Source organism: Mesoplodon densirostris, chromosome 13 (assembly GCF_025265405.1).
Source record: "Mesoplodon densirostris isolate mMesDen1 chromosome 13, mMesDen1 primary haplotype, whole genome shotgun sequence".
NCBI lineage: Eukaryota > Metazoa > Chordata > Mammalia > Artiodactyla > Ziphiidae > Mesoplodon > Mesoplodon densirostris.
The window spans coordinates 4,854,251-4,998,429 of record NC_082673.1 but is presented as its reverse complement, the minus strand read 5'-3'; the positions used below and the strand labels follow the sequence as shown (position 1 = coordinate 4,998,429).

Here is a 144,179-nt window from a genome sequence, read left to right as displayed (position 1 = left end):
TGGATAAACAACAAGGTCCTACTGTAGAGCACAGGGAACTATAATCAATATCCTGTGATAAACCATAGTGGAAAAGAATATGAAAAAGAATACACACATTCTGAATCACTTTGCTGTCCAGCAGAAACTAACACAACATTGTAAATCAACTATACTTAAATAAAAATTTTTAAGAATATTTTTAAATTTTAAAATGAGACAGAAATTTAATTCTGTTATTCACACTGAAATCTTCATTGCACTGCTGGAAGAAGTATCTATTGGGGCGTCACCTTCCCAGAGGGCGATTTACTTAATACCAAAGTATTTAAAATATGCTTATCCTTTGATGAAGCCACCAAAGAATAAGTGTATCTAGTCATTGATCTAAGGCATTAAGGCTGAGTTGAAAGATGTGTCTACAGCAGTGGTTCTCATCTGGGGGTGGTCTTGCCCCACAGGGGATATTTGACAATGTCTAGGGACACGTCTGTCACAACTGAAGGGGAGGGCCTGGTACAGGCACCTAGTGGGCAGAGGCCAGGATACCGCTAAACATCCTACAATGCGTAGGAAAGACTCATGTGTCCCCAAATGTCAACTGTGCTGAGACTGAGAAATCCCGGTCTAGAAGCATGTACCTCATGGTACTGTTTGTAAGAGTGAAGCGGGGAAAACACCTTAAGTGTTTAAAAACAGAGAACTAGTTAAATAAATCATGAATGACCCATCCATACAGTACAGTCATTAAAAGGAATGTTGCAGAAGCATATTTATTGTGCAAAATATTCTGTGGATAAAGCTTACCAAACTGTATATACAGTATAAGCTCACACTTTAAAGGGATATGTATGTATCTGAAAGTGTAAACAGGTGGTCCATCTCTGAATGTGGGATTCTGTATTTTATTCTTCTTTTGTGCTTACTGTTAATTTTTAATTTTTCTCCAATGAATATCTCACATCTAATGTTAGAATATTACACTTTTAATTGAAATCTGGGGACTACCGCAGCTGATAACTTTCAAGAGGAAAATATGACAAAATGTTTGAAACGAAATCTTATAAACTTCAAAATAGTGAGCTTTTCGTTGCATTTGTCTAATATCTCAACCAGCTGTTTCCTTAGTACCTAGTCACATCAATCACTTTTCCCATAAATGCTGGGCCATATCTTGCCTTTTACTATGCTGAAGTTCTTTTTCTATAATCAAGGAAACCTAAGAATAGATGTACCAGATTTGTTATTGAAAAAAACCCACAAATGTACTCCTCAAGCACTCCACCATTGAATTTCTGGCTGTCTTTTGAGCACTGGTAAAACTTGAATGCTACTCAAGTAAGCTTTCTCTGAAGATTCGTACTCGGTATTAATGCAACGGTGGTTGATCACCGCCCAGGGAGCTTGGGCAACTGCATTTTTTGTCTGTTTGTGGCTGGTAGCCACGCCAACACGTGAAAGCCCTAAGTTTTGAAGTCTCATTTAGGTTGCAACTAGTAAAACAAGAATGCTGGTTTTCGGACTTTCTGCTGCAAATTCTACTAATAAAGTATTTACAGCCAATGCATGACATTTTAAAATAACTGAACTGGAAAATATCCGAATTCTGACATTTAAGTTATTTGTTAAATGGAAGCAAAATCTAGTAGATATTCTTTGTGAGCCGAAGAAAGCCAGGTATTAGCGGTGCCTGATTATCACCAAATAAGTAAGCCAATGGTATTATTTGATATACGTTTTAAGTATAATTCCCCTCCAAGGAACAGAAGTGAAAGGCTCAAGAAAGGCCCCTAATTGGAGGGGTCAGATCTGTGGGGCTGACCAAATAACTCTTCCGCCCTCAGGTTCACCTGTAAGACAACACGACGTTATTTACTCTTGCTTCTACCCGTATCAAAACCCAACTCACCTATTTCGTCCTACGTAACCACTCCGTCATCTTTAAGAATATGTGTCCTCCTCATCTCTCCTGGCCACCCAGGTCAGCTGCCCGCTCTCGGGCTGTCCACTGTACTTTGTCCTAGTATTAGGGAGTATTAGGGAGGTCCTCAAGGGTCTCATCCAACATCACTTTATCCGGAGATAACACGCTTTCGAATTAGGTGGAGAGCCGGGGTCTCCAGGCGGGGCCTGGGTTGCACGACAAACACGGGGTAGTCGCGGCAGCCCGGCGTGCTCGCCCTCGCGTCCTGGGAAGGGAAAGAACCACGCTCAGGTGCTTTTCAGAAACAGACGGCACATGCTTCTGCCGGTCTGGGGAGCCAGAAGATGAAATACCGCGAAGGAATGTTCCAGGCCATGAAAAATAACGGCTAATTTAAAGAGTAAAAATGGACCCAGGTTATCAGTCATTTCCCCTATAATATCCACCTGAGTTAACTCAGAAGAGTTACCCGTTTGTTTAGAGCACGAGTGATTCGGTTTGTACGGGAAGAAGCTTTGCAGGGTAGAGGCCACAAGCACAGGAGTTGTTTTGACTCCGCAGAGGCCGGCGGCCTGCGCACCAGGACGGAGGAGTTTGTGGAGTTTTAGGCCAGGCCGCAATCTCCCCATCATCCCCGCCAGGTGCCCTGAGGACCGCGGCGGCGCCGCACCCGACGGCGCTCTGACTCCGCCGAGCCGACAGGGGGCGCGCGCGGCCGCATCTGGCCGCCCCTCTGCTCGCGCCGCCGCCTTAGAGCCCGCCAGGCGATTCCTCTTCCGGGGCAGCGTGGAGGGGCGCCCGGGACCCGGATGCAGACGTGAGCGCGGCTATATAAGGGCCCGGCAGGCCGCACACGTTCCTCTTGGAGGAAGACGCGGTAGCAGCTGCAGCGGATTTTCGGGTATCCCGCCCCCGCTCCTGACTCACCGCTGTTCGCTCTCGCGGAGGAACAAGTCGGTCAGGAGGCCGCACCGCAGCCATGGTGAGTCTGGGGCGTCCCGGTCGGGTCTCGGGGGGGGTGGGCGCGGGGGGTGCCCGGCTGGTGGGAGGAGACGGGACTCGTTTATCCGGGGAAGGGGGCTGGTGAGCGCGCTCGTCCCCGGAAGGTGATAGGCTGCCTCTGAGGTGCTTTTTCTCACCTGTGGGACAACAGGCTTTTAAGGACACCGGAAAGACTCCCGTGGAGCCCGAGGTGGCGATCCACCGGATTAGGATCACTCTCACCAGCCGCAACGTGAAGTCGCTGGAGAAGGGTCAGTGCGGTGGCTCCGGGGCGGGGGCGGGGGCGGGGGCGGGGGGAGGGACGGACTCGGGTGGGAGCAGCGGCGAGCTGGGCTTGTGAGGCTCGCGGCGGTGAGGCGCGTCGCCCGAGGAGGCCGAGCAAGGACGGCCCTTCGGCGTGGACCGCGCCCTCCCCCCGCCGTTGGCGATGAGGAGATGCTTACTGGGTTGAGTTGCGGTGATAGTCGCGTACGCTATTCTGAGCCGGCGGCCTTGCGGGCCGCTGAGGCCGCCCCTGTCGTGAGCGAGGGCCCAGACGCCTTTCCCCGCTTGCAGTGTGTGCCGACCTGATAAGAGGCGCGAAGGAGAAGAATCTCAAGGTGAAGGGGCCGGTGCGGATGCCCACCAAGGTGAGAGCTTTGGCGCTCCGGGGCGCGGGGGGCCGCCGGGCGGCTTCGGGCCGAGCGCGCAGCCCTGCTGTTGGGAGCGCCCCGCCGGGAGGTTGCGGAGCGCGGCGCCCCCGCAGCCTGGGTGCCTGGTGTCCTCTGTGTTCCGCTGCAGACCCTGAGAATAACGACGAGGAAAACCCCCTGCGGGGAAGGTTCCAAGACTTGGGACCGTTTCCAGATGAGGATCCACAAGCGCCTCATTGACCTGCACAGCCCTTCCGAGATCGTCAAGCAGATCACTTCCATCAGCATTGAGCCCGGGGTCGAGGTGGAAGTCACCATTGCAGACGCTTGAGCCAGCGGCTCTAATAAATTGATGATACTCGGCCGTTAGGCTTCGTGGGCTCTCATTCCTGACCCTGACGGGCCTTAGGGCGGGACTCGTGCTCCGGAATGCATTCCACCTTGGAAGCAGGGTGACTAGAAGTAGGTGGGTAGCCTGGGTTCTGCTCTTCCTCAGTGCGTCTTGCAGGGCCCCCTGAGTCCGTTTGCACGTGACGTTGTTTGAGCGCTGAACCGCATTAGCCGCAGAACGTGTGAGACCTTGCGTTGGTGGTGAGTACGCACAGCTCTGGCCACCTGCGGGAGCCCTTCCCAGGAACACGTGTCCGCGTTCTACTCTGGAAGACCCGACTTGATAGATGCGGGGTCCTGTCAAAAGTTTCGGGGGCGATTCTCGCGTGTACAGCCGTGGTCAAGAGCCAGACGCACTAGAGGGCAAGTAGCGCGGGGAAGGTAACACCTTGGGTTTCCAGCCCCGGCTCTGCCGGGTGGTCATGGCTCCTTTTAAACTGGGCAAATTTCGAAATGTTTTTGAAACTGTGTTAATAAATTTTATAGACGCCGGTGCCTTGATATTTTAGATTAGAAGAGAAACGATCCCAGTGCTTAGATGAACGTTAAGTTACACCTGTAGACGAGTTTTACATAAACTCCTTGGAATTACCTTTCACTGAATGTACGTAGGTCGTTCAGTAGGAGGCTACATTAACGTGTAGTTTGCACATAGATATGAGCGTCATAAATGTACATCAGCCTTCGGTCCGAAAAGCACGTCGCAGAGGTCACGTTCCGTTTATTCAGGCCCCCGTTGGCCCAGTAGTGGATGACACTGCTTAACTGCTGGGCTCTGCTTATGCGTTACATCTCGAATACTCCCACTGTAGACGTAGGAACTGGTTTTGAGGTTAAACTTGCCCGGTGTCCTAGGCTTAATAGTGTAGCTGAGATTTCAGTGGGCCCATGGGTTGAGAATCCATCTTGATGTCCCATTAAAAGTATTAAATTTTTGCTATTCGTTTATAATCGGATGGATGTGCTAAATACTTGTTTTTCTGTTAGAGAAAATTTCAAGAAGTATCTCTGACAAGTATATAAGCATTTTACAAATGATAAAATTCTCCTCAGAAAATGTCCTCCCGTTTGCTACTCTTACTAGAATCACAGTAATGAGATTCCCGCCTTTCCTCTGGGCTGGGGCCTAGTCCACTTCGGACTGCCTTGTCCACTGGCTTCAGTTACCACCTGTGCAGTGTTAAGATTTCTGTATACATCCGGCTGTGTGCCAGGCACCAGCGCCTTAGCGTCCACAGACCCTCCTGTTGTGTGTTTTCTCTCCCAGTGCCTGGCCACCACGTGCCACACAGCCGGTCAGACATGGCACTTCTCATCCCTTAACCCTCCCCCACTGTTCTTTCCAACATCCAGGTTCTTTTGATTCTAATTTTTTCTCTTAGCAGGTCTCCACAAAACATGGGATTTTGAAAAGATTTCAGTGGTGCAGAACCTGGAAAGAACTATGCTAAGGTTAACCATTTGTAACAGCAGTAGGCCAGATCATCAACTTTTATTAAACTAATTAGCTTGGGGATACAGGAAGAAATGAAGGTTTCATTGTAACTGTTCTATAGACATTGGGCTGTAAAGACTTGAGTAAGAGTTAGACAGGAGGAGTCTGGTTTGGTTCCTGAGGCCAGCAGCGATCCGTTCTCCTTTCCTAGAGAAGCTGGTGTTCTCAGTTTAACTCTAGAAGTTGGGAAGAAAATAATCACCCTGGCAGTGAAACTACTAACTTGTCCTCTAGCCCAGTTTTCAGGATTCTTTGCACTAGAAGGGGAAAGAGCTGTTGTGGTAGCGGTTAAGATCATTTTAAAATTCAAGTACCTGGTAATGTGTGGTCCCCAGATGGAAATTCCAACAAGCTTGTTTCAGTACTCTTAAGTGTATTGCAACTCAGAAGTCTTTGGAATATGTGATCAATATCCTGAGAACTGGTTGTAAAAAGATCTCAGTTCTGTGAAAACTAAGCGGCTAAAAAGAGTAGGTTATTGTGCAAAATACGCAGTCATAAGTCAGAAGGTATTGAAAGAATAGCCTGAAGGCTTTCATACAGTTTTGAAGTTTAGCCGATGGCATGCCAAAGTGACTGGTGCTTCGCAAATTGTAATTTATCGCACTCAAATAGTTGGAGTTGTATTTAAGCTGTAAGCAATACTTAGGGCCTGTAATACAGCTAAAATACAGCACTTAAGATTTGAGGAACTGCTATTATCTTCAATCTCTTAAACACTCAAAATGCCTGCTTGGAAATAAAACCCCTACAGGGCCTTCAAGTGTTACTAGTAACAAACCAAAGTAAAGGTAGTTGACATAGTGGTGATGATGCCAGCAATGCTGCGTCGCAGGCCAGCTTGTATGGGTTAGGGAGGGAGAAGGTTGAACATGGGAGGCCTCTGCATCCTTACCTCATTCTCATTCCCTTTAGGGTCACAGTGCTTCTCTTCTAGACTCGGTGGCTACACGTAACGCAGCAGGAACATAAGGCTGTGCGTTGCTAGATGAGATTTTTCCACCTGACATCCCTGAGTATGTGTGTGCAGGAGCTGGGATGTCAGGTGCATGGGCAGGAGTGTAGAATTCGTGGCCGTGCTGTCAAATCTGTTCCAAACCTAATTGCCTGGATATGTGGGCTCGATAAGATACCTCTCGGAGCCTCAGTTCTCATGTGCAAAATGAAGGTACTCTATCTATCTCAAGGGCGTGTTGAGTGTTCCTTTGTCTCTGGGAGACATTTTCCAACAAAACCAAGACTGGTTTGCTAAGTGCATAGATTTCTCCCACGGGGACCTTGATTCCCACAGGCTATGTGGTACACTGCTGACCAGTGGTATTGGTCAGATTACTTACAAGGGCATTTTGAGAAGTGTACTTGAATCCCCAGGGGCCTGGCCTTTCTAAGTGCATCCTTCACCAAAAAAGGGACGAAGCTGGTCTAACTCTCCCGGAGAACCTGGCAGAGCCAAAATGTCAACCTTTTCAAAGTAAGGAGCTAAGTCAGTTCTTAACTTCCTACATTCTCTGAACAGTAGATTTCACTTCCTTAGCAAATTAAACTTGCAGAATGAAAGAACTTGATCCTTCTGTGCAGTCTGTCCTATAAAGTGCTTTTCTTTTTATAGAACCCAGCCCAAAAGGTATTGTTAATATTCAGAACTTTTCATATGAATGTAGTGTATGTGATTTTTATCTATCTCCTCTTAGCTCTATAAAGTCTATATCTCCTTTTTAAAAATACAAATGAGACAATACTAAATATTCTGTAAATTATTTTTGTCTATGTGTCTGGGAGATGTTTCTATATCTGCACATACCTCATTTCTTTCAGTGAGTACTGCATTGTAAGAGTGCACCTTTATTTAACTGGACTCTACTTGATGGACTTAATAGACACTTCCTGCTTTTTTGCTATTAAAAGCACTTCAGTAAATATGCTTTTAATATTTCTTTGTTCACTTGTACAACTGTATAAGATACGTTCCTGGAAGTTGAATTTCTGAATTTTGGTTGAATTGTAGATATTTATATGTAGTGGCTGATATAGAAGAATTAGAAAGTCATGTATTAAAGAACATTTACTGTGGGTGTGTATATGAATGTTTTTCTAGGCTAGATAAAAGATGCTATCAAATGGATGCCCTCAAATGACTGTCCATTTATATTCCTACCAGTAGTGGAAATGCAATAATGTCCATCTGCTGGACAAAAATCTCATTATTTTAGCTGTGCCCTCCACTTGTTTATTTTCTCTTTCTGAGGCTCCTGTTGATTGGATAACCTTCTGGAGGTCCTGTGTGTCGCTTTCTTTCATATGCTCTTTTAGTCTTTTATTATGTGGGATATTTCTTGGACTTTCTCATCTAGCACTTTCACTGATTTTTTTCATGTCAATTTTTTTTTAAATTCCCTATTGAGAATTTCAAGCGTATGCAGAAGTAGAGTGAATGGTATAATGAACCCACTCAGCTTTAAGAATTGTCAACTGATGCCAGACTTATTTCATGTATAACTCCATCCTCTCCCCCAGTCAACCCTCAAATTATTTTGAACTTAATCCCAGACATATTTTTGATGCACATTTACTTTTCAGTGTATTCACTTCAAAAACATAAGGACTCTTTTTTTTTTTTTTTTTTTTAACGGTTCAGTGATGTTGAGTATATTCACATTGCTGTGCAAAAGCTCTCCAGAACTTTTCCATCTTGCAAAACTGGAATTTTATACCCATTAAAGAACTCCCCATTTTCCCCTCCCCCAGCCCTGGCAGCCACCATTCTAATTTTTGTGTTTCCTACTTTAGATACTTCATGTAAGTGGAATCCTGCATAATGTGCTTTAGGTTCATTCCTGTGCTGTGAGATTTTTTTCTTTTTTAAGGCTAGTAATACCATTGCGTGTGTGTGTATATATATACATATATATATATATACATACATATATATATACACACACACACACCACATTTCTTTATCCATTTATCCCTCGATGGACATTTGGCTTGCTTCCACCTCTTGACTTGTGAATAATGCTGCAGTGAACACAGTAGTACTAATACCTCTTCAAGATCCTTTCAGGTCTTTTGGATATATACCCAGGAGTGGGATTGCTGGATCATAGGGTATAACTGTATTTTTTAATTTTTTTTAATGTTCTCCTTAGTGGCTGTACCATTTTACATTCCCACGAAGGGTTCCAGTATCTCCACATCGTCCTCAACACTTATTTTCTGGTTTTTTGATAGTAACCACCCTAATGGGTGTGAGGTGAGAGCACATTATGTTTTTTTTGTTTAACCTTTTAAACATGGCAGAGTATTCAATATTGAAATACAAAGAAGCTGGTTTTTAATTGCATTTCCAGTTTATACACCAAGTATTCTATCTTGAAGCCTACCAAATTTTTCCTACCAAAAGTTTTTTCTTTTGCTATAGATTTCTAATTTCATTCCACTGCAGTAATTTTGTGTCCATTTCTTTCCTCAGATTTAGAAATGTTTTGGCCATTATTTCTTCAGGTAGGCTCTCTGCCCCTTTCTCTCTTCTCCTGGAACTCCTGTAATTATTGCACTGATCTGCTTGATGGTGTTCAAGTCCCCAGGCTCTCTTCACTTTTTCATTCTTTATTCTGTTTGCTCCTCTGACTCAGTAATTTCAACTCAGTAATTTCAAATGGCCTGTCTCCAGGTTTGCTGATTCTTCTGCTTAATCAAGCAGTCAAGACTGCCCCTAAATACCTCTATTGAAATGGTCAGTTCAGTTTGTGTATTCTTCAGCTCCAGAATTTCTGTTTGGTTCATTTTATGGTTTCTCTCCCTTTGTTATTTCTCACTTTGTTCATGCATCATCGTTTTCCTGATTTTCTTTAGTTGTCTATCTGTGCTCTCTTTTAGCTCATCGACCACCTTTTATTATTTTGAATTATTTGGTAATTCATAGATCTCTCCTCTAGGGTTGGCTTCTGGAGATTCATTCTGATCAGTTGGTTGGGCTGTGTTTCCCTTTTCTTTGTATGCCATGTGATCTTTTATTGGGAATTGGGCATTTGAAAAAACAGCCACCTCTCCCAGTCTCTGGACTGGCCTTGTATGGGGGAAGTCATCTCAGCTAGAGATTTGGGGGACCTCTCAAGCCTTCTCTGGGGATGCATCTTCTCTGGGCTTGTGTGTATGATTTCCTAGTTAGACTTGCCACTGTTTTCTTCTCAGGAGCCTGCAATCTCTTACTCCCTCTGGTGTCTGTCTGTGGCACTGCATTCCCCAGAACATGACTTTGTTCTCAAGGGCCCCCCCAACCTGGCATCCAAAATCTACTTCCTTTCCATCAGCGCCCTGAGTCAGAGAGACAGAACCTAGTCCCTTAGGCAGCCCCTCAAAAAGCCAAAACTTTGGACTCACGTGTCGCTCTTTTCTTTCCCTCCCAGGAGAGAAGCTGGGAGTTTTCCTCTGGTCTTCTCTCGTCACCGGGGCAGTGGGGGGGACTAGGTAGGGCAGGCACCGTGCGAGGAACGTCCTTCCGTCCTGTGTGGCTCTGCTCGGCTTTGTGCTCACCTGGTGCTGCGGCCGCTTACCTGGTCCCTGGAGTTCTCACAGGGACGCTGGGGTCTGTGTACCCCTGCTAGGTTGGCGTCTCTGCGTGGGAATGAGGGTCTGGGGCTTCCTGTTCCTCTGTCTCGCTGACGTCACTCTAAGGACTCTTGCTGAAATATAATCAAATATCATTGTTACCGCTAAAAATAGCAGGAATCTCATAATATCCTTAAATATCCAGTAGTAGTCAAATTTCCTTGAGTATTTTTATTGTGTGTTTATTTGAATAGGGATCTAACTAGTTGATGTGTTTCTCAAATTTCTTTCAATCTAGTGGTTCCCCTTGCATCTAAGAAATCATTTAAATACACACAGGCCTCACTTTGCGTGGGACCAGAGAAAACAAACACGCAAGCTGAAAACATGGAAAATGGTTCTAATAATCCATAGGAAAAAATTATGATGGTTCTGTGCCTATAAAATTTTACAAAATATTAAGTCTTTTGCTTTCAGTTATAACCGTAAAGGGAAATGTAAAATAGTAGAACTGATATTTAATATACTGTCATCTAAAACATTAGTAATACTGAGAAAGTATTCTATGTCTTTGTTAAAAAAAAAAAAAAAAAAAGCAAAAAACAAAACCCCAAACTTAATCAATAGTAGTTTGAACAGTGCTTGCCTTCTCATCACATAACTTACAAGCCTGTTTTTCTATGCCTTGGTGAGTTGTCATACTTCTAACTTTGGTCATGAAATATTTCTAGAGTCTTTTTAATGTGTAGCTTTTTCACGGTACCCCTCCTCTGGGACATCATCGTGCTTCTCCTCACAGCAGCTTTCCTCGTTCATCTCGGTCTGTCTTCACTAAGTCCCTTTGGCTGCATCTCTGAGCCTCCCAGTGTTGCACTGACAGCACGCCCGTGGTCCACTGTTTGTTCCATGACCCCGTTTACGTTGGATTCAGACTTCACTTCCGTCATTCTCACACTCTGTTTCTTTTCTGTGCTTTTGTCTTTGTTGGCCAATTGCCTGTTGTAGCTCTCTCCATTCTTGTAAAGTGTCACGTGGGTTAATTGCTGGGAGACACGGCGGCAACACAACTACATGCTTTGCTGTCTTTGCTGCCTCTGTGAAGATCGAATAACATGCATGGTGACCCATCACTAGACTTTGAAAGAAATGACATGGCTACGTGCGTGTGAATTGTGGACTGAAGAGCTAGCCGCCGAGTTTATCCTGTGTGCAGTCATTCACAAATGACACACTGTGGTGGCCGTTACAGGCACTGTGTTGGTGGGGGCTGCTGGTGTCTCTCGGCTGTGATAACCGGAGCTCGCGCTCACCAGAACCGTGCAAAGCGAAGACAGCCTGCACTTGTCTTAGAATCATCTCTTATTTCTTGGGGGCAGTTGTCTGTTTACTTTGGCTTTTCCTTTTGAAACTATGGGGATCTTTGTTTTCTTTTATTCATAATTAAGAATTATTAAGCTTTTCTTTCTGGTACTGCTGGATTTTCCCTCTTATGTAGATGGACCTGGTTCTCTGATACGCCTTTCTTCACCATTAGAAGGATTTCCATGGAATGGAATTCCCAGTAGGGTCCACCTATAGGGAGTTAACTGCTATACTGGTGACCCTCACAACAGACACCCCTTAAGTGAAGAGCAACAGTTGGTCACACTTGATACTTTACCTCTTCCCAGCCCTCATTCGACTTACAGATTCTTCCTCATCCAGGACACGCCTCGTTAGCAGGAGAGGTGGAGTAGCGTGGTGTGCGGTAGAGGCTCCTAAGCCAGGCTGGCTGTCCCCAAAGGTTGACTCTGCTCTTCTCTAGCTGAGGCTGTGAGTTACTTGTACTTTTCTATCTTATCTTTTCTCATCAATAAACAGTAGTAGAAAATGCCTCGTGGAATTGTTTGAAAATGACACGCGTTAATAATATTTTTAATGTACGTAGGACAGTGGTTGACACAGTAAGAGCTGTTAAAAGTGTTTGAAAATGAATAGCTTTGAATTTCAAGAAATGAAATGGATCTGAAAATATGGCCCGTTTAATTCCTTGTCTCCACATCTGGAACAGTTCCCTGAATACAAGGAGGTTTAAGAAAAATTTTTTTTCCTGATTAGAAATCAACTACGTTCAGTGGTGACTGCTTCTGCAGTTAAGTAGACGGTTAATAAAAAGTAAATGTATAAGTTTGAAGGACTAATTGTGTCCCTGACAGGCCACACAGGCATCATAGTAGCAATTGAAATGAATTTATCATACAGCCAGCAAAGAGGGAAGAGACACAGCAAAGGCAACTCAGTGACACAACTCAGTGATTCCAAACATCTGTTTGCTTCTATTTTTGGTAATCATTGCATTCTCACAGTACTTCAGTCAAAGCTGGAGGAAAGCAAGAACACTACCTATTTAAAGCCCAACAAAAAGACCATAATAAAATATCAGCAAAAGTTCTAACAAAGCTGTATTAAACAAAAAAAGAACTATGGACATTGTTGTCCTGTAAGCGCTTGTCAGGTGTTTTTAATCATATGTTCACTTATGATTGTGTGTATTGTACATCAAGTCTCAACTGTCTTCATTTCTAAAAGCATCAATACTGAGCAGGAATCTTCTTCAAGGACACCCATAAAACTTTGCCTTAAAGAAAATGAGGGAAAACCCAGGAGAGCAAGAAGTAAATTGTCTTTTAAAACAGGAAGAAGAAATAAACCAGTTACACTAAAAATAGGAAGCCTCACTGATCCCAATTCGGTCAGTTGCCAGAAAATGATGTTGACACATGCATGATCCTTAAAGATGCTTTTTGTTTTTCCTTTGAAACAATCTCAAACTTGCATAAAAGCTGCAAGAACAGTACAAAGAACATTTCGTCAGCATTTGGGTGACAGTTATCAACATGACATCATCATCCAAATACTTCGGTGTGTATTTCCCCCACACACAACTGTAATACAGCCACCAAAATTAGGCGCTTGCCTTGATTTTATCCTCATGTCTCATTCAGGTTGTGCCAGTTGTCCTAATTTTGCTCTTTAGAGCACAGTATCCAGACCAGAATCAGGCATCACTGAGTTAAAGGCCTCTTTAGTATCATTTAGCCCAGACGTGTTTCTCAGTCTCCCTTTGACCTTCATGACCTTGGCACTTGTGCAGGCTACAGGCGTTGTAGTTTGGATGCCTTCCTTACCCTGCTCAGGGTGCAGCACCACTCAGGACTAGTTCCTGCATGTCTGGCCCCCTCCTGCACTGAGACCTTCCCACTTGCCCGCCCGCGCGACACGCTGCAGCAGGCCACTGCCCTCCCGCTCCCTGGGTGGAGGGTCACGCCATGGCTGAGTTGCTCAGGGAGAGAGGGATAAAGGGGAAAGAAGAGAAGGAAGAGCCTTAAATAGTCTAGAGAAATTGGATTTGTCTAAACGTGAATTGTAGCAGACAAAACTTCGAACCCAACTGAAGTCATTCCAAGCAGAATCACAAATTTTAAATACCTTTCCGTTTATGTCATGAATCTCAGGAATATTTTAAAGGGTTAAAAAGTGGTCATATTCGACTATGATTATTCACTCAGTCTTAAACATTTTGTGTGTACCCCAAAGTGATATTCAATCTCTTTTGCCCAAACTGAAAAATGAAATGGGTAAATTATTGTATAAAACATTTGAAGTAGTTATAGGTTATGAAATTCGGGTTTATATTCTGTAGTGATGTATTCAGGGTTCTCCAGAGAAATAGAACCAATTATATATATATATAATGAAATTTATTGAAATATATTAAATTTATTGAAATGTATGAAATGGATGATAAATTGTCTCGTGTGATTATGGAGGCTGCCATGTCCCAAGGTGTGCAGGGTGAGTCAGGGAGCACGAGACCCGGGGGGGCTGATGGTGTAGCTCCAGTCAGAGCCCAAAGGTCTGAGAACCAGGGGAAGCAGTGGTAAAGTTTTAGTCTGAAGACCAACAGGCTGGAGACCCAGGAAGAACCAATGTTTCTGTTAACGTCTGAAGGCAGGAAAAGTCCATGTCACAGCTCAAAGGCGGTCAGGCAGGCTAAGAGTCCTGCTCCCAGGAGGGTCAGACTTTGTGTTCTACGCAGGCCTTCAACTGCCTGGATGAAGCCCACTCACATTAGGGAGTGCAGTCTGCTTTACTGTACAAATTTAACTATTAATCTCACCCAAAAACAACTTCACAGAAACCCCCAGAATGTTTCGCCGAGCACCTCATGGCCTAGTCAAGTTGACATAAAATTACCGTCACAGATGGCAGACTGCGTGTTCCCACGGGGAGTCCTGCTGTGGTCCCTGTAACTACTAGCCCATGCCACCGTCACTTCTTTGTTGTTTCTTACACCTGTAACATAAAGTTTAGCATCTTAACTGTATGGTTCAGGGTGTTAAATATATTCACATTGCAATGAGGCAGATCTCCAGAACTTCTTCATCTCGCAAAACTGAAACGCGATACCCATTAAACAACAGCTTCCTTTCCCCACCCCTCCCTCAATCCCGAGGCCACCACTCTGTTTCTCAGGGTCTGTTAGTTGCCTCACATAAGGGAAATCAAACAGTATTTGTCCTTTTGTGACTGGATTATTTCACTTAACACCCTCCAGTTTCATCCATGTAGCATGTGACAGGATTTTCTTCCTATTTAAGGTTGAATAATATTCCATTGTACCTATACCACATCTTTCTTTATCTGTTCATCGATTAATGAGCATTTAGGTTGTGTCCACCTCTTAGCTCTTGTGAATATGCTGCTATGAACATGGGTGTGCAAATATCTCCAAGACCCGACTTTCAATTCTTTGGGATAAATATTCAGAGTTATTGCAGTGGCCTCCTTGCTGCTCTGTCTACCTGCTTTCACTCTCGTCCCCACCCCCGGGTTCATTGTTTTTTCCATGAGTGTTAAAATTATTTTTTAAATATTCAAAACAGATCATGTCATTTTTCTGTTTCAACTTCTCTAATAGAGACTTCCAGTTTCTGCTTGGGAGGTACAGAACTAGAAAGAGAGTCACTCCCACCCTTAAAGCAATAAGAAAAGCTAAACAAACCTCAAGTTCATGACTTTTCTCAAATTCATCAGGGAGCTGAAGTCTTAAGGCAACCAACTAACCAAATCTGAGGAGAGACGGGTGTCTTCTGGCAGAAACAAGATGCAAGCACATGCTTACCTGGGGCAGATACAGCTGCCACGAAGAATCACACATTTTTCATCTTTTATAATTTCTTATTTATTTATTAATTTGACTGCGCCGGGTCTTAGTTGCAGCACACAGGATCTTCGTTGCAGCATGTGGGATCATTTTGTTGTGGCATGCGGACTTCTTAGTTGCGGCATGCATGCGGCATCTAGTTCCCCGACCAGAGATCGAACCCAGGACCCCTGCAGTGGGAGCATGGAGTCTTACCCACTGGACCACCAGGGAAGTCCCCTTCCATCCTTTATAATTTCTATGTTTCAGAAATACCTCAATTAGAGAATGTTGCATTCAGAAAAATAATTTTACAGATAAAGTTTAATCCTTTAATTTCCAGAGCTTTTCTTTTATTCATTCTTGGTGGAATCTCCTAAAATGTGCTATACTTTCCCCTGCTTTATTAAATAGAATATATCAATTATTTAGGCTTTATAGGCTAGAGGACCACTCTGTACCTCAGGTGCTAGAAGACCATCTGTCTTCAAGGGCCATTGTACCACGAGGGGCTCTTGAATTCACTTAAAGAGATGCTGCTGTAGCTGTTCTCTTCTTTCAGGAAAGCTCCTCAAGGCTGTCTTTCCAGTGGCACAATGCCTACTGGAAAAGCTACTCTTTGGAAAGAATAAGGCCAAAGTTTAATTACCCTAGCTTTCAGATGGAAGGTACCAGTAGGCTGAGTAGGAATGGACTGGAACCCATCTAGGTCTCTGGTCGGTCTTGTACCCATATGATTGTATCACCTGCCCTTCCAAGGCTTTGAGAGCATATATGAGGTGCTACGCACCCACTAAACTCTGCCCATCTAGGTCTGGTTATAAGGCTTTCCTGGAATTCTGCATGATATTGTACCATGAGCTCTTATTTGACAGAGAGCTCTTTGCTTAGGAGCTTTGGATCTCTAGACATCTGTGGATGGACTCCAGTGAGTTCACTTTGAAATTATAGACAGAATTTTGCATGTGCTTATGCCTGACCTTTCTGGAAAGAAGATCCAACAGTTTCACCAGATTCTCAGAAGGAATGAGATGGGCTGAGATGTTACCCCTCTTATTCCTAAGAAAAAGAAGTGATGAAGTGAGGTAATTAGTCTTCTGGACAGGCTCAGTCTGAGATGAGCATCTGATATAAACAAACCGATAGAATCAATTGCCAGGGTTACCTCTATAGAATGAGCCCCTGAGGCACCCAAGTATGTACATCACACTCAAGTTACAGTGCTCTCTACACCAGGTCCTGCAACTTGCTCTCCTTCACTTATATATCATAGATATCATTTCATTTTTGCTAATAGAACTATTGTAATATTTTAAAAATCACATAAGATTCCATTGTATGGCTATACCACAATTTATTTATCTGGCACCCCACGGATAGATATTTAGATTTTTTATTCTAGTTATTTTGGGTCATAAACAATGCTGCCCTGCATATCTTTGTACATATAATTTTGCACAACATATAGCTGTGCCTTTTTGCTCATTCCCTTCCAGTGCAGGATATTATGATTATCTTTTTTTTTAAATAAATTTATTTATTTTTTGCTGAGTTGGGTCTTTGTTGCTGTGCGCGGGCTTCTCATTGCGGTGGCTTCTCTTGTTGCAGAGCATGGGCTCTAGGCACGCAGGCTTCAGTAACTGTGGCTCGTGGGCTCTAGAGAACAGTCTCAGTAGTTGTGGCGCACGGGCTTAGTTGCTCCGCAGCATGTGGGATCCTACCGGACCAGGAGCTGAACCCGTGTTCCCTGCATTGGCAGGCGGATTCTTAACCGCTGCACCACCAGGAAAGCCCTTATGATTATCTTTTGAACATTTTCCTGAATGATAGGTGAAGGCTGTGTCTTTTACTTTTGCTATTTATTTATTCTCTTAAAGATTTGCATATATTTATGGATTATCTGTACTTGTTTCTCCATGAAATGTATGTTAACATTTGCCGCAATAAATGCAGTCTCTCTATAGTGCTAAGTGTTATAAGTGCAAAGCCCAGAGTGTGAGGGGAATGGCCCCCATTCACCAATGGATGTGTGCTTCGATCCTGCTCTAGAACAAATTATCCATGTCTCTGCTTTCTCTTTTCAATTATTTTTTGCAGGATCTGTTAAGGACAGCTGGAAATCTGATAGAAAAGTTAACTGCCAAAAGAGTAACAATGCACTGATGCACTAAGTAAAGATTTATTAATATCCAAAGTGATATTACAGGATATAATAGGAACGGAGCAGATTAGGAGGTAAACAATTCCATAACATGACCCCAACTGGAGCTGAGTATGAACCTGCTTAAGGAAATGCTCATAGCAATCGTCATATTACTGGTTTTTTAAAGGTAAGGAATGCCTTGTTGTAACCATAGATCTCATTAGTATCTATAGAAAAATAATTTTATGTCCTATAATGAAAACTTATAAAACTTCAAAAGGGTTGTGATTTTTAAATGCAAACTTTGAAGTTTTATTCCTTGAGTAATCTCCCTGCAGGTTTTTGGAAGTTGGTCTGTTTCTTTTAATACATACTTGATTCTTTAAGAGTATATTAAGAATTTGGCTCCACATGAGGAAGAGGGCTGAGCTCTGTGCTGAAGGCAGTGCTTGGTAAATCATATGCTTTTCTGTAAATTTCAATGTGGCTCTGATAAAATCATGGTTTCAATTCAGTAAGTATTTGTTTTATTATCTGCACGGCTCAAAGCTAGATGTTTCACCTAATTCAGCTTTTAGAGTTTGCCAAGAGCCTGTTAGCATGTGAAATAAACGTCAGAATAAATTAGGTTGTAGATCGGGGCAGCAGGTAGGGGGAGTAGGGGAAGTGCCAAGGAGGAGGAGGAGAATAGGTGAAGGAGTGTTCCAGACAGAAGGACCAGCTCCCAGCTGAGAAAGAGCATGGCGTGGTGAAGGGACTGAGAGAAGTTAGGTGTGGATGAAATATCTAGTCTGGGGTTCATGTGAGGAGAGAGAGAAGGCTGGCGAGGTAAGAAAAGTCACGTCGTGCAGGGGCTTTACTCTGTGCTAAGGGATGTAGACTTTATTTTCCAGCAAAGGGTAGAACGTTGGAGGGTTTGGCCAGAGGCGTAAGGTGATGAAATACACTGTTAAGAATGAGAGGGAGAGAGAAGCCTGAAGGCTGGCAGACGTGTCCAGCCAAGGCATGAATGCAGCTTGAACCAAAATGAGGGACTGGGACTGGAGAAAGTGCCAGTACTATGAGAATTTTCAGAAGGAAGACTCTACTGTAGTTGTGAATAGGTTGACTAGGAGGAAGGGTAAATCAAGAGGGAGGCTGGATCTGACGTGCTGAAGTGGCCATGCGACATCCATGTGCAGATACTTGGTAGATAGCTGGGATCTAAAGATTAGGAGAGGGAGCTGAGACGGAGAGGCAGCCGTGGGAACTTCAGCACGAAGACGGTAGTTGCAACTATAGAGATAGGTGAGATGGCCCAGGGAGCACGAGTCAGGTGAGACAAGATGGGCTGGAGGGAGCCCTGGAGAAGACAAATCCTGAGAGGCGGGTGAGCAAAGAAAACAGCCCCCTGACTCTTACGCCCCGAGGCTCTGCCCCCCACTTCTCCCCAAACACTGGTCCTAACCACCTCCCTACCGATCACTCACAGATATACAGACACACACACTCTCCTCTCGGGAAGCAAGGTCTCGACCAGGATTCAGAGAAGGCAGCCCTTCCAGTAGTTTATTTTCATCAACTATTAAGATACGCTTGGAGGGGGGAAAGAGACGCCGCAGATTGCATCCGAGGCCAAGGAGCCAGTGCCAGACAAAAACAAGTTTTAAATACAGCTCAGAATCTGTTCATCTGCCCAGCCTACACGAACGCCGGATTGTCGTGAAAGAGGTTGCTGTAACAGACAACAGAAAAGTCCCTGTGAGTCTGAGAACAAGGGGGAGCCTTGGTCCCTAAGCCAGGTAACAATTAGGAGTGAGGGGTGTATCCCTCGAGGACAAGCCGCCTTGGTGGCGGGCGGGTCCTGCCCGTGCGGGCGCCTCTGAGTGGCAGCAGCGTTGGCGGCCCCGCGGTGACACTCAGCACCTAGGGCAGGTTCGGCAGCATCTGCTTAGTCACGTGCCACATGAAGGAAGAATTTGGAAGAACTGCAGGTTGTAAAACAGTTGGAGAGCAGGGTGAGAAAAGTATTCCTTTGTTATTGTTACTTTCATCCTATTTTTTTTCCTGGGCTGGTATATTCTAGGGTGCTACGGATTACAAGAACTTCAGACCCCAACTTTAAAACATCTTCACCCTCCATCCCTTCTACTGCCTTCTCTGTATCACTCCTGAAGCCTTCTTCAGCTCTCAGCTGGACTATTGCAGTAGCATCCCAACTGGTTTGATTGCCTCCAGCCCCTCCTACTTCTAATCCATCCAACACATCTTCATCAGATTGCCTTCCTGATGAATCACTGGGATCAAATCAAGTACAAACCACTCACCCTCTCCCTGATAATCTGGTTCCGGCCCTCCTCTCCAGCCATCAGCTCTGGTCAAGTGACCTCCTTCCCTGTTCCTGTATCCTATACTTACTTCTCTCTTTCCCCTCTGAGTCTGTTATGACCCTATCACTCCTCCGAGGTTTGTCTCAAAGAACACCTCCATGGAGCCCTCCCTGATTGCGCAACATCGCCCTGTTCTCACCCACCTCTGAATCCCCATAGCACTGCTTGCACCTTGCCCCTCCAGCCACAAGCACTTAGGAAGCATTTTTTCTGTGCCAGGCAAGGATGCACAGACATGCCGTTGAGGAGCTTGTGTCTGGAAGGGAGAGAGACACTTGGACAGGTGAATTGTATGACAACCTGATAACTGATGCGTCAGAACTGAAACGCTCTCTCACTGAACCCCTTATAGCACTCTTGGGTAAATGGCAAATGCAGTCTGGTCCTGAGTTAACTTGGGTATCTCCCACACCTCCTACCGCCAGTGGACTGCAGCTGATTGTGCTTTCTCCGGGCATGTGTTTTACTCCATCTGATCCATGGCAGCAATTCACGCAGTGCCTGGCATACAGACATTTTTTTCATTCAAATGAGTTCCAGTTGGAATAGAAGGGACAGGAAGTCCTGTTCATCTCCAGTGCACATCCCGCTAGCATCCCCAGTGGCCTAGGAGACCCAGGTTCACCTCGTTCTCCAAGCAGTAGAAACGGTAGAGCTTGGCCATTGATAGGGGTACTGGATACCCTCAACCACAGCTACATCCCTGTCTGGATGTGAAAAGCTTCCCTCACAATATCAGACTCTATACTAGAAACAATCTTCCCCAAGCCCCAATGCCTTCAAGGCCTTCGAAATAGGAACAAGATGCAAAAAATAAAACACAGGAAACAAGGAACAAAACTAGATAATCACATCAGAGACAGGACATAAAATATTTAAATTCCACAGTATTGGCATGAAGTAAAATCAGAGAATAAAAATAAAAACAAAGCAGTCAAACGCAGGGGAGCAAAGAATAGAATTGTGGCTATTTGTGGATGTGGGGAGTGGGAAATGGAAGTTGCTAGTGAGACGTATAAAATGTCAGTTATGCAAGATGAATGCATTCTAGAGATCAACATTATGCCGATAGATAATAATACTGCATCAGACACTTTAAAATCAGTTACAAGGGTAGATCTTATACAGTCTTTTTACTATAATTAATATTACCAAGTGATAGACTTGAAATCTATAGACTTGATATAGACTATAGATAGACTTGAAATCTGAAGTGATACCAAGAAATCCACAAATGAAATGGAAGATGTCCAAAAAAGGAAGATTCTGGTCATTACATTCCAGACAGCATGAAAGAAAGCCAGAGTCTGTGATGAGAGTCTCACAGCAGTGGGCACGTCGTGACTACATATATGCAAACATGCACACAAAGTGGAGCTGAAAAGTGCACAGGACTTCGTATCAGGAGATGTGGGTTCCAGTTCTGTTCTTCCTTCTTGTTTGTCCTTGAGCAAGTGATTTGACCTCTCTGGGACTTAGATGCCTGGTATATAAAGCTTGAGACTAAGTGAGATCTCAGCTTTGAATTCTAGAATTCTATGATTATATTAAAGAGAAATAGCTTTTTCTTAATCCTAAATGGATGTGATGCTAACTTCCTCCCATGACTATACAGCACCATTAGTAGGAATGGTATTATACTCCATAATTATAAGAGGACTCTCTATTGTTTTAATTCTGACTAAAGATCTGAGAATACTGGCATTGACAACCTTGGAGAAGTGCCAGGATTTTTATTTGAGAGTGGCTACAGTAAAGAATCTAGTAACACTCAATAAAACAAGTTTTTTTTGTTAGAAAGCAGCTCTAGTAAATAACAGATGCTAACTTATTTTTCATCTTTAAATAAATGTACACAGTACTTAAAATCCAAGGAGATGCACAAATTTTCCCCATGTAATTAATGAAACCGCTCCCTTTTACTCTCAAAAATGTCCTAGTTTGGATGCTAAATTATAAGGTCATCCTACTGTTAGGAGATTCCTTTCTGCTTTGCTTAATTCCAAATCCACTTCAAAGATATTCTTCATCTGGTTCTCAAATGTTTCTTCAGATGGGCCTTATGAAAATCAATTGCAACCAGAAGAGTAGATTTTCCTCTTTCTCTCTTTTTAATTTCCTAGCTGCGGCATCATTTAAGAGCTGTGTTTGCCAAGGTGATCCAAGGTTTCTGCTCTGACAGGTAAAGAGTTCAGAAGTCGTTATTCCCTCCTATGACAAGAAAAAGCTGGACAAATGGCAAATCGAAGAATTTCCTTGTACCCATCTGAGAAATGCAGCCACAGGGCAAACTGTCCGCCCCAAATCTGGAGAGTTGGTCACAACCAGAAAGATCCTTGGAGCAGAAGCTACGGGATGCCAAGCTGGCGGGAATATTTAAACCAGCCCTCAGGACCCTCTCTGCCCTCTCTCCCCACCCTGCTTCCTGGAGAACGTCCCTTCCATTCTCCAGAAGGTTCCAGAACTCACAGCACAATATATCTTTATGTATTTTCATTAATCCCAGGGACTCAGGATTGGCATGAAACTTATTAGAGCGAATTTAAAGCATTGCACAATTTGAGTGCAACTTTGAAGGATTCCTGAGGGATTTTTTTTTTTTTACTTGAAAATTTAATAAAATAACCCCTTGGTCATGAATCTTTCCTGGGGAAGTTGATGGGAATTGTGTTCACACCTGTGGTGACGTGTACTCCAGACTCGATTCAATTATAAATCTCTGTGACCTCAACTCACCTACAGATGGCACTGAAAGGCATGAAAATGGTTCAGATCTACTCTAATTACAGTGATGTATACAATTCTGCAAAATCAATGAACAATTCCTGAAGTTGCCATACGGCAAAATGACGAGGAGTTGCATGAAAACCGCAATCCTACTTCATTCAATCAACAGGGAAGTGTTTTTATTGTCTCTAATTTTCATTTATTTTAAAATCAACTTATAATCATTGTGAATGGACGTTTCTCAGAGAAAATTCAACTAAACTCACCATCCCTTTTGCTGTTGGGAGTTGCAGGGAGGAATGTATCTATTGAAACCTCACTCTCTCAGGAGAACACAGAGGGATGCATTCTGTCTTCCTAACCGAAGACCCACTATCCTGCGAGAGAACATCTTAGCGCAGCGAAAGGCTGTTCCTTCCCAGCACCACGAAGACCCCAGCCTGCTCCTGTTCAAGCCCTGGACAGGGTCATTCTGTGTCTGTTTTTGCTGGAGGTGATCTTGGAGGCAGCCCCTCCTCCTGGTGCTTTGTCCCGGGAAAAGCCGCCTCTCCTCAGCCTGTCTGGGGCCTGTTTCCCACCCTCTCAAAGTCCTGAGACTCTCATGCTAGGAGACCCTTAAATCTGTGAAAAGCAACACAGTGCAGAGCATTCACGGTACAGACCCTGAAAGGAATGCATGGATTCCCAGCTTTTATTAGACAGGTAACAGCAGCTCCGGTGCTGTCTTTGTAACGTCCTAGAATTGGAGGAGAAAACAGCAAAATCTTCAGAATCATAAAACCTGTGTTGCCGTAAAATAAACGTCTGTCCATCTTTGATCGTCGTAAGACCCAGGCTCTATTCTTCCTCTAGGACCTGGGTGTCAAAGGTGTTTTCCTTCATGTAACAGGGGCCGGTCTTGTCTCCCGGCTGACCTTGGCCCGCTTCAGCCATGGACCCAATGTGATGGTTGTTCTGATCCGTTCCTGTCGTGAAAGGAAAACGTGTCCGAAGGACTTCAAATAACTGCCCAGAGCGTGTTGGCAGGAGGAAGCACCCAGCCCCTTGGGCCAGAACTTCTGGGGCCCTCTGACCACCACCCTGTCCCGGCTCACCTGTTGGTCCTGGGTCTCCTCTTTAGCCAAATCCCTGCTGTTTGTTTAGAGCCCGGCGGGCAGGTACCCAGCCCAGGCCAGAGCAGCTGTGGGTCAGGTCTCTGACTCTGTTCCTAACTCCTGGTTTCTGCTCCAGACTCATCCCTGGGTGAGGCAGCTTTGCGTTCTGTTCGTTTCTCTCGCCAGGAAAAGCATTAAGCTTTTGCCTTCTGGACCAGGGGGAGACCGCCTCTGTTTCATCTCCTGAGTGTCACCTGCTTAGATGCAGCCCAGAGAACCTGGCGTGGGCTCAGGGCATGGGGAGGCTCCGGCTGGGCCTTTGCAACCGGATCCCAGGTTAGGGCCCCGCACAGGAGCCACGGTGCCCGGCGGGGCACACACGCTTCCCGGGAAGAGGGGGGCAGTTCCCAGCAATCACAGGGCTGACTAAGCTTCAGGGTTTTGCCCAAATCCTTGTGCTGTGCTGTATTACCATGCAGGCTGAAATCTCTCTTCAGGAGAAAATAACCCATGCCCCTCTGCTCTGTGTTTTGCATTTCACTGTTGGGTTTTGTTTGTTTGGTAGCTGGTTAGTTATAATATTCCCAGGGGAAAAGACATCAGCTATTACGATAGGGTAAATTGCCAGCTGTCACATCACACCTCAGGTACCATCATTTAAGTTGGACAGTCAGTGGCTTGGTGTCAGGGAAATGATTAAGCCCCAAAGCTAAGGGAAATTTCTGTGTGAATAAACAAACGAAAAAAGCTAGAATAAATTATAACCTGGATAAATTGCTAACAGGGCCTTTAAGTTCTCTCTTAACTAAATCTTAGTGAAATCTGAAAAACAAAAGCAAAAACTAATCTTAACTGGAAGATGACTTCTTTTTTATTTTTTAAATTGAAGTACAGCTGATTTACAATGTTCCAAGGTGTACAACAAAGTGATTCAGTTATATATACATATTCTTTCTCAGATTCTTTTCCATTATGGAAGATGACTTCTTAATCCAAGGACATACCTCTTAATCTAAGGTATGACAGACAGAAATAATCACTTCAGGGGCCTATCTTAACATGCCTTTGTGGTCAGAAGAGGGCAAAGAGTGTCAATCAAATTAATAAGTGAAGTGGAGTTTTTTCCATCTATTCTATATGCGAAGTACATAGGAAATTAGGGTGGGGAATACATTTTTGTCATTTATATTCTAGGCAAACTGCTACTTTGGTTATTTGCAGTTGAAAGGTTCCAGTTATTTCAGCTGTGTTTGCTATGACACATTTTGAAAAAACATTCAGGTTTAAAACCAATATATGTTAATTAACATTTGAGGTTGTTCCCTTGAGATGTTTTAGACCATAATTGACCCCATTTTTCCTCTTTTACTATTTATTCTTAATAAAGGTATAACTTTATGAATAACAATTTGATATTAATATAAACATGGACTTATTAAACAAGGAAACTTTATGTAAGTGTTGGGTTCAATAACACAATATTAATATATAGCTTTATGGTTTTTAGAGCTGACACTTGGAATTGAGAGCTGCTATCTTATAAAGCTTAAGTTATTTTGTAACTTTTAAAATCAGCTATATTATTACACTTTTTCATCAGTTTGTATTTCTGATATGATCTCTTTCATGCACATTATTAGTGGACTGAAGTTTTGAAAGTCAGGCCTTTATCTTATAAACAGAAAGATTCTAGGCTGAGGCTATAAATGAAACCAAGTTATTGCAGTTTGATTACTCAAGTCATTTGGTATTAAAAGGACTTCTGGGAGGGATGGGGGAAATGTGCTTCCATTTCATTTTTCTTTTCAGTTTTGAACTCGGATTTAAGGTAACGTACAGCCGACGAAAGAGAAGTAACCAGAACCACCACTGGTTCATTTACGTGACAGAACACTAGGTGGCGCTGTCTTCCGCAGGAATTGGCTAGAATTGACCAAGCGTCTCTTTAAACCCATTTGTCAGGGATATGTATGTTATTTTGTGTTTTCCAGAAGTCAGATAAAAATACTCCCTTCACTTTCTGTTCTTAATGAAGTGTTAACTTTATAAATAAGCACCTACACTCGTAACAAACTGGACTTCTTGAATAACGCAACTCTGAGTAAATGACAGGTTGGTGACTATGGCTTCCGGGTACCAAGACTCAAGAAACTTGTTTACCTTTCAGCTGTTGTTGCTAATAAACTTTAGAACAGTTTTAGATTTACAGAAACATGTCAAAGCTAGTACACCTTGCATCCAGTTCCTCAGTATTAACATCTGGTAACACTTGTCACAGCCGATGAACTGATGTTGATGACTTATTATTAACTAAAGTCCAGATTTTATCCCAATTTCCTCAGTTTTTACCTAATATCCTTTTTCTGTACCAAGATCCCATGCAGGTGACCGCAGTACACGTGGCCGTCCTGTCTCCTCTAGTTCCTCTTGATGACCTTGACGGTTCTGAGGCTACTGGTTGAGAACAGTGTAAGATGCCCCTCAGTTTGCATGTGTCTGATGCTTTTCTGGTGATCGAGCCGGGTTATGGATTTGGTGGAGGAAGACCACAGAGGTGCCGGGCTGTTTCATCACCTGGTGTCATGCAGTTGATATAACCAATCACTGTGCATGTTGACCTTGGTCACCCGGCTGAAGGGGTGCTTGTCGGGTTTCCCCACCATCAAGGTACTTTTTCCCTCCCTTTCTATACTTTTTCCTTGGAAGCAAGTCACTTTGCACAGGGAGCACTTAAGGAGGGGATGTGATGCTTCACCTCTTTGAAGGCAAAGTACCTACATTAATTGTCTGGAAATCTTCTGCATGGGAAAAATGTCTCTTCTCCTCCATTTATTTACAGAATTATTTATTGATACCAGTGTAGACTCGTGACTATTTATTTTACCCTCTGGTTTATAACCCAGTACTACTTTATTTATTTTGTTCCTCAAATTGTTCCAGCTTTGGCCCTTGGGAGATCTTTCAGTTGGCTTCTGTGTCCCTTTGACATACCCCCATCAGTGTGGTTTTTTTCTTTTAAGCAACTTTTAAACTTTTAAATAGATTCTGTTCAGTCTACAAATAGGATTTAGCTCCATTATTCCGTGAGCATGTTTCTTTTCCATTATTGGAGTAATATGTTAATAATGAAAATTGAAAGGTACATGAAAGTAGAAAGGAAAAAGCCCAATTCAATCTTTGTTATTCATGTGTTCCCTTAAAGTGTTTCTTTTCTTTTCTCATTTTTATTATTTTGCAGACTTTTTGACATTCCCTCAAAAAATGGCTCTATTCATTCTTTGTAAATAATTTCGTATTCTGATTATTTCTATTTAACAATACATCATGGATATTTTTCTATTTTATTACGTACATATCACTTAAAAAGTCCTCCATCGTTTGATTAACCTTGCCTTTAGACTTGAATTGGCTACTAAGTATCTTTAGTGCATAATTCTGGATGCAGAGCAGGCCTTTAACACATAGGGACTGAATAAGTTATCTACTGAAATTATCTGTTTCAATATTTTGTAATTATATATAACGATGAAATGAGTACACTTGAGCCTATAAGGTCTTTAAGCACTTTTACATTATTCACATATTTAAGAATTCTAGAAGCTGAGCTAGGTCCGATAAGAACAGCCATATTTTTGAAGCCCTTGATTCATAATTAGATTTTACAAAACTGGGCAAATTGAATGACGCTAACCCAGGGAAAGAAAGGGGAAGATATTGTCCAGACTATGCAAATAAGGCAGGGGTCATTGGTTGAGAAGCTAAACAAAATGAGCCGATTATTAAGAAATAAAGCTTTTCGTAGAAATGACATCTGATTCAGAGCCTGGGTGTCACCCTTCTCAGCATGAATTCTCACTGCTTTACTGAGAAATTATGCAACCGACTTAATTCAACTTAATTCAAGAAAGGACGGGAGGAGGGGACTCCACATCCTGAGCGGTACTAGTCGCCTAAACCTCTCAGGAGCCCTCATAAGTGGGCAGAACAGTGAGAATTCATATTTTCCCCTAAGATCTCTGGTTAATTACACTACTGTGCTATCCCAAATGTTCATTGAAAAGTTAACACAGGTACCTGAAAACACCAAAGCTAGACTCCTGCATTTGAAAGGAGGTTGTACATTAAAAGAATGAAAAGAAATTTCTTTCTGTCGCTTTTTGTTTTAAAATGATTTTTCTCTCAAAGGAGAGCATCTAGCCGTTGTTCTGCATTACACGGTGTAATAAACACGGGAGTTTCGTTGTGGGGATTCACATTCAGATGTTAAGCCTCATGCACATTGTCGATGCTGGTTTGGGGCCGTGTGTCTGGCGGGGAATCCTCACCCCTGAGTCTCCTGTGAGGAGCCTGTGGGGTTTTCTCTTCTTCCTGCTTCAGTTTTGTCCTCCTGGAGAGGGGACCCTATTTTCTCATCCACAGCTCGTCCCAGAAATTTGTATATGTGTGAATTCACTCCTCAGAGGGCTTCTGTGGCACACTATTGACTAACAAGGACAAAAATATTTATCCTGATTTGACTCTTTTTTTTAAATATAAATTTATTTATTTATTTTTGGCTGCATTGGGTCTTCATTGCTGCGCGCGGGCTTTCTCTAGTTGTGGCGAGCGGGGGCTACTCTTCGTTGCAGTGCGCGGGCTTCTCATTGCCGTGGCTTCTCTTGCTGCGGAGCACGGGCTCTAGATGCACGGGCTTCGGTAGTTGTGGCACGTGGGCTCAGTAGTTGTGGCGCACGGGCTTAGTTGCTCCGCAGCATAGGGGATCTTCCCGGACCAGGGCTCGAACCCGAGTCCCCTGCATTGGCAGGGGGATTCTTCACCACTGCGCCACCAGGGAAGTCCCCGATTTGATTCTTTGGAGTTGAGTTTCCTTCTGACTTTTAGGTTTTTCACACTCTCTTTTTCTTTATTTCCTACTACAGGCCCGAGCAGCCCTTTGGAGTGTGGCTGGGACATTTTCAAAGCTGTTGACAGATGGGGAACTGCTCTTCAGAGAGGTAAGTGACAACGTAAATGACTGCGGGGTGGGGGGATGTTCTGGCGAGCGGGGCGGGGGGATGTTCTGGCGAGCGGGGTGGGGGGATGTTCTGGCGAGCGGGGTGGGGGGATGTTCTGGCGAGCGGGGCGGGGGGATGTTCTGGCGAGCGGAGTGGGGGGATGTTCTGGCGAGCGGGGCGGGGGGATGTTCTGGTGAGCGGGGCGGGGGGATGTTCTGGCGAGCGGGGCGGGGGGATGTTCTGGCGAGCGGGGCGGGGGGATGTTCTGGTCCGGGTATCCTCAAAATGAAGTACATTCCAATGAGTCCAGCACCCAGCATGGTGCCGGCACAGGGCAGGTAATCGATAACTAGCCGTTGATTGAATACATGACTGAATAGCTGGTATTTTGTTGGTATACGTTTCCCATAGTGGAGATTAATTCACCCTATTTCCCACCCACACGTTCTGGCTTCCTTAGGAAAAGGAACTCGTTTTAAGTGATGACATCAACAACAAAATCCTACAGTTTCCGAGGACTGTGGCAGAAAATAATAGGAAAGTGTTGTCTCCCCAAATAGCTATGCTTCGGAAAAAAAAAAACCAGCTTGGCATACTTACATGTCCCTTGGAGTAAAGGTGCAGTGACAGATGACGGTTTCCCACAATAACTATACCTGTGTGTGTGCGTGTGCACATGACTGTGGACAGAAACCCACGTGCCCCTTGCGTTTTCTCATCACGAGAAGCAAAGATGCCCCGAGGTTATCATCTTGGCTGCAGGGCCCACTCTGTCCAGTTTCCTCCTCCCTCTGGGGCTGTTGGGCCCTGGGTGGGCTCAACGGGCACTCCCTCACCTGGGCCGTTCCTCTCCTGCCCTCTCCTGCCCTCTCCTGTCCTCTCCTGCCCTCTCCTGTCGTCTCCTGCCCTCTCCTGTCCTCTCCTGCCCTCTCCTACCCTCTCCTGCCAAGCCCCACACCCTGCATCTTGGTAAACTTGGCCTCACAGCGTGGTCTGTCTGTGCAGTGATTCTGGTGACAGCCTTTCCCGCTGACCCCAGCACACAGTCCACTGGGGACCGGGATGCGCTCGCCTCCGTAGCCCCGTGCTCACGGCAGGGTAGGACTGGGGAGAGCCAAAGCTCTGAGAGGTTTGGGCGTCCTGGGTTAGGTTGGATGGGCGGTGCCAGCCGCCAGGCCAGGCTGTGCGGGGTCCTCGGCCCCTTGGCAGCTGCAGGAAGGCCCCGCGTGGTGAGCCAGCTTTGACGTGTCCCAGGGAAGCCTGGGTTCATAACCTGCCCCCGCACTGGGTGCAGCTGGGTGTCATCTGTTCACCTTTCTACCTCATGGTCTCTATTTCCCAAGACAGAGTGTTATGGGTGATTTGTGTCCCCCGAAATTTCATATGGTGAAGTCCTAACCCGCAGTAACTCAGAGTGTGTTTGGGGATGGGGTCTTTACAGAGGTAACGAAGTTAAAATGAGTCTGTGAGGGTGGGTCCTCATCTGATGTGACTGCTGTCCTTATAAGGAGAGGTGATTAGGACACAGATGTGCACGGAGGGAAGCCGAAGTGAGGACACAGGGAGAGGGCGGCCGTCTGCCAGCCCAGGAGAAAGGCCTCAGGAGGGGCCCACCCTGCCGACACCTTGATCTTGGACTCCCAGCCTCCAGAACTCTGAGAAGTGAATGACTGTTGTTTAAGCTGCCCGTGTGGGGTGCTTGTTACAGCAGCCCTGGCAAACTAACCACTGGCTTTGATAGAGGTCCCAGAAGATTCTGGGCCGGGGCAGGAGCATCTCCAGAGATGACCAGGGCACAGCTTCCGGTGTCAGCAGGTGACCAGGGCAGGCAGCCCTGGGCAATGCTGTCTCCTCCCAGGGCACCAGGAGGACCTTCTGAGGCCACAAGGGAAGCTCTGTGCAGCCTCTCCTTGGCTTGCAGACGCCGTGTTCCCAGGTGTCTTCACACGGCCCACCTCTGCGTGTGCTGTTTCCTCCCACGATGGTCTGGTATTAGGGGCCTACCCGGGACACCATCTAAGCTTAACTGATTACATCTGTAATGACCCTGTTTCCAGACAAGGTCCCATTCTGAGGTCCTGGAGGTTGCGACTTCAACATACCATTCTGGGGTGACACAAGTCAACCCATAACTGTTGCCAACCCCCAAATCTAATTCCCTAGTTTGGTTTCTCAGTGTTATAATTTGAATATTTAAATCAATATCACAGATGGGGGAGGTTGCTAAAAATTAGAAAAAACCCACCCAATCTAGAGAAACCCGATCTCTGGGTGCTGGGCGAGGGTCAGGGGGGTGGTCTGTGTCCACAGTGTCCCCCAGAGCAGCCCTGGGGAGTCTGGGAGCTTAGCCTTTCTCCGCTTTCCTGCTGTAACAGCCTCCTCGTGGGCCTTCCTGTCCACCCATCCCTCACACTGCTGGCTGACTGGACTTTATCACGTCTCTATTTCACGAACACATTGACTTAATTGTGTGCCTGACTCATCATGAGATGTTACTGCATTCATTCCTTGTAGCAACCACATGAAGTGAGTTCTAATCTTACACCTATTTGGGAGCTGAGCTCTGTGAGCAGAGCTGGGCCAGGAGGCAGGCGGTGTGGCCCCGCCGTCCACAGGCATCAGCCACAGGCATCAGCTCTGAGCTGGGCCCCGCCCCCGCCCCCAGGCTCTCAAATGCATAGAGCTGCCAGCATGGCTTACCTGGGCCTCCACCTTCTCTCCTCCTGGGGCCTCATCCCCGTTGACTGCGCCCACCCCCCACCCCCACTGCAGAGCGAAGGTGGCCCAGGACCAGGCATATCAGCTGCCGTTCCCGGGCCCCTTCCCACCTCCAGCCCAGAACCAGAAACTCAGCGGGGGATGAGGAGGCAGGGATTTGTGATAAGGAGGTGATTCTGAGACACTCTCAAGTTCGAGAATCGCGCCCAAGCTCCACGCGTCTGGGGGGCTCTGTCCTTGAAGCCCCCCGACGTCCCTGCCCGCCCCCCCCTCGCTGCAGCCTTTCTCTGGAACTCCCTGCGGCCTCTCCTTCCGCTGCCGGCGCTCGGTCCCTCTTCAGAGCCAATCCTGAAGGTCACTTCTGTGGGAGGCCGTCTTGCTTTCCCTCCGTGCCTGCTCTTGTAACCAGCCCCGCGGTCTCTCCTTCCACTGCCGGCGCTCGGTCCCTCTTCAGAGCCAGTCCTGAAGGTCACTTCTGTGGGAGGCCGTCTTGCTTTCCCTCCGTGCCTGCTCTTGTAACCAGCCCCGCGGTCTCTCCTTCCGCTGCCGGCGCTCGGTCCCTCTTCAGAGCCAGTCCTGAAGGTCACTTCTGTGGGAGGCCGTCTTGCTTTCCCTCCGAGCCTGCTCTTGTAACCAGCCCTGCGGTCTCTCCTCAGAATGATCTTCTGCACCTTCTGTACCTGAGTGTTTCCTTATAATAGTTTTCTTGCACTTGCACGGTCATCACTGTACTTGGCTCCTTAAAGCCGGCCATCTGAGACTGTTCAGGACTGTGTTCAACAAAGCACTGGATTGAATGACTGCTATTAACCCATGGAAAACCTTCTTTAGAGCTAAGTACATGGACAGAAAAGAGATCAGGAGTGATGATCGGCTTTGGGAAAAAAGTGTCTTACAAAGAAGGATTCAAAAGATAATCCTTTAACAGGGCAGTTGTTTTAAAGTGATTTATCTCTCCCATCAAAACATCTGGGCTCTGGCTCCCCCCGACAGTCTGAAGGCTTCCGTGTCTGATGTGTTCCCAGTTCTGTCACATGTACCCGCCTGCCCACATCAGAGAGACTCTCTCAGGGCACTTAGATTTGGGAGTCTGCCGTCTAGTGCTCAGAGTTGGATGGAACGCTCCCGCATGGTCTGACTTTCGTGAAAGAGCATCTCTTTTTGTTCGTGGTCCTTTGCCAGCTACTTCACTCTTTATTTCAGCAGCCACAGCTCACTGGCAGCTCTGTGGGCAACTAAACCCACGAGACGCCTCTCCTCACTTGAACTGCGAAGTCTCAGACCTCCCTGACGCGCATCTCATCAGAGAGTATGTTAATGACTATGTTGTTTCAAACAGATGCATAAATACTTTGCATCCTGGAACATGGCTGCATCGGATGAGTTTTGAGGAACCACAACCCCCACGTCGTCTATTTGAACTGGACTCACCACTGACACTGAAAGGTCTTGCCTGCACTTCAAGCCCTCTGGCCCGTCCCCTTCACCACAAAAGCCCAAAACACTCCAAACCAAGTTTTTAAAGAACTCATTTGGTGGTAAAACCTGATCCAGAGCTATTTATAGGCTATATTCGTCCCACTTCCTATGAATTCAGGCATTTTTTCCTGCAGAAATGTTTTATTTGATTAATGGTTTCTTCTCTAGTGTTCACTGAAGGTTTGCCACCAAATATTCAGGATATTCATTGTATTAACCTTTTAAATAAAAACAAAAACAAAAAACAAACCTTAAATCAAAAACACATCTGACCCTGAGGGTAGCAGATGAGGGCTTAAGGACTTGTCTGAGCCCCAGCATAAGTGTAATTTAAAAAAATTCAGATTGTTTTCTTGCTGTGTGGCACAGTATTGACTTTTGGTGCTGTAAATAAAGCCACCTTTGGTTCTAGAAGTTCTGTATTAACATTGCACATTGGCCAATCCAGATTATATCTGACAAATCTCTCCAACGGCCTAGAGATGGAGGCCACCAAGACTGCCCCCATCATTTCCAGATTTAAGGGAAATATTCACTATCACTCGGTGACCATCTTGGGAGCCTTGGGACATTTTTGGCACTTGCTCCTACTCAAAGTATTTAGAGTCTTAAGAACACAGGAAATTAAATTGGAAGGCTTTCCTCCTACACATTTATCATATTAGAACTTTCTGGGATAAAATTTTATCAGTTTAATACAGTTCATGATATGAAATGGAGCACAAATGTTATCAAAGCATTTTATTCAAAAGCGTAGTCTCTGTAAGTTGTCTTTAAAAAGTGTGAATGGTGAGTTAAATTATTGCATGACTTTTCTCCCCATATTAAAATCTTTAGAAGAAATTTCCTCTCACATCTGTGTGGACTCCAGTGGGGCATTTTTAAAGTAATTCCTTTGCCCACTTAGAATATCCAACTGAGTCAGGAATATTCCACTGTAAAGGTATTTCACTTGTATTATTTTGCAAGAAAACATGAAGAGAAGCCAATCTATTCCTTTTGTGGCCCTGAATGCCTCTGATTTCTCAGCCGTGCAATAGTGATAGTACCATCCAGAACTTCAGGAGTGACTGTGTGAGTTCAAGGTAATTTTTTAAAGTGCCAAAGCACAGAAGAGAACAAGGAGAGAATGGTGGGTGTATGGGTATCTTTGTGTATTTATAGTCATCATTCCCATCAGGAAGAATGGCAAGGTGTCCTCAGTTCATCAGGTAGTCAAAACGTAGAGATAGAGAACTGAAGTCTCATTCAACCAGCAGAAGTAGAAATGAAGATACAGAGAGGAAAGGTCGGTGGTGTGAGCTCATCTCAGAGATGCTCTGGGCAGAGAACACCAGACGCTTGGGTGTGGAACGTGGCAGTTAAAATCATAAGTGTGGGGGGCCGAGCAATTGTTTTAATTCAGTGAAGCTTGTGAGATGCTGGTGTTTTGCTACTGAGTACCTTTCAGCAGCTACTGCCCAGGATGTAGTTTTTTTGAGCAAAGGGAAAGCCTTCACCACAGGCAAAATGAGAAATGAGCTTATACTTAGGTTTCAGTGCCCTTGATCTATCCCACTGTGTAAGCAAGTAAATATGGCCCCTCCTTTAATTGACCCCCTTCTACACTCTTGGGACAGGAGTCAAGGCATCTGTGGTGTATGTATCGTGTCCCCTAAACGAAGGCCTGGACATGCTTCCCCAGTGGGATTCTGACAGCACCTCGGGAGGCCTTCTTGGAGGGGCTACAGAAGTACCAAGTGTCCCCTCCTCCTCGGGACACGTGTCAGGCCTACGAGCTTTACTTTAGGTTCTGTGAGCTTCCTGTACCTAAAGAAGGAAAAAGGCACATTTCCTCCTCCTTCTTCCTCCTTTTTGACTACATCCTCCTCAGGGAAACTGAACTATCTGGGGAAAGAGACGGTCTTTTTTCGGGCAGATCACTTCGCAATATGGGTCAAAGCTGGGGGGCGGCTCTCAAGCCTGGGCATGCATTATACTCACCTTAAATTCACTGGGAAGCTTTTCAAGTACACTGACACATCCCCTCCCCGCTCCCCCAGAGCAGAACAACAGAGTCAGTGACTAGGGGTTGGGGGGAGGATTCCGTTTTTCAAGTTCTCAGTGACCTGGGACGTGAAGATGTAAGCCAGCCTGCACGCCTCTGCACACCGAGATTAAACAAACACCTACCCAGCCCCTGATTCTGCCTGCCAGGAACCCTAACGGTGCATGCTGTCCACTGAGCACCCTGTGTATGGGCACAGGCTGAGAGTAAGCCAGGAGGCCCGAGGTGACGGAGGAGATGCTGGAAGCAAAGGAGCACAGACTTGACCGAGGGGGACAGTGGAAAGTAAAATGGCCAAAGGAAGCAGAATTGAGAGGAGAAAAACACGAAGATGAATTTAGTAATTTCTTAGAGACTTCTTTTTGCTTTAGGGATTCCTTACACTTTCTCTCCACGTTGGGTCACGTGTGTGATTCTGAAATAAAGCGTGAAGAGGTGGGCGTTTGTAGAAGATGCACCGTGGCGAATCAGGTGACCAGCTGTGCAGGCATTAGATGATAATAGTTCACCTTTGTGAAGATGGCTCTTGTGAATTGAGAATTGTAGACTGTTTTAGAAAGGACCATTAAAAAGATATAAATATCACACGGGAAAAGAAGTTAAAATTTAGGGAAAGCAAAATATTCCATCCCTTTCCCCAGGCACCCAACATCTAGGCAACACAAACAAAGTGAAATTGTAATGGTGCTTGCTAAGCCTGTTTGAAAACAAATCCTGTTGGGCCCCCATAAAGGGATAATCAGGTGTCCAGCCCAGCAACTCCTCCGTTCTCCAATCTGAAAACACTCAAAGGATGGAGGTGGAACTTGTACCCAATTTTGTAAAGGATGTTGTATCTACTGGAATCACCTCTCATCCCACCCCACCAACTGGTACTCATTTCTATATTGCTGACAGTAGGAAATGTTAAACACCAGTGAAAAGCTTCACGTTCCTGGGCCAGGTGTAGTAAAACAAAATCAAAAATGGAAATATTAGGTATATACACAACAGCATAAGTGAAATGTGATGCGATATAGCATTGTCCATTCAAAGCTTACAGTAGAAAAATTTAATAAACAAAACCTCTTGTCTCTCTTGCTCCAGTGGCTCAGTTGAGCCTCCTGACTCATTTATTTTCCATCACATCTTCATATAAATAGTCTCACACAGACCTTACACAATTTAGAAAAGATTGCTGAATCACAAAAATAGCTCCCAAATATGGCATTGTTACTTTCTAGAGTATGACTAAAATGAATACTTGATCATTAAAACAATATTCAAAATCATTTGAAGCAATAAAGAAAATTCTGATGTTTTGTAAGGCCCTAGAAGTTTCTGCAGAGATCAGAATCTTATTGTTCTTCCAAACTACATTGTCCAAAAAAGTCTGGATACAGGAAATTGTGGATTTGAAAAGCTGAACCGTTAAAAAGTATTCCTTCTTATGGCAGAGCAGTTTCTAAAGCTCCTTTCCAGGGTGGTCGGGGCAAACCCCGGCTGCTGGGGTGGGGTGGGGGGTCCATGTCGCTTAACATGGCTGCCCTGTCTGCTTGCAGGTGACACTTTCAAGGAAAGAGGCCCCCCCTTTTCCCAGCTGGGGTTCTAAACGGTCTCCACTAAAGGAAACATTGAACAGTCTCAGATTGCAGGGGGTGGGAGATCACTGAAATCTGGGAACGACACTGAAGCTTCTGACTTCACCTGCAAAATCTAACAGGTTGGATTAGTAAATTTTTTTTTAAACAAAGAAGCTAAAGCATAGAGAAAATACAAAGAAGCATCACGAAAGGCATATGGTTATTTTACTTTTATAAATGAGTTTAGCTGTGCCTCTGTCTGGGATTTACTGAAATGGCCTCTGAACCTCTGAGTCACACATCCCGTTGTAAACACGAGGCCGATATGGGTGCACTTTTGGTGGGACAGGTGTTGTCTTCTCAGAAGCCCATGTCCAGATGTTGGTCTAGCGAGGCCGGACTGCCCACGGGGAGCAGGCCAGGCCACGCACTGGTAGGCAGTGGCCCCTGAGAGCAGAATCCTTTCCCATGGGGGGTGTTCTTCCTGAGTGTTAGCCTCGTGTGTGGGAAGCAGGGGTGGCCGGTGACCCCAGCCCAGGAAATAACTAGTGAGCAGGGATTGTTATGTTTTCCTTTTAGGAAGGCGGCCGTCCCGTGAGTGGCCTGAGTCCCCTGCGCCCTAGGGCTGCTGCTGGTACTGGCCCTCCGTGGCCGTGTAGAAGTCGTCCAGGACGCTCTGCAGGTAGTCGAACGTGGGCCTCTCCTCGGCCTTTTCTTTCCAGCACATTTTCATGATGTCGTAGAGCTCGTCCGGGCAGTTCTCCATGCGGGGCATCCTGTAGCCCTGCGACAGGGCGGTCATCACGTCGGCGTTAGTTCTCCCTGAGGCCGAGAAACCACAGGTACCATTTAGAAGCCTGACCCAGGCTCACGCACTGCAGTGGTACCCACCTCCTGCATCTGTGGTTGAAGCAAAGCTTCGGAGGCTGCCATGGGCCGAACTGTGTTCCCACCATGCCCTCCCCTGCAAACTCGTATGTTGCACTCCTAGCCCCCAGGACCTCAGAATGTGACTGCATTTAGAGATGAGGCCTTTAAAGGGGTGACCAAGTCAAAATGAACCCTTTAGGGTGGTCCCTAACTGCCTCTGACTGGTGTCCTTATAAGAAGAGGAGATTAGGAAAGGCCAAGGGAGACACATGGAGAAGACAGCCGTCTCGAGCCAAGGACAAGCCTCGAGAGAAAGCAAGCCTGCTGACACCTTGATCTTGGACTTACGGCCTCCAGAACCAGGAGAAAATAAATTTCTGTTGTTTGAGCCACTCAGTTTGTGGTATTTTGTGCTGGCAGCTCTGAAAACTGGTACAGAGGCTAAGGAAGTTTCTGTAAGCGATGAAATAAATGTTAGTACAAAGGAGATCAAGGCAGCATTCAGTTGCCAAAGCGAAAACAGGCAAACGTGGTAAATGGAAGACAAAGTGAGTTCTAATGACAAAAGGACACTGGACTTGACAGACCTTGTGAATGAACAGCCCAATCCTAACACTTAATCTCACTTTCTTTTGTAGTATTTTTTTTCCAGCTTCTACCTGTAAAACCAAAAAAATCATTTTCCCGTACAGTATCTCATACCAATACTTTTTCAAAATTAGCTTTTCATCGTAAGTCTACTTAAAGAAGTCAGGATCCTTAAGTCAGCCGGACCAGTTGTTTAATTCCCGCTCCTCAGATGGTCCCGGCCTTCAGTACAGGAAGATGCAGGGTCCGCCAGGCTGCGGGAAGGAGCACATCTCAACAGCCGGCGAGGGAAGCGGGCTGCCCACTATTCCTATGGGGCTCTGCAAGAGAGCTGACCACGGAGGATGGCTTTGACTATGGTCACATGTCTCAGGGCAGTTCAGATGCTGAACTGTCCATCTTTGATACTGAGAATAGCTTTAAGGAAAAAAAGGTCATTTTAATAACATTTTCCTCCAGTGCTAAAATGGGATATCGAAACACGCTCATCTAGCACTTTTAGCAGGACTTATCCACATCTGGGTGTTCTGCCTATTTTGTGGCTACCTTATTCTGTAGGGACATGGGCTCCTCTAGTGAGGAGATGTACCTCATGTGGAATATTTTCATGCGTAGAACACATATAATATCTGGCACACGGGGAACTCCATTCACCCCAACCATTTCCTTTCCATAGTTATCTCCTTTCCATAGCCATAGATTTTACCACTAGTGGTCACTGGAAAGATCCTAAAAGATAACTAGACAGTTTAGGGGAAACATCTTTGACTTGATTGGAAACAGAACCTTCTTTTGAATTTATTCTCAAATCCGTGTTTTTCAAATTGTGGGTCACCACCCATTTGGGATCAATAAATTGATTTTGGGGGAGCTACCACTATTTTAAAATATAAATTACCAATATAACAGAGTAAAATAGAAAAGATCAGAGTGCGCTGTACATGGCAAAAGTCAGTGTGGTTTTGTGAAACTTTTGTTTTACATATGGAGCGGGTTTCTGTCTATTTCTTACTGTGGGTCATAATCAGTGACCTCTGAGCTCCTGTGCCCTTAACTAACCTTTCTTCTTCTAAGGACACAGTGACTGAAGGGCCCTGCCTGGATTTAAACCCTGAAAAAAGACACGATTATTTCTGTCTTGGAAGAGCCCTTGTTTTTGAAATGGAAAGACCCAAGCCAACCTTATAACTGTTAAGATCTCTTGAAAGTTGTTTACATGGTGAATTAATTTTGCTCAAGTCTACTTCTGAAACATCATCTTCGTATATTTGTGTAACGGGAATGTTCTAACTGGAACACTTCATTTGCTTCTCATTGCTTGAAGCCAAGGGGCTGATTTGCATCACTTTCTTTAATTGGGGTTCTGGTCTCCATAAATTATGTGGCTTCAACATTGCTCTGGCTTCTGTAACTAGCCAAGCTCACTTGGATAAATTTCTGAAGAAATATCCGTGTTTACTTCTACATGGGCGTTGGGGAAAGTTCTGGGGTCCTGGCAGGAGGATTAATATCCAGGATAAAGGAAACAGCAGCTGGACCTGCAAGGCTGGGTAGGAACACCTCTTTCACCTCCTTCCTGGAGAAGCCCCAGTTGCATAAAAGGTCAGAACGTGCCCCCAGAAGATAAATAAACCTTTCTAGGGCCCACGCTGCTGCACTGCAGATTTTCTTCTTCCTTGTTCTTATATGTTCTCCTAACCCCAAAGAACTCTCTCAATGATACAGACAAAGGCCAGGCACGCCCCAGCCTGCCTGGGGAATCTGACTTGATAAGAGGAATAAAAAGAAGGAAATCTGAAGTCTTTCTTTTTATGTACAAGTAAATCTACCAACAAAATACGGCTATCAACGGACAAGTCTGATGGAAGAAAGAAAGAGAGGAGAGAGACCTTGACCGAACCCTAAGATCAAACCCGGTGCTGGTCTGTTACTAGGTTGAAGAGAGCAAACACCCATTGGCTGGTAATCTTTACAGGCAAGCAACTTCATAGTCCACCCTCCCTCCTTTCGACAAGCGTGTAGTGAGTACTTCCTACGGGTCATGAGCTGGCACTAAGCTCTGAGAGGTACAAAGATGACTAAGACCGAGTCCTGTGCTCAAATGGCACACAGCCCAGTGGGGAAGCCAGCTCAGGAGACAGAGCCGGGGGTTGGGCAGGAGGTGATATCTGGAGTCGGTAGGAATTGGCAGAGACTAAAAGTTGGTGAAGGAGCAAGGGAGGGAGAAGGACGCAGTACAGCAGAGATGAGAAGAGGGACGGGGGTTAGCGACAGGAGACAGAAGCCCAGGCGCTCCAGGAGCCAGGACAATCTGTAACGGCAGAGCGAGCCTGTATGTGCAAGCAAAGGAAGTACAGCCAGTCCGGGACCACAGTCTCCTGCCCAGTGGGACGTCCAAAAGGGCAAATTATTTTTTTCTGAGCACTGCTTGTGATGGAGCATTTGCAGCAGGATGAGTTTCCTGATTCTGGTTCACATATAGCTTAAGGTGCTAGATATATCTATCTGGCAAGAAGCAGCCAGAAAAGACACGATGCTTCCGAAAGCTTCGCCTTTTTCAAACCTCCTTTCTCTTTATAAGAGCGAAGCAAAACAAACCCCCAACCACAAAGGTCCCCTCTAGTTTCTTTACAAAATTCCTATACAAATATGACGACCGTTTTGCTTTTAAGACAGTGAAGGATCTTTTTGCCCCACCTCCCTTTTTCCCTTTAATTCATCCCCAAACAAAAAGAGAATAAGGAAGAGAAGAACGCATCTCTGATGTAATCAGGAGACACCTGTCAGCCGGAGGCAGAAGTGGTCTGAGCCCAGAGGAGGAACGTGACCCAAGCGCCCGCCAGAGAGGAGTCAGCAGTGGATGTCTGGTCACCACGTCTTGGGACGGGGCACTCCCGGGCTGCGGTCAGTGCTGCAGGCGGGACTGGACCTCGAACCCGCCTGGCAGGTGCCCAGGTCAACGCTGGAGGAAGGGAAGGAGAGAAGATCCAGGCCCAGTGGACGGGGTGCAGGGGGCACGGAGGACTGGAAGCAAGGAGACTGAGGCGCACCTGGCCTGGGCCACAGCCTGGCTGCACCTGAGGACGCCAAGCTGAGTGAAATGATCCGGCACAATAGGACACATACGGTACGATTCCACCTACAGGAGTGCTGAGAGCAGTGCAATTCCGGAAAGTAGAGACGGAAAGTAGAACAGAGGTGACCAGGGGCTGGGGGGGCAGGCGGAATGGGGACTTAGTGTCTCATGACCCTAATGACCACAGTATCAGTTTGGGAAGATGAAAAAGTTCTGGAAATGAATAGTGGTGATGGTCGCACAGTGCTGTGAATGTACTTAATGCCACTAAACCATACACTTAACAATGGTTAAGATGGTAAATGTTATTCTATGTTTCTTTTACCACAATAAGAAAACCCACAACAACAGCAAAGAAAGACGCTGATGTCCGCTCCCCAGGGCACCTCTGGAATGCTGATGGCCAGGCGGTACTCCCAGCGGCAGGGCCTGGAAGATCCTCTTCAGAAGGAACCAAATAGCCCCAGAGAACAGACCTGAAGATACTGTGGGGTGAGGATGCCGACGGGGGGCCCGGTGGTCCAGAGGCCCTGGCTCCCACGAGACGTCTCAGTGAAGCAAGGGCGAGAAGGTAACCCTCAGGGGAGGACAGAGGACAGGATGACAGCGACAGAAGCGTAGACAGGGGGCTCTGAGGACCACCCCAGGAGGTCTACTGTCCTACCAGTGAGTGATTTGGAGAGAGGCAAGAAGCGAATTTTCAAAGCAGCGACATACAAAAACTTCCCCAAATCTATGGCTACAAGTTTCCAGCTCAAAAGAACAAAACAGGTACCCAGCATAACATAAAAATGACAGAAGTGTCATGACAAGGTACATGGCCATAAATCTCAGGGACAAAGAAGGATCTCGAATTCTTCCATAGAGGAAACGGGATCCTAGGGAGAAGACAGCCATCAGCCTTCAGGCCAGCCACTCGGGAAGCTGAAGTCAGTGGAAGAAGTTGCTTAAACTTCTTGGTGAGAACGTCTGGTGGACTAGCGTTCGCAACATAAACAAATTTGGTAACTGGACTTATTTAGCCATTTAAGTATATTTAGGACACGAATCTCTCAAGAAGAAGTCCTATTTGGAGCGGGGTCTATCTTCTAGGTATGAACTAGAAGAATATTATCTTTGATGCCTCCAATTTTCACGAGACAATCTCCAAAGTCGAGTACGCAACAATCGTGATCTGTTTACACATTCGGTGTCCCCACCCATGAGGACAGAGTGCTTCACGGCAACAGCTTTTGGTCTAGGGGCTACACATTTAAATTCACAACTAGGGGCTACACCTTTAAATTCATAACTAGGGGCTACACCTTTAAATTCATAACTAGGGGCTACACATTTAAATTCATAACTGGGGCTACACATTTAAAAACATAACAATAAAATATGGTTGAAATGGACTAACAGTAAATGAAGACAAAGGAGTTTTGAGATTTGCCCCAAATACAACAAATAGGTGCAAAGCCCTTTCCTAAAAAGCAGGTCATGGAAAAGCCCTTTTCTTCACTACATCCTATGTGCACAGAAGTTCGTGGTGCCAGTTCAAAGTGCCTATTCAACGAGTAGGACTGCACATGGGAAACGACACTCACATGCTCCCCTAGCACTTACTTCGTATTTGACGACTAGAATTTTGATGTTTATTAACAACATTGTACATTTTATTCTCACATTCCCAGAGTCTCTTTCATGTGGGTGCTATCCGTTTTGGCATCTAGTCACTCTGTGTATTTGGTACAGCTCTAGTTATACACGCCTTGATATTCCTGGGATGTCTCTGACGGATGCACCAGGAATTGAGAACCGTGGCTGCCTTTGGGGGCAGGGGTTGTGTGGCTGCAGACAGACGCACCTGTCACCTTACACCGCTTTGTACCTCTTGGACTTAGAACCATGTGACCATATTCTTATTTAATAATAACTAAAATGGAGGAAAATCTTTACTTAGGAAATAACAGTCTGTATATAACATTTAGAACTATGAACAGCAAATGTTAGCATAAATAGCCAAGACTCCTGAAAGCCAATGCGTCTCAGGAGCCGACAAGACTGAGGCCCCAGAGGCAAGTTTCCATCAGAAGCCTTTTGCACTACCTGATTTTTTAAATATATTTTTTAGACAAGAAGTAAAATATTTAATAAAAATGTACTTGTAAAAAGTTAGCCACTTCAGGAATTTATTAAGAAAAAAATAATGTAACCTGTTATTTCATTGCTCGAGGATAGTAACATTCTGATATATTACACCTTTTAGTCTTTTGTTTTTTCCTCTGTTCATTTTATAGGAGACTTTCTTATTTCTTTTCTGTTTTTATTCCCCTTTTCTTTCTCTTAGTGCCTTTTTATTTTGCAAAGCTAGGCATATAGCTTCTAAACCACACAAAAAAGAGACATATCCAGTACTTTTCCAGGTAAAGAAAGTATTCTCCGATAGCTTAATGGTCAGTGGGCCTGTCGTAAGCAGTTTTAGAACAGTGATGGAACTGGCATGTGCTGTCTATGTTCACCAGTTTCCAGGCTCTCTATGAATCGAGTCCTCTGATAACTAAGTAAGTAGGATTGTCCACTCTGTTCACATGTCCTAATGCTAGAGGCTCTCATAACATACAATGCTTGTGACTGGGAAATCTCATCAACCCAGAACTCCCGAAAAGATGACACATCCCCGGTCTTATCAGAGGACAAGAGACTGCAGAATAGACCAACTGATGCTCTCTGGTTGGTCCTATCAGGTTTGTGTGTGTGTGTGTGTGATTCTCACTGCTTTTCTACTGGTTATTGTATAATTTTTATGGTTTTTCGCCCCAAGCATTTTCTAATCGTGGGCATTGAGCACAGCAGGTCAGACTGAGGAGGCCGGGATTCCACAGCAGCTCTGCCAGGAGCTCGTGATGCAGTTCTGGGCAAGAGGCCCCTTCTTGGAGCCTCAGGGCCTCGTGTGAACATCACTGTGGAGCATGCAGTACACACCACACAACGTGTGTGAGGCTGTATGTTTATCTGATCAGATGTCATATATATATATATATATATATATATATATATATATATATATATATATATATATATATACACACACACACACTCTGAGTGTATAATCTTTCTCTATAGGTTATAGCTTATAGATATATAATGTCAGATATCCGGGCTGATCAGGAAATACTGTCCCCATTTTGCAGTGGTGCTATTCATGAACTTCAGTGTCTAGAACAGAGCGGCCGTCAGAATATGAAACGTGGGCACCAGAGGGGTTTCACGGTACGGTCAGCCCACTGCGCAGGCACCACTGAAGGCCTTCCCCTCCAGCTGGCCCCCCAGGCCCCAGCTTCTCTATGGCTCAACCTCGAAGAGCAGTGAGGGTGATGAGGAGCGCAAGGACCGTGCAACTGCTCTGTCCCAAAGCTTCCGGTCTCCTGGAGTCGGGGCCGAAGCCCCTGCTCGGGACCCCGTGGGTCACCCAGGCCCTTCTGTCAAGTCACTGAGTTCCCTGCTGCTGCAGGGATCACTGTTTAGAACCTGCAACCCTACCCCACCCCCCAATCTCCATGGCGCCCCTCCCATCCTACGCACTGGCCCGATTACCAGTGATTATTATTAGTGATTGTTATCAGTCTCTCCCTCCTCAAGTATTAGCTCTCAAGGGCAAAAGCTGGGGCTGCTCCATCCGGGCACCTCATGAGTGCCTGGCACCCTCAGATATTTTTTGGACGAGGGAATGACCTAAACATTAAAGATTTAATTTAAAATTGGCCGTATCCATTAATTTTGTTAAAAGCCAAACATTAACAAGAATGTGTCAGCTTGGGGAAAATTCCCTCTTCTTGCACATTCCAGCATGGATCCTGGAAAAAGGGGGAGCTGGAAGAATCTGGCTCCGAGGAGGTTAGGAATCCGGAAATACTGAACGATGTCCCCACATACAATATGTCAAAGACCTGAAGAATCTTTCACTCACACACAGAGGTGGTTATTTCCTGAAGAGGCAGAGACGCCAAAGTCCCTTGTATGAACTTCTGTTTCAAAACTGACCGAGAAAGAATTATAAAAGCCTCATCTCCATGTCCGTATCCTCCTCCATCAGGTGGACTGCTCGGGAGGGGCACCTGTGTCTAATCCTCTAATCCATGCTTATCAGCAATACCTGTGACGGTGCCAGGCACATTCTCGGCAGCAAGTGGTGGAATTAATTAGCGAAGCAAAAGAATATACACTCAATCAGGCAAGAAGGCAGAGAAGTTTCTAAGCATATTTTAGGACACCTTCTAGTAATGACAGTCAAAATAAAGTTCTAGCACCATGGGCTTACTTTACTTTTGGATATAAGTTTATCTTTTTATGACTCGTGCCACTTGGCTTTTTTCTCCTATATACCAAGTGAATGGAAATAGATAAGTAACTGATACCTGGGTAGGGAATTTTCCCATAGGTGACGATTTCGTACAGGAGAATTCCAAAGGACCACACGTCAGACTTAATAGTGAAACATCCAAAGTTGATTGCTTCTGGAGCTGTCCACTTAATGGGAAACTTAGCACCTAGGGCAGAAGACACAGGTGTTTTACTTGGATCTCTGAGCTGAAACAAGAGTCATGGGCGTGTGACCTTCACACTTTCCTTTGGGGGGGAAATTTTAATGAATTATTTTGAACAGGTTAGCACATACACACAGTAGAAAATAGAGATGGTACAAAATGTCATACTAAGAATGTTTGCCTCCCTCTGTTTCCCTCGTGGGCATTCCCCTCTTAAGAAGCAAAGTTTCTTGTGTATTCTCTTAGCGAAATCACAACTAGCACACTTGAAAGATGAGAACATGACACGGAATGGAAAGGCATCTATTCTTAGCCTGTACACCTGTCCCTCGACATCAGCCTTCTAGAGCACGTATCCTTCGTGTTCAAACTTTCTCTAATGACCCAGAGCATGTTTCTATGGAATATAAGTATCTCGATGTGTATATTCTTGTGGTTAAATCTCTTGAAGCCTGTACCAACGGGGATTTTAGATGCTACTCCAAGCTTTCATTTGATAGGACCAAATATTACTACTCTTCTAGGAACTGCGTAGGATGATGATCTGCCCAGAGTGAGATGATGATGAAACTAGGTTTCTCACGAGAAGCTGGTGAGGCTCAGCTTAGCCTCAACTTAGCCGCCGGGTCACATTGGGAGGCAAGCCTGGCCCCGGGGAACTCGCAGGGTCACCTCGAGGGAAGCAGGGACTAGGGCACTTCTGCACCCTGGAAAGGCAAGGGCTTTCCACCAACTACTATAGAATTTAAAAAATACATTTGCCTTCACGATGTCTTTGCTTTAGACTTTTCTGTGAAGTCCAGACCTAGTGCACAGGGCGGGGCCAGGAAGGGCGGGGCTGTGGTTGGGGCAGAGCCAGGGGCGGGGCCTATGTGTGGGGAGCCTGGGGTCCAGCATGGCCTTGGCGGGGGCTGACTCCCGGTTCTGCTGTTTCCAGCCAGCTATGACCCCGGCAAGACACTTACTGCTTCTGTGCCTTCCTGGCACTTCCATCCATGAAATGAGTAAATAGCAGAACCTCCCCTGTTGCCGTCAGGGTTAAGTGGGTGGGTCTGCATGCTTGGCACAGAGGAAATACCAGTGAGGGTAAATATCATTACTTTTGCCCTGAGGTGAACTACTGTTTCCTTCTAGAACCCGAGCTCTCTGCATTAGGCCACCTGTTTCTCGTGTGAGACCCTAGGCTTGTCAAATTCTACAAAACCGATGTAATAAATTATGACTCATGCACTTTGAGGCCACATCTCCTGGGTTTGAGTCCTGGCCCTGGCACTTACTATGGGGCCTCAGAAGCTTCTGAACCTCTCCTTTTTTCTCATCTATAATGTGGAAACAGTAATACTACTTATCACATAGGGTTACTGTAAAGATAAATGAGATGATGTATGGAAAACACTTAGAATAGCCGCTGTCACGCTGCAAATGCTCACTACCTCTTAGCTACTTCTCCTCAGACTATTTTCCTTGACCTGCCATTTTGCTGAAGATAATTAAGGCCAAGGATAAATTATAATCCACCTAAGAGAATGCAAACTTGAGGCAGGAGAACTACCGTAAGTATGACGAATGCAGGAGAAGCTAGACAAATCAAATCGATGTTTTCAATTTGTTTGTCACCTCTATAAATTCTGTGGGTACCTTCCAGAAATAACACACACGTAGTTAAAATAATCCTTGTTTAACAATTCTTAGGAATGTCAAGAAAGTGCTTGGCTCTTTCAGAAGAGAGAAAGCACTGCAAAAAAACTCACTTAGCTTTCACGAGTGAGACCATCAGAATCCTCAGATCATAAGCAACACAGAAGAATCTCCAACAGGAAAGGTCAGCGCAGCCCCAGACAGGGCTGGCCCCAGAATGACAGGCCAGGAACTCGAAGATTTACTCTGTGCGTTTTTTGGTTTACATATATAATATGGAAGGTGGGAAAATAAAGGAGTGTATTTTTGTAGTGTTATATTTACTTCTGTGTGTGTGATCATTTCCATGTTTTAATTTGTAGTTAAAAGGCCAGAATATAGAGTATAGACTTATTGTTACAAATATTTTCTTGAGGGCTCCCCTGGTGGTGCAGTGGTTGAAAGTCCGCCTGCTGATGCAGGGGACACGGGTTCATGCCCCGGTCCGGGAAGATCCCACATGCCTCGGAGTGGCTGGGCCCGTGAGCCATGGCCGCTGAGCCTGCACGTCCGGAGCCTGTGCTCCGCAACGGGAGAGGCCACAACAGTGAGAGGCCCGCGTACCGCAAAACAAAACAAAACAAATATTTTCTCGATAGTTAAGGAAAGTATACTTCACTGTTCTGGTGAAAAGCTCTAACAAGTAATATGAACAAAGAATCATGATCCTGTCAAATCTCATTTTGTTTTGCCTTGCTTAATCGAAATACAAACGACAGCATTTGTAAATTTCATAAAAGTATCTTGCAGAGCTAATCAAGAGGGTAAGTTTTCAAAACAATTATTAGAATAAACCACAAACAGCAACTATGGTGCATTTTGAATATTGTACCAAATGAATTGTTTTTCTAGTGATGTCTATTGTAATTGCTTTGTTAAAAACAGGCAAAACCAAAATAAAACTGAACAATAACCCAACACCTAAAGGTCGCTCCAGGAACATACCTTCCCTGGCTGTGTACTCGTTATCCTCAATCACTCGAGCAAGGCCGAAATCGGCGATTTTGCACATGAGGGACTCGGAGACCAGGACGTTCGCGGCCCGTAGGTCCCTGTGGATGTAGTTTTTCCTCTCGATGTACGCCATTCCCTCTGCGATCTGGAGACAGAAAAAGGCTCTCCTTTACGTGTTCCATTTAGGCCCATATAGGGACACATGGAGAAAAACCAGAAAACTTCTGAGGTCCTGAAATCCTTTCATGTACGATATCCTGATCATTCAAATTTTTAAAACAGCAGGTAAATTACAATCGCCATTTTGAGTCCTTTCTAAAATAGCTGCCCCCAAACCTCCAAGGATGGTAATCACTCTCGACATGGTTATTTAAATAGCTATATGTCTCAGCCTTTTTTAAATGCGTGGAGACTTTTTTCAGATCCTACTAAATTCCTGCATGTAGATACACGGATGTTTGTATCCCAGTTTTTCAAACGAGGAAAGAGAGCCAGGGAAGTGCCGTGCCAACACAGATACATTATTGGGGTGTCAAGAACAGGCTGTCCCTGGTCAGCAGTGTCCTTGCTGTAGGGTCAGTCAACTGCCCGCAGGCCCCGGGCTCTAAGCTCTCTGCACAGTCCCTCCAGGGTGAGCAGAAAGGGTCACCCAGACATAAAGCTGACAGCAGGAGAGAAGCACGGATAAAGTGATAAAACAGGGGAGGTGAAACGGCTACTCACCGCTTACTAGGAAATCGGGTTTGTAAGGAATCAACATAGGATTATTAAGGAAAACATTACCAAATTATAAAGATAAGAATCAAGAAGGAAGGAGGAAAGGTAGGAAGGAAGGAAGGAGGGAAAGAAGGGAAGGAGGGAGGGAGGGAAGAACCAAGTAGCTGTGTCTGGTGAGCAGTTAGAGGGAAAAGTAATTAGGATTGTGTCACACAGGAATGAACGCATTCTGCGGATTCTACCCTGAATTCCAGGCGGCTCAGCGTGGAGGACCTGAGTACTCCCACACCCCACCCTCAACAGCATCCTCCTGGCTCAGTCAAACGCCACCGTTTCAGCCAGGCCCTGCGGCTTAGCAAAAGCTTTTTAGCTCCTTTACTACAGGGGGTGCTTCTCCTGACCTCCGCCTGGAATGCCTTGCTTCCCCTCTCGGCCAGTCACTAGGCTTCCTTCTGGCCAGAGGGCCTTCCCTGAACTCCTCTTGCATAATTTCACTTTACACCCACCAACAATGGTCAATTTGTACAAAAACCATTTGCACCTACTGACCATAGCTTTGCCATTATTTTGATGCTGTTGAAGGTGCTTACTGCTGTCCTGCCCTCCAGACAGCAAACACCACCAGGGAGTAGCCACCTTACATCTTTTCTGTTCTCACTTGTATCTACTAGAAGCTTCAGCCATGTCACTCCCCTCTTCTCAGAGCCGAAGAAAGTTCTTTGGTAAATGTGCTGGGTTTTTAATGTTACCAAGATGCTACGCTGTTTGCTCTCTGCTGCAGGAATTTGCCAGCTGCTATTTCTGTGGCCAGAAAAATCTGCCGTAAAATAATCAGAATACACCAGCTCAGTCCCAAAGTCCTGGCAGCCCAGGGGCTCGCCTGTGACTCGCCCCAAAGAGTCTTGAACAGGTAAAAGCATAAATCCGAAGGAAGAGGTCTGAGCATCTTCTTTAGTAGAAACGACAATTTGATAACGTACACCTTGACTATGACCAAGAATAACGTGTGTGGCACGCAGGCTGGGCCGGTAGAGTGGAGAAGACCCAGGCCACGCGACACCTGCTGAGTGGACTCGGGGTCCAGCCCCTGCCTGGACGGCTGGGCCAGCCTCACACAGCATCCCTCGACAGGAATACCTTAATCCTTTGTGCAAGAGCACCCAGGTCACTCCCTGCATAAAACTAGACTCCAGATAACATCTGAACCCCTCAGCGCTGCTTTCAAGGCCCTGGGTGACTGGTCCATTATCCTCCACCTCCCACCACTGCCTCCGTCCAGGATCCTGGCTCCTGCAGCCCCTGTCGCGGGGCAGGTCATCCCGCAGGTCTCAGGGGAGATGGCCCTTCCGCTGAGAGGCCTTCCCTGACCCTCCTTCTCCTCCAGTGTGTGGTCCCAGGGCCCCCTGTTCCTCACCTGTTTACCTGGGCATCACAGGAATGTAAACCCCTTAGGGAACACTCCTGTTCTTGAGCCCGCATGTAATGTTCCAATGATTCTAGACAAACTGGGCCAGGAACCGGGAAGAGCCGAAGCTGGCTGCTATCCCAACATGTCCACGAGCTGCAACTACTGAGACCATGAGCCGCAACTACTGAAGCCCACGTGCCTAGAGCCCATGCTCCGCAACAAGAGAAGCCACCGCAATGGGAAGCCTGCGCACCACAAAGAAGAGTAGCCCTGGCTCGCCGCAACTAGAGAAAGCCCGCCTGCAGCAACGAAGACCCAGTGCAGCCACAAATAAATTAATTAATTAATTAATTAAAAATAAATAAATAAAAGTGTCCTGGGAACTTGTGGGTAAGGCTTTTATCACACTCACCCGAGTTCTGCATTTACAGAAACCCGAATGCATTTTTTAACACGATTCTCTGAAATAATAACAGACTTGCGGCAAGCCCAGCTTAGTTTGGCTTTCTTTTCCACGTCAGAGTGCTTTAAGGGGCTCATATTCCAAACAATTATAATAGCGCTCACCAAGACCAAGTTTCTAAACAACAGTGCTTGCCAAGTGGAATAAACAATAGATATGAGAGCAAAAGAAAAGCTTTCGGATAGGGCTGGTTTTGAGGTCAGAAAAGACTACAATTCTCTTCTTATGTAAAAAGTATTATTTCCCTGGTCTATATGTATTTTTCTTTCCTGGTTTCTTTCTTTCTTTTTAAAACCTTAATCTTTTTTTTTTTTTTTTTGGTTGTTGTATTTACTTTGGCTAAAGTAAATCCAACTCTATTTCTCTATTTTGCAACAGCAGGAAGAAATCATAGACCACTCTGGCTAATGGAATCCAGGATCAACTTTGCTTGCACGGATATGTTCTTGCTCCTCCAGGTCACTTAGTCTGACTGTTGTCAACATTGCAGAAAGAGCTGTTGCATAAATGCATCCCCCCCAGGCTCAGCCATCCTCGGGGACCCGGGGAGAGGGGAGCGCTCTCCTCCTACTTTCTTTTTAACTAAATTATAGTTGACTTACAATGTTTCAGGTGTAGAGCAAGTGATTCAGTTATACATAGATATAGATGTATTCTTTTTCAGGTTCTTTTCCATCACAGGTTATTACAAGATACTGAGTATAGCTCCTTGTGCTCTACAGTCGGTCCTTGTTCTTTATCTACTTTATATATAGTAGTGTATATCCGTTAATCCCATTAGCTCAGAAAGGCTGATCTGTGGGCTTCCCTGGTGGTGCAGTGGTTGAGAATCCGCCTGCCGATGCAGGGGACACGGGTTTGAGTCCTGGTCTGGGAGGATCCCACATGCCGGGGAGCAACTAGGCCCGTGAGCCACAACTACTGAGCCTGCGCGTCCGGAGCCTGTGCTCCGCAACAAGAGAGGCCACGATAGTGAGAGGCCCGCGCACCGCGATGAAGAGTGGCCCCCGCTCGCCGCAACTAGAGGAAGCCCTCGCACAGAAACGAAGACCCGACACAGCAAAAAAAAAAAAAAAAAAAAAAAAAGAGAGAAAGAAAAAAAGAAAGGCTGATCTGTGAAGGAGTTATGTGGAGTCACTCAGGTTTGGTGAAGACACAGTCTGATTCAGGAGATTGCTTTGTGCCCACAGATATTTTACTTAGATGATGATGGTAACAGGTAGGTGGCTGATTGATAGGTAGGTAGGTAGACATATAGATGGATAGTTAGACATTAATAACCGCTACTTCTCCCACCACGAATGGAGCACTTTTTATGTACCAGATACTGTTTTACATCCATTACACCCAATTCACGTTTCATCTGAATAACAACTCTTATCTGATAAGTTTTATTTCCATTGTACACATGCAAATGAAGCTTAAAGAGGTACAAGAACCTGATGAAAGCCAGGAGGGAAGGAGAGAGCCAGGATTGACACCCAGGAGTGTCTGACCGCCAGATCACATGTCAGAATGTTCCATCAGCAAGAGAGCTCATAACTAGATGCTTCTGGAACTCAAATTTTTCATCGAGAGAACACTATTTTACTGAGAAGAGAGAAAAATGCTTTTGAAGATTCCTCCTGGAATTCATTGTTGTTAAGCCCAAATTTCACCGCGCAGAAAAGCTACCACAAACCTTCCCCAGGCAGAGCTCAGGATACCCATCTCAGGAAGGACATACAAGCTTGGTTTGGGCTGTCTTTGTCTAGAACAGGGTTTCTCAACCTTTTTCCATTATCATCTCCTAAGGAGAAATTTTTAATTAAATAAAAAATTTTAAATTAAATACAAAGAAATAGGATTTTGTCAGGTAGGCCTGAGCTCTGGAGGGCGACAAACTCTCGTAATATCTAAGATTTTCCCATCTGCCATGAACCAATTTTCAGTCCCTTGGGGGCAACTTGCCCCATTTTGTTTTCTTGGTCTAGAAGAAGCTAAACTGAGCAAAGAAGGTATAAAGCCCATTTTGCCCTATGACTCAGAAGAGAGAAATAAGATGGATGGTGATCTATTCTTGGCTTGAATGAGGTTAAGGCTCTGTCAGAATGAAAATAACCAGGCTAAAATTAAGCAGGAAAATATTCTTTCCTTCAAATAGCCCTATATATTGCAAAAAAAGCAATGAATGTCTTTCCCTTTGGAAATTTGATGGGGCTAAAAGGAAATTACATTCCTAGGGTCACACCACAGGTTAGGGCAATGGTTTGGAAGTGACTTCAATTTCCCTTCTGTGCATTTAGCCGTTAAATAAAGTTTAAACCCTTACACCAGTATTTCTTAACTCTGGCTGTGTACCGGGCATCTGATCTTAACCCGGGTCTCATCCTAAATCACCTAAGCATGCATCTCTAGGTGTGAGGCCTCCCTAGGTGGTTGTGCCCTGCAGTCTGGGTGGAGAATGGCCCTTGTCCCTTATCACCTTCTGGGAGCTTGATTCTGACCCTGATTTATTCGATCAGAACCTGGATTTTAACAAGCTCTCTGGGTGATCTGTATGCACACCGGACTTGGAGAAGAATTGCGGTAGATCCAATGCTTTTCAACTTCAGCTATTTTAGGATTTAAAGTTCTAGGCAGATTGGAATGAAATCTCGGTCTCGACACCACGAGTAGATGGACTGTTGTCCTCCTAACACTGGGGAAAGGAATTCCCCAACAACTCAGCTGAAGAAAAAGAAGGAGCAAAGATGGGCAGAGCCAGCAGGAAAAAGCCCAGGTGGGGAGAGGGGGGTGCCATGCTGAAGCTGGGGAGGTGACGGGCCAGATAATGGGGGTGCGGGCTAGTCCTCATACATCAGCAGCTCAGAACGTGTGTCCTGAGCTTTTGTTTTTCTTGTAACTAAGGGAGAAGGACTCCAGCCTTACAGCTCAGAGGCAGGGAATTCGGAAGCGCTTCCTCCACATCATGGTTCTGGGGCTGGGCCACTACTTAAGAGGGCTTAGGAAACTGATTGAATCTTTCAGCTTTAAATCATCTGAGGGGATTCTCTACCTCTTGGGCCACGCCAGCATCACGCCAGCATCAGGCTCAGTGATGCACAAACACGAGAAAACCTTGACTTTCTAAACCACCTGCCAGCACTAAAGAAGAACTAAAAACGTCTCGTCTCCATGTGCTAATTTCCCACTCTGTATTAGAGAGTCTGTGTGTGAAGCTACTGGGCATTTGAAGTGAAAAAGCACCCCTATTACTTAAAATGAGAATAGTCGTACAAGGAGATAAATTTAGTGATGTGTCTGTACTCCTGGTTTAAAGCTACCTGATTTAGGGTTACATGTGCTTGTCATTTCTTGAGCTCTTCAGCCCAAATAGCGTGGCGGGTGTACAGTTCCTAGTTCCTCTTTTTGTACCTTCAGTGGAAACATACGGTGACATGTTCTCTGTTTGATGTTTCTATGTGCGTGTGTGTGTGTGCATGTGTGCATGTACACGCATGCACTGCTGTCCTGGGAGGGCAGGGAGGAACTACTAGGTAAGTGAGTGACCCACTGGGATCCCAACCTGAGCCAGTAACACAGCGACTTCTGGTGAAATCCCAGGCATCTAGTACCCAGTGAAAGTTCTAGGCACAGAGGAGGTATTAAAAATGATGCTTCCTGGGCCTCCCCAGTGGAGCAGTGGTTGAGAATCTGCCTGCCAAGGCAGGGGACACGGGTTCGAGCCCTGGTCCGGGAAGATCCCACATGCCGTGGAGCAACTAAGCCTGTGAGCCGCAACTACTGAGCCTGCGCTCTAGAGCCTGTGAGCCACAACTACTGAGCCCACGTGCCACAACTACTGAAGCCCGCATGCCTAGAGCACGTGCTCCACAACAAGAGAAGCCACCGCAATGAGAAGCCCTCACACCACAGCAAAGAGTAGCCCCCTCTGGCCACAACTAGAGAAAGCCTGCGCGCAGCAACGAAGACCCAACATAGCCAAAAATAAATTTAAAAAAAAAAGATGCTTTCTGAGTTAGAGGCCAACCTCACCTTGTCAGGTGCGAAATAAGCCACCCCCCAGCCTCAAGGCCATCCTCCAGGGAGGTCTTTCAAATGTGCTGTGAGAAGGAAAGGCATGACCATCGGGCACTCACCAATCAGCTTCCCAGCCAGGGACCTGAAGGGCTGGAAACACACGTGACCACAGAGGACACTCTGACCCCAAATACTGGGGATTCTGCCTCTCCCACTGCTGGTGTGAAGGCGACGTGCCAACCTTCCCACAGATGCACCCTCAGGGGCCCACAGGCACTGCCTCCTCCAAGGGGAAGAGACCCAGCCTCACCGGTTGGTGGGTGCATGGCATCCATCCCCGACATCTGAGCTCCCCGGCATTTGAGATCCCCAGCTGGTGGGGCACCTCGGAGGATCACCACGGACACTCCCTCTCTATGGCAGTGTTGCCAGCGTGTGTCTATTTTTCAGTACGTCAGTATCCACACACGTGATTTTACACCCCCCCACATGCATACACACCACGCAGACACATACAAACTTCTGGGAAGTTTTCAGAGCCCAACATTCCATAAAGCATTATCCTTCTGCGTCCTCTATCATTTTCTACCCACCCCCCAACACGCACACTTACATGTGCGCACACTTACACATGTGCACACTTACACATGCACACACTTACACATGCGCACACTTACATATGCACACACTTATGACGGGCAGGGTGGCAACAGAACGCAAAATGCTTTGCAGATGAATGTTTCCTGGGGTATGAGGTCAGAAATGTTAAAGCAGAACAAAGTTTCCAGAAGCATCTGAGGTGAGCATACTCCTTTAAATTCCCTCTCCAATATCCACGTTTAAGTAGAAAGTCTCTGTTCCCATTCCCCAGATGAGGAGGAGACCCTGGGAGTGGCCTCCGCAGACATCTACACGCACCCCTGCCACACTGCCCGGAGGAAGGCAACCCAGGACCCTCCTCTCTGGTCATCCCATACATTTACTGAGAAGGGAGTTGCCAGGGACCATCTGGGGCTCGCAGGATGGCGATGCTTGGGGCAGGAAATACCTAACACCAACGCCCGTTGGGTATATACAAGACAGACTTATTTTATGTGGAATACAATGCTGGAGAAGAAATCTCAATCAAGTTTTACAGACCAAGGCAGACTCAAATAATCCTCCTTGCAAGTGACTTTCCCTGCTAGCAATGGCCACAGAGGTCACGCATCTTTTTCTGTTTTTCCCAGAAGCCCAATCAAAGTTGTGAGCCCGGCATTCCACCCAGCCTGCCCCAGCCTCCAGCAGGCTCCCTCCATCTGGGGCTGAGGCTCTGAGCAACAAGCCTGCTCCCATGCATGCGATCAGTGCACGGACCACACAGGTGTCACCAAGGACCACGAAGGATGCTCTGGACACACAACGGAGTGTTTGCATGGATGACCTTGCCGTGTGAGTCTTGCTTTAGGGTTCTGCGTTCACCCGGATTCCTACGGCTGTTCTGAGAAACGGGCAAGTAACAGGCTATCTTGCTTAGTGAGTGATTTTTAAAATTTTAATGAGAAGAACCCACATGTGAGTCAGACGACGGAGGGAATAAAGGTATAAAGGAACGTAATTGAGGGACCCGATGTGATCTCTCAAGCAGAGCTAAAATCTGCCCCAGGAAATTCCAGCCTGAATGAGAAACTGGAACCGAAAACCCAATCTGTCTTAGAATTGGCCAGTTGGAAAACATTCGTCACTTAGACAAGCAGTGAGAGAGACTGAACAAGAAACCTGCCAGAAAGCAGCAAAGACTAAATTTTGTCTTTCTTGTGGCTCTATGTGTTCCATTAGGCATTGTTTGCCTCACTCTCTAGATACGTATTTCCTTCCTACACTTGGGGAAAGTAGAATTCAAATAATTAATTACTTTCACAAGCTTTAGGAAGCTTACAAAATAATAATAATGCTAATATTAATAAGTTGGAACCAAACAAATGGGTTAAACCTACAGTCTCTCTGATGGGGTCTCACGCCTCTCCGAAGGGTCCTCTCTATCACCCCTGGGGTCAATCCCAAACTGACCTAAAAAGACCATTTAATTACAACACAAAAATTAAAAGGAAAAAAAAACAGGAAGTTTAAAGTAAACACACCTCCTCGCTACTCCAAATACAATAGCATTTGTTTTGTAGTACTTGGTAGTTTCTATAGATATACTTTTCTGTCTATTAATATTCATTGATCCTCCATACTGGATCCCTACACCCTTTAATCCATAATTTGGATAGAGGAAGGGATGGCATAGAGCTCATTCCTTGCTATGTTTGGAGGTCAAATTTCCTAGTATGTTTTATCTTTATTGGGTTCTTAAAATATTCTTCTTTATTCCTCTTTTCCAAGCAAAACTTCTAAGAAATAATGGAGTTTATTGCTTTGATGATGATGATGGTGGTGATGATGATGGTGATACTGATGATGGTGGTGATGATAAGGATGATGATGATGATGATGATGATGATGACAGCTACCAAGTATTGGCTGCTTACCCTGCCCAGGCATCTTGCCAGGCATTTATAATCCCTAAAACAAGCCTATGAAAGTAGCCAATATTCATAGTAAAGATGATAAAGCTGAGTCTTGGAGAAGTAAAAATTTTTCCTAGATAGACTTGGATTTGAATCCAAATCTGGCTGGTCCCACCTCCTGTGCTCTTAACTATTTATCTATATAGCTTCTTTCTTTAAAAAGAGCTACAAACATGGGCTCCCCTGGTGGCGCAGTGGTTGAGAGTCCGCCTGCCGATGCAGGCGACATGGGTTCATGCCCCGGTCCGGGAAGATCCCACATGCGGCGGAGCGGCTGGGCCTGCGAGCCATGGCCGCTGGGCCTGCGCGTCCGGAGCCTGTGCTCCGCAACGGGAGAGGCCACAATGGTGAGAGGCCCGCGTACCGCAAAAATAAATAAATAAATAAATAAATTAATAAATAAAAAGAGCTCCAAACAGTAGAATGTTTGCAAGCTGACATCAGGAAAAAGGAGAGAAAGGAGAAATAATAACTAGATCATTTAGAAAGTGGCCATGTTAAAGTCTGCAATCTGTAATACCTTCATAGCTGAAAGATGAGGGCAGAGCTTGACACGTACACATTTAGGGCTGGTGAGGTTTTTGTGACGGATCAAAATTCAATCAATCTAAAAGCATGCAAGGAGCCACAGAGTCTCGGGGAGACATGATTTCCACATAGAAAACTGCACTGAATAATCATATTTAAACCAGTAAGTTTCCATGAAAGAGATTTACCTTCATTAGCAGCAAAGGAAGAACCATTTGTCAACTAATTCTCATAGACTTCCTCTTGTAAAAACTTACTGGACCAGTTCACATCCATTAGGATGGCTGGTATAGAAACAAACAAACAAACAAAACAAAAAAGCAAAAAACCAGAAAATAAACAGTGTCGCTGAGGAAGTGGAGAAATGAGCACCCTCGTGCGCTGCTGGTGGGAATGCCAAATGGTGCAGCCACTGGGGAGCCCAGAAGGAGTGCTCCTCAAAGAAGTCAACATCGGACTGCCACGTGACCCATCAATTCCACCACTGGGTGGATACCCCAAACCACTGAAAGTACACACTTGTACAATATCTAACTGATATTTGCACAGCCCTGTTCATAAGAGCATTATTCACAAAAGCAGAAAGTGGAAACAACTAAAGTGTCCATCAGTGGATGAATAAAAAACCAGAATGTGGTCTCCGCGAGCAATGGCGTCTTATTCAGCCATAAAAAGGATGGAATTCGTTGGTTTGTTTGCGATACGTGGGCCTCTCACTGCTGTGGCCTCTCCTGTTGCGGAGCACAGGCTCCGGACGCACAGGCTCAGCGGCCATGGCTCACGGGCCCAGCCGCTCCGTGGCATGTGGGATCTTCCCGGACCGGGGCACGAACCCGTGTCCCCTGCATCGGCAGGCGGACTCTCAACCGCTGCGCCACCAGGGGAGCCCAAAAGGAATGGAATCCTAACACAGGCTACAACATCGATGAACTTTAAGGACAATATGCTAAGAGAAATAAGCCAGTCGCAAAAGGGCAAATACTGTATGATTCCACTCATACGAGGTACTTGGAGTATCAGATTCACAGAGACAGACAGTAGAATGGTGGTTGCCAAGGGCCGGTGGGAGGGAGGATGGGGACTTAACGGGTACACGGTGTCAGTTCTGCAAGATGAAAAGGGTTCTGGAGATGCTGGTGGTGATGAGTGCACAGCAACATGAAAGTACTTCATGTCACTGAACTGTGCACTTAAAAATGGATGAAATGTATGTCATGTGTATTTTATCACAATTGAAAAATAAAACTGGGAGCTTCCAGTTGTAGGAAAGCAGGAGCAGAGGTGGTAAAGGCTGCTGGCCCCAGGGAGAGTGGGCAACGCCCATCACCCACCCCTGCGCTGTGTGCTGACGACCAAGGAAACTCTTCGGCAGCTTGTGGTGGCACCCCGGGTGGGGACGCCCATGCACACCTGGGGGACCAAACCACACTAGGCAGTGGTCAAGCCTCCTCCCGCATCACTTCCGCCCCGGGCCACCCCTCAGTCTACCCTCAAATAAACCCGGCCTTGACGTGAACACACAAGTAGGGGTTAGAAGGAAGTAGACCAATGATGCCTCAGAAGACAGTTGGACAGTTGTGACTGTGGATCAGAGACTTACAATGAGTCATCTTGGATTTTATACAAAATGGGGGGCAAGTTTCTTCTCAAAATCTCAAGTTTTCCACTCTGCAAAGTGGCGATAAGAATAGCATCCACCTGGTAGAGTCCAGAAGAGACTGAAAAGGAGAATGCAAGGCTGCTCGGTGCATGATGGAGATGAATGAGCACCGTGACTAAGATTAATACCACTACCATTCATAACAAGAAGACCCACATCCAGACCTGGTTCATCACAGTGAACTTACAGAAGGGCTGCTCTCTAACAGCCGAGGGGCTGTAGGTGGGAGGCTGCCCACAGGTGCCCGCATGCAGCCTCAGGCACACTGCTTCCCCTCTGCTGAGCGGCTGCCGCCACCCTTAGGAGAAGCTGGATCCAGACTCTGCATCCGCCGACGGGGCTCCCCGATACCGGCTGCCTGAGGCTGTAAAGGGATGCCCTGTCAGGGATCACTCCCCACCAGTCAGGGAAGGGACTCCCCACTCTGTACCCCCAGGACAGGGCAGTCAAGAGCCTACACTAAGATTAGAAATCTCCTTTGCTTATTCTCTCCTCTTCTGCATCAATTTCACTGTTACTATTGTCATCTAGATGACCTACCCCTGGATATCCCTGGTGATCCAGTGGCTAAGACTAAGTGCTCCTAATGAAGGGGTCCCGGGTACGATCCCTGGTCAGGGAACTAGACCCTGCATGCATGCTGCAACTAAGAGTTCGCATGCTGCAACTAAAGATCTGTGTGCCGCAACAAAGACCCGGTGCAGCCAAATAAATAAATAGAGAAATATTTAGATGACCTACCCCTGATCTGCAGCTAACAAGCCATGCTTATCACCCTGGAAGGAGAAGAAGGAAGCAGAACGTTCTCAACTTATGCCAGGGATGGAGAAACAGGAGGAAAGCCATTGGCACTTCTGTCCAGTCTTTTGCAGGAGAGAGGATGTGTCATGGCCAGATCGGTACTGCCTCTGAGGAGGAATGTGGCCTGACGGGGTACGCCCCACACACCTCCAGCTGAGGAACAGGTCACTGGGCACAAACGTGCAATTCTGCTCGGTGAAAACAGCTGTGACTGTCAATTGACTCAGAAACATTCCTACTCTGATCTCTTATCTGGCTCCTGGGGCCTAAGGACATACATGCAGAAAGTCAACTTTTGTCCACAGAAATGTTTTGTATTGTTACTTACATTAGTGAAAAAGTAGAGATTCTCCAAATGTTCACGTACCAGGGAACGGTAAGGAAATCACGATACAGTCACAGGAATAGAATATTATATCGTAATAGGTACATACATGTTTATGGAGAGTTTTCAATAAAGTGAAAAACCGTAATATTCACTTCAATACGTACAAAACAGCACATACGGTACAAACCTAACGTGTAATGAAAAGAATAATGAGAAAGGATGGATAATGATGAACTAATAACAAAAAATGGGTAAAAAGCTTAAAGAAAGTTCCCAGAAAAATAAACTGCAAACAAAGAAGGAATATAGGAAAAGATGCATGACCGCATCTATATTAAATAAACACAAATTACAACAAGGAAATACGAAGTTTGACCTATTAGACTGGATTAGAGAGTTAAGACTTATGTCTTAGGGGCTTCCCTGGTGACGCAGTGGTTAAGAATCTGCAGGCCAATGCAGGGGACACGGGTTCGAGCCCTGGTCCGGGAAGATCTCACATGCCATGGAGCAGCTAAGCCCGTGTGCCAAAACTACTGAGCCTGCGCTCTAGAGCCCGCGAGCTACAACTACTGAGCCCGCACGCCACAACTACTGAGACTGCGCTCTAGAGCCCACGAGCCACAACTACTGAAGCCTGCGAGCCACAACCACTGAAGCCCGTGAGCCACAACTACTGAGCATGAGCTCTAGAGCCTACGAGCCACAAGTACTGAAGCCCGAGAGCCACATCTACTGAAGCCTGCGGGCCACAACTATTGAAGCCCGCGTGCCACAACTACTGAGCTTGCGCTCTAGAGCCCACGAGCCACAACTACTGAAGCCTGCGAGCCACAACCACTGAAGCCCGTGAGCCACAACTACTGAGCATGAGCTCTAGAGCCTACAAGCCACAAGTACTGAAGCCCGAGAGCCACATCTACTGAAGCCTGCGGGCCACAACTATTGAAGCCCGCGTGCCACAACTACTGAGCTTGCGCTCTAGAGCCCACGAGCCACAACTACTGAAGCCACGTGCCCAGAGCCCGTGCTCCACAACAAGAGAAGCCCCCGCTCGCCGCAACTAGAGAAAGCCCGCGCGTAGCAACGAAGACCCAACACAGCCAAAACTAAATAAATAAAATTTTTAAAAAAGAGGTCTTAGAGCAGCACTCTGGGTGCTCTGTGACAGACGGGCTCTGCAAGAAGCAGAGCTGAAGCCCAAGGCTAGTTAGGCAGCTACAAGGTCATTCGTCCTGAGAGAGTGTTCGACTTGGGTCAGAGTGACAGCGGGGAAGGAGTTGGGGCCTCTCAGCTCGCGCCCCGCTTCCCAGCCCAGGCCCCGCAGTGAAGTCCCTGGCCCGCTGGGACATGTCCAGCTGGGTGTCCCACACTTCAGTCCCCACAGCAAAACCGACCCCCGCGGCCCCCAATCCCGGCTCCCACAGGGTCAGGCGCTCGGCTGTCCATCCAGACACCGGGCGACACCTTCGCTTTCCGCTCCTGCACACCTGGGATGGGCGGGGCTCCGTTCGGCCCGCCCCCGCTCCCGGGACCCCAGGCTCCAGCCGCGGTCCCTCCTCAGCACGGCTGTGCCCCGGGCAACGCAGGGCGTGCGGATCTCGGCGCATCGCCTTCCTGCTTAGACGTTCACGGGCCCCCATCGCTCCGAGGATGAGAAGCAAGCTGCCCGCACTCGCGGCTGGGCTCCCACAGCCGCCTCCTGGGCAACGCGGGGCGGCCTCCGGCTGGGGGGTTCAGTTCTCTCCGGACTCAGCCTCTTCAGGTTTCAGGCTCCCAGGCCAAAGTGCTCTTTGGTTTGGGGACACGGGGGTGGGGAGGAGGCCGGGGTGCTGAGAAATCTAGCTCTGATGGAAAAGCTTCAGGTTGGCTCCTGCCCATGACAGGGTGTCCCCTTTGAAGATGAGCTTGGACGGAGCACAGACACGCCCCCGCCCCCTCCCTCCACCTTTCCCGGTCTCAGGTTTACAAAACACAGCAGACCCAACCAAAGTCAGCAACAAAAGACTATCACCCTGTGGTTTCTACAGCGAGCACGGGGTCGGGGGTCGGGGGGTCGGTCAGCGGCCAGCGGGGAGGCCCACGTGCACGTTACGGTAAATGCAAACAGCACCCACGGCCTCCTCAAAGGTAAAGTATAACCCCCGAGAGGCCACCTGCTGAGTATAATCCTTTTTCGCTTTTCTCCAATACGTACATCTCTTCGGTCACCTACGGAGCACTGCACTGCCCCTCCCCCGTAACGCGGGGCTTGGCGGTGCTCCCGCTTTTCCCTAACGTCCGCGTCTAGCTCTCAGGGCCCCACTCCCTGTCACCCCTCTCCTGTGCCCTTAGCGCCAAGTTCCCTCAGCCACAGGCGCCTCCCCACACCCGCCCCTGCCCGGCCTGGCAGGGCTGGCCGGGTCTCCCAGGCTCACCGCCCGCGAGGCCTGCCCTCCTGCCGCCCCGCCCCGCCTGGGTTCCACCCTGCGCCTCGGGCTCCGCAGCGCGGCCCGCTCCGCCCCGGCCGTGTCCCCAGCGCGCTGCCCACTGCCTCCCCGCTACTTCTCCTCCTGCACCCAAAAGCCATAAGCTCCCTGAGGCAGGCATGCGCCTTGCTCATCCGGTCCCTGGCACACGCCTGGCTGTGAGCAGCACGCGGTGTGGTGAAAAGGGGGGGAGGGTACCGAGAGGGTGAGGGGAGCACGGAGAGTGCGAGCCACGCGCTGAAGACAAAGAGCAACTGAATTGACTCTGCAGCCCCCCTCCAGTGCGTTCATGTCCACGTTTAAAAATAAGCAGCTGGTGCGGCTTCCCTGGTGGCGCAGTGGTTGAGAGTCCGCCTGCCGATGCAGCGGATGCGGGTTCGTGCCCCGGTCCGGAAAAATCCCACATGCCGCGGAGCGGCCTCGCCCGTGAGCCATGGCCGCTGAGCCTGCGCTCCGCAGCGGGAGAGGCCACAGCAGTGAGAGGCCCGCGTACCGCAAAAAAAAAAAAGAACAGCTGGTAATGAGCCCTACCCGCTCCTGAACTACTTTGGTTCTAGCCTTGCAGGCTTCCAAGATGAGTATTTGAAGAGAATTATTTTGTGACTTATAGTCATGCTGCCCAGAAATCGCCGCGCCTGGATACAATCATTCCCAGATAAGAGGCAGGGCTAGCACGTAGACCGGAAGTCCCACCACCTCCTCCTGGACATGAGCTGAAAGCTTCCTATTGGTGCTCGAAAGGTTTCCAGTCAACATTAAAGCAAGAGTAACTTCTGCCTTTTCCGCTGTTAAACAACCAGTCGCGGTTCCTCTGCTTAAATATGTCAGACACCCCAACTGCCTAACCGAAAAAAAAATGTTCCTGTTTTACGCTATTTTATTTTATTTTTAAATTAATTAATTAATTTTTGGCTGCGTTGTGTCTTCATTGCTGCGTGCGGGCTTTCTCTAGTTGTGGCGAGCGGGGGCTACTCTTCCTTGCGGTGCGCAGGCTTCTCATCGTGGTGGCTTCTCTTGTGGAGCACAGGCTCTAGGCGTGCGGGCTTCAGTAGTTGTGGCTCGTGGGCTCAGTAGTTGTGGCATGCAGGTTTAGTAGTTGTGGCTCAAGGGCTCTAGAGCACAGGCTCAGTAGTTGTGGCGCACAGGCTCAGTAGTTGTGGCTCATGGGCTCTAGAGCACAGGTTCAGCAGTTGTGGTGCACGGGCTTAGTTGCTCCACGGCATGTAGGATATTCCTGGACCAGGGCTCGAACCCGTGTCCCCTGCATTGGCAGGCAGATTCTTAACCACTGTGCCACCAGGGAAGCCCTTTATGCTATTTTAAAATGACAGCCTCCTATTCTTCCAACTTTTTCAGAAGGAAGCTGCGTATGATCAGTTTTGCAATGCTGACAGTAACTCTACTTTCATTTGTCCATCTTGTAAGTTTTCATGGCTGAAGTTTAAGTCTTAGACATAAAATTCATTATTCAGAAAAGATAATAGAGGATTTACGTGCCTGTCACCTGGGTACTACATTCGTATGATGCATTCATATTCCTTTATTTAGAGCAATGTCAAAATCTTATATCAGCATCCTCTGAGTATACTCAGAAGCATTCATTTTAGCTTTTGGGTGATAATTGACACAGATATTCTAAGTAGGAGGAGATTTTCTTAGTCGTAGAACATCAGAGCCGAGGCAACAGGAAAGCTGACTGGTGTACCCCTCTCACAGAGGAGGACCCCAGGGCCAAAGGGATGATTCTCCCCAGGCTGGAGCAGGTTTTCCAACTCTCGGCTCAATGCTTTCTCCACCATTAACATCATCAATAGCTCCATTCACAAAATGACACTGATACTTCTCATATTGTGTAGAAAGAGAGAACCACCGTGTCTATAAGACAGTTTACATTGGGAATGGCTTCCAAGCAGTGGTTCCTCAACGACACACAGCAAGGGACCACCGTGTCCTGATGGCCGTGCGACCCCTCAGCAGGGCGGACCCGGCTCAGACGATTTTGTGGAATTAACTGTCTCTGCAGTGCTGGCCGCTTCCCCTGGAGGAGGGTCTTGTGGTTGAAAGAAGAGCTGAGAACGTGGCCTCCCTAGAGTCACGTGTGAGAATTCCCGTGTAAAGAGGGGAGATCACATATGAGGTGGAGAGGGGACCCAGCCTCCCGGATGAGACGCAAACCAAGTCTGTCACCTGAGTTTCCACATGCCACTGAACCTGATCCAGTGCTTCGAGGTGATTCTTCCTCCAGCTTAGCTAGATTAAATGTGATGACACTATTACTTAGGGGTTAATACCAATAAAGGTTTTGAAAATAACGTAGTTGCTTCATTATGAAATGATTTGTGGGTGGGGGGAGGTATGGAGGAGGGGAGCCTTGAGCTGGACAATGAGATCCTAACTTAGCTTCTAGATTCTTTACAAAGAGACAGCATGAGGACACCCACTCATTGGCAAGTGCTCCAGAAACTTCCCCAGAACAGCCCCCTCCAGACACTTCAGACCCCATTTACCGCCAACAGACTGGTGGGTTCCAACTTAGAGTTATTACAAGGGATCCCCAGTCTATATGCTGTTTTCTTGGTCAGTAGATGCCGTAATGAGGGCGGACCCAGAAGCTCTGATGTCAAAGGCCTTTGTACTGAACTGGCTGAGAATCACATGACGGTAGACTGAGGTATCCTACCTGCCTTGCTTTCCCAATTTCTAACTTAAATGTGGCTTAACCTTTAGCACTAGGGGGCAAACTGTATCTTGAGCACGATTACTCTGTGATAGAAAAATCTACATCTTGGTAATAGAGATTTTTTTTTGGAAAAAAAATGCTAAAGACGTTATTAATTCTGATCATCAAAATCCATAAAAGGGGAAAATGCGTATCAGCACAGTGTCAGGTGCAAAATCATCATAGGGGCAACTCTGCTCACGGAATGACAGTGGGGTGCAGAGGAAAGAGGCAGTTATTTACAGTCAGAGGAACCAGGATGGAGCCCAGCAATTCTACCCACTTTTCTGTGACCTTGGGCAAGTCCAAAGTAAAATGTATTAAAATGTATCCTCATCTGTAAAATGTATTAAATAACAACATAAATGCTTTCAAGATTGTTGGGCTTAAATCTAATGATGGAAGCAGAAGTGTTTTATTATCTAGAAAGAGTTAAAGCAATGTTACTTGCTGTTATCATCATGAGCCAAGCTTTGACTTTAACCCTCAACACATCCCCTTGAAGCAGCAACAACCATGCCCCTCGGACAAGCGAATACACTGACCCAAGGAGGCAAAGGTCTTCCTGACAGTGGCTACCAAGTGGCCGAGCCTCGGCACCAGCTCCAGTCCGGACGCCGGGCTCCAGCTCTGCCCCGGACACTCTGCTGCACAGTATGTGTCCTGGGTCTTCCTCAAAGTGCTGTACCCGTGGACCAACTCATTCCTTCCGCCTCATCTTCCCAAGAAGGCCTTATCAATTTCCCAAGTTTTAAAAGAGGGTCCGAGGAAGAAAGGGGCACAAGAAATGAAGACCATAACGACCCCCCTTTCCCAGAACTTCTAGAAACCTCTCATGCTCCTTTGGGCTTTATGGTACGTGCTCTTCCCAGCATGAAGCACCCACGACCAATATCAAGAGACAAGCAAATCGCTGAACATGGCTGACGGACACAACGGAACCCTGAAAAGTCAGTAGCTGGCAACATGCAAATGTGCATTTCCTTGCGATGCCAGGCAGAGGGCTGGGTTTCTGGGTAATTTCCCTCTCCTCTGAAATACACTTCAGAAAACATCATGTGATTCCAAAAGAAACAAATGTGCAACTTTTAGGCTAGTACTAGAAATGCTATAAATGAGTATTTCTCAGAATCCTAAAGACACGCCCAGCAAGAAGGAGTGAAAGGGGGTGGAGAGGGAAGGAAGACGGTTCCTCTGTTTTCGGCAACACTGAGCACTTAAAAGCATCAGTACTTCAGATCCGTAACTTACACACCACAGACGCATCACTTAGAAGGTGCTGTGCTTACACCCCGTGGAGTTCTTCTCCAAAATGCACACAAAGTGATCAGCTCGGAGGTGCTGCTCCTACCTCTCATGCAGAAATGAGCACAAGTATAAAGGGGTGGACCCGGGTCAGAGACAAGGGCAACCAAGTCAACACTCGACGTGTGCGCACACATATTCCGAGGGAAACACCCATCGCCGCCTCCAAAGACACATCCTTTGGGAGATCTTTTTGTTATCACCGCTACTGGGAAACACAACGCAAAGGCCTTCTCCCCGGAAGTACAATACCATCCCGAGTCTGACATAGGGAGGTTTTGCAAATTTACAGCATGCCGGTGTTTTCATACTTCACCTGAGCAGAGAAGTCGATCAGCTTCGGAAGCAGCACCTTGCCTCCTTCGTCGCTCTTCAGGAAATCCAGCAAACTGCCTGTTGATAGAGGAAGGGATCGTTAGTGTAGTTCAAACACACAAGAAAAAACTCCAAACAAAATTCAAAAGATCATTCCTACTGGCAGGGCAGGGTGGGGCGAGGGGACCAAGCAAAATGACTGCTTTGTAAATCTGTGTGGTCACCGCGCCTTTTCCTGACGTGGGTCAAACCCAGTCCCCTTTATCCTGTCTCCTTTGACCTGATGTGAAATGTACCTGAGCTCCAGGTAAGAAAAGGTGACGGCGGACGCTGCTGTCTTGCTACTGAGCACTTCGTACCTGCCACCACGCTACACGTCCTCCAGCACCTGATCTCCAGAGCTTCTCTGGGACAGAAACCAGCCAGTCCTCCCAGGGGGCCTGCCTGTGTCCACAGCAGCCACTCAGCTGGGCTGCTGCCCCCCGTGTCCAGCACGGATCTCAGCTGTGCCCCAGGTGCCCAATGAGTATTTGATGAACCAACTGCGCTTTGGAGGAAAGTGAGACCTTACTTAAAGGGGCACGTGCCCACAGGCAAAGTCTCCTGCTTCCTGGGGCTTTACCTCTAAAACACGACCTGCTTCTTCTCCTAGAACTTATAGTGCCAACCTGAGGGTAGGCTTGGGCAAGTTCTGTACCTCGTCCGAGTCCCTGTCAAGAGGGCAGGTCCCAGGAGCTCTATCAGAGTCCGCGGGAGGACAGGTTTAAAGCATGTGCCAGGGAGCTGGCAGGTAGTAAGCGCTCAATTAATCCACAACGAACACTGCTATATTTAAAATGGATAACCTACTGTACAAAGTTACAATGGATACAAGGACCTACTGTAGAGCACAGGGAACTTTGCTCCATATTATGTAACTACCTAAATGGGAAAAGAATTTGAAAAAGAATAGATACGTGTATAGGTACAATATAACTGAATCACTTTGCTGTACACCTGAAACTAACACAACACTGTTAATCAACTATCCTCCAATATAAAATTAAAAGTTAAAAAAAATAAAAAATCAAAAAAAAATCCACAACTCAGAACAGGGGTACTTAGCCCTCAGACTGCTGGGGAGATTGAGTGAGATCCCCCAGGGAAGACATCAAGAGCAGTCTGACATATAGTAATTGCTCAATACAAGGTAGGCACTGTTATCCAGAGAAACTCATGTTTACATTTATGATTAAGAAATATTATTAGTTAATTAATCCAACACGTATCTACTGAATTCCTGCTTAAGTGTCTGATCCTGAGCCTGGCTTCTGGGTTGTAGCAACCTAAGCCACAGGCAATAGGGCTTTTTTTTAAAAACAATGTTCTTTATTGGAAGTACTCTGAGGGACTAATATTCTGAAATATTAACATATATTAAATAAGAAAATGTAATAATCATCTACCTAACCTATTCAGCTATGACGTACACTATAATCTCCGCTCTGCGGGAGACCATTGTTAATTCTGGATTACGGCTTATGTGTCTTTTCCTCCTTCATTCCTTCTGAAGATTCTTTAGAAATCAGTTAGCAGTTTATTAGTATTTCTACTGAACTGGAGGAAGAGGATGGTGATTCAAGGTCCTTCATCTGAAGGTGACAACAGTGGGAGAAAAGATGGTAGCTTGAAACCTCTTCCGCAGGGATTCTGTGATGACACAGGAATTTGACCTTGACAAGGTTTAAAGATATTTACATTTTGAAGTGACATCCTGAACATTTAGAGGACGCTAAAGAGGAAATGGAACTGGTTTTGAAATTCTGAGATCTCACATTTTGAACCCATAACAATAATACTCTTACTTGAGATCCATATTTACTTATTTGACAGACACCTCCTGGGGGCTGACTAGGTATGGGGTACGACTCTTGGAGCTAATATGTATGTGGAGACAAGTGCAGAGAAACTAGGAAGACGACAGATCCATTTTGGAACAGATGACTTCCAGTGCGGTGGTTTATGAAAAGGCTTCATTTTCCTATATGTGCTGATGCTTTGGGAGTGAGCCTGCTGTTTTACACTTGGAAGTATCTGCGTCTTCTTGGAACGTTTAGGTGTTTTCCTTTTTGAGGGTCCGGCCTTCACAAGCACGGGTGCCGGTGGGTGGCGCTCACCCTTGGCCATGTACTCGGTGATGATGTAGATGGGCTCCTCCTTGGTGACCACGGCGTACAGCCGCACCAGCTTGTCATGCTGCAGGGTCTTCATGAGGTTGGCCTCTTCCAGGAATGCTTGCACAGACATTGTGCCTGGCTTCAGGGTTTTTACAGCCACTTTGGTACTGTTGTTATAGTAACCTAGGGAGAGAAAAGAAGGGAGGCCGTGATTTATCAAAAACTTCATGCAGACTTAGAAGAATATTTAGTTATAGACAGAAAAAAACTTCTATGAACTCTACAGTGTTACCATTCTCTAAAATCTGTATATGTAACATTAGGGGCAGCTGAGTAAAGGGTAGAGGGGAATTCTCTGTATTATCTTTACCAAAAAATCCCTAGAATGATTCTGAAATCAAAAGGCTTTTTATCAAACAATAGTAAAATAAAGCTCCATATATGCACCGCACCATTTTCTCTAATTAATAAAATGTTCTTTATCCAAGACCAAAAAAACCACACACACCAAAGCTCTATATACTCCTTCGTACACACAAACCCTGACAATGGTCTGGAAGAAAATACACCAAAATACACCGAGGACTGGCTTAATTATGGCTGATTTAAATTTTGTTCACCATACCTTTAACTCTTTACCAAATTTACTGCAATGAATATGTATTATTTTTATAATCAGAAAAGAAAAAGCTTTGCACTTGAAAAAAATTTTACTAACTTTAAAGTAGAAACAATACACTAGAGTCAAATAAACATTTCCCAACGTTTTCAAAGAGAACTGGATTCTGCGTGAACGGAGGGCTCTGGGCTGAACTGTCTGGGGACCACGTCCCGCCCCACCCGCTGTGCCAGGAGATGCAGCGCGAGTGCGGACAGTCCATCAGGGAAGATGCCTGTCTGAGTCGATGGACTGCAGCATTCCCCACCCTTGCTTGACCCCGGAACACTTCTTCATGTACCTTTTCACACCCCACAGAATGTCCTTCGGGAAATACTGTCTACTTAATCTAGTTCCCCCAAGGCACCGCTTTCCTGGGACCTGCCACAATGATGTGCTTACTTTTAAGCTTGATTTTCTCTTGGGAAAGCTTTTTCTCAGTAGTTGGGGGAGCTTTTTCTCAGGTTGGAAAGCAGAAGTAGAGATAATCACATGCCCCTTTCCTTTCCTTTCTGTTTCCATAGTTCTCTTAGAAGTACAAAAAAGGGTGAGGAGGAAGGGAGTGGCAGCTGGTCACCACCAGGAGTCATCCTGCAGCTCACCTCTACTTGGTGGGTTACAGCCTGATAGCACCTGCCCCAAGAAAGACAAAAGTCTAAGGAACGGTGATGTGAAAATGTCCAGTTGCTTTTCAGGTCACACGATTATTAGCAAATACACAGCTTATGCTCAGTGAAAATCAACAATGGTGGTTGGTCTTTGGGTGGCAGAATTTGGGGCGGCTTTGACTTTCTTTTGTTCTTTTTTATTTTGATTATATTTGTGAATGAGTATATATCTTCTTCCTTTTTTTTTTTTTTACAAAAGGAATTATTTTTAAAAAGAAAAGGAAGTATGTTTCTATTTCCACACCTTCCAGTGGGTAAAAAAAAGTATTAGTCTGCAGCTAACAGTCAACTCTAGTTAGTGATTTTTCTTATCATTAATACTGCTTTTTCTGCTAAAACCTTTCTTTGTGTGTGTGTGTGTGTGTGTGTGTGTGTGTGGTACGCGGGCCTCTCACTGTTGTGGCCTCTCCCGTTGCGGAGCACAGGCTCCGGACGCGCAGGCTCAGCGGCCATGGCTCACGGGCCCAGCGGCTCCGCCGCATGTGGGATCCTCCCTGACCGGGGCACGAACCCATGTCCCCTGCATTGGCAGGCGGACTCTCAACCACTGCACCACCAGGGAAGCCCTAAAACTTTTCCTTTCATATTCTCCTTTGATTTGTACTTAGTAGTAGCTTTCCATGCCTTACAGAAAAATGAAGAATGCAGTATATAAAATAAAGTAAGCGTGGGACCATATGGATAAGACAGTAATATAAAGCTGACAAAATATTGTCCTAGGTCATTATCACAAGCCACAACCTACACAAAATAATGGAATCATGAATATATTAAACTGATTTCCATCTCAATGCATAATTACAAACAGTATGAGCTTTCAATGGCTGTAAAGAGTAAATTTAAAGTAAATCCCACCAACAGAAGTCCTTTTAGGGGCTTCCCTGGTGGCGCAGTGGTTGAGAGTCCGCCTGCCGATGCAGGGGACACAGGTTCATGCCCCGGTCCGGGAATATCCCACATGCCGCGGAGCGGCTGGGCCCGTGAGCCATGGCCGCTGAGCCTGCGCGTCCGGAGCCTGTGCTCCGCAATGGGAGAGGCCACAACAGTGAGAGGCCCGCATACCGCAAAAAAAAAAAAAAGTCCTTTTAATATTACATTTGAATCAAAAAGTTTCCATTATAATTTGTTTAAGAGTTCATAAATAGGTCTTCATTTACATCGATGTATCCGTGGCAAAGTACAGCAAGGCGTAACAAGAAAATATACCCTCTTTGATATATAAAACTGACAAAGGACTGGTGTCCAGAATATATAAAGAATTCCTATAAATCAATAAGAAAAATAGAAAAATAGGTAAAAGCTTGGATGGGCATTTTAAAAAGAAGAAATTCTAATGACTAACAAACTTGTGAAAGAAATTCAATCTAATCAGTAATCAGCGAAATGCAAATAAAGCCACAGGGAGAAACCACCTCCCAGCAAGACAAAAATGACAAAGTCTGACAATCTTGAGTGCTGGTAAGTGCCGGCGGCTTGGCAGGGGAGCCGGGGCAGTTCCTGCAGCTCCTTTCCTGGGCTCTTTTCTGAGCATCACTGAAATTCAGTTGTAAAGCTTCTGTCTCCAACAATAGCCTCAAGGTCCCTCGAAGGATGTAGACAGAGCAGACTCCTTTCTAGTGCAGTTGTGTTGAGTGACCACCCACCCGGGCTGTGCCGACCTGGGGCCCACATCTACCCAGTACCACTGTGCTGTCAGGAAAAGGAACACTGCCGACCCTTGTACGTTGCTGGTGAGAGTCTAACCCAGACGAGAGCTTTGGAAATTAAGTCGGCAGCATTTCGTGGAGGTGAAGATTCATACACGGGTGATCCAGCAAATCCACTCCTGGTCATCTAGAGAAACTCATGTACCCTCGCACCAATCAGCACAAAAATGTTCCCAGTAGCCTTGTTCATAGTAGCCAAAATGTGGGAGAGACTCCAATGCCATCAATAAATAGTGAGAAATAGGTAGGATTCCTTTACATAAAGTTCAAAATTTAGCAAAACTAAACTATACTGTGGACCCCCCCCCCATATTCAAAAATAGCAGAACTACAAAGAAAAGTCAGGAAATTATGGCAAAGTCCGAACAGCAGCTGCCTTCGGGGGACAGGCGGGGTTGTGACTGGCAGGGGGTGAGTGGGCGCTTCGGGCTGTGACCTCAGTGGTCACCACACAGGTTTTCATGTTGTCGTTAGCTACGAAATCCAACATTTGCGTGCTATGCACTTTTCTGTCTGCTTGTTACGTTACATAGCAACCAGAGAGAAAGGAGCAGAACTACTCTCCCTTTGTTGTCATAAAAGCCATGGGACTCATTCAGGCTTTCACATAAAATAAAATTATGGGTAAAGGATGAAGAGAAAAATGCTTTCCAAGCGTAGGGGGAAAAGTTAGCAGGAAATACTGCAGCTGCTAAAGATATTAAAAATGCCGATAAAGAGTTTGAGATGGACAGTGAATAAAACAGCTGTGTCAGACACAGCTCCAGGATGGCAACAGCTTCTGCCCTGTGGCCTCTTAGGGCTGTGACATTTGCAGGATAGGGCAGGTTTCCACCTGCACTAAAAGGCATGATTTTTATTCAGCGCTAAGGATCAAATTGTACTTTACCAAGATATTCCCTGGTAGTGGCAGGTTCACACCAGTCACAGAGATTTGGATTGTCATTACACACGGAAACATACCCATTACTATGTATAAAATAGACAACAAGGACCTACTGTATAGCACACGGAACTCTGCTCAATAGTTTATAATAAGCTAGAAGAGAAAAGAATCTGAAAAAGATTCTTATATGTAACTGACTCACTTTGCTGTATACCTGAAACTAACACAACATTGTAAATCAACTATACTTCAATAAAAAATAAATAAATTTTTAAATAAATAAATAAAAAGGAAGTTGCAAAGCGATTTTAAAAAATCTTGTGAAGGTAGTAAATAATTTCGTGTGGGTACTGCTCTCTGCCACAGGTAAAGAAAGCCGAGAAAGCTCCAACTCCAGGTGTGACTAACTTGCACAAAAGAGCTCCCACAAAATGGATGGTGGTTTTACAAAAGATGCATGTAGTTGATTTTAGAAGGTGGCTGGTGATTCATTTCAATGCAGCTGGCTCCTGTGAAAATTGATCAAGCAAAATTCAACGCAAAATCAGCTTCCTTTCTTTCCCAAAGTCTCTTCAGAGACCAAGTGGCAACAGGAAACATCACCCTTTGTGTCACGGATGGGTCAGTTCCCTGGGAATCCAACAGCCCACTGAGGAAAACGTGTCTCCAAGCTAGATGTCAGAGGATCACCGGGACAAGAGGAAACAGCTTGAGGGAGAAACTCCTTTCTTTTATTCCCCACCCCCTGCTTCCCCCCGCCCCCCCCACCCCAGGACAGACCACTTCCTCGTATTTGTCTATGGTGCTTCGGACAAAAAACCCAGACAATAAAGTGTGCCTGGGAGTCTATGAGCCACTTCTCACGCTTGACGAAAATATTCACTTACTTAGTTAACAGGGTTACAATTTTTAATTTGTTGTCCTTTTTATATCAATGAGCAAAGCTAGCCAGCTTATTCCTTGAGAAGTAAAAACTAAATTCTGGCAGCTCTAAATTGCACAGACCTTGCTCTTAATGGGTCCCTCGGTCAGAATGAGACGTGCAGACACACACGGGAGAGGGGCATCCTGTGACCTGCTTCACAGCACAGCACCCACCAGTATTCTTTTGGTTTTATTCCCCAGCTTTCCTCTGCTAAATGCATTCAACAAATTGACGTAATTTCAGTGGCTAAGGAAGAGCTCCCTGGCTGGCAGCCAGAATCACAGACCCATGCTTGCACGAGATCCCAGATCAAAATTTTCTATTGTTTTCCTTTTCTCTTCTTTCTTTTCCTTCCTTCCCTCCCTTTCTTCTTTTCTTTCTTTAATACAAAACTAGAAGGAGAAAGGCACAATTGAAAAACAAACAACTTTCGATCGCAATATCCTGGCAGTGATATTATGCCATAGTTTTACTATTGGTGCAAACTGAGTAAAGGCTACATGGGACCTCTCTGTACTATTTCTTTTATATATACGATAGCTTTATTGAAATATAATTCATATACCATATCATTTTCCCATTTAAAATATACAATTCGGGGCTTCCCTGGTGGTGCAGTGGTTGAGAGTCCGCCTGCCAATGCAGGGGACACGGGTTCGAGCCTTGGTCCGGGAAGATCCCACATGCCATGGAGCAACTAAGCCCGTGCACCACAACTACTGAGCCTGTGCTCTAGAGCCCGCGAGCCACAACTGCTGAGCCCGCATGCCACAAATATTGAAGCCCATGCGCCTAGAGCCCGTGCTCCACAACTGTGCAGTGTGAGTTGATGGCCTTGCTCTTAGGAGACACCTGTATAAGTGCTTAGGGGTGAAAGTCATCACCTCTGCAACTTACCCTCAAGTGGCTCCACAATAACAATAAAATACGTACGTGTGTGTGTGTGTGTGTGTGTGTGTGTGTGTGTGTGTGTAGAGAATACAGCAAAATATTAAGTGGTGAATCTAGGTGAAGAATATACAGTGTTTATTATACCTGCCCCTATTCTGTGGATTTGGAAAAAATATATTAAGAAGTAACTGCAAATACCTCAGGGGAAAAGTGGCAATTAAAAAAAAAAAAAAAAAAAGAGCAGATACCAGTTTGACAGTTCCTTCAAAAGTTAAACAGAATTACCATGTGACCCAGCAATTCCACTCCTAGGAGGATGTATATACCCAAAAGAAATGAAAACATTTGTCCACACAATAATTTGCACACGAATGTTCAAAGAAGCATTATGCATATTAGCCCAAAGGTGGAAACCACCCAAATGTTCATCAATGGATAAATAGATAAGCTGTGGTATATCCATACAATGGAATATTGTTCAACCATAAAAGACGAAAGAAATTCCGACACAGGCTACAACCTTGAGGACACCATGCTGAGTGAGATAAGCCAGATACAAATAGACAAACATCTGTATGATTCCACTTACATGAGGTCCCTAGGGTATCACAGCCATAGAGAAAGGAAGCAGAAGGGTGGGTGTCCAGAGGCCGGGGTCGGGGGGGAAGGGGAGTGTCTAGTGTTTCCTTCTGGAGCGATGGAAGTATTTTGGTACTAGATAGAGGTGGTGGCTGCACAACCATGGGAATGTAGTAAATGTCACTGAGTTGCCCACTTTAAAATGATTGATCTTATGTCACATGAATTTTACTTCAATTTAGAAAAAAAGGTGGACAGAGGAAGAGGGGAAGGAAGTGACGATCTGGGTTGCAGAGGGTGGGCAAAGACACACCTAGAGTGAGATCACGCCCCCAGACCTGCGGGCCCGACCGGAGACACAGTGCCAGTGAGCAAGGTGAGGTTGTGTACTCATGAGTTACCTGAACTCCGTTATCACGTTCCCAAAGACTTACATCACAGTAAGAATCAATTATATGCAGAGGCATATTTAAACGATCCTTTGGCTAAAGCAGTGACAACAGGAGAAAATGGGCAAAGCTGTGATCCCAGTGGCTGAGATTTTAGAGGGAAACCTCTCCCTCGCAGACTGGCTGGGCTGGGGCTGGGTGGGTTTTAAAAGCTGCCTGGCCCTTCTCTTTAGAAATCATGTTTGCTCTCACTCACACAAAGCTGGCGTGGAAACCATGATGCAGTAAAAAATCGTTTTAAAAAATTCTTTTTACAAAAGAAAAAGGAATTCACAGTCATTATAAAAGCTTTAGAAAAGACAGGTGGGCAAAAAGTATCTGCTGGAGAAAAAGCTACTGTTATCATTTTGGTGCTTTTCTTGCCAGCCAGAGAAGGCAGTACTTAACAGTAAGGAACGATTCTCTAACGGTGGAATTTTGAGTATCTTTAGAAAGTTTCTTGGTGAGAAACTGCAATACCTGTGAGGCTTCCTATTAAGCCCACTAGCAAGGATGGTCCTAACCCAAGTGTACCCTCCCCTGAGATGCAAGCACATTCCTGTACTTAACATGTGTGTCCAGAGAATCTGGTGATGAGAGAATCACGCAAGAGTAGACAGAACCACCAGGATAAATGCCCACTGCCCCCTTCCTTATAAACATTCATCCTTGGGACTTCCCTGGTGGCGCAGTGGTTAAAGGTCCGCCTGCCAATGCAGGGGACACGGGTTTGAGCCCTGGTCCGGGAAGATTCCACATGCCACGGAGCAACTAAGTCCGTGCACCACAACTACTGAGTCCGTGCACCACAACTACTGAAGCCTGCATGCCTAGAGCCTGTGTTCCACAACAAGAGAAGCCATCACAATGAGAAGCCCATGCACCGCAACGAAGAGGAGCCCCCACTCGCTGCAACTAGAGAAAGCCCGTGCACCCAGCAACGAAGACCCAACGCAGCCAAAAATAGATAAATAAATAAATCTATGAAAAAAAATTCATCCTGAAAGAGAACTACTAAGTCATGAGGAAGAGGAAGAGTCTAATCACGTAGGTTGTGTAGGCTAGTTCTTGGCACAGGTGGACAGAGGAAAACAAAAGCAGTGATGCTTCTGAGAAAACTGATAGAAATCGGCCGGAGCCCTTATTTCTCCTGCTGTTTCCCCCAGGAGAGACTCTGGCTCCAGAGCCACACACTCACCCATCCAGACTTCCCCGAACTGCCCGGCACCGAGCTTCTTCACCAGCTTAATGGATTCCCGGGGGATCTCCCAGGCATCTTTGTCCCACGGCTTCTGTGGTTTGGGACTAATGCATGCCTTCTCCAATCTTCTGCACAAGCCATCTGACTGCTCTAATTTGAAAGAGAAAATAAACGTGGAAAAAGTCATCCCTTGTATTTTACCAGTATCTGTAGGGAAGTCTGGACTATGAGTCTTATCATTTTCAACTTGCCAAGGTCTACGAACCTAAAATGCTTATAGGGGTATCTTCTGCGTAATCATGACTTTTGAAATTCTTAAATGAAAGACAATTTAAGACAGACTTGATTTTATTCATTAGTAATGCTAACCTATAAAAATAAAAACAACAAAATGAACAGATAAACAAAGGCTGACATGTTGTCACACTTAATAGAATATAATTTTAATTACAGAGTCCATGTAAGCTCTCCAGGGCACAATGGTGGGAACTTGGTCATGTCACCACAGGGCCCCAGTGCCAGAACAGCGCCAGGGCTCCACAAGCCCTCAACACATGTGCCAGATGGATAAATGGATGGGGGTAACAGAGAGGGAAGGAGGACTCCACAAAATCTGGGGTACTTGCTCTCTCCATATTTTGGGACCTATGCAAATTTTATGTGTAATCCTTTGGAGCAGGTTGAAGAAATAAGCAGTAACAAGAGTTGCCCACTACAACTGGCCTCAAACACACAGTCATGGGTTCAGCTTAGCCAGGCTGTAGAGCAGACTGGCGACAGAGGACCACTGACAGGCCACTTCTAAATATTTCGGTATTATTGTTATTTCTGTTTTCTTTTACCAAGAGTAATACATACTCATGGTATGTACTTTACACACACATAGACATGTATACACTAGGACACAGTTCTACAAATTTGCATTCCTATTCCAGATATTTAAAGATGCATTGTAAAAATATGTACTATGCAAAAATAATATCCATTTTTCTCTTTGCAATTCTGGAATGTTAACTGTTAAACAGCACAAACTAGGAAGGACTAGGATAATTATTCACAAAGATCAAATCTGACTTTGAATGTATACTTATAGATTAATTTAGAACCAAGTATAGAATATCACCCTCCAACTTTATCCAAAAGGAAGATGATACATAAAACATTTTATTCAACATAGTATTGGAAGTCCTAGCCACAGCAGTCAAACAAGAAAAAGAAATAAAATGAATCCAAATTGAAAAGGAAGAAGGAAAACTGTCACTGTTTGCAGATGGCATGATCGTATACATAGAAAATCCTAAAGATGTGACTAGAAAACTACTAGAGTTCATCAATGAACTCAATAAAGTTTCAGCGTACAAAAAATTTAATATAAATGTTTGCGGAGGAGGGAAGGGATGTGGGAACAGATGTATATGTATGACTGATTCACTTTGTTATAAAGCAGAAACTAATAATAAATAAATAAATAAATAAATGTTTGACACCATATACTTATCATAATAGATGTATCTTTTCTTGTCTGACCTTGCATTTTCACTTACTTTGGTAATGCTTAATCATGTCACTGATACAAGGAAAAGTGATTCGTGGGGAGATGTAATAACCCCCATTGTCCAGACTTCTGATTTTGTAGTGCTTAATAACGTCACCATGCACGGGGTCATAATCTCTGACAGACAGAGAGTAACTTCCTGTGGGGGAAGAAGTACAAGCAAAGATTACACTTACATTTTGTAAGTAAGATTGGCATTATGGGGGAGGGGAGGAGTGGGAGTTTGGGACTAGCAGATGCAAACTAGTATGTATAGGATGGATAAACAACAAGGTCCTACTGTAGAGCACAGGGAACTATATTCCACATCCTGTGATAAACCATAATGGAAAAGACTATGAAAAAGAATATATATATGTATAATGGGATCACTCTGCTGTACAGCAGAAATTAACATAACACTGTAAATCAACTATACTTCAATAAAATATTTTTTAAAAGGTTGGTATTATACACACCGTGGACACATTTTGCCATAGAAATATGCAAAATATAAATTGAGCATGTATATAGTGCATAATTTTAAAGTCTTATAAAAAGTCTACTTGAGGGCCTCCCTGGTGGCGCAGTGGTTAAGAGTCCGCCTGCCGATGCAGGGGATACGGGTTCGTGCCCCGGTCTGGGAGGATCCCATATGCCGCGGAGCGGCTGGGCCCGTGAGCCATGGCCGCTGGGCCTGCGCATCCGGAGCCTGTGCTCCGCAACGGGAGAGGCCACAACAGTGAGAGGCCCACATACCGCAAAAATCAAAAAAAAAAAAAAAAAAAAGTCTACTTGACAAATAAAGGTAGTGTTTTGTTTGCTGTGAAGCTTACCAACACACTTTTTCTTCTTTGTGATGGGTTTTTAAAAAATTATTTTGCTGAATTGAAAAGTTATTTTGATTTTCTTTCTCTTAAAATTTCAAGTTTTATACTAAATAATAATTTAAGAGGCTCAGTAAACATAAAGCATGGTAAAAATAATAGCCATAATTATGTCTGCTTTTATGTTACTTTTAGTAGCAAAACTAATAATTTGAGCTTGTTATTTGTTATCAAACTATAAAACTTTCACTACCAGAACATAGTACAGGCATATCTCAGAGATATTGTGGGCTCAGTTCCAAACCACCTCAAGAAAGCAAATACCCTAACAAAGTAAATCACACAAACTTTTTGGTTTCCCAGTGCATTAAAGACGTTATGTTTACACTGTACTGTAGTCTATTAAGTGTTCAATAGCATAAGTTTAAAAAAACAACATATATACTTTAATTAAAAAAACATTTTATTGCCAAAAATTGCTAACCATCATCTGATCCTTCAGTGAGTCATAACAGTAACATCAAAGACCACTGATCACAGGTCACCATCACAAATATAATAATAAAGAAAAAGTGTGAAATACTGCAAGAAGTACCAAAATGTGACACAGAGACACACTTGCTCATGAAGTGAACAAATGCTCTTGGAAAAATGGCACCAATAGACTTGCTCGATGCAGGGTTACCACAAACCTTCAGTTTGTAAGAAACTGCAGTATTTGCAAAGCACAATACAGTGAAGCCAATAAAACGAGGTCTGCCAGTAATCGACTTTTTTTCCAAAAAAATTCTTTTTTTTTTCAGGATTCTAGAATCGTTTCTAAGAATGATTTCCTAAACAGTGTTTTATAAGAGGCCTTATGTCACTTCCTACCTTTTAATGTTTCACTTTCTCTGATAAGAAAAGCTCCAGCACTGTTCCCTGGTGCCAGAAGCTGCCTTTCTGCATCTTTCCTGGTTATATCCTTGAAAAACCACCTGAGAAGACATATTAACATTTCATGGGTGTTTTAATCCCAGGAAGGAAAAAGACGAAGAATAAACAAGAAACCCAGAGCGACCAACAGAACTGTCCCAGATGACACGGGAAAGGACTCACTCTTCTGTTTCCAAGGTGTTGACTTTCGCTACATAGTTGCTGGGGATGAAGCCTTCTCTCTTTGTCGAAAGGGATTTAGCTTTCCACCATTCTCCATGCCTGGAATAGAAACATGCATCCAAAAGGGTTTGTATTCAATGACTCAAGAACTACAAGAGCAACTGTCTTAATGTGTCTGTCTTGCAGGGTGAGGGAGGGCGGGGAAGACCCCTGGAAACCCAGAATCCAGGGAGAAAGTTCATACTTCTTGCTAAAACATAAATACATTTAGTGATGGAAGCAAAAGCAAACAGTCTCACGACTGAAGTGTGGGTTGCTGTGCTCAGAGCTGCCAAACGGGAGTTGGTGAAAATGGTTCCCATCTTGCACAAACAAAAAGTTCACATCTAAGAAACGCTTTAGGGTCCTTACAGAAGTGGGAGTCAAGGGAATAAAGGGCCATAGTTCCTATGTTATAAACTCCTTTGTTAAAACATCTCATTTCCATAGACACAAGCCATGGGGAAAAGAAATAGAAAACCATAAAATAATCCCAAGCAGTTAGGCCTCATCACCACACTCTCATCTTCTGTGAGAGGTGTGGAGCCAGGGAAGGGGCTGGGGAGGGAGGAATGGACAGGTCCCTGTGAGCCTCAACTATGTTCCCCATCAGATTCCCACACCCAGACGGGACCTTCGTCTGCAAGACGTGAAAGACAATTACAGCTGCCACTAGGCTGTGGTCCACTACATGTCTGTGCCATGTTTATATATATGTACACACATAATCTTCACATCAAACCCATGACAGAGGTATTGCTGTTCCCGGTTCATAAGTGAAGACACTAAGGTGTAGAGTTGAAGTGACTCGTCAAGGTCACACAGCTATCAGGTGGCAGGGCCAGGATCTGGCTCAAGTTCACACTCAGCCAGGAACTGACAACTGCTCTCAGCCTCTGAACATCATAAACTTAAGGGTCTCCCGCCTCCAACCAACCAAGCGTGTTCCAGTTGGCAGGCCAAGGTGACACCCTATGAAAGATTACTAGAATTCTTGGAGTTCATTATTCTCAGCACAGTGCTGAGCCCTGTGGTCTGAGCAGGGCCACAGGTGTGTGAGTCAGCCTGGAGGGGTCAAGGAAATTATGTCCAAACATCTTCACAGAAACGCTAAATGCTGAGTGGGGACTCTCCCGAGACGACCACTGCTTCAGCACCATGCCCTGAAGAGTCACACCCAGTTGGACCCATACACCCAGTCTTAATGTGAGTAAAATAACGAAATAAATATGGTAAGGGGCTTCCCTGTTGGTGCAGTGGTTGAGAATCTGCCTGCCAATGCAGGGGACACAGGTTCGAGCCCTGGTCCAGGAAGATCCCACCTGCCGCGGAGCAACTAAGCCCGTGCGCCCCAACTACTGAGCCTGTGCTCTAGAGCCCGCGAGCCACAACTACTGAGCCCACAAGCCACAACTACTGAAGCCCACGTGCCTAGAGCCTGTGCTCCGCAACAAGAGAAGCCACTGCAATGAGAAGCCCGCGCACTGCAACGAAGAGTAGCCCCCCCACTCACCGCAACTAGAGAAAGCCTGCGCGCAGCAACGAAGACCCAATGCAGCCAAATAAGTAAATAAATAAAATTTTTTTAGAAATGGAATTAAAATAACATGCAAACTCCACATAGACCCACACCTCTTAAGGCAGCACTGATGGGTAAGGAAAGAAAGGGAAAACCCTTGGGAAGTGCTCACGGCAAAGCCTAAGAGGAGTATCTCTCTAGCCCTGCTCCTTCGGGAAGCAAGGAGGCTGGGGGCCCCATGCCCACCCCAGAGGGGTGTCTGCTGCATTGTGCTGCTGGCGGCCAAGCCAGGGCAGCAGGCGGGGTTGTGGGGGGATGCCTGGGCACACTTACTCCTCCAGGACTTTCATCTTCTCTCCTTTCTTGAAGGACAAGTCGTCTGGGTGGATGCCATCATAGGGGTACAATGCGACCACGATGTCTCCTTGCTCCTCTGGATCTGAAAATGAAGAATGCAGGCAAAGACCTTTGAGAATGCACAGCAGAAATGTTGTAACAAATTCATGTGTCATGGGGAACAAAGGATGCAGTGAGGCAATGAGAGACGAGCAGCTGGAATAAAGACCTGCTTCCTTCCGAGTGGTGCTCGGGGCCCACGTGGTCCATGGCTGGTCACGTACTGCGCACACCGGTACAGTGTCTGTTATCTCAAATCACATAGACCTACGACCACAATAACTTCCAACTCTACGTTTAAGAAATGATACACCCATGTTCATAGCAGAGTTATTTACAAAAGCTAAAGGGAGGAAACAATCCAAACACACTGTGACAAAACAAATAAACAAACTGTGGTCTATACATACAACAGAATATTATTCAGCCTTAAAAAGGAGGAAAATTCTGACGGATGCCACAACACGGATGAACCTTGAAGACATTACGCTAAGTGACAAAAGCCAGCCACAAAAGGACAAATACTGCTTGATTCCACTTAGGCGAGATTCCTGGAGTCGTCAAACTCATAGAGACAGAATGTAGAATGGTGACTACCAGAAGCTGGGAGGAGGAGGGATGGGAGTTCCATGTTTGATGGGCACAGAGTTTCAGTTTGGGATGAAGGAAAGTTCTGGAAATGGATGGAGGTGATGGTTGCACAACAGTGTGAAGGTACTTAGTGCTACTGAACTGAACACTTCAATGGTTAAGATGATTAATTCTATGCTATGTATATTTTTTCACAATAAAAAAAAAATCAACAGAAACACCCAGGACAACTACTTTACAGAGGCCCTAACAGTAAAGAAACGTCCATGCTGCTGTGAAAACATACCTTTATTTTGAAACCTCTGTCCTGGTAAAAGCTGAGAGTCTGCAACCTACGAGAGAATATTTGTTAGAAAAATACATTTTTATGTTTAGCTTTTTACACTTACATTCGTGTTGAATGTTGCATCATTTTCTAACAGAAGCGAATGGGGTTTAGATTTGTTAATTCATTAATCCAGAAAGAAGAGGAGTACTGACGGGCAGTCCTGTGGAGCTGCGTCCTGACCTCCACAGCCCAGGGAACGGCTTTTCCTTCTCCAGTGGCCATGGGCCTGGCGGCAGGAAATGACCAGGGCTCTGGACAGTGGCTGCGAGCTGCTGACCCAATCAGCACCCTCCCTCTGATTTGGTACCAGACCCCTAATATTATTGGGGGAGGCAGTGTGCCCAGCTAAATGGTGATGCTTTCCGATTCTCCAGCATTCTATGCAGATGCGGAGGAGTTTATCTGCAAGCAGGTCGTGTGGGGCTTTGGGCCTGACTCTCGTATTCCCTGGCCCTCTTCTTTCTGCCTAGAAGGTAACGAACTGGGGTCTCAGCAATATGGAAACCAGTCACCAGAGACAGCAGAGAAAATGATAGAGAGGGGCCCTGGGGGTCACCTGGGGCCCTGGTGACCCTGTGGAAGTGCCACCCGGCTCAGGACTACTGATCTTCACAGCTCCCAGACTTGTCTTAAAAACTGCAGTCAGGGCACGGTCTCTAGCAGCTGAGAACAAGTGCTAACAGATCCATGCTTCCTGTGGCCGACCCCGATTCTGTTATGGGGACAGATGGCATCCCTGTTATTTTAGTTGAGAGATGAATTATCAGGAAGGGTCTGGTGGCACAAAGCCCACCTCAATCACCTTTTAAATCAAATCCCTTTTTCCCTCAGTGACCGTGGGGAGGATGTGTAAGACCTCTTGAGCTTCTTTTAGAGAAGGTACTGTCAGAGGCTTACACCCACAAATCATGTTTCTCCTTGATTCAAGTGATTTAGTGGAATGGGGACCAAAACAGTTTGTACTGAAACTTAAATGTCTGATGAAAGTCAGCCCATAAAATCTCCGGGGGTGGGGGGCATTGGGTCCATATTATCCTTCAATGCTGATTTCAAGAAGCTTTACACTGTTTTCTAAGCTCATTTAGATGTGCATCATTGGGACGCATGATCAACTTTAAATGAGTTAACAGAGGAAACAAGATGATAAACTGATTAAATCATTTTGAAAGCAGCAAGCTGATTTTCAAATATCCAAGAGTCCTTAATTGACAAATGTTTTAACACACTTTTTATAAGGACCAAAACACGTGTATGGAGCTCGTCTATCATCACTCTTTTTCTGTAAAATGTCTTTTCCTTAGAGTGTTGTTGAATTTGCATCAGTTCAGCCTTGATGTCACATCACACCGCCTGTAATCAATCCAGGGGTGGATTTTGGGCACGTCTGGCCAGAGCTGAGTGTTATCTATGGAATAAGGCCAACTGCCTGGTTCATAAACAAGGGCATCTGTGACCACAGAAGGCACAGGAAGCGCTCCCGGTGTGTGGGACGGAACTGAGAGGCTTCCAACATGTTTACTACTTCTGCTTTCTAACTTAACTTTTAACCTCCTTTACGCTTAAGAAGAGGGAAAACGGTGCGTAAGTTTGTACTGTTTTCCTTTGCTTTTCTGAATACAGGACATCTTCTTTCATCACGTAAGAAAAATGGGGGTTTTAAAGCATGTAAAATCTATAGCACATGATACCAGAAAAACCCAGATCCTTTTTATGAGAACTTTGAAGTCTATAATAAGAAAACTGTTCGTGAGTCCAATTCCTGTATCATTTCACATTTTGTTAGTCATATTTCCATAGAATAGTTCCACATCTATCTATACCTATTTATGTGATGTGTTTTTAAATATTACATTTATATATTTATGATCACTAAATTATTAAAGTTATCAATAATCTTATACATTTTGAGTTTCTATATATAAAATTACAATGTTAATGTATCTGTCTAGAAATATCAAGTATGGTAATTAATAGCATAGTGTATTCACTCTTCATCTCCACTTCTTCTTTTTTTTTTTTTTGCGGTATGCAGGCCTCTCACTGTTGTGGCCTCCCCCGTTGCGGAGCACAGGCTCCGGACGCACAGGCTCAGCGGCCATGGCTCACGGGCCCAGCCGCTCCGCGGCATATGGGATCCTCCCGGACCGGGGCACAAACCCGTGTCCCCTGCATCGGCAGGCGGACTCTCAACCACTGCGCCACCAGGGAAGCCCTCCACTTCTTTTTAAGAAGGCCAACAGTGACTTATCAATTTCAATAGTGACATGTGACTTTGGCACACGTCAGCCTGCAGCATCATGGGGAATGAGGGGAGAGGGCTGGCAGAAGGCGTGACAACAATAACCTACTTCTGGAATGCCAAGGCATTCAGAAACATGTCAGATTAGAGAAACTATGAAAACTCTTAATGAATGCATTTGGGCTAACATGGAATAAGCTACTTCTAGCTTAAATGCTGAGGAATTCCATAAAAGCCAGGCAATGGGAGATATACATACATACATATAGTGAGTGAATAGATGGAGAGGATATAAATCTGAAATAAAGTGCATTTAAGGTTGTAATTATCCAAAACTCTGTTCCTCTCTCCCATGAAATGCGGCATCAGTCCTTCATTTGCCAAGCATTTCTCAGATGCATCAAACAGCACATCACTCATATAAAAATGTTGGTACAGATATCTGTGTAAGGTTAGAAGGCAGAATTAGTTGTGCTTTTTTTTAAAAAAACAATCTTTTAATCCTCTGTAATAAGTCATGGCAACTTCAGTGTTTGTACTATTTTGAATTAATTAAAGAACAACAAGATGGGATAAAGTATGATACACCAAAGGACCTATTTTGGCTTCTGACTTGAATCCAGCATTTCCTTCTAGTCTCACTACCTATCCTAAGTCACACCAGCTCAGATACATATCTTTATATATAAAGAGTGGGTCTTCACACCAGGGATAGGAAAGGTGATTATCTCCACACATAAGAAGGTGACCAAAGCCCCCTTTATTGTACATTAAGTGGCCTGGTTATTCTGAAAATATTTATAAGCTCTTTAAAGGATTAAGTTACAAAGCATATCAAAAATTATTGGAGGCCCAAGTAATTGACATGATTTCTTTTTTTCTTCTTCTTCTTTTTTTTTTTTTTTTTTTTGCATGCACATGGTACAGATTTGGTGTTTAAATTACGCAGCTATGCTTTGATCCTGCTGTGGGAATGCTCCCCTGAGACTATCTACTTACTGGCCTTTGCTGTTTATTGGACGTTGGATCTCTCACATAAATAGTTCGGTCAGTATTACGTACTGGTTGAGTCTTCAAATCTATTCCATCGTCTTTCAGATTGTCTTTCCTTTTTGATTTTATACATCCCATAGTTCCTGTTGGAATACAAAAGCCATGGCATTGTTTTACCATTCCAGAACTGGCTTCAAGACACCAAAATCTCTCCATTAACGAAGAGTTAAAAAAATACGCTTTTATTCTTCATTGCGGATGGTTTAACAAAGTCAAAGGTGGATACTGTTCACAAACTGGCTACTTGATCATACATTTGTTCATTCATTCATTCAAAAACTATTTATTGAGCATCAGTTTTATGTCAGCAAGATATAATTCCTGCACTAAAGACACTCATAGTCTTGTGGCAAAGATGGGTTAATTAAAATTACAATACAATGTGGCAAGTCAATGACAGAGGCTGCACAGGACATAGGAAAAGACATCACACTCAGGCAAGAGGAAAAGGATGTGGGCAGGGAAGTGTCCTGAAGGAAATGCTCTGTGAGTCAAAATGGGTGTGATGTCAGCCAGGTGGCAACGTCAGTAAAGGGATTCCAGGAAGAAGGAACTTCACATGCAAAGTATTGGCCCTGAGATAACAAGGTCCCTTCAGGGAACTAGTTCAAGCTGACCCCCTCAGTGAACAAGGAGGGAAGTCCAGGAGTTGGGCTGGAGAGGGAGGCACAGCTGAAGACAAATGTCACTGTGCAAGGTGAAGTGAGGGGACCTGGGGCTTCAAAGGCAAACGTGATTAAGAGGAAGAAGGCATAGAATCTGGCTCGAACCCAAAGTGGCTTGGGGCCTGGGGCAATGGTGGTGGCCTTCACCAAGACTGGAAATAAAAGAGGAGGCACAGGTATGGAGAAAAGATGCTTGCAGGAACACCCAAACAGTCACATCCTGTATGCTTCCCAGTGAGACTAGTGGGCCTGGAAACCAGGAGAGATGTCCGAGCCAGAGGCACAAAAGGGTGCCATCAGCAAGCCTAGGGCTTCAGGGGAGAACCGCCGACAGAGGGGAGGGGGCTTGTGCGGGCAACCAGACAGGCGGAGCCACCCGTCTAAATGCTAGACTCTTATTCGTCTATTCAGTTAACACTAGGATGTGTAGAGCGCCACCCAAAGCACTCTGGGGACTCCAAAGATGATTTTAAAACTGAAATCGGATATGAATGTTGCCGTACAGTACAGCCTCATGGTCAAATTTATACATTGAAAACAAAACAAAATCTCTTATGAGCTCCATTAGAAGGTCTTAGAGGGCAGCGTTCCCAAACCTGAAGGCACCCCAGAATCATCTAGGCTCACAGGACAGATTCCCTGGACACAGTCCAGGAAGTTCTCCTGGGCCCGGGGAGGGGGCGAGGGGCGGGTGCTCCCCAGTGATCTGTGTCGTTCGAAACACTGCCAAGGCGGACCCCCGCCTAGAAGTTTAGAGGACGAAAGATGGACGGTTCCGCGTGGGGAAGGCGGGCGGTGGGAATTCGGAATACCTCCTGCTGTGCAGAGACCCTTAGGGGCTCTTCTCTGAAGGGCCATCCTCTCTGCATTGTCGCCCTAGCTCACCCTGCGTTTGGTCCTGCAGGCTTCCAGGAGGTCTGCGACCTTCACCTTGTTTATCATCTCATTGGTCGACGTAGGAAGCCTCTAAGGACAGCCACACCCCTTTCTGAAACTAGCGAGCTGTAGTTCCCAAAATAAAGGGGAAGCAAGCACTCCTTTGACTCAAAATAGGACAGTTTTTTGGGTTTTTTTTTTTTTTTTCATTTGCTAAAGTTTCTGAAATGGAGATGGGTTTTCTAGTTGATCTGTAAATAAACAGGGGAGTTCTTTTCGGACCAGTCCCACCCTCATCCTCCAAAGGAGCTGTGTTTAAATCATCCGCATTAAAACGGTGATGCCGGAGATGGAAACAACCTAAGTGTCCATCATCGGATGAATGGATAAAGAAGGTGTGGCACATATACACAATGGAATATTACTCAGCCATAAAAAGAAACGAAATTGAGCTATTTGTAATGAGGTGGATGGACCTAGAGTCTGTCATACAGAGTGAAGTAAGTCAGAAAGAGAAAGACAAATACTGTATGCTGACACATATATATGGAATTTAAGAAAAAAAAATGTCATGAAGAACATAGGGGTAAGACAGGAATAAAGACACAGATCTACTAGAGAATGGACTTGAGGATATGGGGAGGGGGAAGAGTAAGCTGTGACAAAGCGAAAGAGCGGCATGGACATATATACACTACCAAACGTAAAATAGCTAGCTAGTGGGAAGCAGCCGCAGAGCACAGGGAGATCACCTCGGTGCTTTGTGACCGCCTGGAGGGGTGGGATAGGGAGGGCGGGAGGGAGACGCAAAAGGGAGGGGATATGGGAACATATGTATATGTATAACTGATTAAATTGGTTAAATAAAAAAAAAGTAAAAAAACAAAACAACAACAACAAAAAAAACGGTGATGCCTGAAGGAGGGAACTCGGTAGCGGAAAAGGCCACCCCGCGCGGACCCCCGATTGCGCCCCGAGCTGCGAGGGGAGGAGCCCGGAGGGTCCCCGGGATGCACGCGCGCCCGGCCCGGGCAGTCTGGCTTTCCCCGCGCCCGCTTTTCTCCCCGGGCCCTAGCCGGCTGGGTCACTCTCTTTTTTCCAGATCTGGACCCAAATGTTACCTCCCCAGCAGGTCTTCCCAGCCACCTACGGAAAAGGTCACCTCTCTGCCCCCTCCTCACGCTTTACCCTCTCATTTTTCTTATCAAGACGGCCGTTCCGTCACACGTGGGTTTCTTTAAGGTCAGCTCCCCAAACGGAGCCGAAGCAGACGGGCCGGGCTCCCAACCTGCTCCTTCCCTGCCACGTGCCTGCTCAGAGCAGGTGCTCCGAGGGCTCACGGAAGGAAAGGAGGGACCAGGCGCTCTGGCTCTGGCTGCTGCACTCGAGGCTCCCAGTACGCTCATCCCAACCTCTCCTGCTCAAGGTGGGCGAGGAAAAGGAAAGGAGACGCCCCCGCCCTGGCCGTTGTGTTTTTATTAGAGACAGAGGGACAGAGACCTCTAGCACTAACTTCTAGTTTATAGGAAACACAGAGGTTAGAGGAACAAAATGATCAGACAAATCCACGATGTGCCAGAAGCTGGGCACCTCAAAAAGGACAGGGGAGGGCTTCCCTGGTGGCGCAGTGGTTGAGAGTCCGCCTGCTGATGCAGGGGACACGGGTGCGTGCCCCGGTCCGGGAAGATCCCACATGCCGCGGAGCTGCTGGGCCCGCGAGCCATGGCCGCTGAGCCTGTGCGTCCGGAGCCTGTGGTCCGCAACGGGGGAGGCCCCAGCAGTGAGAGGCCCGCGTACCGCGGGGGGGGGGGGGGGGGGAAGGACAGGGGAGGGGAAGGGGCGGAGCTCTATCTTGCATGAGATTTGAATGAATGGGGGAGGGGGGAGGACACGTGGCTGGATCCTTGGGGAAATCTGAATAGGTGTGAACGTGATCGTGGGCAACTGCGCGCTTTAAAGGTGTGATGACGGTACTGCGGTCACGCAGGAGAAGGTCCACATCAGAGGAGATGCACGCAAGGCAGGTAGGGATGCAAGCTCATGGCATCTGCAACTTTCAACACTTCCGCCAAAATGAAAAAGAGAAAGGGGGCGGGGGGAACAAGAGGAGGGGACAAATGTGGCAAAATAGTAAAGTAAAAAAACAACAAAAAACAAAAAACAGTTCATCTAGGTGAGGGTATTCTTTTTTTTCTGTAGATTCGAAATTTTCAAAATAAAAAGTCGGATAAGGGTGAAAATAGGAGGATGGTATGAACAACTTTATGAAAAAAATTTTTTTTTCCAAAATATTAGGAACCCCTGTAGTGTGTATGTGTGCGCGCGCGCATTTGTGTGTGAAGGTAGGAGATGAGATTAGAAAAGCGCTTTGTGGGTCTTCGTTACAGGGCGCAGAGCGAGGAATCGGTGACCCAGACCTCTGAAGGGGTGACGGTGATTGTCCGAGGGCCCGCTCCATGGGAAGGAAGACGGAGAATGAAAATAAAAAGCAGGTGGATGTGTGAGGCGGTGAGATAATCCGCAGATTATCGTTTATTTACACTTATGTCATGATTTCCCCTCCCCCATCACATGGATAATTGAGAACCAAAAATACCTACTGTAGAGGAAGGCCCTAACCCACTGGCACTGAGCTTTGAGTTTGGGTCCCTGCAATTCAAACACTCCAGCAAAAAAGCTCAGAGAGCATCTTGCTGCGTCAGGGGATAAACACCACCAGCTCACACCAAGTCCTCAATTCTTTTCACTGTACGAAGGTACCAGAAAAGCACAAAACACATGCACCCCCAACAAAAACTGAGAGCACAGTTACGTGTTTGCAAGTGACAGGAGCTACGCTTTACAATGATTCACACCTTAGTATTTTTCAATTAAACATTTGTAATTTTCTGAGCATCTCATTTAATCCTCGAAGAAACCCCATGACCCAGGTATTATTAACCCCACTTTACAGAGAAGTAAACTGAGGCTTGCAGAGATTAAATGGCTGGCCTGAAGCCATTGCACAAGTGCATGATGGACTCACATAGTTTTAGCCTAAAGTCTGTGCTTTTTCTTTTTTTAAAAAAATTACCATGTTGCCAAACAATGGCTATTTTGAAACATGCATTTTATCTCCTTATTAATAATACTAAAGAGATTGTTTTTATAGCCTCTTCTTTCTCAAAAGGATCTGAAATGCTTTTACAAAAAGTGAGTTTAATAAGCTGGAAACAGAAAACTCGAGGCAACGAGAAGAGGAGGATCAAATGTGGAACCCGGTGGGCACCAGATCTGCGGTAGCAGGCTTCCTGGCAGGAGGAGCCAGAGGAAAGCCCGCATCATCGCGCTTTCACCAGGGAAAGAGGAAGCTGACCTGGTCCTCGCCAGACAGGGAGGCCCCGGCATGAGAATTCTAAAGTTTTGTGTGATGGGCTTTACATAAAGTGCTGTGGATGATGTAGATGACAACGTCTTCAATTTTTTTGCTTGTTTGTTTAACAGTAAATGAAGGCACATTTTATGTGTGGAGGCTGTGAGTTACTCATAATAATACCTGAGTGTCTGACATGCAAATACGACCCTGGGATGTTCACACATAAGCTCGAGTAGGTGATCTAATGAGACAGAGACAGTGGGCAACCCTCTGTCACAAAGGCAATACGAACGAATGTTCATATCAGTCTTATTTATACTACAGACAGAGAAGAGGTGTCCATCAATAGGGGAGAGTCCATTAAATGAGATCAAACTGACATATTATGAGACTGAAGTGGGGTAAAAGAGAGATTTGTATAACCTGGATGTTCTTGACCACCAATCATTATTGACTGAAAACAAATCATATATATCAATCAATTTATATAACCAATCAATATATACATATATATACGCACACACACATACCCATATATATGTAATGTCCACAGAAAAAAGTCTGAAAGGATACCCAATACCATGTTGGCTGGGTTCTGAAGTCCACTTGTAAGGTGCACAATCATATACAGAAATTTTCTCTTAAAAATTCCTAAGGAAGACACCACAATTTGCAAAATATTTTGGAGTAAAGGACTGTGAAGTTGGATTGCTAAACTCAGATCCTGGGTCCCTCAATTATTAACTGTGGGAACCTGGGCAAGTGGCCTAACCTCTGTGCTTCAGTTTCCTTCTGAAAAAATGGAGGTAACTTCATCGAGCTCATTAGGTTGTTATGAGGATTAGATGAATTAAATCAGTTAATATTTGTAAAGTGCTTAGAAGTGTACTTAAAGCAGCACACAGTAAGAGCTAGATACATCTTTGTTAAATACATAAATAAATGTGGTCCAAATGTCAGTTTTCCCTCCAACATTGGAAGAGAAACAATCCCACCTCACCCCAAACAGGGAACAGCAGAAGCACATCTCCCATCTCAGCCTCAGGCTCACACATGGGCCACTTGCATTTTCTCCCTCTCTGTCCCCTCCCCTCTTTTGGGCAAGGTACCCTATATGCCATGTTACTCTGCTGTCCACTTTTATAACATGATGACCTGAAAGTAAATGTGTATATTACTCTGTCATTAAGGAAGAAGCGAAGGAATTGTGTAGTGAAAGAGGTTCCTGAGTTTGGATTTGTATAATATACATTTTGGGTAATATTTTGTTATTCATTGTCAGTTTCACAAGTTTAAAAGATATTGCATCATGTCTATTTCAACCTGAAGTCCATACAAATTCACCTCCCTCTCGGCTATACAAAGATTTTTAAATCACCAATTTCTCATATTCTGAGAGCTTAAAGAAATCAAAAACAGGAAATTGGATGCCATTTCCCCTATAAAATCTAAATCCACGTTTTAACAGCTATTTCACACAATCCTAGATCTTAAAATTTAAAAACAAAGGTACTAGAATTTAACCCCTGAGAACCTAAATTTCTTGCCTTTACAAAGTGCTACAAAAGAAACTTTTTGTTTTTATTTTTATTACGACTTACGCATTTTGTTTTTTGACGACTGATGCATTTTCTGCCTTTATCCTAGCAACCAAAAAGAAATTAAAAACATTTCTTTCCCACTTCACTGCAACTTCCCAAGCTTAGTTCGTAAATTTGCATTGTGTTTTCCCAGCAGCAAGTGAATGACTCATCCACAGGCTCTGAAGTCTCCATCCTGTCACTGTCCTTCTCTTGCCTGATCTTGCAACATCAAGTGGTCATGTTCTGGAGCAACCAGGAACATCTCTAGGGTAGGAGACAGACGGCGCGTGGGAAAAAAGAGAAAGACGTGGAATTGCTTGCTCTGTGTCTGGCACAGCGCATACCAGGATGATACCCCGATAGATGGACCTGTGCCTGGTGATCAAAGGTCCCTGTTAAAGTGGACCTTGGCCCATCGGCCTTGAAGCTGCACTTCTGTCCACTCAAGCCTCCCGCATGACTGTGGAACGAGTTCATCTCCAAAACAGTTTTCTGAGTTAGGGGGCCTAGAAAGAGAAAGGAAGCCCCAAGGCCATGGAGATGGGTGGTAACGATCCCCCAGACAAAAGTGGCCTCGAGCTTCCAAAGTAGGTTGAGTTTGGTTCAAGGGTCATTCACAGGGACTCGTCCTAAAACAATTCTCATCCATGCAGTCTGCAACCAGTTGCATAACTCAAGAGATGTACTTTGCCCACCCAAACAGAAACCTTTTAGACACCCTTTGATTGTTTTCCTTCTTACTTCACTTTCAAGGATGAGACTTTGGAGGCTTTTTTAGAGAAGCAAAGTCCACCGAGGAGTTGCGATGTTTTCTCCAAACTACTTATCAGAAAGAAAGGGGGTCAGAAAAGACTCACAGGTGTCCTTGGGAGGGCAGAAGAGGAGAGAGTGCCAGAATTAACTCCACGACCAATGCCATCACTTCCAACCTAAGTAGCTGTCTTTTCTTTTGTCGATTTTCCTAAATTCCTTTTGCAAGAGATAGAATTGAAAAGGGTATATAGCCAGACTCTCTTTACTTAGGCAACTAAGGTTTTTGTTTCTTATACACCATAGTAATCATTTTCATACATTCTTGATATTTTTCCTCAATAAAATCACCCAGAAAGCCATTGTCAACACAGTTGGAAAGCTGGTAACCCAGGTCCACCTGGCTCCAGAGCCTGGCTTTCTTACTTGACCAGCCTCTACTATAAAGCCTTCCCTAAGGTCTAAATACCTTATGAAACAAGAACACTGTCTTGGGGCAACTAAGTCAATGTCATTTTGGTAGTTGGCAATCCCCAGCTCCCAGCTCTCCTCGAGGTTCCGTATCAAGAGCAGGGCTTTGACGACTTAGCCCGCAGAGCTGCTCCTGTGGTATGAATTTCACCTCCAGTCTGTGACTAAGGTTGAGCCATCGGGCTCCCCCTTGAAGGAAGGGCAATGTGATTTAAAAGAAGTACTCTTTGATTTACAAGAATGAGGAACAGGAGTCTGAAGGGGAGAGCACTGGAAAGACTAGGACTGGGATAGAATCAGTGTCCAAGGGGGCAGCCATCCCCCGTCCACGTTTTTTTCTTAACTGAGTATCTCTGGCTTTCTTGCTTCTATGTCATTTCTTTATTACTATTATTATTATTTAATTAATTTTTATTGGAGTATAGTTGGTTTATAATGTTGTGTTAGTTTCAGGGGTACAGCAAAGTGAATCAGTTATTCGTATACATATATCCACTCTTTTTAAAATTCTTTTCCCATATGGGTCGTCACAGAGTATTGAGTAGAGTTCCCTGTGCTCTACAGTAGGTCCTTATTGGTTGTCTGTTTTATATATAGTAGTGTGTATATGTCAATCCCAATCTCCCAGTTTATCCCTCCCCCCTTACCCCCTGGTAACTGTAAGTTTGTTTTCTATGTAGGAAACATCCACTTTTCCTAGTAAGTAGCAGCTGGGTAAGGGGGTGGGGTGGGAAGTGGCTTTAAGACTGTCTAGATGGTTCCAGGTCCTCTCCCTGCTTTGTGTCTCCCACACGGTGGAGCATGAAGGAAAGGAGGTGTCAAGACAAGCCTCCCCTCACTCAGCCTGCTGAAGGCTTGAAGGGGACCCAGGTGTTTCCAACTGTCCTAATAGGATCCACTTGCTTGGGGGGTGGGTGTCAGTGTAACATTCTCCCCAGTCAGCAGTGCCAGTCCTATCAGCAGGCACACCAAGAACATGGAAAGAATCTATGGCTGCTTTCTCCCCAAGTAACACAAGAGAAACCTGCATCTACCTACATCTTGGAAAGGAGCAGAAGAAATGTGAAGGACCAAGCTCTTCTCTTAAAGGAAGAGAGTCGTGATGGAAAAGAGACTATTTAAAATGGAAAAGATCTGAACCCACTTGGCAAACTGAAGGCCATTTTTCCACCTGCTGCTACTCAGACCACTGGAGAGAGAAGAGTTAGACAATGTGAAGCTTGCTTTCTTGCTTTCTTTGCACAGCTGAATTGCAATTGTAAAGTCTGCAAGCCTGCTACCCACAAGATGCAGTAGGTTCTGGAATTAGATAGTGGTGATGGTTTTACAACTCGTGAATACACTAAAGACCACTCAATTGTACACCTTAAACGGGTAAATTGATGGTATCTGAAGTGTATCAATAAAAAATTAATTTTAAAAAGGTCCTCCCCCACCCAGAAATGAGAGATCCACTGCAGTATGGCTGATTTCTTCTTCATTAACTTTTCTTTATGCCTTTGTGATCAAAATCTGATACATTTTAATTTATCTCATGTTTGCTGATGTCTTTATCTGGTTTGAAACCATTTCTTTATTATGTGCTTTAAGACACAGGCACGGCTGCAGGAAGACCCAGGGGTTAGGAGTGAACCATAACATGAATGTGTAGCATAAAAACGTAAAGCTAACCTGACACGAAGATATTTTGAAATAATGATGCGTAAATACAGCAACTTGACTGCGTTTATTAGAACTTTAATAAACCAGTATAGTTTTAATCACTACATGTATTAGAATAAGTCCAGAAAAGAAGTGCAAGACAACTCCAGAGATAGATGAGGTTCAAACACCTGGAGGTTTGGCGTCCAGGACAGAAAAAAGTGGAAGAGTAACTTGGCTCTTGCCTGGAAGAGAGAGCAGAGAGGTCACGAGAGATGCAGCGAAGTTAGGAGTTAGGACACCTGACTGCTGGGTCCAGCCTGGACTGTCCTATAATGATGGACAAAACCACTCCTGTCTCTGGCCTCTAATCTCCTCACCATGAAATGAAATTGCTGGGCTTGACAGGAGAGAGTAAGTGATAGTCTTCATCTTGACAACACTTATCAAGGTCTTTAAAATGTATCCACTTCCCAACAAATCCTCACCTCCATAAATAAGTGATTTCTAAGAAAATAACTGGGCAGTTACACAAAGCTCTGTAGAACAGGATTTTTATTGTGAGACTGTTTGTAATACCATCCAATTAGAAATAGACTTGCTTGACATGGAAGCAACCTAAATGTCCATCGACAGACAAATGGATAAAGAAGATGTGGTACGTGTATACAATGGGATATTACTCAGCCTTAAAAAAGAATGAAATAATGTCACTTGCAGCAACATGGAGCGATTATCATACTAAGTGGAGTAAGTCAGACAGAGAAAGACAAATAGCATATGATATCACTTATATGTGGAATCTAAAAAACATGATACAAATGAACTTATTTACAAAACAGAAGCAGACTCACAGACTTAGAAAACAAACTTATGGTTACTAAAGAGGAAAGGTTGGGGGAAGATAAATTAGGAGTTTGGAAGTAACATATACACACTACTATTTATAAAATAGATAACCAACAAGGACCTACTGTATAGCACAGGGAACTATACTCAGTATTTTTTAATAAGCTATAATGGAAGAGTGTAAAAAAAAGAATATATGTATATATATATATATATATATATATATATATATATATATATATATATAGTATACAACTGAATCGCTTTGCTGTACACCTGAAAGTAACACAACGTTGTAAATCAACTGTACTTCAATTAAAAAAATAAATTAAAAAAAGAAAAAATGGACTTGCTTGCCAAATAATAGGTCATTGTTTAAATAAATGTAGAACAGTTCTTGAAATTCATTTCACCCAAAGCCAGTTTTCTGAGGATTTTCATTTTACAAGATGATCAGTTTATCAAAATTTGTATCTTTTAACTATTTGTGAGGTGTATATAATTTCATATTTGATGGGATGTTTTAACAGCTTAGTTTACTGGTGGTTTGTGTTAGTTTTCAACAGCTTAAGGGTATAACAATTCTTATCAAATGTAATTGTTTTAAAAGCTTTTGAAGATTTCTATGATGCTTTTTTTAACATCTTTATTGGAGTATAATTGCTTTACAAGGGTGTGTTAGTTTCTGCTGTATAACAAAGTGAATCAGCTATACATATACATATATCTCCATATGCCCTCCCTCTTGCGTCTCCCTCCCACCCTTCCTATCCCACCCCTCTAGGTGGTCACAAAGCACCGAGCTGATCTCCCTGTGCTATGCGGCTGCTTCCCACTAGCTATCTATTTTACATTTGGTAGTGTATATATGTCCATGCCACTCTCTCACTTCGTCCCAGCTTACCTTTCCCCCTCCCTGTGTCCTCAAGTCTATTCTCTTTGTCTGCGTCTTTATTCCTGTCCTGCCCCTAGGTTCATCAGAACCTTTTTTTTTAGATTCTATATATATGTGCGTTAGCATACGGTATTTGTTTTTCTCTTTCTGACTTACTTCACTCTATATGACAGACTCTAGGTCCATCTATGATGCTTTTTTAAGGAATACTCTATTTTTAGAAACTAAGGACAGTTGAGTCTTCTTAGAACTATATTAGCCTTAGTTATTAGTAATTAGTAGCCTAATTATTAAGAATATGAGATAACTGGAGAAATTTGATCATTTACTGAATATTTTTTAACAGAGGAATTTTTGTTATGTTTAATAATGGTATTAAATTTATGTTGAAAAATGATTCTCTATCTTTTAGAAATAAAATTAAAATATTTATGGATGTAATTTTTGAAATAGTAACTAGTAGCTTAAATGTAATATGAGATATGTTTGTTTCTGTAGTTTCCTAGTTCATTTCTTAACTTTACATTTTTAGGATTTTAAGCTAATTTCTAAAAATTCTTTGACCCTAGTAACATGTTTTTGGTTATGTTTGAGGCTCAAGTCTTCTGCTTCTTTCTAGAAATTCCTCTACACACCTTCACTTCCTTTCCGCATCTCAAAGCTGTTCCATCCTTTCATATCGAATGATTTTACAAACAGCTGACAGATCAACACAGCTTCATTTCTCCTTAGAATCCAGAGGTTTAGCATGCTATATGTGTTGGGAATGTTTGATCACTTCCAATTTCTTTCTGATGTTTCTAAATTTAAATCTAAACTTAAATTAAAATTTTAGTTTTTTAATTGCACAACCCTCAGACTTGATATGCCATTTGAAGAACTAGCAGGAGAACATTAAAAATGCATAAAGTTTCAGGCTTCCCTGGTGGCGCAGTGGTTGAGAGTCTGCCTGCCGATGCAGGGGACATGGGCTCGTGCCCCGGTCCGGGAGGATCCCACATGCCACGGAGCGGCTGGGCCCGTGAGCCATGGCCGCTGAGCCTGAGCGTCTGGAGCCTGTGCTCCTCAACGGGAGAGGCCACAACAGTGAGAGGCCCGCGTACCGCAAAAAAAAAAAAAAAAAATGCATAAAGTTTCTTTAAAAAATAGAAATAATATTCAAGTAGTTAAAAGAAACACATCTTCTGGTAAATTGAAACATTTGATAAATTCATCAAATTGGCCTTTAGGCAATTGGCCTTTGTAAAATTGATCTAGAAGATGATACCTCAACATGAAAGAATACTAGTGGTCACTAAAATATTGTACATTATATTTGTTGACATAAAAAGATATTCACAATATATTTAAGCTAAAAAACAATACATATAGCATAATACCATTTTTGTGAGGGGGAAAAGATATGAATAGGCAAGAAAAGAGTCTAGGAAGAAAAATCGTAAAATATCACAATGTTCATCTACAGGTGATTGGGCTGCAGGTATTTTTGGGTTTGCCTTTTTCATCTTCCTATCATATATATATCTGTGAATAGGAAATTATATATATATATATATATATACATACATTATATATATTTAGATATATACAACTTTATATATATACACATTATATACATATATATATAATTTCCTATTCACAGATATATATATGTATACACACATATATCAGAGTCTGAAGGACCTTACGTCACATTATTATATAAGGGTAATTAATTACCCTTATTCTAAAATTTTAAAAGATGTTTTTCATTTTGTGTAAATTATATATATGTATATATAACACACACATATATACGTGTCTTTATTATATATATATATGTATATATATAAAACATGTAATATACACACATACATAAACTTGTATAAAAATTTTAAGACAAGAGAATCTGAACCCATGGTCTAAGGTCCTTCAAGCCCTGTTAATCTGTGAGAGTAAAGAATCTGGGGAGGATGTAGATGGAGCTGTCGCCTTTGCTAAGATTGCTAGGAAAAGAAATGTCAATCATGAAGACTGTTACAGACCTCAGGAAAACGGCTCGGCGTCCAGGAGATGCAGCCAAGTGTGCTCTGGATGGACAGCAAGGGCCTGCTGGCTGTCTCAGGAGATAACAAGCACTCAGGTCCCCAGGTGTACACAAGAGGCAGGTTCAGTTGATACCTACAAGCCCCCTTCTCTTTGACTCCAAGAAAGTTGGAAAGTCGTGCCCAGATCCATGATGGGAATGAGGTGAGGGGCAGGGAAGGAGCTGGTGAGGCTGGGGGAAGGCTACGGGCTGAGCTGTAAGAGAGGAGGCCAGGGTCCTGACGCTCTCATGACAACAAATACACTGAAGATGCAGTGAGGCCCCCGGAATCCATGTGCACAAAGCCGGTCCCCATTTGCATAACTCTTAGTTGAACAACTTCACACAGAGGAAGACACGGGGGATTGATGAAACGAGCAGGGGTTTTTTGGTTTTGTTTCTCTTAAAAATAAAAGGGAACACTATGAAAACAAGATGAGCTCATGGAAACTTAGGTATCACAGGGAAATGTATCATTTAAAGGACCAGAAGAGGAAATTCAAAGCAGAGTCTGAATTATGTACTACAACCCAAGAAGTGGAAGAAACATCAACCTTGTTTCTAGCCTCAGATTTTTATGATCAATGATCCAGCCACTTATCTTTAGAAGTATATATAATGATATATTTAAATTTTACTTTAAGAGGTCAGTCAGGTTTACATAAATAGATTTCACAAAAAATAGAAATGATTATGAAATTGAGAAAAAGTGAAACTAAGCCCAAGACAGCGAAAAGAAGCTGAAGGTTGTATCTTACCATAAGTTTCTGCACAGTTGTTAGATACAGACCACAAATCGCCAAAAGTTTAGGTTTTCTAGAGGCTAAACCAAAGAAGAAAACATGCCGTGGATAAATCTGCTTCTCTGCAACAGGCTTTCTCAGCCTCAGTACTACTGACATTTGGAGCCAAAAATTTCCTTGTTGTGAGGTTTGTCCAGTGCACTGTGGGGTAGTTAGCGGTATCCTTGGCTTCTACACACAAGATACCAGGCATGACAACAGAAATGTCTACAGACACTGCCAAATGTCCCCGATGAAAGCTGCATGGCAGGAAATCTGATGTTTCAATTACTGGTAATGATCCTAAGTATAGATATTTTCTGTTACAGAGTGGGGCAGAACCATATGCTTTGTCACTCATCAGTGAATGATGGGCTTATTATTCCATTATAAAATGTAAAGGGCATAGCCAGAAATCTTGTTCAATAGATGTCTGCCACTCTGCTTATACACACAGAAAGATACAGACTCACAAAAACACATGCACACAGACCTGGTGTTTGTTGGACTAGACCCAGAAACTTTCTATGAGAAAATCATCACCCTGACGCTATACTTAAATACAGACAAACTAGTCTCATGAGGTAAACCTAGAAGAAACAGTAAGAATGATCTATTCTACCCACCCATCTTATGAAGAAACTAAGACTCAAGGAAGTCAAACCAAGATTAGTTACTCATAGATTTTATTTTCACTGAAGGTAACAAAAATAAACCCTCATTTAAAAGTATAGTAAGCAGAATAAAGAGTCCAGAAATGTAGTCAATTGATCTTTCACAAAGGAGATAGGCAATTCAACGGAGCAATGGCAGCCTTTTCAACAAGCGCTGGCAGGAAAAACTGGACATCCACATGCAAAAAGAAAAATTAATCTAGACCCAGATCTTACATCTTTTACAAAAATTAACTCAACATGCATAACAGAACTAAATGTACAAATGCAAAACTATAAAACTCCTAGAAGATAACAGAGGAGAAAATCTAGATGACCTTGGGTCTGACAATGACTTTTTAGATACAAAACCAAACGCATGAGCCATAGAAGAAAAAAATGGATAAATTGGACTTCATTAAAATTAAAAACTTCTGCTCTGCAAAAGACACTGTTAAGAAAATTAAAAGACAAGCCACAGACTGGGAGAAGGTCTTTTCAAAACACAAAGGACTAGGGTCCAAAAATACACAAAGAATTCTTAAAACTCAATAATACAAAAACAAACAACCCAATCAAAAAATGAGCATGAGATCTGAAAAGACACCTCGCCAAAGACAGAGAAATGGCAAATAAGCCTATGAAAGATGCTCCACGTCATATGTCATAAGGGGGATGCAGGTTAAAACAGTGAGATACCACCACACACCTATGGGAGTGACAAAAATCCAAAACACTGACACCACCCAAGGCTGCGGAAGAGGTACAACAAAAGGAACAAAAAATGGTGCAGCAACTTCAGAAAACAGCTCGGCAGGTTCTTACAAAACTAAATATACTCTTAACATATGACTCAGTAATTCTACTACTTGGTATTTACCCACATGAACTGAAAACTTCGGTTCGCACCAAAACCTGCCCACGGGTGCTTATAGCAGCTTTATTCACAATTGCCAAAACTTGGAAGCTACCAAAACATCCTTCGGTGGGTGACTGGAGAAACAAACTGTGGTCCATCCAGACAATAGAATATTATTTATCAATAAAAAGAAGTGAGCTATCAAGCCATAAAAAGACATGGAGAAAACTTAAATGCATATTGCTAAATGAAAGAAGCCAATAGGAAAAAGCTACATACTGTATGATTCCAACTCTATGACATTCTGGAAAAGGCAAAACTATGGAAACAGTTAAAGTTCAGTGGTTTCCAGCAGTTGAGGGAGAGGGAGGGCTGAATGGGTGGAGCACAGGGGATTTTGGGGGTACTGAACTATTCTATATGACACCGTAATAGTGGACACATGTCATTATACATTTGCCAAAACCCACAGAATGTACAGCCCCAAGAGTGAACCCAATGAAAACAGTGGACTTTCGTTCAGCATAATGTATTAATACTGGTTCATCAATTGTAACAAATGTATCACACTATGCAAGATGTTAATAATTAAGGGAAACCAAGGGGGTGGTGAGTACATGGGAAACCCTCTGGACTTTCCACTCAGTGTTTCTGGAAACCTAAAGCTGCCCTAAAAAGTAAAGTCTATTAATTTTTTAAAAGTATATTGTGATAGAATAGGAATCAAGCCACATACTTTTGAGTATTTTAGAAAAACGTATCCTCAATTTTGAAAAGACTATTGCCTTAAAATATTTCTGCTGAGAAAAGTTGTACACAGTTTCTAATGTGCCCCTTCCAGGCATCCAATATTCTTTACAATGATCAAGGGCAGGCTGTTACCTGCTCTGCCTTAATCGTTGTGATGTAAAACACAATCGAATTTCATTCAATCTTCTTGACTGAATTCCCAAACTTCTACAATTTTAGCTTGGAAAAATAACTGGCAAGAGGTAGAAGTTCTATTGATGTTTAATAATAAAGTGGTATTCCTAACAATATGCCTGTAGCCATTTACGATAAATGCAAGATACGACTGATTTAGACGTAAGACAGCAGGCAGAGACCATCTGATGATGCAGCCCTGAGTACGCACACATATTTGCATAGTGAACAGGATTTTATCAGAAATTAGTAATCCTGCAGAAGCACCGCTGTCTACCAGTAGTTCAGTAAGTCGATTAAGTAAAAATAGGATGGGTGGCTGATGCGTAAACTATATGGCACCATTCAAGGGACTATTGTAGAGCCACTGAAATTGAGGATAAGAAACTGGTTGGATCTGGTGAGTAAAACTGGATCAGGGATGCTAGGAAGGAGGGGTAGGTGTCTGATGTTTCATATTAAAGCTTTTTAGTTGTTCTGTTTTTTAAATTATGTGCAAGTATCACCTTGAAAGTGATACGCACTCATTTTTAAGTATGACTAAAAGAATTCTGTGACTAAATTTAAAAAAAATGTTTATAATGTAATTTTTTTAACAAAGCGAGGTTAAAATTTAACCTACATTGTGATCACATATGTAGAAAAGAGTTTAGAAAGGAATATGGAAATCAAATTAAATCAAAATGGGGGGAGAATCAGTACAGTGTTATGATATGTGATGGGTTTTTAAATTACAAATTACAAACACTTGCTTATTACAATAAAAGAAACTCATTTTTTAAAAAATTGAAGGTAAAATAAAAACACTTTCACACTTTTTTTTTTTTTTTTGCGGTACGCGGGCCTCTCACTGTTGTGGCCTCTCCCGTTGCGGCGCACAGGCTCCGGACGCGCAGACTCAGCGGCCATGGCTCACGGGCCCAGCCGCTCCGCGGCATGTGGGATCTTCCCGGACCGGGGCACGAACCCGTGTCCCCTGCATCGGCAGGCAGACTCTCAACCACTGCGCCACCAGGGAAGCCCCACTTTCACACTTTTATGGTCAGTTTTTATTTTTCTCCCTCTCCATTGCCAACAGTGTAGCTATGACAAGCTACACTGTTTTACTTTCATAAAAATATAGTGGTTGAAAAGAAGAAAAAAGGGACTTCCCTGGGGTCCAGTGGTTAGGACTCTGTGTTTCCACTGCAGGGGGCACGGGTTCAGTCCCTGGTGAGAGAACTAAGATCCCACATGCCACATGGTGTGGCCATACATTAATTAACTAATTAATTAATTAAAAATACAGTGGTTGAATTAAACATGAAACACAGGGAGCCACTTACTTACGGCAGCCATCTCAATGCAGTGTGGCCTCGTACACTCTGCATGAACTGGGAGGCCAGCAGCCCCAAAGGTGCAGTTTCTGTCCTGCTGCCTGGATGGCAGGGCCGCCTCCCTTTCCTCCGATGCAGTGGGGGAGGCATCGATCATCCCCACGGGGCTGGGCTGGAGTTCAGGGGCGTCCAGGGAGGCAAAGGCACAGAAAGCCCTTCCTTCCCGTGGCCTGGACCCCACTCTCACGCCCCGAGCTTGTGGTAAAGTGTGATGGCTAAAAGCCAGGCAACGACTCTAACCCGGGAGACCAGAGGTCACGGGGGCCAAGGCTTCTTTAAACAAAGGAAGTAAGGAAGAGAGAGGACTGGAAACCATTCCCTGGACTAATAAGCTTGAGGACAAAGCCCTGACTTACCAAGTGTACTACTGTAAGATCCCAGATGCCGGCAGAGAGGATCACTGTACACTCCAGGAGTTTAAAAGTGCAAAAGAGGAAACTGAGGGCAGGGCTGGGTCCACAGTTACTTTCTTAAAATAGGTGTGGCCCAGAAGTATCATAAGTTGGAGGAGAAGAAAGAGAAGGCGGAGAACAGGCCTACACGTGGTTCCCAAACGGTATGCCGAGGCACCCCAGGGCGCCGCGGAGAACTCCCAGCGTTCCTGGGGATATTTCACATTTTCAAGGGAATCACAAGGACCTCTGCTGGACACTGTGACAACTACTAGCTCTACCTTAGATTGTGCCACACCCATTTCACCCACTCACATCTGCCTGAAAGCGGATTCTCTGTGGTTGCTGTGATAAAAAGCAGCTATCCCATGAAGATAAACCTGGGTCAGAAAGTGAGGATGGTGGGATCCAACTAAGATCCCAAGAGTTGAGAGGGCATGTGGCACAGGTACACACACCCCCTCAGTCATGTCCATTTGGGAGAACAGACAACTGTTCTGTTTTTGCTTTCGGTGGGTGTGTATCATTTTTTCAGATGGTACTATGTTGTTATAACAAATGCAGGTGAAGTGGTTTGGACCCACCTCCCTAGTCACTGGAACTCTTTGGTGCCTCTTCTGCTCTAGGATTGCTGTGAGAAAGTTACTGTGAATGTCATTTTCATTGGCTGTGAACCAAGGGGCTTTGGGAAACTATAAGCCTGCGCCTTTAAGAAGAGCCTGGCACAGAGAGCACAGAGCAGGTGGGTGCTGTCAGCTGGAGCTGCCAGGCTGAAAGGGCAGAGGGTGTGGCCCCTGCAGGTGCGCTTGGGGGGAAGGGGGCGTGGCGGTATGCCCTTCACGTTGCCTACCCTGCTCTGAGGAGAAACCACTGATTCCCAGGAAGTGTTGACACTGGAGAGGATGCCCCTGGTCACTTTCGGAAAATTTTACACCACTTGGGCAGCATGATGGCTCTTCTGTTGAATTCCCATTATTCTCAGTGCAAATTTCTCATTTTTCTCACCACCCTCATCACCCAGGCTCAAAAGCTCTGTCATCTCTGTGACATCCAGGTCCCATCTTATCCTCTGGAGTCAGGTCTCCATGAAGCCCTGTCATCTTCACAATGTAACCATGCTGGGTTTCTAGGCTTAGGGAAATGCATGGGCCAGATAAACAGTGTCATTCTGACAGCTTCCCCCTACATTAGTCTTCTTTCTCTACTTTATGATATTAAGGACTGACTCAAAGGTCCGCTTTAAGTCTAGCTGTTCTGGGTGGTGTGGTCACCTCCTAGCCGGTCTCTGTGGCATCAGTCTTTTCCCGACTCTTTGCTCAAGTTTGTGAATTACCATTTCATCATATCATTGAGATTCAAAATCCTTCAGACTGCCTTCTACTGTTCACCTGATTAAATGAATGAATACATACATATACTCAGAGCCAAGCTTCCAAACTGAGATGTGCTCTCACTCACTGCCTCCCTGCCCACCCCTCTATACTTACATGCCATGAATGTAGATTACAAGATCTATTTTATCATCTGTCTGTCTCTCTTTGCAGGACTGCAAGCCCCGTGAACGTAGAGATTTTTGACAGGTCTGTGCCCTGTTGTATTGCCAGCCCAGAGAGCAGGGCTTGGCGCTTGGAAATGCGCATACACGTGTATCATCACATGGAACTCCCAGTAGAATAAATGCTCAAGAAGCGTTAGGCATTATTATCACTACTCTACCACCACCTCGAATTCTGCTACCAACACCTCTCCTATTGCCCACAGGATAAAATCTCAAATATTCAACTTGCCCCTCACAGCCCGGCTCCAGTCCACCTCGACACCGACTGTGTCCAGGACAGGAACTTGTATTTTTTTTTTTTTTTTTTTGCGGTATGCGGGCCTCTCACTGTTGTGGCCTCTCCCGTTGCGGAGCACAGGCTCCAGACGTGCAGGCTCAGCGGCCATGGCTCACAGGCCCAGCCGCTCCGCGGCACGTGGGATCCTCCCAGACCGGGGCACGAACCTGTGTCCCCTGCATTGGCAGGCGGACTCTCAACCACTGCGCCACCAGGGAAGCCCCAGAAACTTGTATTTATTGATATGGCGGCACCACCCTACCTTCCCCGTATAGGCAAATCCCACTGCTCCTCCAAAGCCGCATTCAAACCAAGTCTTGTCTACATCCTTCTCTCCCAGACTACTTCTCTCCACAATCGATTCGGGACGTAGCCGCCAGCCCCGGGACGCCTCGGACGGTCCTGTTTCGCGTGGTCCTGTACCTCTTGCGTTGGCTCTTGTTCATGTGTAGGTGGCTCTCTCCTCCGTGGAGGCTGTAAACTCCTTGAGAGACTCTACCTGCCCTGCCTGTCACCCTGCTTCCACCGCCGAGACACACACAGTCCCCCTACCTGGTCACCATGATGCAGCAACACACCTTCGCTGAATTAAAGTTGAACTTGGAAACCCCATGGACTACAGTGTGCGGTCAGAAGCACTTCTGTACACAGATCCCATTCTTTTTATCAGCCACAACCTCTCTGGTTTATAGCAGATGGTCAAAAAATGTTAGTTCCCCAAACTGTTTTAGTTTCAGACGTATCTAGACCATGACAGCCACCAAGATGCCCCCATTCACTGAGAGTCTGCGACCATTTAAAGAATTTGGGCTGAAATCTCTACTTAATAATTTTCCCCACAATGAAGGAGCCCAGGGCTTTAGGATGAGGAAATTTGGGTCCAATCTGGTTCCTGCATTTATTAAGAGCCATATAAACATCAGCAAGTTACTTAATTAAACTTCATTCTACTTGGGACTTCCCTGGTGGCGCAGTGGTTAAGAATCCACCTGCCAACGCATGGTCATGGGTTCGAGCCCTAGTCTGGGAAGATCCCACATGCCACGGAGCAACTAAGCCCGTGCGCCACAACTACTGAAGCCCACGTGCCTACAACCCGTGCTCCGCAACAAGAGAAGCCACCGCAATGAGAAGCCCGCACACCACAACGAAGACCCAATGCAGCCAAAAATAAATTTAAAAAAAAACAATGAAATCTAGCACCAATGGGACACTCTGTTTAAAAAAAAAAGCTTCATTCTACTCATCTGTACAATGTAGATAACACTCTTCTTTCAAGGGTTGTTATGAGGATTAAACGCAAGAGCCTAAGTTAAATGCCCCTCCTCAAAAAAGGGAACAATCGGTGACTTCCCGTTTTCCCTCCCTGTCCCCAGAAACAGGGAGAGCCAGATTATAGTGACACTATCGCATGTAAGTGAAGAAAGGCTCATGCGACTTTCGGCACAAAAAAAGTTGCTAAATAAAAATTGCTAAGGAGGCTTTAGCTCTATACATGTAGCTGAGGAGGACTCCACTGACCACTGAAGCACTGCAGTTTCCACAGCACTGCAGCTGACCTCTAAGGAACCCCACCTCCAACTCCATCCCAGCCCCCTGCTCCCGTTACTGAAATGGAAGTGGTCCAGATTTCAGACCTCTCCCCATCTCACGCTGGGCTCCCCTCAATGAGTCCGCTCGATTCTCTGTCTCTACAGCCTCACTCACCTACTGGGCAGGCAAACGAATTCCGTATCTGCAGATCTTTCTTTCTCAGTTGGCTTTGAGTCTTTTCTCGGATTTTGTCACCAAGAGAGTAAAAACCCGAAGAATTCTATTTTGGGCCTCGAGGCGGTTAGGCTGAAGGACCAAGGGAACAAAGGAGCAAAGAGCTGGAACACAACTCAGTCCTGGGTCCTCCACTCCCAGGTTTACGCCAAAGGATAAAGCCACCTCTGTCCAGCTTCGGTGCCTTCAGAGCCGAGGCCCAAGCCTGTCACGGCAGCCACCATGTCCTGAGTTCCTCCTGCAAAGTGGCCGTTCTCTGCCCATCACCCCTCCACCTCCGGGATGCCCTCCAGCCAGTCTCACGCTGAGCAGGAAGAGTCAGGACGGGCACATTAGGCCTTTCAAGCAGCCCCAGGAGGAGGAAGTTTCTTGTTCCCACGGGCCTGGGTTTTTCTCTTTTGGGTGTGTTTTCTCTTTCTGAAACCAGGAAGCTCGATTTGCCTAATGGTCAAACCCAAAAGGATTACAGATTCTTTCTGCAAGAACCCACAGCCCCGTGGCCCATCCCCCCCTGTTAAAAGCAGTCTGTTTCCAAACCACCCCGACACAGGGGGGCTTTCTGTTCTCCCCAGTGAAGCCTGTTCTACGCCATTATTTGGATGAAAAATACTACATTAACAGATCACTCATATTTCTGTTTTCCCCCTCTCACCAAAACGCTAAAAGTGCAAACACTAAATTATATCTCAATTCCCTAAAGAGACAAGAAGCACACTTTCTTTTCCCTCTGCCTCTCAGTGCACTCACTTGGAAACTGAGGCCACTGCCCCCTACCCCCAGGGCCACTGTAGGGTGAGCTGAGCTGGTCCCCAGGGCACCCACTCTGGGAGGGCTCTTGTCAGCATCACTTATGTGCGGTTACCCACAACTGCCTGATTCTTCCCAAAGAATCCTTTCTGCATTTGTCACTCTTAATTCTTTTAAAGGTATTTTCAGTTGCGCTGGCGGGAGCAGTGTGTCCTGTATTTGGTCCATCAATGTATTTATTAGGCCACGATTCCTAACGTGAGCTGCGCATTACAACACCGTGGGGGCTTTTAGGGGAAATGCCCTGGCTCTACCCCAGACCATTTACATCAGGATCTCTGGGGGTCAGGCCTGGGAGACAGCATTTTAAAGTCTCCACAGGTGAACAAGTAACGCTAAGACTTTTAGGTAGTGGTGAGTGCCATGCAGAAACAGCAGGGTAGCAGAAGAGGGAGGGATGGATGGTGGGTGAGCAGGTCTGGGTGAGAACGTGCTTAAGCTGAGGATCCCGTGGAAGGGAACGGCCCCGCGGAGTCCCGCACGCTGATCACAGACGGAATGGGCGGTGGGCTGGGCTGACCCAGCATCAGAGGCGGGAAGTCGGCGAGGCGCCATGTCCCCCGAGCACCCTGGCTGATTCCAAATGCAGACTTGCATACTCAGCCCTCCCTTCAACTTGGGGCAACTTTTGTGCAATCTCTCAGCTTCCTTCCAGTATTTCCCCCTTTCTGCTTACTACAGCCAGAGGAGGTTTCCATGGAAACCCAAAGAATTTCTACTAATGCCACAGGTTATTTAGTTTAAATTCATCTTCTGTATGGAGTCATAGTTGACAAACATGGAACTTCACATCAGGAAATCTGAGGGAATGTATTACAGCCTAGACCACCGACCATCCCAGATGTATTCCTCTACCTTGTCTGGACCTCCATCTTCTCCTCCCTTGTATGTCACGTGGGTCAAACTAAACACCCATCTCTTCCAGCTCAAATTCTGTGCAACTGGGGTCACTGTCACTTGTTGAATCTAATGGAGGAGAGACATAGGAGGCACAAATATCTGCAAGACACGGGCCTCTCCCCAAGGAGCCGAGGGGATTAGTCCTGGGGTACGTGGAGGCTAATTTCCCAGGGTGCACATACTCGGGGAACTCTTTTCTTCCCTTCTTTCTCCAGTTCGTGTCACCAGCTCATTCAAACCACCTCCCCCTCCCACACTCCCTCAACTCCACAAGTCTGGTAAAGTACTATTAGTGTATGTACTGTGTCGAAACATGTAAAGAGCAGTTTCAAAGCATGACTCTACCTGACCTCAGTCATCACCCCAAATTACCAAAACCTGGTCTTTTATTTTTCTGTCTGTACACACACACACACACACACACACACACACACACACACACACACACAGCGTTACCGTCCCCACATCTCTAGTTTAGAGCCAGACAGAGGTCAGCGTGTGCCCGTCTCTCAGGGGTGGGGCGTCATGACATCCAGCAGACACGATGAGTGATTTATGTCTTCCTTCACATCTGGAGCTCAGGAGTCATATCAAAGGCAGGACACCCATTTGGAACCATTGTTCCAGTGTAAGTGTCTACACCGCTGCCCTCTGAGGCCAATGCACGGCTCCGTTGCTCTATGATCTAGACTCTGCCTGTGCCTTCCTGAGTGGTGTCACGTTTGGAAATCAGGCATAAATCTTTCAAAATCACCCAAAGTAATTGGATGATGTCCAGAAGAAGCAGAAAGTTTCTCCCGAGAAGCACGATTTTTAAACGAGCAAAGAGCACACGATGGGAAACACAACCTCATCAGTTCTAAGTTACTGGTTTTAAATAGCTAACGTCTATTTAACTCTTACTGTGTACCTGGTACCGTGTCGAGCACTTTACGTGGACTGTTTCATTCAGCACTTAGGACGATCCTTCATATACTAGTATCATCTCCATTTAACAGATGAGAAAGTGGAGGCTTAGGCAGGTAGAGTAACTTTTCCAAGGTGACAGAGGCAGTAAACAATGGAGCCAGAGTTGACCTGCCCGCTTTCGGGTACGCACCACTTGCCCCCCAAATCCCGAGAGTCCACATTTGAGCGCACGCGGTGAAAGCGAGGACCACCGTGCCCCACTGCCCACCCACAATGGCTGCCCTCTGGGAGTGGGTGAGACCGGCTGTCGGATCCTGGCAGGTAGAGGGATCCTTAGTGGGTGGCGTGAGGCTGGCAGAGGGCAGGAGCAGGAGAGAGCGCTTACAGAAGACACCTGTTCAGGGCAGAAATGGGCGGATACCAACAACTACTCAAGAAACGTTACAAGTCCCCTCCTGATGCTTTACAGAAGAAGACAGAGTCAACATTTCTGAGCTGGAGAAGACTGAAGAAGGCATCAAGGCCAGCAACCTCCGCATCTCCTGGCAATGGCTTCAAAAGGCCAACTCCCAGCTGGACCTCGGGTATCACTGTCTCTCTATAAAACAAGGGAGGTTGGACTAGTGAATCAGTGGTTCTGGAACTTCAGCAGGTGTGAGAAGTGCTGGAGGGTTTGCTCAACCTCAGGTCGCTGGTTCCACCCACAGAGGGTCTGATTATGCAGATCTGGGTTGGGGGGGGATTGGCATTTCTAACCAGAGGCTTGATGATGTCTGGAATGGCGGAACAAAAGCGTAAAAGATCGGGCAAAGAACGGTAAGAGTTGCAGTGGGAAGCGAGCAGCATCCAATTCTAGAATTCAGGGAGCTTGGACAGCCGCAATGCACTGTGATGGAAATTGAAATGAGAAGACACATTTTCAAAAGGAAGAACAGATAACAGATTAGGCTTTAAGTGAAGGTACAGCCTCAGTCAACCCATGTTTAATATACGAATTATAAAATGGATCTTTTCATCTAATTAACAAACCCATCTCTACTTCCTGTCTATTTGGACGTCATTCAATTATCCCACTTCAAAGCAGGAGGAACCTCAGGCACACAGCGGGCTGAGAGCCCCTCCAAGCCCAGTGGCCTGGATCCCCCGACACGAATCCAGGGCCATGGTTCACCTTCTCTGCATCTGTTTGAAACAGCTCCTCTGTTACAGACAAAATGAACAAGGTCGGGGGGGGGGGTGAAAAAAACAAAACAGCAACTGCCTTGATCTTTCTTCCTTTTCAAGTAGGTCAATCTTCTGGATTTTGTTCTGAGATGGTGTTTTCTCATGTCTGGGAGGGGAGAGGGGGGCTGGCGGGAAAGACGTACAAGCAGCACAACCACCATGGAGATTGTTGTCTGGATTCCCAGTGAAATTCTGGAACGGAGGCTCCAGGGCCCCAGGGCCCCAGGGCTTGGGCTGGTGGCTGGACGCCTGCAGATGGTCTCAGCAGGGCCCAGTCAAGGCTGCTGGTCGGCCTGGCCCATGCACATGGCCCCTCCCTCTCTGAGCCCCAAAGGGGCCTGACACTCTCACACATGGACACAGGAGCACTCTCACTTTTTCTTCTCCACTGTCACTTGAAGGGAGCACCTGCTCCCTAAGGTATGGGCTCATCCCAGCAGGTTTCAAGTTAATACATAAAACACTTACAGAGAGCAGAGGGTTGGCCTCCTGAGGACACACTCAGTGTCCCCCGAGCCCCTCAGGATTAGGGCCTGGACCCCCCGACTTACCTCAGAACCCTACACTACCAACAGAGCTGAATTTAAAACTCTCCAGGGGCTTCCCTGGTGGTCCAGTGGTTAGGACTCCACGCTTCCACTGCAGGGGACATGGGTTCGATCCCTGGTCGGGGAACTAAGATCCCGCATGCTGTGTGGTACGGCCAAAAATAAAGAAAAAAATTAAAAGAAAAAAACCTCTCCAACCTGGCTTTCCTTCCTCTTGCTTCCCCTTTACCATTCTCCTGCCACCCCCGACACACACACACACACACACACACTCACTCAGACTCACACTCAAGTACACACACACTCGTACTCACACACACACCATCCGCCATGCTGCACGCTGCTATTTCCAGTTACCTTTCCAAACACAACGACAGCTCTCTCCCCCGTTTCCTCGTTCCTCACAGGACAGAGCTTGGCAAGAGTCGCCCTTCACGACAACCTAAATCCAGGGCTTCATAAGCCGCTTGCATCACCCCGACACACCCTGTGGACCAGCCCCACAGAAACCCAACCCTCCATTCTCCTCCGAACCATTGCACCTGCTTCTTCCTGGAATAACACCCGCCCTCCCCGCCTCCGCCCGCCCCATAAGCAGCCTCCTTCTCCTTCTTGTTTCACATGAAGCATTTCAAATCCCACGTCCTGTGTGTAAAGCTGTCCTGAGCTGCCAGGCAGCACTGCCCATCCCCCCAGCCTCATCTCTTATCCATGTAGCATCCTCAGTGCCCAAGACGCTGCCAAGCCCATCAGCAAACACTCAACAAACTTTGATGAACTATTTAACTAATACAATCATTTATGTCCAATTATTTCCCCTTCAGTCTCTCAAAAGGCTCTTTCACTCACACCTTCAAGATAGTTGCAATTCAACAATTATTATTTTTTTTTATAATTAATTAATTTATTTTGGCTGTGTTGGGTCTTCGTTGCTGCATGCAGGCTTTCTCCAGTTGCAGCGAGCGGGGGCTACTGTTCGTTGCAGAGCACGGGCTCTAGGCACATGGGCTCAGTAGTTGTGGCTCGCGGGCTCTAGAGCACATGCTCAGTAGTTGTGGTGCATGGGCTTAGCTGCTCTGCGGCATGTGGGATCTTCCCGGATCAGGGCTCGAACCCGTGTCCCCTGCACTGGCAGGAGGATTCTTAACCACTGCCCCACCAGGGAAGTCCCAACAATCATGTTTTAATTCTTTCACTCAAGCCAGTGTTTTCCAGATTTGCTAGTTCACAAGAATGACTGAGATATTTGTTAAAAATACAGATTCTTGGGCCCTGCTCTAGGCAGACCCCTGAATCCGAATCCACATGGAGAGTGTGGACATTCGTAGCGAACAGTACAGGTAATTCTTATACTGATTTTGACTAAGGGCACATTTTGCCCCCCACTAAAATATGAGCCACTTTGGAAAGAGAGCAACATGGTAAACTCTATTGACTATTCATACCTGAATGTGAATTTCTGGTAAAATGCTTTATTAAAAGATTTAAACAGAAGGGATGGAGAAAAAGAAGAAGTCATGGGATAGGCCTAGTTTTGATTTTTGCAAAACATTCTCTGGATATGAGGCCACTTCACAGCCAAACCCTCTGTAATCAAAATACTTATCTAGTCAAGTGGCTTCTTCTTATGTAAGAATAAAGTCAAGGTGAATGAACTTTTTATAGGGGCTGCTTTAAAAGAAATTATAATACTTGTAGTCCATTTTTTTAAAGACGTATCTTTTTAAATCAGGAAATGCAATATCACAGCTCGTGTACTCTTGTTTTTCCCTCATAATGATAGAATTTCATATTTAGGCTAAAATTTCAGAAAATACTTAAGTGCAGCCACGCACTTAATTGTAATGTTGGATCTTATAATTGAAATGTTGGGTCTAATTGTAATGTTGGGTTTTATAAAAGTTGTGACTAAGACACTTTTGTGTCCGGTTTACCTCGGCTGTCCTTGGTCGCCCACATAACCACTTCATTGCAAAAATTGTCTTGTTTCATTACGCCTATCGATGGATCCTTAAAGACACATTGCGAAAGAGGCACACAGAAATCTGTTACATAATGAAATAGAAATATTCTTTAGTCCAATTCCTAGGAAGTACATTTCTTTCTTCCACTGTTTCTCTTAGCAGCAGCTTAGCTGGGGTCTAAATATTCATCTAGAAAATAGCTTGTCCCAGTCACACTGTGTCCTGAATTGCTTATCTCTCTTCCATTGGAGCAGAGAACAGGGGATGGGGAGGGGAGACGGCCGGAGGGGTGGGCCTGGATGGGGGACAATCCAAGAAACGTCCACGTCTTCCTGTTTACATGCCCTTAAATAAGGCTTGTGGGCCTCACAACACACATACCCCCCTCCCTCATCTTCTCCAGCCCAGTAACGGGCCCCCCAGGTGCTGAGGTTGGAAACCGAGGTTCACCCGAGGTTCCTCTTTGTCTCACTCCCCAGATCCAGCTTATCAGCAAAGTCTCCCCATGGACATTCACCACCCGTCCCCAGTCTCCCTCCCTCAGCTCCACCACCATGGCCTCTCAAAGCCAGAGAAAATGCAGGACATCCAGTTACACGGGCATTTCACGGAAATGGCAAATCATTTTTTAATATAAGTATGTCCACAATATTGCATGAGATATGCTAACAATTCATTCATTGCATACCTGAAATTTAAGTTTAATCTGGCATTCTGTATTTTTATTTGCTAAATCTGGTGACCCTATCTGCCCCCGCATTCCCTACAGGGCCAAATCTTTATCTGTTGATTAAAGTCCTTCCACAGCTTTGTTCAGAAATAAGATTTAGGTTCTTTACCGAGGGCTGCAGGGCCCTTGGCTGGAGAAGGCAGAAGAGGTTGGAGAGGCCCTCTGCCTGCCTGTTTACACTCTCTCACCCTCATGCTTCGGCCATCAGAAACCTCTTTCTTCTGTGCAGACACCCAAGCTCATCCCCACCTCAGGTCCTTTGCACTCGCTGTCTTCTCAGCCTAGAGCCCCCACCCCCCGCTGGGTGTCTCCCACTCTCTTCATCACTGCCCAGAAACCCCACGCTCCCCTGGCAACCTAGCCAAAGCAGCACCCCCGACCCCCGTGCGCCCTCCATCCCAGTACTTAAACTTTCCGCAAAGCCCTTCATCCAACCTGGAAGCAGTTACTGGTGTATGGTCTCTTTGTCCTGACTGGCAATGCCTGCACCTCAGAGCAGAGCCTGTCTCTTGTTCCCTGTCTCCAGAGCACCTAGACCTGAACCTGGCATTGAATCGTCCCTCTAAGACCTATTGCTGATGAATGAATGAATGAATTTCCCGCCTGTGAAATGAGACTTCCTTACATTCTAAGCAGTCTTCACTTTGGCATGTTCAACTTTCATAATAATAGGTTGACATCCCTACACAACCTTTCCTGCCCCAGACTCAGACTTTTCTCCATCAAAAAGCGAATGCACAGGTGCATGGTGCTGCTGCTTGCCCCTCCAAGTTCAGTCACCAGGAGTCCTGTCTCAGTCAGTACCCAGTGCAGTGAGTTACTTGAGTGTTTCATTGTATTTTAAACTGGTAATTTAAAAAAAAATTTCGTGGAAAGCCAAAAGACCAAGGTGTTGATATGAATGCTATAAAAAGCAACAAGACGAAAATGACAAGGTAGGTTGAAAGCAGGGACTCTTCAGCCTTAAGCAAAACCCTCTTTTTGGTGTAAGCTCATCGACTTATTGTGAAGAAAATGCACGCAACTTGAGACCGTGGGTGAAATGCTGAACATATATCGATAACTGAGTCTAAACAGGAATATGTAATTTCGAAATGGTACAAATTGTTCAGCTGTCCGGGAATGGAAGCCCTTATCACATACGACTCTATTTCTGGCTTTCGGGCTTAGGAGCTGCCGCGGACCGTCTGCACCACAGCTGAAAAGCAAGGCAGCGGGTCCTCACACTGCGGCATACGACGACCCCTCCTGTTATTTTGTAATCCTCTTGATTCCTGGCAATTGTTGGAGTCTCTAAAGAAGAAAAACCTGAAGTTTTCGTTTGGACTCTTCCGGGCTGCTAGAGGAGTAGAATATTGGCAGTGGTCATCCAGGCCCTTTGGGTTGTTTAGATCGGCAAGTTGAAGGCGGGCCAGGAAACCACAGGACACAGGAGGCAGGGAAGTGCCTAAGGCCCCGTGTTGGGTGGGAGAACCCGTGAGCTGACTCCAGCAAGAAGAAAGAAGACACACAAACACACACGCTAACTAGGAGCAGTCGTTCCAGGAAGTCGTGCAAAATACTCCCCATTTCAAGATTCTAAATGCTCGCATGGTTTCTTTAACCATCTAACAGAGTTGTGAAAGATACAGGCACCTATTTTCTTTGAGAAAAGGTTGGAAATGGACCAGGCCGAGTCCTGACATGGGGACCACTTGGCATTCAGCACACGTGCACGAGAGCCTTCCTCAAATGGATGCTGGGGGAGGGCAATGAGCAAAACCGTCTCCATCCTTGGGAGCTCGGGGCCAGTGGGAGAAGCAGGCAAATCGACACTGACTCTGATGGGACAGGGGCCCAGCCGAGGTGTGTGCGTGCGCTTCGGGGCCGCAGAGGGAAGCAGACAGTCCTGCGTGTCCAGGCTGGCTTCCTGTATGCATGAGGCCAACGCCTCAGTTCCAGCTGAACTGACCTCGCCATATGACAGTGTTTTTAGTTTGCTTTTCTTTCTGAGGCAAAAGGCATACAGAATGTTCTGGAGATGAATGGTGATGATGGTTGCAGAACAGTGTGAATGTTCTTAATGCCCCAGAACACTTAACAATGGCTAAGAGGGAATTCCCTGGTGGTCCAGTGGTTAGAACTCTGTGCTTTCACTGCCGAGGGCTCGGGTTCAATCCCTGGTCAGGGAACTGAGATTTTACACACCGCGCGGAGTGGCCAAAAAAATAAAAATTAAAACATTTTTAAAAATTAAAAAAATAAATATGGTTAAGATAGTAAATGTTGTGTTAGGTCTATTTCACCACAATAAAAACAAACAAGAAAAATAAAGTTTAATTATTACCCCCCCAAAATGTGTACACAGTGAAATGCACAGATCTTAAGTACTGTATGAGATGGGTTTTGGTAGATGTCTCCACCCACATTCCCACCTTCCAAAACAAGACACAAAACAGACTTATCACCTCAGTCCCCTTGTGTCCCTTTCTAAGTCACCCATTCCCCATGATCACTGTTTTTGACCTTCACAGAAAGGAAGTCAGACAGTACATATTTCTTTCTGTCTGACTTATTTCACTTAATATAGTGTTTTGGAGATTCAACCAGTTGCTGTATGGAGAAATATCTTTTTCTGGTACAAGTAGTCCCATTTTATGAATATCTCATCCAGATTTATTGAACCACTCTTCTGATAATGAATATTTGAGAATTTCTAGGGTTTTTGTTTTTATATATGTATTATGAAAAGAGCTGCTGTATACATCACTGTACACATCTTTTTGTGGACATCTGCTTTCATTTCTCTTGCATAAATACCTAGAAGTGGAAAGGCTTGGCTGTGAGGCATTTGTATGTTGAATTTTATGAGAAATTGCCGAAGGGCTTCTTGCAGTGGCTGGACCATTTCCACTCTAGTCTCCCCACAATCTCGCCAGCACGCTGGGATTGTCAGTATTTTTTTTTAACGGACTGTGATGGCTCACTGAACCAGCATGAATGATGCCGAGAAAAGGGTAACGGCCCTCGGACAGGGCTACTGGTTTCCCGGAGGGCTGCTCCTTCCATCCAGGCCGGAGGGCTACCACCCTTGGCTCAGCTGGAGTTTAAATGGGGCTCAGTTCTTTTCTTTCCTTTTCTTTTTTTAACAAACCACTTTCGCATACTCTTTCACAACCAATCCTGGTAAGAATTCTAACAGATGGCGGAAGAGCAGCTCGGAGATGGGGTAACTGACCCAGGGCTCACAGGGAAGACCTCACCATCCCAGCCCTCTGCCTGAACAGGTGCCCCATCTCTGAGACTTTGGTCGATCTGGAGGTAAAAAGAAAAAGAACAACAACTGAACGAGTTGTGACGGCACCATGCTACTTCCCGGTTCCCACCACGTACTACTTTCTCACTCGTGGGTGGCTTTGATGGAGCCTCACTCTGCAGAGGTCATGAGCGACGCTTGAAACCTCCTCTGTGTTCCGGGGAGAGGTAAGTGGTCCCCCAGCACAAGGGAGATGCTCCGGGCCTGAGTGTGAGGTCCCCCACCGGAAGAGGAGGGGCTCTGTGTACCGACACAGCCCACAACACAGCCAAGACATGCTGTTTTGGAGGGTGAGGCTCTCCCAACAGGTAGGGTGTCCCGCCCAGATGCTTCTCAAGTGTGGGAGACTGGGGTTAGCAGGCCCTCTAACCCCAGGAGACTTGCCACCCTCCTAACTGGTGCCCAGTGTGGTCACCTCTCCTCAAGGGACGGGGAGCTATTCTGGGCACATAGTGGCTCTCGGGACATCTGACGTTCTGAGATGGACCATCCGAATTCACTGATCTGAACATTACCCCCTAACAGCCCACAGATTCCACAACGGCTGGATCTGGTCAAACGGTTCAACCTTTGTACACAAGCGGGGTGTCGAGGAGAGCTCTAAAACGCACTGATGCCTGAGTCCCCCACTGTCCCGATTTCACTGGTTGGGGTGCAGCTTGGGCCTGGAGATGATTAAATGCTCCCCCATTGACTCTAGTGAGCAGCCAGGGCTGAGAACCACTAGAAAAGCCCTGCTCTGAAGAAGAACTCACAATCCAATAGTGTTGGGATCCTTTTATCAAATACTGAACTCCTCACCAGAATTGGAATCATAGCAATGGACGTACCATAGATGGTTTAACTTCAGATGCCCTGTTGGCTAGCTGTGACACAAACTATCCCATATGGCATTACAATTCCATGCCCTTATGCCCTTATGGCGTTGGAATTTATCCACTGCCAACCTAACCCCATACCCAACTCAAACCAGAAAAAAAATGCTCCAGAGGGGAAAAAAAAGGCTCTGACTGATGAATGGAACCCACTATTGAAAATTTGCTGGTGCAGTAAACTTGACCTTCCTACCATAATTATACTGTGAACATTATTTTTTTTTAATATTTATTTTTGGCTGTGTTGGGTCTTCGTTTCTGTGCGAGGGTTTTCTCCAGTTGTGGCAAGCAGGGGCCACTCTTCATTGTGGTGCATGGGCCTCTCACTATTGCGGCCTCTCTTGTTGCGGAGCACAGGCTCCAGACGCGCAGGCTCAGTAGTTGTGGCCCATGGGCCTAGTCGCTCTGCAGCATGTGGGATCTTCCCTGACCAGGGCTCGAACCCGTGTCCCCTGCATTGGCAGGCAGATTCCCAATCACTGCACCACTAGGGAAGCCCCATTACTTTTGTTCTATAAACCTGATGGCCCCAAATGGAAAGTTATTTAGTCCTGGATTTGGTTACACTCTAGCCGTAAAGAAAATGGTAGTATTTACAAAGTATTAGCTTTGGGGTACATTTTATGAAAACTATAATTCACTTATACTTATCTCAGATTTATCTATTACAAAACTATCACTATTTATTCCTTTATTTCAAGAGTCATTCTACCTTATTGTTTATAATCAGCACTCAGAGAACAAATGTTTATGATTGATAAAGCAATACTACTTCAAGTTTCAAACCCCAAGATCTACATAAAGGATAAAACACTATAAATTCTACATAAATAAACAATAGTCAGGCTAATCATCACTTACAAATGTGAAAGTCTCAATAAACCCAATGAATTCAGATTAGACTATCAACACAGAAATAGAAAGAACACAGAGTAAAGAACAGTTTCCTAGGAAATAATTTATCCCCTGATCTTAAAGGTAAAACTTAGAACAGCAGAAAACGTTGAACCGGTTTATTTCATGAAACACTGGCGATCAAAAACATATGTACAGGGCCTCCCTGGTGGCGCAGTGGTTGAGAGTCCGCCTGCCGATGCAGGGGATACGGGTTCGTGCCCCGGTCTGGGAGGATCCCATATGCCGCGGAGCGGCTGGGCCCGTGAGCCATGGCCGCTGGGCCTGCGCATCCGGAGCCTGCGCATCCGGAGCCTGTGCTCCACAACGGGGGAGGCCACAACAGTGAGAGGCCCGCATACCACAAAACAAAAAAAAAAAACAAACAAAAAAAACATATGTACAGTTGACCCTTGAACAATGTGGAGTTGGGGCTGTTGACTCCCTCACAGTGGAAAATCCACGGTAACTTTAGTCAGACCCCATATCCATGTTTCTGCATCCTCAGATTCAACCAAGGCAGATGGCATAGTACTGGAGTATTTACTGCTGAAGGTAGTCCAGGTATAAGTGGAGCCATGCAGTTCAAACCCATGTTGTTCAAGGCTCAAATGTAATTCAATTCATTATTCTTCTCTTGTTGAGGTTTAGTACATCTTGTTCAACTTTACCCCACAAGTCTGGCACACAGGAGCCTTAGTAATTTTCCCTGTTCCCCATGAGCTCACGTTGTTCTCTTGAAGATATTAAAGAAACAGTCAAAGAGGGGCTCCATCTAACATCTGCTCTACTGTTCGTACAAACGTGATGAAACATTTTTTAAAATGATGACACATCATCACTCACTCATTTGGCTTTTCTCACCCCAGATTCATTCCTGTGTCTGTCTAGGAATGAGTCCATTATGAGCCTGGGGTAGTTTATTACCCAAATCATGGTCCTAATGCCCTTTTTGGCTTAGGTTCTTCTCATCTGTTTATCTTTGGTTGAGCCAGGAAGTGCAATTAGACAAAGATGTAGCATGAGCTACTCAGCTAGGAGTTCTCTCCTGCTGCATCCAGCCCAGCCTCTGAAAGATCTCAAGTTCATGGCTGGTCCTGGATGGAGCAGTGTTTCTACGGCCTGAAGGTTCTTACAAGACTAGCAACGGGTCCAAACTGTCAAGTAACGGGTTTTATTTCCGTGTTATGACCCATGTTCCTTCTGGATCGGCATGGAAAATATGGATACAAGACTCTGCCGGCTCCACCCTCATCCCCACAGAAAGCAACAATGACACACCATGTCTGCCAACGCCCAGCCTTCAGGTACCATATCTGGGAACTTTTGGTCTAGGGAAATCCCCAGAAGTGTCTCCAGCCAGGCCACAAGATGGACCAAAAGAAGATCCTGTGGAAGCGCAAGAAGGAGCACAGGACTGACGGAGAGATTAAACAGCAACGTTTATGCTAAAGTCAACGTCAAAACACTTTTGCTTATACCAACTTCATCAAGACCAGAGAAAACTGGGGTTTTACTTAAAGAGTCACCTGACACCCCAGGAATGAAAGGAACTAGAGGGATCCTAATACATTTTCCCTGCTAAAGAAAAAGTTAAAGTCTTATCCTCTTTTAACTTCTTTTCAGAGAGCTATCATTCAGAAATGGAAATAGTCATTTAGGAGCCATACAGGAGACATCGGGCAAGGGGTACCGAAGTGCTGAGTGAAAACACTGGCTGGATAGTTGACATGCTTCCCAAGGAATAAACCGGTTTAGCCCCGGCTTAACCATTGATGATCTTAAACCCACTGCTGCAAATGCCACAAAGAACAGAGGAAGGGAATGGGCCGAGGACAGCTGTATGACTCACCTGATCTGTATATTCTTTGCCTATTATCCGACCCTTTGCCATTAGCAATCTATTAACTACAATCTTAATAACCTTTCAAATACAGCTTTGAAGCTGTTTTATGAGAGTTATAAGAATGTAAGATAATGCTTAATAGGAAGAAAAACACAAGCTGGATAAGTATTGAGCAAAAGAAAAATGTGGGGTAACTGCTGGAGAAAAGGCTAATCCAATCATGATTCAAACTCAGCTATAAAACAAATGATTTGCTTTGCCAGCAGAGGAAAATCATTCTTTCCCAACAAATGGTGACCAGGATAATAGGGAGAAATTGAGTCGCCAGCAGAAGTTAATGCACATAAATTCAACTGGCTTAATCCTGATCTTGCTTTAAACTCTTAATATTTAGATTTTCAGTGCAATTTCAAAGAATTCTTTTTCTTTTTCTTTGCAAGCAGTGATGATAGTAAGAATGACACCAAGTTGTCAGAACTGGGGGGAGTCTTTCTAGCTTTGGCTCTACTACTGGTTTTGAGTGTCTGGGCTTTTTTCTCCTGCAAGTCAGAGAGGTTGCACCTTGGATTCATGTAGTAGTAGAGTTGGGCTTGAGAGCCAGACTTCCTGAGTTCAAGTTTGAGCTCCACCCCACAGAGACATGATATTGGGCAAGTTAATTAACCTTTATTTATCTGAAAAAATGGGGATAGTAACTGTATTGATTTCATAAGGTTGTTGTGATGATTAAGTGAATAAAAACTTAGCAAATGTTTAGAATAATGAATGACGCACAGCCTGTGCCCAGTAAACGTCTCTGCCCCATATTTATTATTAGTCTCCCAGGAGGAATCGCATTCCTGTGTTTACATTTAAGTTAATGTATAAAGTCAACGTGATAAACTATCAAGGATACTACCGCTCTTAAATAGCCTCATCCACCAGAGTGCAGAGCAGAAGCAAAAAGCCTGTGGAACAAAAACCACAGCCTGTGGAACAAAAACCACAATCACAGAAAGATAGACAAGATGAAAAGGCAGAGGGCTATGTACCAGAGGAAGGAAAAAGATAAAACCCCAGAAAAACAACTAAATGAAGTGGAGATAGGCAACCTTCCAGAAAAAGAATTCAGAATAATGATAGTGAAGATGATCCAGGACCTCGGAAAAAGAATGGAGGCAAAGATCAAGAAGGTGCAAGAAATGTTTAACAAAGACCTAGAAAAATTAAGGAACAAACACCTAGAAGAAATAAAGAACAAACAAACAGAGATGAACAACACAGTAACTGAAATGAAAAATACACTAGAAGGAATCAATAGCAGAATAAGTGAGGTAGAAGAATGGATAAGTGATCTGGAAGACAGAATGGTGGAATTCATTGCTGTGGAACAGAATAAAGAAAAAAGAATGAAAAGAAATGAACACAGCCTAAGAGACCTCTGGGACAACACTAAACGCAACAACATTTGCTTATAGGGGTCCCAGAAGGAGAAGAGAGAAAGGACCAGAGAAACAATTTAAAGAGATTATAGTTGAAAACTTCCCTAACATGGGAAAGGAAATAGCCACCCAAGTCGAGGAAGCACAGAGAGTCCCAATCAGGATAAACCCAAGGACAAACATGCCGAGACACATAGTAATCAAATTGACAAAAATTAAAAACAAAGAAAAATTATTGAAAGCAACAAGGAAAAAATAACAAATAACATACAACGGAACTCCCATAAGGTTAACAGCTGATTTCTCAGCAGAAACTCTACAAGTCAGAAGGGAGTGGCATGATATATTCAAAGTGATGAAAGGGAATAACCTACAACCAAGATTACTCTGCCCGGCAAGGATCTCATTCAGATTTGATGGAGAAATCAAAAGCTTTACAGACAAGCAAAAGCTAAGAGAATTCAGCACCACAAAACCAGTTCTACAACAAATGCTAAAGGAACTTCTCTAAGTGGGAAACACAAGAGAAGAAAAGGACATACAAAAACAAACCCATTAACAATTAAGAAAATGGCAATAGGAACATACATATCAATAATTACCTTAAACATGAATGGATTAAATGCTCCAACCAAAAGACACAGGCTCGCTGAATGGATACAAAAACAAGACCCATATATATGCTGTCTACAGAGACTCACTTCAGACCTAGGGACACATACAGACTGAAAGTGAGGGGATGGAAAAAGATATTCCATGCAAATGGAAATCAAAAGAAAGCTGGAGTAGCAATACTCATATCAGATAAAATAGACTTTAAAATAAAGAATGTTACAAGAGACAAGGAAGGACACTACATAATGATCAAGGGATCAATCCAAGAAGAAGATATAACAATTATAAATATATATGCATCCAACATAGGAGCACCTCAATACATAAGACAACTGCAAACAGCTATAAAAGAGGAAATCAATACTAACACAATAACAGTGGGGGACTTGAACACCTCACTTACACCAATGGGCAGATCATCCAAACAGAAAATTAATACAGAAACACAAGCTTTAAATGATACTACAGAACAGATAGATTTAATTGATATTTATAGGACATTCCATCCAAAAACAGCAGATTACACTTCCTTCTCAAGTGCACATGGATCATTCTCCAGGGTAGATCACATCTTGAGTCACAAATCAAGCCTCAGTAAATTTAAGAAAATTGAAATCATATCAAGCATCTTTTCTGACCACAATGCTGTGAGATTAGAAATCAATTACAGGGACAAAAACGTAAAAAACACAAACACATGGAAGCTAAACAATACGGTACTAAATAACCAAGAGATCACTGAAGAAATCAAAGAGGAAATCAAGAAATACCTAGAGACAATGAAAACACGGTGATCTAAAACCTATGGGATGCAGCAAAAGCAGTTCTAAGAGGGAAGTTTACAGCAATACAAGCCTACCTCAAGAAACAAGAAAAATCCCAAATAAACAATCTAAACTTACACCTAAAGGAACTGGAGAAAGAAGAACAAACAAAACCCAAAGGTAGTAGAAGGAAAGAAATCATAAAGATCAGAGCAAAATAAATGAAATAGAAACAAAGAAAACAATAGCAAAGATCAATAAAACTAAAAGCTGGTACTTTGAGAAGATAAACAAAGTTGATAAACCATTAGCCAGACTCATCAAGAAAAAGAAGGAAAGGACTCAAATCAATAAAATTAGAAATGAAAAAGGAGAAGTTACAACAGACACCACAGAAATACAATGCATCCTAAGAGACTACTACAAGCAGCACTATGCCAATAAAATGGACCACCTAGAAGAAATGGCCAAATTCTTAGAAAGGTATAACCTTCCAAGACTGAACCAGGAAGAAATAGAAAATATGAACAGACCAATCACAAGTAATGAAATTGAAACTGTGATTAAAAATCTTCCAACACACACACACACACACACACAAATCTTCCAACAAACAAAAGTCCAGGACCAGATGGCTTCACAGGTGAATTCTATCAAACATTTAGAGAAGAGCTAACATCCATCCTTCTCAAACTCTTCCAAAAAATTGCAGAGGAAGGAACACTCCCAAACTCATTCTATGAGGCCACCATCACCCTGATGCCAAAACCAGAAAAAGATAATACAAGAAAAGAAAATTACAGACCAATATCACTGATGAATATAGATGCAAAAATCCTCAACAAAATACTAGCAAAGAGAATCCAACAACACATTAAAAGGATCATACACCATGATCAAGTGGGATTTATCCCAGGGATGCAAGGATTCTTCAATATATACAAATCAAACAATGTGATAAACCATATTAACAAATTGAAGAATAAAAACCAAATGATCATCTCAATAGATGCAGAAAAAGCTTTTGACAAAATTCTACACCGATTTATGATAAAAACTCTCCAGAAAGTGGGCATAGAGGGAACCTACCTCAACATAATAAAGGCCATACACAACAAACCCACAGCAAACATCATTCTCAATGGTGAAAAACTGAAAGCATTTCCTCTAAGATCAGGAACAAGACAAGGATGTCCACTGTCGCCACTATTATTCAACATAGTTTTGGAAGTCCTAGCCATGGCAATCAGAGAAGAAAAATAAATAAAAGGAATACAAACTGGAAAAGAAGAAGTAAAACTGTCACTGTTTGCAGATGACATGATCCTATACATAGAGAATCCTAAAGATGCCACCAGAAAATTACTAGAGTTAATCAATGAATTTGGTAAAGTTGCAGGATACAAAATTATTGCTCAGAAATCTCTTGCATTCTGATGAAAAATCTGAAAGAGAAATTAAGGAAACACTCCCATTTACCACTGCAACAAAAAGAATAAAATACCTAGGAATAAACCTACCTAGAGAGACAAAAGACCTGTATGCAGAAAACTGTAAGACACTGAAGAAAGAAATTAAAGATGATATAAACAGATGAAGAGATACACCATGTTCTTGGATTGGAAGAATCAATATTGTGAAAATGACTATACTACCCAAAGCAATCTACATATTCAATGCAATCCCTATCAAACTTCCACTGGCATTTTTTACAGATCTAGAACAAAAAAATCTTAAAATGTGTATGGAGACACAAAAGACCCCGAAAAGCCAAAGCAGTCTTGAGGGAAGAAAACAGAGCTGGAGGAATCAGACTCCCTGACTTCAGACTATACTACAAAGCTACAGTAATCAAGACAATATGGTACTGGCTCAAAAACAGAAATATAGATCAATGGAACAGGATAGGAAGCCCAGAGTTAAACCCACACACCTATGGTCAAACAATCTATGACAAAGGAGGCAAGGATATACAATGGAGAAAAGACAGCCTCTTCAATAAGTGGTGCTGGGAAAACTGGACAGCTACATGTAAAACAATGAAATTAGAACACTCCCTAACACCATACACAGAAATAAACTCAAATGGATTAGAGACCTAAATGTAAGACCGGACACTATAAAACTCTTAGAGGAAAACATAGGAAGAACACTCTTTGACATAAATCACAGCAAGATCTTTTTTGATCCACCTCCTGGAGTGATGGAAATAAAAACAAAAATAAACAAATGGGACCTAATGAAACTTAAAAGCTTTTGCAAAGCAAAGGAAACTACAAACAAGACGAAAAGACAACCCTCAGAGTGGGAGAAAATATTTGCCGATGAATCAATGGACAAATGATTAATCTCCAAAATATATAAACGGCTCATGTAGCTCAATATGAAAAAAACAAACAACCCAATCAGAAAATGGGCAGAAGACCTAAATAGACATTTCTCCAAAGAAGACATACAGATGGCCAAGAAGCACATGAAAAGCTGCTCAACATCACTAATTATTAGAGAAATGCAAATCAAAACTACAATGAGGTATCACCTCACACCAGTTAGAATGGGCATCATCAGAAAATCTACAAACAACAAATGCTGGAGAGGGTGTGGAGAAAAGGGAACCCTCTTGTACTGTTGGTGGGAATGGAAATTGATACAGCCACTATGGAGATCAGTATGGAGGTTCCTTAAAAAACTAAAAATAGAACTACCATACAACCCAGCAATGCCACTACTGGGCATATACCCTGTGAAATTCAAAAAGACATAATTCAAAAAGACACCTGCACCCCAATGTTCATTGCAGCATTATTTACAATAGCCAGGTCATGGAAGCAACCTAAATGCCCATTGACAGACTAATGGATAAAGAAGATGTGGTACATATATACAATGGAATATTACTCAGCCATAAAAAGGAACGAAATTCATTCATTAGTAGAGACGTGGATGGACCTAGAGACTGTCATACAGAGTGAAGTAAGTCAGAAAGAGAAAAACAAATATCGTATATTAATGCATATATGTGGAACCTAGAAAAATAGTACAGATGAACTGGCTTGCAGGGCAGATATAGAGACACAGATGTAGAGAACAAACGTATGGACACCAAGGGGGGAAAGTGGCCGGGGGTGGTGGTGTGATGAACTGGGAGATTGGGATTGACATGTATACACTGATGTGTATAAAGTAGTTGACTAATAAGAACCTGCTGTATAAAAAAATAAAATAAAATTCAAAAAAAAGGATATTACCTTCCACATGCTATAATCATGATTTTTAAAAAATAACCTTTCAAGGTTAAATAAAACACATCAACCTGGGAGTGAAGCTGGCTTGCATTGCATTTACTTAACAGCTAAAAGAGCCAAGTATTATCTCTAAGCCTTGGTTTCCTTATCAATACCAAGAATATCAGTAACACACCTTGTAAGGAATTGGTCACCTAACAGAGGACACACACTCAATAAATGAATACTATTTTTATTATGTTTTCTGTAAAAGGTAATTATTGCCTGGTACGAAGGTCAAGCAAGTAATAACTGTGCAGGCGTCATTATAAGATTCTTCCGGGAATTCCCTGGTGGTCCAGTGGTTAGGACTCAGCATTTTCACTGCCATGGCCCAGGTTCAATCCCTGGTTGGGGAACTAAGATCCTACAAGCCATGCAGCCAAAAAAAAAAAGGAAAGAAAGGAAGGAAGGGAGGAAGGGAGGAAGGAAGACGTTATGGAAAAACCCAAATGAACTTTTTCGCCAACCCAATAAGATTCTTCCAATCAAGAAAGAAATTGGGGACTTCCCTGGTGGCGCAGTGGTTAAGAATCTGCCTGCCGGGATTCAGGGCACACGGGTTCGAGCCCTGGTCCAGGAAGATCCGACATGCCGCGGAGCAACTAAGCCCGTGCACCACAAGTACTGAGCCTGCGCTCTAGAGCTCGCACGAGCTAAAACTACTGAGCCTACGTGCCACAACTACTGAAGCCCGCGTGCCTAGAGCCCATGCTCTGCAACAAGAGAAGCCGCCGCAATGAGAAGCCCGTGCACCGCAACGAAGAGTAGCCCCCGCTCGCCACAACTAGAGAAAGCCCGCGTGCAGCAACGAAGACCCAACACAGACATAAATAAATAGACAAACAAACAAATAAATAAAATTTAAAAAAAGAGAGACATTGGCTTTCCCTTCTGTGCCAAACTAACCATTCCTGGCTCCTTTTCTCCTTGAGCCTCAGACATCAGTCTCTGGTCTGAAGAAAGTGAGTTCAGTCTGGATCCTGAGGCTCATGATTATCTAGTGTTCAGTAAGTAAGACAGTCTAGATTGGGGAGCCTATAAGCCAGAAAGGTCCTTTAGCTCCCTGCAGAGCCCAGGCAGCATGGAAAAGTTAAGCCATCCTGGTGTGGTCCCTCCTTTGTCCATCGTTCATCCAAACATTCTTTCCCTTAGCAACACACGGTGCTTCTGAGCTTGGACAAACATTTCAAAATGCACTTAGGGCTCAAGTCCAAGGGCGCATCTAGGTTCGGACGACCACAGCCTTTGCAAAATCTTTTCAGTCATTTCCATATTGTTGCCCAGAATAAGCTCCCTAAAGACTATGATGGCCAAAAAGTGATTACTTGGGCAAAAGGAAAAGCAACTAGGAAATGTTTGTTAGGCCTCTATTATGTTTCAAGTACATCCACATAAATAATCACAGATGAACTTCAAAAGACCTTCTGTTATGAGTCTTCACATGGCACACGGCCACAGGGAGATGTCGAGAAGTCAAGTGACTTGCCCAAGATTATACCTCCAACTGTGAGAATTCATACCTGCGAAGGTGGAGCCAGGTCCTGTGACCGGGTCCGCTGTCTGTCATCCCTGTAGGACGCTCCTCTCACAAAGAAGAGGAAGTAATGGCTGAAACGATCCCATTTCACTTGAGGCCTGTGAGAGCCCACAAGAGGCTGTGGTCACGACCGTTCTCCAGGCGGGGAGCTGGGGCTCACAGACACTGCTCCCGCCAGGTGAACCTGGGGGTTGAGAGCAGTGCCATCACCCCCGGGCAGCAGGGGCAAATGCCCACAGTTCACCCTCAGAATTTAAAACTCCGCTTCCCAGCATTCCCTCCCTAAGAACTGCCATCCAGGCTTAATAACACTGCCCTTTACTACCATCTTGGAAGATGCTGCTGGAGAGGACCTTTATTTATTTTTTTAAGTAGAAGAGCTAAAACAGAATAACTACTACGAGTATCCTGCTCCTGAGGCATCTCAAGGTAACCGTGGAGCAACACAAGCTGCTAGACTGTTACCGACACACACCTCACCATCTCCAGCAGGTGGGTAAGGAAGCCGGCTAAACTGTTTCCCCATCTTTTCTTTTTCTATTCTCAGCTGAGGAATGCACTTCTTCACTGGAAACCCGCCCTGCTCTGGCGGCCAGTCCCCTTGCTAATCCGCCCCACCCCCCATCCCCAGCTTCCCTCCCGGATCCAATCTTCCGGATCATCCAACGGTGAAAACGCAGACAGCAAGCATCAGCAACTGTGGCCAGAGGAAGATGAACCTGGGGCTGGAACTGCAGGCAGTCAAACCATGGGCTCAGTGACCACCCCCCCCGGGGTGGGGTCATTCCCAGCCTTGGCCTCTGGACCACAACTGTGACTTCTTCGCAGGAAGATGGGCACGTCCGTACTCTGCTGCCTGTGTGCGTTCTTCATATTTCATATGAAATAGAAAGTTATACTCCTTGTCCTCCTTTAACAAACATTTTAACTTCCTGAGCATATTGGAACAATTCGACCATTCAGAATAATGGATGGGAGGGCAAGTCAAATGCATGCATATTTATGACCAGCAAGTATCCAAGAAATGTTTTCTGAATCATGAATAGATGAAGCATTACTTCATGGGCTAATGCATTCCGCAGGTCAAACGACAGCGCTCTCTCACCCCCAACAAAAATAAATGTCAAAACTACGAGAAGCAGAACAAACAGTCAGTCATAAGGGTACTGTGTTTCTTCACATCAAAAAAGAGAGTCCCATTTTATGAAGACCATCATAACTGAATTCACAAAGCCAGTTGGTACTTTTCAATGTCTGTGTGCGCACTGGCTCTGTGTCACACAGCAGGATGTTTGATTACTTGTGGGTCACTGGAAACCACCCTTATCACACCCACGTTTCTAAATTTGCATTTATACATTTATACATTTACTGAGCTATGCAGAGATGGGTAGAAAAACAAGCTATGTATGGCGAGCGCCATCTAATTTTACTAACTAATGGTTGAATAAACAGGTATGTAAATAAGCCTCTGATCACACCCAGTGTGAGAATTTTACCAACTGAATAGCCAGGGTATAAAACCAGACCAGGACTTGTCCTCCTCCCACTGAACTGCAGTCATTCAACCCAGAGATGCCGATGCCAGCCAAACCCACAGCTTGAAAAGCTGTTCATCTGCCAAACCAAATGGCTTTGTGCTGCTTTTCAATTTCTAACACTTTATTGTGAAAAAGCCAACACAGGAAACTCAACTAAAACTTGACGCAGGAATGTAGATGCCTTTGAGGAAAGAGAGTGAGGGGAGGTGCAACCGGAGATGCTGTGTGTGAGCATCGTTCGGCTTCTCCATCTGGGGGACATTACATGAGGGTTTGCTTGGAGCTAGGCTTACCTCTGTGTTTGTATTTTGCTACATGTACATTACACTTAAATTAAAAGAAAAAAACCACCTCTACATTGGGAAAGCTTAAAAAAAAATCCTCCTCTTCACACCTATGAAGAAGAACTCCATTAGAAATATTCTTTCCTATTATGTGATTTAGAATTGGGGGTCCGTGGCTAGAAATAATGGAATTAGTGAATCAGAAAGCACCTTTCAGAGCCATCTAGTTCACCTTTTCTGAAAGGTCCTGCAAGAGAGTCGCTTAGCCTGTGCTTACAAACGTCTGACTTGTAACGGAGAAGGACCACTTCACACCCCAGCTGGGTCCCCTGCAGGCAGCTCTGATTGTTAGAAAGCTCCTCCTTACTCTCCAATCCCGATCCCTGCCTTGGTAAAATTCTCCATTATAAACTCACACCGCAGCCATTACAAAATCTTGTCAGCCATCAATCCACATGGCCCTGGATTAATGCAGAGTTAAGAGACCCTGTCCCCTTCCCCGCGAACAACTGAGCACCAGTCAGCTAGCTAGGTGCCCCAGTCAGAATAAGGGCAACTCAGCAAACTCAATGAAATGTCCTCCAGACCACCCTCATCTACTTGTACGCATTTCTGCTTATCGAGCAACTTCTTAAAACTCATTTTTAAAATTGCGATAAAATACACATAACGAAATTTATATCTTAACCATCTTTAAGTGTACAATTAAGTACATTCATAACCTCATGCAACCATCACCATCCATCTCCAGAACTCTTTTCATCTTGCAGCACTGAAATTCCAGACCCATCGAACAACTACCATTCCCCTTCCCCCAGCCCCTGGCAACCACCATTCTACTTCCTGTCTCTATGAATTTGATTTCTCTAAGTACCTCATATGGATGGAATCATACAATATTTGGCCTTTTATTTCTCTTAACATACTGTTCTCAAGGTTCATCCGTATTGTAGCTTGTGTCAGAATCTTCTTCCTTTTCAAGGCTGAATGATATTCTCTTACATGTATAGACCACATTTTGTTTATCCGTTCATCTGTTGATGGATACTTGAGTTAGCTATTGTGAATAATGCTGCTATGAACATGGGTGTACAAATATCTCTTCAGGACCCCACTTTCAATTTGGGGGGGTCTATACGCAGAAGTGGAATTGCTGAATCAAAAGGAAATTCTGTGTTTCATTTTGGGAGGAACTGCCAGACTGTTTTCCACAGCCTCTGCACCATTTTATTAATCCCACCAGCACTGCAGAAGGGCTCCAATTTCTCCGCAGCTTCACCAACATTTGTTATTTTCTGGGTTTTGTTTCTGTGTTTGGTTTTCTGGTTAATTCCATATTCTCCCTATCCTGTGCTCTAACCACTTACACACTGCCTTCCTTCTTACCAGAACTACTTGTTTCTGTGCACTGATTCAGATGCCCAGGGATTTCCCGAGCGAGGTGATGGTTACACCCATGACCACAGCAAGTTAGTTTGTCAGCCTCTGCTGTGTGAACAGCCCAGAGAGAATAGAGCACGATCAACTCTTTAGGACAGGAAGTTCACACTTCTTAAGGTTTATACCCACCACAATGACTAACACACAGTACTCAATAAATATACATTTCAAAAATCCATTGCGATGACAGAAGCCCAGTTATCAACATTAATGCCACACGGGTCTGTGTGACTAGGAGGAACAAAGGGCAGACAACCACCTACTGTGTGCATCACAAATTAGGAATCAGGATAACCTATACTATCTTCCTTCCAATTTCCTGACTTTCACATAAGGCTTTTTCTTTCTTTATCCTTTATCCACGTCTCACTTCCCTTCTCTCCTCCCTCCCCCACTCCTTTTCTGTTTGTATCTTAGGACCACCTATGGAGCATTATTTTTTTTTACTGATTACCGTCCAACCCAAAGTACACCATTCATGAACCAATCACTTGCAGGAATAAGAGGCTTTGACCAATCAGGGCCACCCTGTAGATGGGGACGCAGAAAACGTCTGCAGAAACTTCAGTGGCGAAGATGGATCCTGATGTGATCTGGGTTCTGTTGGGAAGACAGGCAGAGTAATAGTGCTGGGTGGACAGGCCAACAGTCGTGGCCCTACATATCCTGTACTTACAGCCACAGTGGATGGATATTCAGTCAGTCTGACAGTGGCTGGCTTCAACTGTGCAAAAACAGTGCAGAACTAGAACTGACAAGCAGAAACTATGGAAATAAAACATTGTAGCACGAGAGAAAAGCTTTCTAATATCCACAGCTGGACAAAAATGAAATGGGCTGCTTTGGGCAACAGGAATATCCCTGTCACGGTGCGTTTCACAACGTGACCTCCTTACCTGCGTTAGAATCACCTGGGACAGACCCTAACTTTTTTTTTTTTTTTTTTTTGCGGTACGCGGGCCTTTCACTGTTGCGGCCTCTCCCGTTGCGGAGCACAGGATCCGGACGCACAGGCTCAGCAGCCATGGCTCATGGGCCCAGCCGCTCTGCGGCATGTGGGATCTTCCTGGACCGGGGCACAAACCTGCGTCCCCAGCATCGGCAGGCGGACTCTCAACCACTGCGCCACCAGGGAAGCCCAGACCCTAACTTTTGAGACCCAGTGTTCAAGGGAAAGTGACTATGTATGAGACACACTGACAAAATCTCTTCCTTCTCTCAGAGTCTGTGCTTCTCATGCTTGATACTAAGGTAGATGGGTGATGTCAAGAGCCCGGGAGTTGACACTTGACGCCAGGGGCAACACGTCATTTGTTAAATTGGGCTGTACTGGGCTGCCTTAGTTGAAGACATCAACTACAGCAATAAGGTAACATTTGAGTCATTTACCAAAACGTCCAGAAATGTTTTTTCTACTCGACTCTTGAAAGGTTATCCACTGGTAAAGGAATTTATGGCAAATGACAATTAAATCCTCATTTAGTGGTTATCTTCATTTATTTAAAGCTTTTAAAATAACTGAAAACCATAAAGTAAAATATACGCAGGCAGTTATGAAATTCAACTTGTTGAATTTTCTTTTTTAAATAGATTTGGCATCGTTAAATTTGAAACAACTGGAAAAGTCAATGTGGTCCAGTGAGACAAAAACTAACTCTTTCGGTGCATGTTTGATTATCCTGATGACCATAAACTGTATATCAGAAATTTCTCTGAAGCCGGGGCTGCATCCACTACCCTCATGTCACTCCTCAGATTATGAAGTCTCTTGTTCTTTCAGGATGCCTCCCTTTAAAGCCTCTGACTGGTGAATTCCTTCTCCCCCTATCCTACACAGCTCAAGCGTCGTCCCCTCACTGTCACCAAGAGCCCTGTCCTTCTGTTTGCAGCGCACTCTGTACATACACGTCTAGGGCAGCACTGAGCAGACTCTGAAAACCACATTTATGCCCCCATGTCCCACTTCTAAGGGCATCTTTTTTTTTTTTTTTTTTTTTGCGGTACGCGGGCCTCTCACTGTTGTGGCCTCTCCCGTTGCGGAGCACAGGCTCCGGACACGCAGGCTCAGCGGCCACGGCTCACGGGCCCAGCCGCTCCGCGGCATGTGGGATCCTCCCGGACCGGGGCACGAACCCGTGTCCCCTGCATCGGCAGGCGGACTCTCAACCACTGTGCCACCAGAGAAGCCCCTGAGGGCATCTTTGAATGCAGAGGCCTTCCTGCTCACCCCTGTAGCCTCACGGCAATTCCTGGTACCTCAGGCAGATCAGAAGTTCAGCTGACTCATGACAGCAGAGTCTCCAGCCCAGGGCAAACACCATGCTGGGAAGGATGGCCTATGACAGACTCCCCCGCTAGACTCTGAACTTTACAGACGCTGAGACAGCGTCTAAGCCTTGTACTATTATGTGCCGGCTGTGTACCAGAAACAGTGTCAGAGATTACGGATTCACTCTGCTAATCCCTACCACACACCTGAGGAGCAGGTGTGGTACTGTTATCATCATTTTATAAATGAAGAAATGGTGAGAATAAGTCACAAGTGCTGGAGCGCAGACTGGGCTCAGGTTTGTCTAACGTGGAAGTCCGTCTTCTTTCCACCATATGATACACCATCTTTTCTCAAGGTTAACATGAATAATCCCTCGTAGGCACTGAATACATCAGCTATTCAACATGCCACGTCTAATTATGCAAGGGCGTTCTTCGCATAATTGCCAAGTTATGCCATTTTGTCCAACCGTCGCCATTCCTAACTATGGTGATGCTTTTAATACACTAATTTGTACGTGGGAAGAACAATGCTACAACCGAGCTGCCGCCGTACAATAAACAGTCTCCATTTAAACCAAATGGAAAATACCGATAACCCCACAGAAACTTAGACCTCAACTCCAAACTTCTTTCATTTATCTGAAGACTCAGATAAATGTCCGGGCAAGCTCACCACCACCCGGGACAGTCATCAAGTTCCTACTCGCTACTGACTACAGATGATGTAGTCTGATGTCACGTAACGTAGCAATACATGTTACTTTCTGGCCCCAGATTAACCTCTGTGGAAGTCTCCGTTCCTCTCCCGGGTTAATCATCCTCCTATTCAGAGCACACAATGAGTGTCTCTGTGTCTCTTCATTGTTTGGCGACATCACCAATACTTTATTATGGAAGAATCTAGGCAAGTTGATTGTGATGGGGAAAAAATGGCTGCCCCCCAAAAGGCTCCGCCATTCACCTCCGTCTACACAGTGCAATCCAACACTGAGTTCTGGGGACAAGGGTCCTCGGCGCCTGCGCGAACAGCCCCACCCCTGCCTGGCCGCCCAGTGATGCTGCACGAACCAGTCTCTTCTCCCCAGGACTCCCACGGCTCCTTCTCCCCCGCGGGGTTTCCTCCTGATGCTGGGCCTGACTCATGGTAGGTTCTCAAGAAACTCAGCCCTAAATGTAAGTAAATATAAATGGACGCTTCTTTAGGAAAATATCCTGTCTGCTTACAACGTTTGCAACGCATGAGCTCCCCCAGGGTCGGGTCCGCCTGCAATGATATCCACACAGCCATCATAAGGGCTACTTTTGCCCTAAAGTTTCCTGGTCGCTCCAACTTCCCTCTGCCGCCACGCTGGCTTATTACACGTCATCACCCATTACACCGCTGTCCTAAAACCATATAAGTCATGCTCTTTGTAACAAAATAGAGATCTACAAAAAAGAAAAATCAGCGTTTGCCCATCACCCAGAAATAATCAGTAGTGAAAACTTTAGTATAAAACAATTACTGACGTGCATAGCTTATAATTATGCATCACACAGAAATATTTTAGTTCAGAAATGGTCATATACATTACGTCTCAGCTTGTGTTCAGCTTTTTAAAAGCATCTTTCTTATCGGTAAGTATAATTTAATTCTATTTTTAAAGACATTTGCAAGGTATACCATTCCTTGTATGGATGTATCTTAATTTATGTTTGTGTAATAAACTCCCTTACAGGACTGGAGCTTGTGGAATTGCTGGGACCACCTCTGTGCATTTTATTTTACTTACTTATTTATTTATTTATTTTTGGCCACCCCACTTGCGGGATCCTAGCTCCCCAACCAGGGATTGAACCCGGGCCCCAGCAGTGAAAGCCGAGCCCTAACCACTGGACCGCCAGGGAAGTCCCATCTCTGTACATTTTAAACCCTGCCCCATCTCACCAAGCTGGCCTCAGAGGGCTGCCTGGGGTCAGACTCCCCCAACAAGCTGGGACGAGGGGCTTTTCACCAAATGTTCTTTCTTTTTTTTGGCATACAGATGGATGCACATTGGGGCCCAAGGTAAAGTAAGATGTTTCTTGCTACGCATCAAGGTTAAGAAGTCTGAAAGTCACTGATCTATCCCACATGTTTAACAAGAGACTATAGCTTGAGTAATTTAAAAAATAGCACCGAACACTGTAGTTAGGATTAAGAAATTATTATAATGCCTGAACATTAAAAGATTTCAAAACGTCCACTCAGAGTTCTGTAACAGTTTCCATGATGCAGAGTTTCAAAACGTCCATCTTTCTGTGGCTGAAAACTCCAGCATGGCCGCCGCGGGTTCTGCCCGAAGGGGCTCCACCCTGAGGGCCCGGCTCATTCTTTTCTTCCCTCCCCTCCCCTCCCCACCCCAAGGACAAACTGAACAGGAACAGAGCAGAAGGTGGTAGGAAGAGCCCGAACCCGCAAGCAAAAGCAGCGCGGGGTGGTGCCGAAGGCCAGGGCACCGCTTCCGGCCGGCCTCCGCCTCCCGCGGCACTTCTGCTCTCCGCGCCGCAGCTTCCCCGTGGAAAGCAGAAGTGGGCCTCCCTCTCCAGACGGCCTCTCTGGATCAGCTTCCCCACCGCCCCCGCGCCTTCCCGCCCCCGGGGGTTAACATCCACCGGGCGACCGGAGCCACCCCGAAGGCTCGAATCTAGGGGAGGTGGGGGGCGCCCCTGACCCGGCTGGAGGCGGAACGCGTCCACACCCATCTCGCCCGCCTCACCGTGGACGCTCACCAGCGCCGAAGAGTCACTACGGCTCCGGGCCCGTGCACGACACGGCGGAGACATGCTGGGCCCACAGAGAGACGGAGGGGAACCGGCGAGAGGGGGCGAAGGGCTTCCAACCAGCAAGGCTCGGGGTCAGTAAAGAGAGTGCCCTTAGGCGCTCACAGAAACGGGGGCGTGTGCGCAGGCCCAGCAGTACCTGACTTTGTCTCGAGTGTGAACTGTGAAACGGAAATGAGACACCCTTAAAGACCCCCTGGGCCTCATGATGAAGACTTCTTCCCTGTGTCCTACAACTAACTCACCAAGAGCAGACAGAGCTCCCAGCCTTGAGAAACGCCCACTCCGATGGACTCTTATTAATGTATCCCGGTTCGTAGTCATTGTATGGAACATCACTTATACATCTCAGCGTGATGAAGAATGAACACAGTTACACCGAGATCAACCAATAACGGTCACCTCCTATCAACTCATGACTTGAAGGCTCTGTAGAATAGTGGGGAAAGAGTTGAAGAGGGGAGTTAAGAGAAGAGAGACTGGAAATACACTGAGGTTAATAAATGCAAATAAAGCACAGTGAAATAACCAAGACTTTGGAGGAGTTCTTTACAAATGGAAACTATATCTTGATTATAAATACAACTTTCACGAAATAGCTTGGCAGCAAATAAGAAATGTTGATGCTTCGTCAGTACTAAGGGAAAGTAAAGTTCAGGACAAGATTGAAGAGGAAGCCCAAGAATTAAGAACCAAGGCTGTTAACAGGCCCCTGCAACCTGTTAGCATGGATGAGCCTTTTAAACACGTCGTCCCCAGTAATTCCTGAAACTTGCTGTTCTAAATTACAAGGGAACCCTTCCAGCTAACGGAAGCCAAGGATATCTAAAATAAGGTTCAAGTCTTTAAACTGGCCTGTTCCAAAAATTCGAATCCCTCAATGGGCAGATTTCCCTACTATTTTCTGCACTTGGGCTTCTCCCACAAATGGGAACTTACTCAAAATAAATGTCAGAAATGATGAGAGAGTGAACTCAAAGTTTCACAACTTAAGTATCAGGAAAGCAGACAGCTGTAAGAAACCTTTCAGTACTTCTGACCAACTTCCTCTTCCCTGTCCGGCTCTTCATCAATCTTAAAAGACGGGAGGGGATGTCTATCTAGTGTAGCAGCATGGGCGCAGGACGAGCCTTGTTTGTTGCAGGTAGCCCGGAAACGGGCAGCGTGTCTCCATGTGCCTCCTGCGGGCCCTCTCTCCTTACTTTATGCTTTGCCCTCGAGTTACAACTCTCCCTATTATAACAACCACACAAGGCGGCTCGTAGGGTTTATAAAGAGGCTGAAGGGAATCCCTTTACAAAGTATTACTTGGGTACTTCTATAGTGACCAGTAAGCACTGGAAAGCCCCCCAGGCAGTCACTAGAGCTGCTCTGAAGCAGCCAGGATAGGTGTCACCTAGGCAGCTATCAGAGCTCCCCCAGCCCCAAGCAGGAAGCCGAGCTGAAAGGCACAGGAACTCAGCTCCCCAGTAGAGCCTAAGTACCCTGCGTGCCGGTACACCTGCTCATCTGCTTGGACAGCCCCCTAGTTCCGAGTGATAGAAGAAAATTACCTTGTGATTCTGTCTTCAACATGTTTATTAAATGATAAGTTAATTTCTTTACTTCTAAGTAGTTGAGTACCTACTACAGGTCCAAAGGCAGAAAAGGGGGAAAACTCTAGAGTTGGAGCCAGAAAACATACCTACTATGCCCAGCGATGCCACTTAACCAGGCTTGTGACCTTGGATATGCCTAAACTCTTTTTTTTTTGGGGGGGGGGTATCTGTCCCTGCCTACCCTCGGGGGTCATGAGAGGTTCAAATGAAATCACAGTTCAGAAGGCTTCAGAGCCCTGGATAAGCAAAAGGTATCAGCACCATCATTGCCAGAAAGAGCCCAGGAAAGGTCCGAGGCTGTCTCTGCCATCAGTGTGTCATTGATCAACGCCCCAACTAATGACTGATGACCTTTCAATGTCAACACTGTCCATGCCTGAGGACACAGAGGTCACTGAGATCAGCAGTGTGAGTGGGCTGTAACAGTGTTCCATGATGAGGACATATATTCCTATTTATACAGATTTTAAATTAATATGGGTTTGTTTATGGATAATATGGTCCCACATTTTTGTGTTTTTTTAAATAAATTTATTTATTTTTATTTTTGGCTGTGTTGGGTCTTCGTTGCTGTGCGCGGGCTTTCTCTGGTTGCTGTGAGCGGGGTCTACTCTTTGTTGCGGTGCGCGGGCTTCTCATTGCAGTGGCTTCTCTTGTTGCGGAGCACGGGCTCTAGGCACGTGGGCTTCAGTAGTTGTGGCTCGCGGGCTCTAGAGCGCAGGCTCAGTAGTGGCGCACAGGCTTAGTTGCTCCGTGGCATGTGGGATCTTCCCAGGCCAGGGTTCGAACCCGTGTCCCTTGCATTGGCAGGCGTATTCTTAACCACTGCACCACCAGGAAAGCGTGATAACATGGTTTAATGTTGTAAGTTACAAGTCCATATATTCATTTGAACCAGCTAGCATCTCAAATGTTTCAGTGGTTTATTTTTGAATACAAATATAATGGAACTAAAAGGCTTTGGAAGTCATTGAATTACAACCCCACTGGATCACTTTTCCGCTAAGAGAATGCCATGGGTGGGGATGGGACACAGATATCACAAGTTCTCTACAAAAGTGTCCAATACCGATGATTGTAAGATAAAGTGCATTTTTTGGGGCAACATCTTACCCAGATGTAGTCTTTGCAGGCTATCTCTTACCACTCCAAATCAAGACTTCTCTCCCAGTGATACACCACAGAAACCAGTCCTGAGTGGAAATGCCCACTTAGAACACTAGCGCTGGGATAACTTGACAGTCAAAAAAGTTCCTCAAATCCCCATTTTAGAATCCAGGACAGAGAGGACCAGTGAGCTACAGATGCCTTAGGGGCCAGCCTGTTCTTCGGCCTTGCACAGGGCCAGGCTCGGAGCAGACTTTCCTTCCTTCTTCCAAGCAATCTCGACCACGTGACAGGCACCAGTGCTAGCATTTTGGACAAGACTGACAAAGCTTTTTTCACAGAGATTTCACTGTAGTGGTGAATGCAGACTACACACCTATGGGCAAATCATAATATAACTCTAGTTACTGCTGTGAAGGAAATACTGGCGGAATAAGTGGCCCAAGTAATTGATCCCAAATCACAGCTGTGATAAATGGTGGAAGAGACCCAAACTCGGGTTTCCTGGCTTCTTTACGTCAGCTGCCCTCTGTTCTTCACTCAGGAAGAGGGTTTTCCCATTCTGCATCCAAAGAGGCCCAGCCGATATATGTATACATATAGCTGATTCACTTTGGTGTACAGCAGAAACTAACACACCATTGTAAAGCGATTATACTCCAATAAAGATGTAAAAAAACAAAACAAAGAGGCCCAGTCACCAAAAGCCCCTTGTGATCAAATTAAATTTCTTCAAGCCTCAAAACGGTTTGACTTCCTTACTTCCAAATGAGAACCAAGAGCTACCTGAATCCTATCCTTTTCCAGCAGAGCTTACCTTATCAGGACGTACTTATGAGTACTCAGTAAGCTCCCGTATTCTCTCAGCGCATATTCCCCTCCGCACAGCTTTAGATGGTGCTGGCCAGAGAGAACGCTCCTGCCCTCCTGAACCCTACAGCCGGCTGCGGGGTAGCCAAGAAATCAAAAGCAAGTCAAACCTCCTCATTGGCTAGTTCTTAGGGTGAGTCAGACTCTGGGGTGCTGCCTTGGGACAGTACGTCTCCGGTGTATTTATTCTGCCGATTTATTAGTAAGGACAGGTGGCTAAATCTGACAAGCAGGTTTGGGTGTAAAAACCATCAGATTGCAAAGAACCAGGGAGCCTCGCTGTTATGGACAAAATTATTCTCAATAATAACAGCACCGTTTATGGAATGTCTAGTATGTGCTTTACGTGCAATACATAGTTCAGAAGGTAGGTATGTTCTCCTAAAGATGAGGAAACCCAAACCGAGAATTTCAATAACAGGCCCAAGTTCACACTCAGCCTGGGAACTGCGAAACCCGGGTTGAACTCGAGTTTCTGAGACGGCGAAGAAGTTGGGGTAATTCAGACACACACACACACACACACACACACACACACACACACACACACACACACACACACACACACACACACACACACACACACACACACACACACACACGCCAGAGATAACGCAGGAAAGTGAGAACTGACGTTCACACCCTTCCCCCAAGGCGAAGGAAAGGCAACCCCTGAATTCTTAAAATAACTCTCGCTTCCTCTCGGCCGCCGGGGGCTCGGGACCGCCGGCCCGCAGGCCGGGAGGCGCCGGGCTCCGCGGGAGGGTGCGCACCGCCCCCGCTGCCGCGCCCGGACGTCACGCTCCCGCCGGGCCACCGGGGAGGGTGGCCGCCCGTCGGCCTCGGAGGGCGCCCGGGCCGGGCCGCATCGCTCACCTCGGGGACCCGGGGCCCGGAGGGGACTCCGGACCGTGCCAGCGAGGAGTCCCCGCGGGACCTCCGCCGCGCGCGCGCGCGCCCGCCGCGTGGACAGGGGCTTCCCCGCCGCGCAGGGAGCGGCCCGCGCGGGGACAGCATCCGGCCCTCGGGGCGGCGCCTTAGAGACCCGCGGTGCGCCCGCCCCCGCCCGCAGCCCGCGCCCCGCCCCTGCGCGCCGGGCCGAGAGACACCTGTGGAGCCGCCCGCCCCGGCCCCCCGCCCCCCGGCTCCCGCCCGCGGCTCACCAGCTCCGGGTGCGAGTCGCGCGGCGGCGGCGGCGGCACTCCACGGTGGCCGGGGGTCCGAGCGGGGGCCGCGACGGGGCGGGGCGGGGGGCGCGCAGCTCGGGGTGCGGGCTCGGGCCCGGGGTGGCGCGGCCGCTCCGCCTGCCGCGGGCTGGAGGCTGCGGCGCGTCCGGCCCCGAGGCGCCACGGCCGGGAGCGAGCGGCGGCGGCCCGGAGCGGCGGCGGAGGAACTGGCCGTCGCCGAGCTCGGCCGGGAGGTCCCAGCTACTTCCTGGTGCTCGGATTTGCATACCGCGCCTGGAGGGCGGGGAAGTGACCGTTTGGCCCCTGCGCAAGGTTTGGGGCTTTGGCGTGGCCGTCGCGCCGAGCTTTGAAGGCAAAGAAACCTGCGTCCCAGCCCGCAGCTCCGGAGCGTGGAGCCGCCCCGGGCCCGACCTCCTCCGGCGGAGGCGGACAGAAGGATCTTCCAGGAGACCCTGGCACGTCCTGGCACAGCGACGGAACCCCTCGCGTCTCCTTTCCTTCCCTTACAACCTACTCCCTAGAGTGTTAGGAAGCGGGGTGCCCCTGGCAGCCAACATTTGGAGTTCTCTACAGAGAGGATGCTCAGGGTCTCCTTGAGTTCTTAACCAGTATTGTCGCTCCTTGAGGATGTACACGGGGGTGTTCAGGGCGTTGATAGGGGTGGGGGGTGGTCGTGGACTTAAATGGCCTGACGGTTCCTCAGCTCCTCAAAACTTCTATCTCCTCCCGGAAAAATGGAGACAGGGTACTGGGAG

At 45.4% G+C, this 144,179-nt stretch overlaps 2 protein-coding genes and 1 non-coding gene across 5 annotated transcripts; 2 read left to right on the top strand and 1 right to left on the bottom strand.

Moving 5' to 3' along the window:
- The first annotated feature begins 2,749 nt into the window (after positions 1 to 2,749).
- Positions 2,750 to 3,901, top strand: RPS20 (ribosomal protein S20). The gene is made up of 4 exons (XM_060116261.1): positions 2,750 to 2,885; positions 3,057 to 3,156; positions 3,461 to 3,534; positions 3,686 to 3,901. The coding sequence occupies exons 1-4, from the start codon at positions 2,883 to 2,885 to the stop codon at positions 3,866 to 3,868; spliced, it is 360 nt and encodes a 119-aa protein (XP_059972244.1). The 5' UTR covers positions 2,750 to 2,882; the 3' UTR covers positions 3,869 to 3,901.
- Positions 3,328 to 3,394, top strand: LOC132501139 (small nucleolar RNA U54). The gene has a single exon (XR_009534171.1). It is a non-coding gene; the product is annotated as a small nucleolar RNA U54 (small nucleolar RNA).
- A 32,595-nt stretch (positions 3,902 to 36,496) lies between the features above and the next one.
- Positions 36,497 to 143,507, bottom strand: LYN (LYN proto-oncogene, Src family tyrosine kinase). 3 transcript variants are annotated; one of them, XM_060115528.1, is made up of 13 exons: positions 143,401 to 143,507; positions 86,914 to 87,050; positions 83,634 to 83,679; positions 82,694 to 82,799; positions 80,803 to 80,901; positions 80,578 to 80,681; positions 78,888 to 79,037; positions 77,341 to 77,493; positions 69,402 to 69,584; positions 67,247 to 67,323; positions 47,971 to 48,124; positions 45,220 to 45,351; positions 36,497 to 37,110 (listed from the first exon to the last, which is right to left on the bottom strand). In XM_060115528.1, exons 2-13 carry the CDS (start codon positions 87,043 to 87,045, stop codon positions 36,908 to 36,910), a joined length of 1,539 nt encoding a protein of 512 aa, XP_059971511.1. In that variant the 5' UTR covers positions 87,046 to 87,050; positions 143,401 to 143,507; the 3' UTR covers positions 36,497 to 36,907. The 3 variants fall into 3 exon arrangements, with proteins under 3 accessions (XP_059971511.1, XP_059971513.1, XP_059971512.1); XM_060115530.1 differs by having other exon boundaries at positions 86,977 to 87,050; XM_060115529.1 differs by lacking the exon at positions 143,401 to 143,507 and adding an exon at positions 143,114 to 143,131.
- Positions 143,508 to 144,179: the final 672 nt, after the last annotated feature.

What these genes read in the sequence shown, in the direction of transcription:
- RPS20 (XM_060116261.1), top strand. An exon ending in CGTGAAGTCGCTGGAGAAGG is followed by an intron (nt 3,157 to 3,460) that starts GTCAGTGCGGTG and finishes CCCCGCTTGCAG; the next exon opens with TGTGTGCCGACCTGATAAGA. An exon ending in CGGTGCGGATGCCCACCAAG is followed by an intron (nt 3,535 to 3,685) that starts GTGAGAGCTTTG and finishes GTTCCGCTGCAG; the next exon opens with ACCCTGAGAATAACGACGAG.
- LYN (XM_060115528.1), bottom strand. Translation starts at nt 87,045, where the DNA reads ATGGGATGTATAAAATCAAAAAGGAAAGACAATCTGAAAGACGATGGA. An exon ending in AGAAAGTGAAACATTAAAAG is followed by an intron (nt 79,038 to 80,577) that starts GTAGGAAGTGAC and finishes CTTCCCCCACAG; the next exon opens with GAAGTTACTCTCTGTCTGTC. An exon ending in GTTCGGGGAAGTCTGGATGG is followed by an intron (nt 69,585 to 77,340) that starts GTGAGTGTGTGG and finishes TTCTCTCCCTAG; the next exon opens with GTTACTATAACAACAGTACC.